This window comes from Grus americana, chromosome 10 (assembly GCF_028858705.1).
Source record: "Grus americana isolate bGruAme1 chromosome 10, bGruAme1.mat, whole genome shotgun sequence".
Classification (NCBI taxonomy): domain Eukaryota; kingdom Metazoa; phylum Chordata; class Aves; order Gruiformes; family Gruidae; genus Grus; species Grus americana.
In genome coordinates, this window is record NC_072861.1 from 8800133 (window position 1) to 8940990 (window position 140858).

General features: G+C 39.8%; 1 protein-coding gene across 3 annotated transcripts; it reads left to right on the top strand.

Annotated features, from left to right (window-relative positions):
* Positions 1-1144: 1144 nt before the first annotated feature.
* ALDH1A2 (aldehyde dehydrogenase 1 family member A2) lies at positions 1145-66941 on the top strand. 3 transcript variants are annotated; one of them, XM_054836460.1, is made up of 14 exons: positions 1996-2415; positions 26487-26591; positions 26789-26929; positions 28527-28656; positions 34362-34423; positions 37146-37274; positions 37407-37520; positions 45386-45488; positions 48402-48586; positions 49323-49487; positions 49922-50079; positions 50887-50961; positions 64647-64801; positions 66886-66941. In XM_054836460.1, the coding sequence occupies exons 1-13, from the start codon at positions 2299-2301 to the stop codon at positions 64798-64800; spliced, it is 1638 nt and encodes a 545-aa protein (XP_054692435.1). In that variant the 5' UTR covers positions 1996-2298; the 3' UTR covers position 64801; positions 66886-66941. The 3 variants fall into 3 exon arrangements, with proteins under 3 accessions (XP_054692437.1, XP_054692435.1, XP_054692436.1); XM_054836462.1 differs by lacking the exons at positions 1996-2415; positions 64647-64801; positions 66886-66941 and adding exons at positions 1145-1174; positions 55552-57797; XM_054836461.1 differs by lacking the exons at positions 64647-64801; positions 66886-66941 and adding an exon at positions 55552-57808 and having other exon boundaries at positions 1998-2415.
* The last annotated feature ends 73917 nt before the right edge of the window (positions 66942-140858 follow it).

Consider the following 140858-nt stretch of genomic DNA (forward strand, 5'->3'; position numbering starts at 1 on the left):
ACCATAAATTTCTGATGTCCATCAGCCCACTCAGGATGCAAGCTCAACCATCTGCTGTTTCATCCAACAAGCTAGGACAGATGTCCACCGCACACGCGCTGCTTGCTGCACATGTGATGAGTTTGAGACAGTGAGTAGTGGATCTGGCTCTGTCTGGCTGCTGACTTCCCAACAACCCACTGTATGGCATGTCCAACCTCTTGCATGATGTGGCCTCCTACTAAGAGGGCCCCCAAAAGAATAATAGCTGGGAAAAGGTGGCTGTTCCTTGAACAATTTTTTCTGCCCCTTAGGCTGCTTCCTTTTGCAAAGAACTTTCAAGAAAAGAGAAAGCCACATCTGGGCTGCAGGACCTGCACTATCAGTGAGCACCTGTTCCTCCTGGTCGCTTACTTTCCCAAGAGGAATTTGGAAACAGAGGTGCACCTGGGTACCCTTACTGCACGAGTCCCAAGCTGCTGGGCTTCCACACAGACTATCCGTGCCTGCTGCAGTGCCCGTGGCCATGCACTGTCAGCAGCGGGAGGGGCTGCAGGGGCAGTGCCCCCAACACTGGAAGATGGGAGACTGTTGTCCAGGAAGGAGGAAAGGCAGGACCACACAGCCCATAGCCACAGGGAGAAGGGAGTATGTCTGGGACCTTGCAGGGGGAAGTGAGGAAAGTTGTACAGCGCTTTTCCATGAAGGGTGGAGAAACCCTGGACAAGCAAGAACCCTGCTTTGTGGCGATGGCCCCCACAGACCAAGGGGAAGGGTGCGCACAGCCCTGCGGCAGTGCAGGCCTGAGGGAAGCGGGACAAGGAGCGCATCCAGCATGGCCGGCCCGCAGGAGAGCGGGGACCTCGGCGCCAGGCCGGGGCTGAGCTCAGGAACGCTGCCGTGGGAGGAAGGAACCGCGCTGCCCAGCCCTGCGCCCTGCGCGAGGACGCTGGGGGACGGAGCGGCCATGTCATGGGGAGACGCTGTGGCACGTCGGAGTGAGGTGAGGGGCGCGCGGCAGCCACCCTCGGCGGGGCGGGAGGCGCGAGACGAGGGGAGCACGGGGGCCCGGCACGGCGCGGGGCGCGAGGCGAGGGCGGCGCGCGGCGGGGGCCCCCTGCCGTAGAGACGGGCGGCGGGCGCGCGGCCGGCAGGGGGCAGCAGGCGGACGGGGATGGCGTCGCCGGTGCGGCAGGTAGGAACGGTGCGGGGCGGGGGGGGGGGGTGTTCCCCTCATCCATCGCCGTCACTGGGGACGCGCAGCCACTTGGATGTCAGTTGCCGCAAAAATAAAAGCGAGGCGGTCCGGGGAGCGCGCGTCCGGTGGCGGGCGCGAGGGAGGGCAGCCGGCAGCTGCTGCGCGGAGCCGCTGGCTAGGAGAGCGGGCAGCGCAGGGAAAGTGGCGGGCGGCGGTAGGTGGCCGTGGAGCAGGGAGAGACAGGCAGAAAGACGCGCTGCCCCGGAGGCGGAGGCTTCGCTCTGCCGGGCCCGCCACAGCGCGGCCCCGTGCCCTCACCGCGCCTTGGCCTGGGACCCGTGAGGGACCACCTACCCTGCCATACCTGGCCGCCCCCGCCCCGTCGGCTGCGCGGCGGCTCCGCGCCTGAGGGGGAGCCGGCCGGCCGGGTCCGCGCTGTGAGGCAACGACACTGGCGGGTCGCTGTCCTTCGCCCCCCCACTCCCTACTCCCCCGCCAGGGCTTCCCGAGTGCGGACGAGCTTCCTCCCGGCGCTGCCCCCCGCCGCGGCCGGGGCTACCCAGGCGGTGGCGGGCCGGGGCTGACAGGGCTCCCCACGGGATGCCCGGGGCGGTGTGGGGCCGGGGCTGGCCTCTCCCGGACGCGGCACCTCCCCGCCGGCCTCCGCCCGGCACGACACAGCAGTTTTAGTGACCCCCGCTCCCCCGCCGGCGCTGACCGGGTTCCCCAGTCCCGCTCCTCGGGCGGCAGGCAGCGAACTGCGCCCGGGAGCTCCGTCCTCCCGCGGGCTGACAGGGGAATCCCCGGCGCCCGGGACGGGCCGCGGGGGGGGGGAGGGGCGGGGGGCGCCGCCGCGGCTGCGCCGCGCCAGTGAGCGGGGCTGTGCCGCTATCGCCCTAGGTAGGATGGACCTGCCCCCCTGCCTCTGCCCCCATGTCCAATAAGAAGAGACCCGGCTTGACACCTGCCTATATACAGAGGACGAGAGCAACATCTTCAGCGCTGATCTTTGGAGGGGGAGGGGGGAACCAACCCAAAACACAACACAACATCAGGTCAGAGCGGGGGGATCGGTGGTACTATAAACACCCACCACCACCACCCCCTCCCCCCCCGAGACTATGACTTCCAGTAAAATTGAGATGCCAGGGGAGGTGAAGGCAGATCCTGCAGCTCTGATGGCATCTCTGCATCTGCTGCCTTCTCCCACTCTCAACCTTGAAATCAAATACACCAAGGTAAGTTGTGTTCATTTGTTCTGGCAGGGAAATTCATGGCTTTCCCTCCAAAGGAGGGATTTTACTTAAATCCGTTTCATTCTGCCCTAACTAACTTGAGTGTAGAGATAAAAAACTACTAAGACTGTCTTGAGTCTGTAATAAAGGAAACAGATTTTTACCCTGTAATTATCTGAAAAAAAACATAGGATAATAGAAAAACAAATTAGATCTGTTGGGACTGGCTTTGCCACTTCTCTTTAAACATAAGTATTTTCTACAGAGCTGCTGGGGTTTCGGTGCAAAATCAGTAGTTCTCAAACATGTTTCAGTTGCTTTTGATGTACTTCAGAGGAAGTTACTATACGTACCTGTATATCTCAATCAGAAAATAAAAATGTTTTCTTTCTTGAATTACCCTGTGTGCCCAAGGGACTCTTTTACAATTCCTGGAGGACTCTTAATAGTACCAGGTTGTTACAGCACTGGTACCAGGTTGTTACAGCACTGGAACAGGTCTCTCAGCTAACTTCCATGATATTTGAATATACCCTTGAACAATATTGCAAGAGGGCATATTTTTTCCTACTAACCTTTAAGATTAATTTTCTTAAAGAGGAGGTCAATGTAGAAAAATCTGCTGGTTTTCTATGGTGTATTATGGGACTAAATTGTTTTCGTCTATTAAAATGGGCTTTAAGAACAGTCATTTGTTTGTAAATGCAATTTGAATTTTTAAGTTCATTTATATATTTTCAATCTTTGCATCTTTAGTTAAAAAATGTTTTCATTTCTGTTGGAGATGTTTCAAATGTATTGTATAAACAGATTACAATGTGTCAGACTTTGTTTCTAATTACCAAGTAACTTAGTAGGAAAATAAGCACATCAGCACTGGGGAAAGGTGATAACATTTTTATCTACTGGAAATACAACTTCAGGAGCTTTAAAGCTGATAGGAAACTCATTTTGGCTGATGTAGTGTAATTTTTTCCTCCATATCATCACTTTAAAAGCTTTTCATCTTTTCTCTTTTTTAAGCGGGTGCCAAAAGTAATTTGTCCTCTAATTTGTTACAGCAATTCCATGTTCTAGGAGAATGTTTCAGAGGAAAGTCAACTATTTTAGATTTCATTACATTTTAATGCAAACTGCAATATGCAAATTAAGAGATGCATATGGTTTCTTGCATGTAATTTCTTTGAAAATAGTTAAATAAATATAGAATGTAGTTATTTGATTTGTGTGGTGTTACACTTTGGAGCAATCATACTGTGCAAATAGTGTTCAGCATGAATTTTGTTTATTGCTGGTTTCAGTGTAAAATACGGTTCTGGAGTGTTCGGTGGATAATACTTGAGAGTAGTATCACAGTCAGTCTGCGTAGTAAGTGTCCTTGCATTTCTCTGTTCTAAGACTGGAGAATTGGTTCTAAAAATCTTTGAAAAATGTAACAGTCATGAGCAATCATATCCTCCTATCTGTGAGAACGTAAGCTGGATAGTAACCTTTAATAATTCAGAATATATAGTGCCATCATCTCAGACATATGTAAGATGTTACACATTTTATACTGATGGAACAAGTTAAAATTATTTTATTTCAATATTAAGCCAAAACCAATGGCAACATGTTTCTTCTAAGCTTGGTTTTGAGATGCCAGGTAACTCCTGGTTGCTTTTAAGAGAAATTTATTTTAGGACAGGTATCAAATATTTCACTTTGGCCATATATCCTCTGTCTCTCTTTTTCTGTCTCGCTCTTCCCTCCTTTTTCTCTTTCTCTGCAGGAAACAGAAGTGATTTATAGATAATTGGAGTCTTCAGCTTGGAGTCTTGTCTTGGGCAGAACTTTTATCCAGGATCCACTTTCCCACCTATTACAAAGAAAAACAATAAAAAATTAAATAATGGATTGTAACTTGATTCTTTCTTTTGGGGGAGTAGTCACTTCGTGTCTTAAATGACAAACAACTTCCATAAACAATAAATAACATTAGACTAAAGCACTTTAGCAAAAAAAACCTCAACGACCCCAAACCTTGTAAAATCAGACATCTGTAAGCATTCCTAGCAGCCTCTCTCCTGCTTGTTAGCTGAGAATTTTAAATACACAACCAGGACACAGAACTCTTTATTACAGCTGTTTCCGAATGTAAAATCTTAACCATTTGGGACTTAATTCTTTATGAAAACTAGAGGTACCTGTGAACATTTAAACTAAGTGAAGTAATTTTAAAATATGTTTCACCAATTAAATCCCATTTCTGGAATTCTGAAGTTGGGAAATAGACAGTTTTGTTAGGCTAGAACACGTTAACATTCCAGGAATCCCTAAACGAGATTTGTTAAAGACTTGTAATATGTACCGGGAAGAAAAGTAAATTTATTATTCATTAATCTTTAAAGCACTAGATTATCCTTGGAAACTATGAAAGTTCCTTCCAAGAACATAGATAAAACAAATACTACCCATCTAATTTTCGTGTAGTCAATTATTTAACAGACTTATTGCAACTTGTGAAATATTCCTCTGGTAGGTTTACTGAAGTGAGCAGAAAACAGTGTGGTAAGTCCTTCCAATCTGTACGCCTTAGCACACAGAGGCAATGTAGTTTTTCACTGGTCAGAAAACATATAGTTAGTGATGAAAATTACCTGATACCATGTTTTTATGTAAGATGTGCAGCAGTATCTATTGTGACTTCAACACTGGGAGTCAGCCTATACTTCTTTAAAAAAACAGCCATTAGAAATATTTTTCCCAGCTTTTTAATACCTTGGCATGGTCTCTGTGAAAAATAAAGTGGTTTAGATGCGTGTAATAAGAATTGGTAAATAGGATGTGAACTAGACATGAAGATGTGTGTTCAAGCACACAGGGTTAAGTTTTTCTGTGTGCCTGTCAAGTACTAAAACCGCTACATTCAAGATTCTCTCTCTCCATCGTGATGACTCTTTAATTCCCTACTTCTTAACATTAACATTTGGGGAGGGATTGCATCTGCAGAACAGGGGATCTTCCAGTATTGCATGGAATTAGGTTATTCTACAGCCCTGTGGCACAGACTAGCCAGGAGTGTGTTGGCAGTGCTATGCTCCATATGTAAGGGAGCATGTAGGTAGGAAGGGGATCCAGCCCTCTCCTTGGCAACAAGTCATACTTCTACAAATGTCAACTTTATGCCAGGAACTCTGCTGGAATGGGCTGCTCCAGAAATATCAGATATGTGATACAAGCTGTAGCATGATGTCGAGTAATAACATGTTATTAGCATGTTTTGTACAGGAAGTGCACCCCTGAGTGGACGGTGCTGAGAACCTGGTAGTTTCTGAGGGTGATCAGAGGGTTCTCAGCTTAATATTATATTGATGCCTCCCTCTTTCATGGTCTTATGAAACTCCATTCTCCTTCCTGAGACCTGAGCATCTCCCAAGTATCTTGCAGTAGGCATGGAATCAGTCCAGTGGATTGAGCCCTTAGCAAGGTTTTCCTCCTGCTGTCTCCATTTGAGGGGCTAACGGTGTTTCTGCAGGATGTGGCTATCCTTCCTTTGTTATGGCATAATCAAATCTGCTTTACAAAATATTTTTATAGTGGTTTTAGTAAGTCATGTTGACTTTAAAAGACAGCTTGGTATAAAATGAGGACCCTAGGGTTCTGTCCTGTCCTGTCCTACCTCTGTCACTACATCATGTAACTGAGTGAACAAACGTTCTCAGTTTGCATCATGTTGGGGACACTAATCCAGATTTTTAAGTTTTGTTTCTTGCTTACCACCTGATTTAAGTCTGAGAAAGAGTTGGAGAACTTTAGCATAAGGAAAAGTTGAAGAATTGTGGTTTTGAGAGCTTTTTATAAAGAGATGCTCTAAAGAGCGGAAGTTACAGTGCTGTGGCAGTGAAGAGGTACAGAAATGTTTCTGTAGTAATAGCCTGTGAATTGACTGACAACTGTATTTTTTTGTCCTGTGTAAAAGGGTTTGCCTCTACTCTTACACCAGAGGCTAAGATCAGGTCAGTTTCTAAACACAGACCAGGTAAACTACCCGGCACTGCAACAGAAAATTGTATATAGCAGTTTGTGTTCAGTGTAGGCAAACTGCTTCTGGGTAGACAAGAACTAACAAATACCTTTCAAATTCTCGTATGATAAGCATTTGGGTTTGAAGTGCTTTGTTACTCAGTTTCTGTATTTTCTTTCCCATTGTGCTTTCTTGCCATTGCCCAGAAATGAATGCTGCAGAACACTTACAAATTCTTTTCATCAAAATTGCCAGCATGTGTTTTCCAGATAAAATTCTAGACTGACATTAAGATAGGAGGCAGGAAATCTATTTTATTTACAATAATATGCAGAATCTTTGTCATTTTTTGAACTGCAGACAAGCTGTGGCAAAACTCAGTTAAGTGATGGATACATGCTACTTCCCACCTGTCTTTCCCTGAATGAGCTCACTACTTTAGTGCCTTCTGAAGTCAGATTCAGTGACTGATACTTGAAGGAATCAGTTAGCCTTTTGGGTCAGGTCAGTGAGTGCTGTCCAGTTACAAAAGAGATGTTTGCATGCAGGTAGTTTTCACCTTTGTGGAACACTTCGGCATCTGATGCTGATACTAGATATGTCCCTCTGTAGCATCGTGTATGAAGTTTTATGGTATATACTGTATTTAGATTTACTGGTGTTTAAATCTAGTTTGAATTCTCTTCTAGTGTGTTCATACTTTGTGGTTAGTATTACAATCCATCAACCCATATAGCAATTGCAAACTATTTATGCGCTTATTTCCAATCAACAGCCTGAATATAGAATTCTTTCTTTCCTCTCAAACCTTTAAGGTCTTCTGCACAAACCCAATTTGCCTAGGTTTTGCATGAGGGATCAAGAAACAATTGTAGTCTTATGCATATCCAGTCCCCTGCCTTTGCTTACTCCAATACAGCTGCTATAACCATGTTAATTCGTGAGCATTAAAAATACAGAAACTACCAGGCTGAAACTGGCAACAACTAGATAACTACTGCAGATAGCTACTATATTACTGAGTAGGCAGCTATTGTAGCAGTGACCTCTTACTGTGTTGAAGTTTTAGGGAAAGACTGGATCTTTAGGGAAAATGCAAACTGGTTTAATGTATCAATTTGTACAATACTATATTGCTGGCTAGAGGGAAATTTTCTTCTCTTTGTCCAGTCTATAAAGTCAGATGATACTCTGAAAGATAAGAGCTAAGCAATTAGTGTTTTTCTCATCTTTGCAAAAATGTTTATGATTTCAAGTATTCCAATACAAAAGATGCATATATTTATTTGCACACCAAAACCAGAAGGTTAGTAATAATCAGAGCACTTGCTCAAGGTGAAGAGCAGCCAGATTCATACCCCTGCTCTGAAGCAAGCAGAGCAGAAACCTGAATATGGATGCCAACTTTTTGATGGTGGATAGGTCCCAATTTTAGATGCTATCCGCCTTTGGCTGTCCTTGGAAAGAGTCTCACATTCTCTCCTGTTGGATAATTCACTTGTAAGTACTTATAAGGCCTGAGAGATATCCACTTCATAGCACAGTGGGCAGGACACTCATGGAGGAAAAGTAGAACTCAGGTCTTTGCTCCAAGAATACTCATGGTGTCAGACAGAGCAAGGATTTAATCCAAGATCTATGGCTGTCTAGGCATTGACCCTAACTATTGGACTACTGAGTTGGGATAATGTGTCTTGAACACACAGTTTCACTCTGACGAAAAAAAAAAATCCCTCTTTAATTTTCCATGCCATTCTGTCCTTCAGAAACATTTCCCACAGAAGTTCACCTATGCTGGTATACTTCCGTATTAAAATTTATGTCCTGATGTATCCGCATTTTCTGATAAAAAAAATCCCAAGAGTCCAAAAATTCTTGATGATCTCTGCTCAGCTCAACCATCTCCCTGTCCATGCAGAATTGTTCCCCACAGACCTTAATGGGCTCTGCCAGTTTGATGTTACTCGCTGCCATAAACTGCTTTGTTCCTGGGAGCCCCACACAATGGAACCACTGCACCCGTTTGTCTTCCCTTCTTTACAGTGCATATGAACAGTTACCTTCAATAAGCTCTCCATATGCATTGCAAGTCGTTGGGAACATCAGCATCTAAAAGTAATTTTAACCCTTCCTTCCAACAGACTTTGGCAAATTTCATCTACCCTTGCATTGCTCAAATGCCTTTTAACTTCAGCCCTAGTGATATTTTCTTCAGTGCTCTGATTAGTCTGAATATTTTTATCTGCAAACTATATACCTTACTATTAATGATCTGCAAAAGCAGGTGAACCAAGATATTGATTGCTAGTCACAGTAATGAAGGGGCACCTTGCTATTAACCTCTTTCCAGGGAGAATTATCCATTTATTTCCAGTCTTTTTATCTTATCTCTTAACCACTTTTTAATCCATGGCAGGACTTTATCTTTCACCATATGGTTACTAACTTTCCTTAATAGCCTCTTGCTAAGGACTTTATCATCAAAAGCGTTTTTAAAGTCTAAATAAATTATATCCACTGATTCATCTCGGCTCCTCATTTGACTAACTATCTTCCAAGAAATCTCACAGGTTTACAGAGATAAATGACAAAAGATGAGTTCAGTGGTCCATATCATAAATTCTTAGTCAGATCCTGCATAAAGTCACATTTCTTCTTTTACAGTTTTGCAGCTCTCTTTCCTAAGACTGAACTGTAACATTTTGCTTTTTGGGGGGTAAATTGTTTAATTCTCTTTGCTTCTAGAAAACACAACTTTTTATGTTTGGTTTTTTTTAAAGAGTAGAACTCGCTCTCTGAAACAAGTAACATCAACTTTAGTTCAGCTGAAAGAAATGAGAGACAAAAAATGCATTTCTACAGAGACAACATTATAAGGAAGCTATGTAAATATAATATAAGCATGGCTGTGTAAAGGTTTAAAAAAATCTTCAGAAAGTCGCAGTTTTGTGCAGTCCTCTAGGGAGGAATCCTCAAGCAAGTGCTGGCATCCCTACTCAAGCACAAATAAGTGCATAAATAGCTATGTGAAGACTTACTACTAAGTATTATATAGAGAAAGATTAAGTCTAAAAAATGATTGCCATCTAAGGGCCCAGTCATTCATTACTTCTGTGTTTACTCAAATGACTAGAGGAATTCCTGTTCAGACTGCATACACCTAATTGGCTTTTCTCCAAAACACAATTTCCATATTTCAGAACTTGTCTAAAACCGTATTTCTACTGACCAGCATTTTCTGTTACTTTTAATAGCAATCTACCTTTGTGACATGAATGCAACACATCAATTTTAAGTTATGCAGTGTAACTAAGCTTTAAATATTGGAGCAGTTCATTACTAAAAGTATGATATGTGAAGCCACATCAAAGCGTTGCTGCAACAGCATTGCTGAAATAGTCTCCAATTGACAAAACAAAAAAAAGGACTTGTTCACTTGAAGTCAGTTCCTTTCCCAGAGAGCCTAGTGAACTAGATTTTTACCTTATGACTTGAAACATAATACATTCCAGCTTTGTTGGACTGAAGTGGGAAAATACTTCAGAGCAGAGAACCATCCCCATCAAATTCTGTGACCCAAATGAAAATGTTTAAGGTCAGCTCAATCTCAGTTGACCTCAGCTGGAGGTTAAAGCACAGGGACCGCGCTGACCACTAGAGTATAGAGACCTTAATCTGTCAGGGATTCATAGGTAATGAAGACTTTCAATTGAACTCAGAATCAAAAGGGATGCCAGTGGGCCAGCTGTGGAGAGGCAGGCCTACAGCAGGTGTCGTGGTTACAGAAAGGATATACTTTGCTAATTTCCACGTGAATTTCCAGTGTGCCCCAATTTAAAATAAGCAAGTTAGAAAAATCTGTTTGGAAAGTCACAAAGACGTAGGAAGTGTTGTACAGAAGAACAGGCTGCAACCTCTTTGCTGAACTCGGAAGAGGATGCCAGGGAGACACTGTCCTCTTACCACGTTCTGATCATCTCGCAATTATTACACAAAATCTCTCAGTTTGGACTCAGAAACTGTCAGAAAGTGCTCTTCTCTACAGAAATTCCAAACATGTATTTACATAGGTAAAGGCTTCACTCTAAAGTGAAACTGATTTATTTCCAAAGCTGAGCTATTCACTATTTCAGGAAAATAAAGGTGGTATTTGACTGTCATATAAAAGCTGATCTTACCCTCTTGTGAATAGGTCAGCGTGCCTTAAATTTGGCCTCAAGTGACTAGAGCTGGTCAGACCCTCAGGTCTGCATTTAATCTGAAATAGGATCTCTCCAATTGGAAGATCCTTCCAGGTCTGTGCTGTGGCACTGTGTTCTTATGCTTCAGTGGGAAAAATGCTACTTAATACATCATCATCATCATCATCATCATCATCATCATCATCACTTCTGCGCCAATCTGGTATATCCTTAGTGACTTTTGTGCAATTTCTGATGCCTCAGCTTTTGAAAACTGGAAGAATCGAGATGCACTGGCATTTGGCATTTCTTTCGGGAACTTTATTTCAAGTCTTTGCAGTGCAGTTGGGACTGAAACACCCTTGTCTTGGCATGGCCTTTAAAGGATCTTTGATGTATTGCTGGTGTTAAGAGTTTTAGTAAAGATGAGCTCCCGGAACAAGTATTTTGCCCGTCATCTTCTAGTGTTCAAACTAGTGGCCCTGCTTTTATTCCCTTGGCCCTACAACACATTAAATTTTGACCAGAAATATCATCTACTTTGGTATAGCCAAATAAAGATCCCCCCTAAATGAGCAGCCACTTCGGGAAATATCTTCAGTCTCCCTTTTATAGCTTTCATAGCCAGGTTGTTTTGGGTATCCACTGACTCTCCCACAGCCTATATTTGCTTATTTATTAAACTCTAGGCTTCTCTTGGCTGTTTTATACCTTTTTGGTATTTTTCTGCAGAATATTTAGTAGCAATTTTAATTTTCATTTTGTGTTTTGCAGCCTTTTAAAGTTAGCGCTTTTCTTTTTTTGGCCTACGTTTCCTCTTGTATCTTCCTGCTTAGCCACCCCATTTATTTTCTTGCTTGAGCTTCCCATTTTTAGCCTTGGGAATGCAAATCTTTGACTCTTTTACATTCCTAAGCCACCATGCTGATTCTATGGATTTTAATTTCCTAGCTTCAAGCCGGGAGTTTCTAAGTTACTTCCTCTTTTTAAAAAAAAATTGCTTCTTGAAGTTTAGTATCCCAGAGAGTAGGGCTTCTTCATGTGTTTCTCTCCTGCAATGAAGCTGAAATTATTTATGTGGTAACCATTTCTCAGGGGTTCAGACACAATTTTTAGTCCTTGACAGGACTGTGTCAAATGTTGTTTAGATTAGGATACAGAAAACTGTTCTCTAGACACAATCTCAACGCAGCTCTCACTGAACTAATATGCAGTTACTTTTGCAGCAGTCATATTGCCTTCATACTCTATTGCCACTTCAGTGCCACTTCAGTGTCACTTCAGTTGCTCTTAGAAGTCAGTACTTCACTCCTGCTATTATCCTTCATGATCTACACTGCCTGAACATCCATGGGTCTACGTTATGTGTTATGTTTCTCTTCCAAGAAATATCCACGCAATTCCTTGCACACAGAGCTACTCCCCCCTCTCTGCAGCCTGACTTGTCCTCCCTCTGTAGCTTATACCTAGAAATCATGGTATGCCCCTGATAATTCTCATCCCCTTACGCTCAAAAAATGCTAGTTTTTTTGCTCTCCATGATACAGTCCAGATCACCCAATTTCACGCTTTAGATTTTTTATGCTGGTTTATAGGCACTTGCACTTTTATTTCCTAAGTCTAAGATGACCTAGATGAAAATTGTGATCTAGTTAGCTGAAAACCCCTGTAAAGTCTTTTCAGCTCAGCCACTAAAGCGCTTCCCATGACATTGCACCTCACTCTCATTTACCACTCTGCTAGTGTAAAAAGTCCTTAAAATAGAAATTAAACTGGCTGTAATACTTCTTTACACTGTCAAATTGATTTGAGAAGCCATTTATGTAACTGCCAGGTGGATACATAGATTTATTTTTTTTTAAGGAACCATTTTGTTTTGTTGCTTGAAACATTTGGAGTTTATTTTAAATATTCTTCGCATCCAGGCATAAAAGCACTGTCCTGATTCCACTAGGTGTTTTCAAAACTTACTGATATACCATAACATATGCATTTTACATTTGCTTATGTGTTTTTTTCAGCTGTAACTCTTCTGCTGTAACAATAATAAACTATTTAGTTTAAGTTTATTCTTGAGCAGTTAGAAACTACCAAGAAATTACCACCTGCCTTTCCAAATCAAGGGGTTTATTTTATTTTCTCCAGTTTCTTCAGTTGTGATGTATGGTTGCAGCAGTCCTGTACCAGAACGGCCTGCACGGACCTTGAGAAACACCCACATGTGTTTTTCAGGGCATCTGGCTAAGCCTTCACCCCCTTTTCCATCAGTGCTTGATGTTTTGTTGGTCTTCCTCTTTTTGTCTTTATCACACTTTATTTACCACAGCTACTTAACAGCCTCTTCTGTCTTTTGTGATGTCTATGGGATGCTGTTTTCCCAAGAGGTGAGAATCAAGCTCTGCTTTATCACTTGCCCATCTGAAATTGTGATATGACACTAACACTAAATGGCTTAGCTGTGCTGATGATGACCTAGTCTTGGTGGTCCAGCCCTTTGACAGTGATTTTAAAATCCGTTTGTTACATTACTAAAGACGTTTTTAGTTAGCATCACTCAACTACAAGTGTTAATATTCTGCTCCTTCCATCAAAGCTTTTAGAAAGCATTAATTGATTCAGTCTCACTGTAAAACTGGTGACAAGGCTCCTTCACAGATGGGGGAGTTTGAATTTGTGGGAGTGCAACCATGACTAACTCAGTAGGTCAGTGTCAGAAGCAGGATCTCTTGCTAAACCAGCCATGCTACTAGAAGATAAAACCTCTTTTTTGTATGTACTATTCTGGGAAATGGAAATACAGATGAATTTCTGAGCCAGCGTTTACATGTGGATGCATGTCTACAATTCTGTATGGTACTAATCGTGCACTTTTCTTTGCACTCACCTATATGTGCACACACAGTATAGATGAAAAGACTCCGTTCTTTGTGCTCTTTGCTCTCTTTCTGTGTCACTTTATCAGGAGTTGTCTCTGTTGTTTTTCCTTTGAGCGCTGTCTGGGAGGCAGTGCCCTCCTTGCTGGAAGGCAACGCATAATGAGTTCAAATGAAGCTGGAGCTTACGGTGTTGCTCCCCTCTTTTCTGTTAGGAAGAGGAGTATTTCCATTGGCGCAATGCAGTGACCAGAAGTCCAGGTTGTTGTCGCTGGTATTGTTTCTATTTATTTTTCAACGGTTTTGTTGTAGTAAGGCACTCCAACACAGAGAAGGAAGGCCCTGCTATTTAGATGACAAGCAGGAGGCCAGTGCAGAACGTGCCAAGCAACTGGTGCAGCACAGCTCCTCCTCCTATCAGCCAAGACAATTGCTTTTAATGTTTGGATTCTAGTTGAAACACCAATGTGTTCATGCTCCTGCTTTCTGTCTCAGTTCATTTCTCTCCTTGAGGGAGCAAGAGGACAAATCCTTGATAACTTATTTCCGGGTTAGAAGCCTTTACCTGCTTTCCTAGAGTGGTTCCCTGTGACTGGGAGCCTTTGTAGTCAGCTCTTCCAGCTGTTTGCCTGAATGGTCTTCAGGGAGACTAAGAGCAGTGAACCTGGAATAACATTTGACTTCAGCTAGGTCCCATGAGAATTTAGCTATTACTTAATGGATTGAATTGGCGACATACCTTGTACCAAATAACTGCCAAAGGTTGCATGAAATTAACCTTCACAAATGGCTAGTTATTGGTATACTCCTTGCAGAAAGCTGGGCACTGGGTGACGCACGTTCACTGTAATTAATATGGTTTGTCATACCTTTACATGCCAGTAGTATTTGCAACATCTGGGTGAAAAATTTCTCAGATTAAAGTCATGATGGTGATTTTAGCCATTTAGTGATCATGTGTCATTGTGTTTGCTACACTGAAGCATAAATCCTGTCTTGTAAACAGCAGGGAGACTAATGAGGTTTGCCCGCATTCTGGTGTCATTACAAGGGGTTCCAGCAGAGAAAAAGGGAATTTGGTTAGAAAGGGGAAAAGAAACATGAATTTTAAAGGAATGGGGAAAAAAACCCCTCAGCACTGCATATATGAGCATTTGTTTTTAAGGAAGACTTTTTATTGACAAGACTTATAACCTACTTTGCTCATTTAAGGAAATGTCTGTATAGTTAAGTTTTGGGTTTGCCTTAGTCCATGTTTTTAATGCTGCATTTTTGGCAAAAGGTGAGGGTCATGTTTTTAATTTACACACTCCAAGTTATTAGTCTGCTTCTATTTAAAGGTAAATAGAAGAGCTCGTTTTTCATGCAGGCCTACATCTCTATACAGAATAGCTTGCCAGTTAGTTATATATATAAAAATGTTAAACTCTATTAAATATTGGCATTATTTTGCTATACCCTGAAGTGTTGTATTTGCTTGGGACTGCAATCAGCTCTTGCAAGAAGGTTTCACATCCAATTTTAGTCTTAGCACCACAGTGTACTTTGGGGTGTAAATTTGTCAGGTATCCAAGCACAGCAGGATACTTTGACAGCTTAAGCCCAGTTCTCCCCAATCAACCTTATGAATAATAAAAAGCAGAATGACCTGTTCCAGTTTTGTATATGTAAAGTCAGTGGCTTACCAACAGAAAGAACTGGAGGAGAAATCAGAACTGAACTCTGAGGAAAGGTAATCTAGCTAAAGGTTTCTTCTCTCCAGAAGAATATTCTAAAGTAAATAAATCAGCATTTCCCAAGACTTTTTATTGAAAAGAATTTCTAGCCTGAGAGATTTCATTGCAGCATTGACTGAGGACAGGTGTTGGGTTCCTTTGCATCTTCTTGAAGAGCAAAAAGAGTTTATAAATCAGACTTCTGGGAACTGTTATCTCACAGCTTCTTCTAACAAACACAACAATTTGTTTTAAAGGCTTTCACCAAAGATGTCATAAGTGGTAATCCCCATGTTGTAAGTGGGTACTTAATGTGATTTAACTTAATGCTGATGATGCAAAGCTATTCTCCCCCAAAGCCCATTAAGAGCATCCAGTTTTCTGGTAGACTAACACTCCCGCTTACTATTGTACAGATAAGTGACTGTTTAACCAGGACAATAAGGAATAGTTTCAAACCACAAAACTGAATGGCCACAAAACTGGTCTTTGTGAAAGTTCAGACTTTGAAGGAACATGTCACAAGCTGGATTTATTTTTTAGGAGTAGTTTGAATTTCTGTACGTACAGACATCTACATACAGGCACTTTCAACCACCTTAATGAGCGTACTGGTGAATACCATTATTTATGATACTAGTAAACATGGTCTAGGTAGAAAAGTGCCAGTGCAAGCCATTTATGTAAATGAAATAAAGAAACTGATAAACCCTGAGTTTTATTTGATGTCGCCCTACAGTGCAGATATTATCTTGGATAAACTATTAGAATTGCTTCTCATACTGCATACTTATTTTTTGACTTTTTGTGGATTCTGTACGTGCAAAATGGCATGAAAGGAAATGTCACTGGCATCATTTAGCAAAACATGCTAATGGTAATATTTGAAAATATTCAGGATGCAAAGTAGAAGTGAAGGCAAACTTTCCAGGAGCTTATGGCTGCTCACTTGGGTCTAATATAGCGTTAGCACTTTGCAGGTCAGTGCCTCTGCTATTTGTCTCTGACCTAACAGATCTGGAGTTCTTCACATCAAAACCAAGTCTTGCTGAGCTGAGATCAAACGTGTTAAGGTAAGGATCTTGCCAGTGATTTATCGTGCCAGGGAGGGTGATCAGGCCATAAGGGGCCACTGCAAATGAAGTTGACATTCCAGCAATTTCTCATGTGCAGTTATAAGGTAATTTTCTCAGAGCTTTTAAGTCAAAATAAATTTGCTCATTGTATTTTTCTGTGTTGCTTATAGTGTCTGAAATCCTAGTAGGAGTATTTATTTATGCAGCATAGCTAATTTCTATGGAAGAACTTGTTCTTTGGTGATCAACATTTAAAATGGCAGTTACCTACAAGTGATGATCTGCTAGATTCTTTTAAATGGCAGAACACGTTTCCCATGTACAGATAAATAGATCACACTGTTTCACATCACACATAATGAGCACACAGGACTTGCAATGCACAAATGATGCAAACCACAGGAAAACTATACAGACTAATATTAGTCTTGTTTGTACAAGCCCCTCCTCATTCCCACTATTTCAAATGAGTGCTTGTGGAAGGGTTTCCAGGATCAAGTTCTTAATAGCCACAACTTCATTAAAGCCCAGTGACAGCCCAGTAATGGATTCTGTAAACAAATACTCCCTCCTCTCCATTCCTGATTTAATAGATTTTTAGAATTCTTTTGTTATTTCAGTTTTTAAGTTGCAGTAAGTGACATCAAGGATCATACTCATAAAAACCACTGACATTCTTACCCAAATCATTCAGTGATGGCTTTTCTTTGTTATTAATTAATTATTTTTTTTAGTCATCCTGGCTTCAAAAACAATGTTTTCTGATGCAGTTAAGACAGACAGTAAATGTTCTCCAGCAATTAAAGAGAATCCCACAAGTGAAAGGATAAGTGAGGCTTAGGAGCTTAGTTTCTTAGGAATACATGAAATATTACCTGAGCTATGGGAAAGTGTTATTGCTCCTGTATTGTGCTACTAACAGCAGACAAATTCTTCATTATTAACTGAAAAAAAAATAGGAATTACTTTGTGGAGAGCTTTTATGTGCTCTAAGTAAAGTTTCTTCCCACAGATTTAATAAGGCAGGCAAAACCAGTAAAATGTTTGTGGTGGGTATAGTTGAACAGACAAAACAATCTGAAGTTTCTTCTCTTTACATTAATTTTCTTGAACAACCAGGTGCAAAATAATCCCTTTAATGAGGCTGAATTGAAATAACGGATGCTATATCAGCATGTGGCACAGTGAGAAACTAAAATAGAAAAGGGTATCATCACAGTTTGGCAGCCTGGGTTTTGTGCAGGAAATTGGGGGGGAGGAGGAAGGTAAGCATGCTACTGCATGTTGTTAAGACTTATTTAATCTTCTTAACTAATTACTCACACTTCCTAATTCAAAATCATACAAACAAAAACGTTTAGATAAGCTGGGAGTTTTTTCAAATGGGTGCCCCCTACAGCTTACAAAATAAACATGACAGGCTTCCCCCGTCTGATGTGCTGCCATTTGCAAAAGAACAGACCCAACTCTCAGAAACGCAGAAGACTAATTAAGACAGGAAAACAGGCAGGTCAAACATTTGGTGTGAGGGATTTGGGAGACAGGGGAGAAAAAATGACATTACTTTCCACTTTCACAGCAGTCTGACAGGAGACTTCAAGCCCTTTCTCCGATCCCATTTGCTGCTTAGAAGCCTGGATCCCCCCAGATTCTCCTTCCAGTCACACTCGTTTCCTAGCGTACCGCTCCCCAAACTGGACTGACTGTGAGCTGGCTCAGTGGGGCACTCGCTGAATCTGCCTTAAACCAGACATCCGGGTGAGTGGGCCATGCAACAGCCACTGGAGAGACAGGCCCTTCCACGGCGGGGTGACTGAGCACACCTGAGGTGGCAAGTCCTGCCCTCAGGGGCTGCTGCTCCCTCTCCTCCCACCCCACGGGGACGGGAGAGACTGAGCTTCTGCATTAGATGCCATCATTAGGTACTAGATCATGTGAAACCTCCTCCAGCTTATGTCTGACTTCATTTACACACACTAAAATGTCACTGAGACCTTGAGGTATTTACCTGTTTTAAATACTTGGCTTCTGATCCAAGGTCCTCTGACGTCAAGGACTGTTTTTTATTTCAGTAGGCTTAGCTCAGGCCTTGCTACTTGGGAGTTACACCAGAGAAGCTGAACACTCTAGTCTTCTCATCCAGACATGTACCCTTAGCACAGGACTTGGGTTGCATAAAAATAATTCTACCAGATTTTGATGTACAGCTGCACTGACAGCGAAACCAGAGCAGCCTCATTCACTTCTTGTGCATTCATTTGATTTCCGATTCTACTTTTTGGATTCTCCTGCTTGTAGTATGTTTGTAAATGTTTAAAATTCTCCAACCCTCTCTGTACACTGAAGTTTGGACTCTAGATTTCTTGGGTGAAATTTCAAGCTTGGGTTTATGAAGAAAACCCCCATGTATGATAGACCCTATCTAAAAGCCATATGACCGTATCCTTCTGGCTCTGAGGTCCACGTGAGTTTTAAAGAAACCCAAACACCCCAAAACACACATAGCTTTAGAAAAGAGCTGCTATTCCTTTTCAAGTTTCTTTTTGTTTGGAAGGGGGGGAGGGTGTTAGGTAAGAAGGAAGGAGCCAGGACAACCCAGCAGCCAAAGAAGAAAAATAATAATCAACATGTTCTGGTTTTGTTTGGCCCTCACAGACCTCACAGGCTCTAGAGCAGGTGTCAAGTTTCCAATGAAACGGCTTTGTCTCCCAGTACAAACATCCCTCTGGAGGCTGTGGCCATCGCTTCATTGACCAGAGCCTGATTCAGCTCCCACTGAAACCAGTTGGATTTTTCCTTTTATTTTACTGTGGGTGGGATTGGACCTCTAGTGGCTGAAAACCAGCTATGTCCAGAGCAGCTTGCTTGCCAGAATGAAATTTAGTGCAAAGTTCAGTGTTACTCATGTACAGTACACTGTTACTCTTCTTTTAAAAAGTACAGTTCCTCCACAATTGAAAGGCATCTCATTACAAGAACCCAAATCTGGGTAACTTCTGCAAGATTAATACTGCTCTAACCATTTCTGTTTGTATGCTCAAGCCAGGCAGCCTGCCCTGCCTTACGTAGGTGTATTGTTCACAAGTGATGCAGTCATTGGCACTGCCCAACAAAAGGCTCATTTGCAGATTGCATTGAGAAGCTGGATTCAGCACTGAGAATGTTCGGGGACGTTGGCCTCAAAGGCTGTGGCACGCTACTTGTGATTTGTGAACTTCCAGCAAGGAGCAGTGACTCTTGCAGCTCACCTGAACAATCCCCTTCTTAAAAGTAAACTATAATGCTACTGCTCATCAATTGCTGGGCAGCCCACAATCAGTTTGCTGAGCTTGGCTTTTGCTTTCCTAGCGCCGACTTAGGAGCCAGGTTTTTGGGTTTTTTTCCGTAGCCAGCTGTTGGCTTCCAGTCACTCCCAGGAGTGCCCCGCAACACACTCCGCTAGAACGTGAGAAATCTGTGGTATCAAGACAGCCATAAAAGTGAAGAAAAACAAAGCTTGAGAAAATAAACAAGCTGCACCTCTGATTGGCAATCCCTTCTACTTCATTCCCTTACAATTGTACTAATCATTAGGACTCTTGAAATGGTTCCAAAGGAGAGGAAATGAAGTTGTTGAGATGGGAAAGGATATGAAACTTCCTGACCAGACTGAGGCGCAGGTGCCCGGTATCTGTGATGTTATGCAGTATTTACCAAGGGAAATGCTGCTGCTGGATTTTTTGCATGCCTCTAAAATTGTTGTATGTCCCCTGCCCCCCCCCCCCAAAAAAAAAAAAAAAGTGCCATTGTGTATTTCTTAATGCCTCCAGCTATGAGAAGATGCTGAGGGCTGAACAGCTGTGATTCTTTTATAAAGTACTTTGGCATCTGATGCCCCCTCCCCCCATCTTTGCAGATTTAACGCCAAAAGCTCTCTAAGGAGAAAGTCACATATGAAAAAAAAAAAACTTTGATGGAATGAGACTATAACCAGCTACTAAATCAACTGAGTTAGGAAATTCCCATTCCTTCCTCCATTCATCCAGAACCATGTCTCCTGTGGGAAGCCATTATTATTTGGATGTTAAAATCTTCTTCCTGTACCAAAAAAAATTTCTGGAGCTGCAACAACACAAAAACATTGTTTATTAAATCCATGGGAAAATAATTCCACCTCCAAAGAGCTGAATGCTAGGCCACTGTCTGTCCACTGGCTGAAGTTCTTACTTATACAGCTGGGGAGCCTGAAGAAAATGTCTGATGACATCATCACTAAGCAATATCAAATGAAGAATGTAGATCATCATTTCACTCTCACATCATTTGAGAACATTTTCAAGAAAGGAAATGAAAAGTTACATTGTTGCCACCTGTGTTGATTACTCATGAATTAAAGGAGCCCAAATTCCCTTTTTTCCCTATGTTTTCAGAGAAGACAATATAAAAAACCAAGGCAGTGAGCATGCAGGAGTCCCCAGTGAATTTAAAAATCAATTCCATTTTCCAGATCCAGGGCTAGCCCCTGGGTGAACATCAGAGAGAATCTGTAGTGCTACAAACCCAAATCTCATTCAACTAAAAGCTGCAAAGGAGGTATTAGTTCTGTACTGCATTTTAATTAGTGATATGTATACAGACCCCCACAAAGATAGTTGTTTTGTACTTCCTCAGTGGTAAATAGTGATGAGAACACAAAATCCTATCCATTTGCTCCCTGCTCTAAATTTTGCTTCTACTGCATTGCAGATTAGATTGTTCAGCCTGGTTTTGTACACATCCCTTTCTCTTTGAGTACTTATCACACCAATTACCTGCATGGTTTGAAATGAACATTAAGTTACTAATTATTAGTAAGCCAACTGGGACAGATGGCTACTTAAACAAGATATTGTAGTTGTTTATTTGCAAAGCTTAATTTGCTTTGCTTTATGCTAAAAACATTACTCTTGGCTTGATTTCAACCCTGATGAGCATCCAAAAATGCTATTGAACTCAGTGCATAATGCTTTCGAAATGCAGGTCTTGTGCAAAATGCAGTATGTAATTTCCTTCCAACTACACGTCAGCAGAGTCTCAAAGCAACTTGAATTTTTACATGATAATTTTACTTTTCCTTTGTATACTTTTTTGTATTATACAGTATCTCAAAGGCTCTGAACAGTCATGTGCCATGTAGGATGGGTCTCATTGCTTCCTTGATTAGTCCTATGGAACTCTGTCAAGAGTGGCTGTATGTAATTAACCATGGGCAGAATCTGAACCTAGCAAATACGTGGTGGGACCGTTATCTTGCAGAGTTCTATCAAAACGTCTATGTGTGTGAGTGAGAAAGAGGTTATTGTCAGTACCAGGAGGGATGTGCCTGTTGTTTTAGGAAAATGCCATGCCCTCCCCATCTTTCATTTGGAAAGGAACAGAAATCATCAAGAGACCTTTATGATGAGATCTCATGAGAACGATGGCACTCCAAGGGCACATTCACAGGGGCAATGGGAGCTTCCAACTTCACCATCCCACACACATGCACACCTCACCCACTACCTCAGCTGCTGTCCTCTTCTGCGTGTTGCCTAGGCAGCATTGCTGGTGAACAGATAGTATTTAGTTTCCTCCTTAGATCACTGTACGCCAACTACAGCCAGATTCCTCACTTACAAGAGGCTTCATCTGTTTTGCCAGTTGGGTTTGTTCTTGGCCAAATCACTGTACTGACAGGGACACGTAAGTAAAACAGGAAGGTTTGCCTTTTCTCTTCCTGCTCTGACATTACTGCAGTTATTGGCTCTACTGAGAGTAGACGGCAAACTAAATGTTCATGTGTTCCAAATTTTTGCAAGTGTTCTCTTCTTCCCTTTCCATTTTGGCAGCATTTTGATAGCATCCAACAGGCCAGATTATTTAACTACTCACAATACTGCGTAGCAAATACATGACATACTATATCCTTTTTTCTTTTCCTTACTGCAGATCACAAAAGGTAACACTAGGACTCAAACAAAAACAAATTACCTCAGTAACTCCTGGAAAACTCAAGTGGTTAATCAGTTACCTTTTATTTACATATATATGCTTAATGCTGAATTAAGTTGTAAAAACCAAAGGCTGATTTATAGCCCCAGTCAGCCTTAATTAACATTGATTCCAGGGGAATAGTAAATGTGAATAGCCTTCACAATTGAGGTTGAACAATGAACTCACTGGGTGTTGTCCAATTTGTAGCATGATTTACATGGAAGCAAGGTCTTTTTTTTTTTTCCTAGGGTTACCCCTTTTTCGTCTGGTGTTTAGGATGGGTTATATATAATCCATAGATAGGAACATTTGCTGTCAAATATTCTCCCTGATTTAGAGTTAGCCTTTACCATGGTGACTATAAATTAGGCAGGAAAAAAAACCCAATTTGAGGCTTTGCAGGGATTTCTTGTTCTTGCAATGTGTCATCGCTTGTCCATTTCATGGCATTTTTACGAAGTGGCCATAATGAAAGTCAGATTAAATGTACGGGATATATACGTTTAATCAACAGCCATTAGAGTCAGTAGTGCTGGAAGAGTTATAAAACCCCCTGTGAATGCAAATTTATTGCAAAAGAATCTGCGTCTTGGTGGTAGGAATATCTGCTGAATGGTACTACCTGACACAGAACACCTAAAACTTTCAAAAGTGAATTATTTAAGTGTAAGGTTTTGCTTGTAAAGCCGCCAGCTGCTGCATTTCAAGACTTGAAACTGTTCCAAAACATGGGTCTAGGTACTTTATTTGTGCACTAGAGTAAATACTCTGATTTTACTGCCAATTTAAATGTGCTCAGTTTACAGTAATGAGCTTGTATAGGCAATACCTTGTTTATAGAAAGTGGAACAGGAAGAAACTAACATTAACCATTAACAGTAGCAATTTCTCTTGCCTTCAACTCCAACTTCTTGCCAAATAGATCCTTCCCATGTCCTATCTGAAATATTTGCTATTACTGTTCTTTTTCTAAATCTGTGGGATAAATAGAGCATTCAATAAAATAATACACCTTATAGTTCCAGTCAACTTGAATTGCAACACTCTTTTCTAGGCACTATTTCTTATTCCTATGGTGAAATGTATTTTAAGAACAAATATGTGTCCTATGTACTAGCAAACCTGATGATAGGTCTTCATCCCAGCAGAATGTAGTTAACATTTTTTAATCTTTTTCAAACAAGAACAGACCACTTCTATAAGGGAAGAGTACTGAATTGAGGTTGTCTCCACTTCTCAGGTTTTTGTACTCAACCTGTTTTATTCTTCCAAGACAGATCACACAAGGAACCTATGTGTTTATGTACACACTGTAAGCTTAAACAAACATCCTTACATCTCTTTTTACCATCTGTTCCTGAAGCTGCAAGCTTTTCTGCCTTCCCCTCCCTCCTCAGCGCACCCCCACACACTCTGGGCATGGAGTTAAGTCCACTGAACTCAATGGAAGGGACATCAGTAAAATCCATCTTCCACACAAGTCACAGATCTCAGAGTTTCTTTGTTTTACTTACAATCTAGAAAGTGACAATGACACACCAGAGGATTTTTGGCTTATGGTGTTAGTCTCTAGTGATCACACTGGTGATTCTTTCATTATCTTATTTTGGCTGGGTTAGCTCCAAAATAGCCTAACAGGGCCAATATTTCAGTTTGCAAAGCAGTATAATCACTGAGCAGGAAGATGCCACCCACAGTCTGAGGAGCTTACAGTCCAAGGACATGGACAGGTTCACGATAAATACAGTGTCCAAAGACAGTGATAGATGGGCAATGGTGTGGTAGGTCCTGGGTTCAGCTACCTCAGAAAACCAAAACAAAAAGGGGGGAAAGTAAAGAAAGGACAGATTCTGAAATGGATGGAAGGGCACACAGCTAAGTGGCTGTTAGAGGCACAGGGAAGATGAGGAAACACAACAGAAACACACCCATAAAAGCAAAAGTACATGCAATTGTTGGTTTCTATGCACGGTTGTATTGCCAGGGTCTTTTCCAGGCAGGCACAGGTTCCTTCTGCCCGTGTCCTCAGTCAGCTCGACACGAGTCAGCTCTGAACCAGAAGTTACGTCACTGCAGTTAGTGTGGCACCGAGCCTGAGCTAATAAGCCCTGCTGAGAAGAACACAGCTACGTGGCTTCCATCTGGCTTGGAGAATAGGTTGAGCATGCTCATGTCTGGTAACAGAAAGCTCTACAGTCGCATCTTTGCCTTCATGTGCAAATATGAGTTTGAAATTTATTTACTTTCTTTAAAATGTAGGAGCACACTGGTGTCCTCACCATGTTCTTTTCTTTTATGGATGCTTTATACCCTTTGGTGTTGCAACTGTTCATTTTGAGCCTTCTGACTCTATTTTCTCTTGGCTGCTTTTTTGCTAGAACAGTGCTGGGTTTTTTCCCAGCTCAGTTTCATCTCATCAGTTTATGACTAGCTCTCTACTTGTTTCCTTCCTTCCTTACAGGAATGTTAAAACTTTGGTGATCCCCTTTCCTTAAACATCCAGCATTTTGATCCTGATGCTTTTTTTGCTATCAGACAAGTGTAAATACTTAAGTTAGAGTGAGTTTTAAACTATTTAGTTGGCAGGCTGGTGTGGCTATCCCTATTGCAAGCCTAAAAAATTAGCAGCTGAGTGATAATCGTATCATACTATTTTTTGACTAGAAAGGACCAGTATTACATTGCATTCATTTCCACATGAAAAACATGTAATTTTTTCATCCTGGTTTTGCCACATCAAACCTAGCTATAAAGAAAACAACAACAAAAAAAAAAGGAACCAACAACCTGACGCCATTTAAGCAAAGTCCTTATATATGAACTGCCTTCCATCGTCTACCTGAGCTCATCTGGCTGATGTGTGCCATATACCAGTACAAAGGTGCGTGGTAGTGTGACAGCAGAAAGTGCAGGATTAAAGAGGTGGCACACTACTACTCTGGACAAGTTGTTTGTGATGTTTAGTCTGCCTTGTCAGTGGGACAGGTTTTTGTCCCAGTGTCTCTGGTGGTTCCGTGAGGAAACTGGACCAATACTTAATGTATCATTCATTCTTGTTCTGTAGCCATGACCTAAAAAGATAGGCCAGTTTCTACTACCTGAGTATCTCTGATTGGAACTGAGACTTTCAAAGGGTCCCTCAGCTTTCTACTCACCCAGCTGCAGGATATGTGTGGGTTATGGGGCTTTGCTTTGCTTTAACTAAAGGTCCCTGTCTCTATAAACACAACTTAACCACTCATGCAAAAAAGGGTAGTGAACATTCCTTCTATCTAGGGGTGAACTCCTGCCTCCAGTGAAGTCAGTGGTAAAATTCCCATTGACTTCAATGAGGCCAGAACCTCCCCTTACACATTTAAAGTTGTACTTCATGGAATACAATGAAAGAACATGGATACCTGAACTCCAAGGAACCCATATGGTGCCTGGACTTTTTGAACACTTTTGTTCTTAGAAAGATTTCAAGGACAGGAAGAGTCTGAATACCTGGTAAAATTTTCACTCAGTCATTTTCCTAGAGTGACTTATTTATTATATTTGCTAATAAATAATTGCATCCTGTTCTTGAAAGTCATTCAGTATGGCATGTATGCAGCTACCAGTAAAAACCTACTTTAAATATACTCACTTGTCATTACCTCTCAAGACAGCTCTTGTCAGCACCATTAAAATTCAAATTTGGTTTGTCCATAACAATTAAAATTATATCAACACTGAGAGAATTTAACAATTTCCATTGTTCTAAGTAGATAAGCAAGTTAGTTAATTCTGTGCTGCAAGCCATCACTGTAGCCATAATCAACTGACTGTGTATTGAAGAACTGTGATGTTTGAGATTATTCAGCCTTGACTGGCTTGTATCAGTGGCCAAATGTTTACTTACCAAATTGAATGATTACTCCAAATCCTTGTCTTGTCTCCAGCAGTTTCAAGGCTTTTTCTCAGTACAGGTATTTCTTTTTTTAGTTTATTTGTTACAGTTTTTGAACCAAATTTGAATGTCAACCAAGTTATTTAGAGTTCGATGCTGCTTCTATAGTAACACTGCCACAGAATACAGAAACACATCAGGGGCTGACCCTTGGCCTGAACTCTTGAAAACTGATTTTCACAGGCATAAATAAGTTTCAACTCTTTTGTATTAGAATCTGCAGCGTTTCCCAGGAGTTTGTTGTTATATACATTACTGTTTGTTCATGCGGGAGGACTGATGACTTTTCTTCCTTTTCTAGATTTTCATCAATAATGAGTGGCAAAATTCTGAAAGTGGGAGAATATTCCCAGTATATAATCCAGCAACAGGAGAGCAGATCTGCGAGATCCAGGAAGCTGACAAGGTAATGCATCCTGTGAATTGGTAGAAATGTATAACTAGATCAAAGCAACAGGTCCAGAACAGCACTCTTGGACAGTTCTTTTATTTATCACAGTTCCAAAACCCACCATGTGACTAAGGTTGTACGACAGCAAATTTCATAAGCCTGGTAATGTTATTTCCCTCAGTGCCTTTGGTTTCTTTCTTCCTTCTTGACAGGTTGATACGGACAAAGCAGTGAGGGCAGCTCGCCTTGCTTTTTCTCTAGGTTCAGTTTGGAGGAGAATGGATGCATCGGAAAGAGGCCATCTTTTGGACAAGCTAGCAGACTTGGTCGAAAGAGACAGGGCAATTCTTGCTGTAAGTGGCACATGACAATCAACAGTCAAATCACCTGTCGGTTTTACATTCTGAAAGCAGATTAGTTCATAAATGTGTTAATATGAATTACATTTGAAAACTACACTCAGCTTGATGGCTAAGATGGCTGACTCTCTACTTAAGACCTGATCCAAAGCTCATCAAAGTCAACAAGAGTCTTCCAGTTGACTCAAATGAGCTTTAAATTGGACATCAAACAAATGGGTGTGTGCACACGGTTATGCCTGTTATGTGCGCTTGTAACTTTTCTAAAACAAAAAATGGAAGACCGAGGGAAGTGATCTATGCAGATATTAATGAAATGGCAGGTGAAATGCTCACTGACACTCAACTGGTAACATGAATTCTGGGTACTGCACTATTTCGCTCACGTATGAAGCCATCTAAACAGTGGCATTGTTAATGTTTTCCGCATGTCAAGTGCTTTAAACTAAGCTGGTGAACATCTTAATTCCAGCTTTGTCAACACTTAAATCATCTTACCACCAGTGTATACTGTAAAATCGCCACAGGGAGAAGGAAGTGCACAGCAAATCAAGTTTACTCTGCCTGTCATTTGATTTGTATTTCTAGAGCCAACTTCTTTACTGAATTGCACTGCAGGCAATGCCATTAATTGCTCTTGGGGATATAAGTCAGTGCAGAATTAGGCCTCCATTCTTCTCTATAGAAACTCATTTGATGGTTGGTGTATTACACATGGGCGTACTTTGCCCATTCTTAATGATTTCTATTAGACAGCTATTGAGAATGAGTTAAGCTACTCAACATCTTAGGATATTTTATTGGATTCTTTTTGCTAAATGATCTTAGGAACCCCTAAGAGGACAGCTTATAAGATACTTTTAAAAATAGGAATATTAACTTAAAAATAAGGACATTAGCTTGTTAATTTATGAGCTTCCCTAGAGGAGAGTTTGTTTATCTGATGGCAATAAATAAACTGGCTGTACAGTATAGATATCTCAGACCTCAGCAGGAGTCTTGGCAGCCACATAGAGAAATTTTTATATTCACATCAATTATATAAAGAGGGATATGTCCATTCTTCTCTTTATGGATTCAGATCATTAATATGGGGTTACAAGAAGCCCCTTCTCAGCTGTTATCATTAACATAACAGAACCTAGTTTGACAGGCATTTTTATCTTGGCTCCTGATTAAAGCAATTTAGCATTTATATATCTGGACCAAACATAGTGGCTGTTAGGTCCAAAATACACACAGGCACATGTACATGCATGTGGATACACCCACAAACCCACAAGACAGACAGACACACATAAACACACAGGCACGCACATGTTCTTAAAATCACAGTCATTCTGAATACTCCAGAAGGAACCAGATTTTTTTTTAAGGAAAATGCTTTTTGTTCACATTTGCAAAAAGAAGTAACAAAGGGGATCATATAGCTGTTCTGAACCTTGTGGGGTAAGAATATGCCAAGGTGTAACTGGCTGGTCGTCACTGAAATCTGTCACGATTGAGGAGTTGTTAAGACAGTGAATACTTAAGTACAATACTCTCAAAATGCTACTGTGCTTATATCTCTTAACTTTTTCTTGTCCTCTAGACTATGGAATCATTGAACAGTGGCAAACCTTTCCTGCAAGCTTTCTATGTAGATCTTCAGGGAGTCATAAAAACCCTGAGGTATTATGCCGGTTGGGCAGACAAAATCCATGGAATGACCATTCCTGTAGGTAAGGAGGATTAAACCACAGGTATGCACCTAAACTGTCTCGAGGCCAAATGGCTTAATAGATTACAGGTTCATGAAAGGCAGAAGAGAACCTTGTTTTGGTCTTACAGTGTGTAGTATGTTGCTGAAGCAGATGTTTAAAAGTCAGCAAGGGCTGGACTAGGCGACCTGCTATTGTTCTGCCCTCCATGCACATCCCAAAGAGTGTTTTGTTTCTTTTGCATGTGTCCGTCTGAGAAGGAGATTGCTCAATACCTACATTTAAATATTGTTACACTTATAAAAATGGATGTGGTATAAGTCTGACAAATACCTTGGAACACATGAAAATAGTGTTAGCTGCCTGTTTAAGAAAGGGTATGCTTAAGTATATATCTTGTTTATATATGTTGTTTTACTGCCTATGCAAATCATTTTACTTGGGACTAACACTGGATCCAAACTCATTTATACTTTGAGAGAGCTTGTAATGTTACTATAGAGAACTGTACATACGTATCAGATATATTTTGTTACATATGCTTCTTGAAATTATTCAGTGGGATGAGTTTTATATTGTATGTTTGAGATAAATCTTTATGAGTGCTACGAAATTAGTTATTCTGCTCTTAGTTTTTGCTAAAGAGATAAGAAAAATGATTACCATTATTTTTATTTAACAAGTTTCTTCCTCCTGCCCCTCCCTCCCAGCTGTTTAACAAATACAGGCTGCATTTTCTGTTGTGAACATATTCATTTGCAGTCTGGACTCGATGTACCAACTGCTATAATTATGCAAAATGGCACATGATAGCAAAGAATGATTTTATGCAGGTGCAGTCATCAAGATAAATGTACTCATCTTTTACCGGCATAAAATAAATCTTTGGAAAACCAGTAAGAAAAACCAACATTTATTCTATGGATTCTTTTTTGGCTTCATGGTGCACACTGTTCATTGCACATGCATGTTTATTACACTTAACTGAAGGAGACCAGGAAGGCATACGCACAAGTAAATGAATTTTGCTGTTGCCTATCCATTTCCATAAAGTTACATTACATAACAGGATATCTGCAGTACACTAGCTTGCCTCAGCAAAGCACAAAACTATCAAAGTTAGGTAAGCAGGTAAATTGAAAATGTGGCCTCAACATTTTCAGGAGGAAAACAGATCATGTAACATTTATTGCAGCATTACTCATCATGGTGTTTCAGCTTATTAAAATTGCAGTGTGAGCTGACTGATGTTTATCATCACCAGCATATTTTCAGCAAAGAAATGACAATATTTCAGGTGTAGACTGTCCTGTAAGGACTCTTGAAAATTTGCAGTCATTTAGGCTGAGACTCATAAATCCTAGTTTTTGCTGCTTGCACTTCACATTTAAACATGCAAAAGTGCAGAGCACACCATAAATTCATATATTCAGCAAATTTCCTGTTCCCGAATCCCTTTCTCCCTGGTCAGCGAATGCCTCCTTCTCACTCATTAGCCCTGGAGGTACACAGAATTTAGGTCAGTCACCAAAAGGCATTGCCAGGTTAAAGAGAGTAAATATTCTCTGCTTATTCTTGTCCTCAAGTACTGTATCAGATGAGAACCCCGATTTTTTTCAGTGAGGTGGGCTACACTGGGGGAGAGGAAAGCACATTTTCAGCAGGCCTTCCTAAATGCAAACTTTAGTGCTAACACAGTTATCAGTGGTGTAGAATCCTAAATCCGCTCATAGATTTTCAGGGTATCAATTAGTTCTTCCTCTTGGTTTAACACTCCTCTGTATTCCTCTAGTTTCGCACCATAAATTTGTCACTCTCATAAGGCTATTTTAGAGCAAGGCCAGCGTTAAGCAATGGTGCTCTTTACATTCACTTACCATCAGCTCATCAAAGGAAACCAAACAAGACGACAAAACCAAAATAAAAACCCTATTAAATCTCCTCTTTCTGTTCAGTGTGCTAATAAATCTGAAACCTCCCAATCTTTCATCTGTTTCTGTTGAGGTTTTCATCTCCTCTAAAATAAAAATAGGCAAGTGGTAGACAAGTAGAAGAAGAACAGTGTGTTTTACAGTCACATTCCTTGTGGTCCCAGAGCTGCTAAAACCTTCAGACTGCCCTCTGCTTGCTCCCATGCATAAAGCCTTGATGATTTAAATTAAAACAGAATGAGGCTAGACCAGAAACTGTTAAACTAATAAACTGAATGCAAGCAAAAACATATCTTTAAATCAATATATATGATACAGCTTAAAGAACCAACTTGGCTCTCCTCACTCACTTGTTTGCTGTGTCCTGCTGTATGAGGCATGTGACTGTATTATGATTGTTATGCAAATAAAATATCCAGGACGGAGACTCCTGATGGAAATTTGAGCAAACACATCTGTGGAAGGTATTGCTGTCCCAAAGTGAGAACCCTGGATGAATGGGGCTTGCTTTCTGATTAAAAAATAAAAATTTTTGGGCCAGGTGCTAAGCAGCTGCAAATTGATCTGGCTCTATTAATATCAGTGAGGACTGAAGAAGGCCAGTTTGCATCAGCTGAGAATATTAAAAAAAACAACTTTTAAGACAAATTTTTAGATTGGATGTGGGAGCAGACTGTTAGATCCCTCTCAGGCGATGTTCTTCTAGCTGCCAGCTAGCAAAAGGATACGAGTAACAATCATCAGCAATAGCATCCTAGAATAAGTGTCATTAGCATGACTTGTATAAACCAGTCTTAAAACTCTGAAACGTTTTAAAAGTCTCCTCTTTAATTTCTGAGCACAGGGGAGCTTTATATGCTTACTGTTCAGAAAAAGTGATTCACTTCATCAATCTTCAGTTATTTTGCCATGGCAACAGCTTATTTTACATTATGGACAAGACGGCTCTTAGATACATCTTTGGCCTGTCCAGAGGCATCTGAAGCTTCTGAATAACTTCAAGTCACGTATGTTCACAAGATACTGTTAGAAAGCAACCTCAAAAAATCCCATCTTAACAGTAAGTCTGTGGATGATGAACTTTGGAAGTAGGTGCCGAAAAGGGCAGCTGTCTAGAGTCTAGTGGAAGAAAGCAGGGCAAGCAACTCTGCATGGGAGGTATTGCTCTGCGCAAGAACGTTCTGCCTACATTCGGTAGAATTAACCACCATTTGTCTGACTTGGCAAGCAGGTTCAGGTTATCTATAACTTTATGTTATGAAGCACGCAGACATGTGGCAATGATTATGCAGTGACAATCTAAAGTCAGACAGTGCTAACATAACTGTGTTACTGTTATGTTGTCACCATCCTTCTGGTTGAGAATCCACCTCTCACAGTGCTACCAAGTACAAGCTGGTATTTTTAGCTGACTCCTCTACGTGCCTCTTGAGCACTTAGACAGTTTTGCCTGTATCTACTTCTCTGTATTTTGACTTCTACTTTACTTCTTCTGTCTGGTCTGATGATTCTTCCTCTGGTCTGTGAACTACTGCTAGCATCTGTGAAAGATAACCTAGAAAATCAAACTATTCATCTCAATTTGTGAAACAAATATTGTAATCTCCACTGGGAAGTTGTTTAGATGCTGCATCTAGAGATCAAAACAATGCAATGACATTTTGTCAATGCAGAGCAAACTGACTGATCCAACTATTTTATTCCTCCTTCTCCTGATATGAATCTCTTTTCTCTCCCTCCCTCCTTTATTTTCTCTGTTCTGTCCCTTGTCTGGGTTGCAGACTATTATTACCTTTCTCCTAATTATTCTGTGTCTGGCCCCCAGCTGATATATTAATTACTCTAGCTCAGGTTTCTACTGAGCAAATCATGTAAAGTAGATGTACAGAAACAAGCAGACCTGAAAATAAGTTATTTCTAATCAAATTCAAGTTGAAGTCTTTACTTAAATCCAAGAAGCTTTATGAATTAACCCATTTATTGTTACCAGATGTACAGTACAGGACATTGCAGCAGGTTCCCAAAATGTACTCTCCGTTGCACAGTTAGGTGTCTCCCCGATATTGAACAAGGCTGGCTGCAGCTCCAGACTGAATGGGGTAGAGGCCACAGCTGCCCGCATGCTCTCACACCTGTGAAGGAAAGCACATACCCCTGTGTTGGACAGTGACGATGGGAGCAAAACCACTGTAATCTCTCCTCCTCTTACTCCCTTACTCCCGCCTTTAGCATAGCTCTTCCCTCAGCTGTAACCTCACTGAAAAACATTAGACCTAAATTCAGAGGTGGTTTGAGCCTGGGCTGGTTTATACAGCTACAAGGCTCAATTTAGGTACAAAAGTGGTGTAAATCTACTTTGCACAGATGCAGGCCAAGCATGCTAACAAAGCTGATGGTTAGACAATACCTTAACTAGGCCATTTTCCTGCTCTTTATCAATTGGGAAGAAACCTACATTGTACCACAGCACGTATAGCCTCCACATGTACTCCCAGACCATAGGCCAAGTGCTGAAGCAGCAACAACTGCTTCATGTGAAAGCATGAACTCCTTCAGCCCCCATGACAGTCACTTATACCAGCTGTGCAGAATAAGCCAGCACAGAGGCCTGCTGCTCTGAGCAGGCCAGGCCACGTGAAAGGTTCCCACAGACCACAGGCCTGACCCCAAATCACAGATCTGTTTATTTCATGACCTGACTCAGGCTGCCCTGAGCTCAACAGTGCTTTAGTTAAGGACTGCAGATGTAGCACAGCACTCACTCTCACCCCCACCTCTGGAGATTTTTTTTTTGCCATTTTTGTTCATCAGGACCTTAAAAATAATCACCAGATCAGAGTTAATTAAGTAATTCCCTTTAGCTTCATACTATCCACACCTGCTGTTTGTGAACACGCAGTCTGCTTTGCCTGCATCTTTGTTGTTAGAATCTTTCTTAGTCCATGTTGTTATTTCTGTCAAAAGTCCAGTGAGAAAAGCCCACCATTTCCAAATTTCCAGTGACTTGGTCCCTTCATTTAGTTATTTGCCTCTACCTTGCCCAAAAGGTTTGTGAAAACTTTTCTTATTCTCTGTTGTCTTGTTTTCTAGCTGCATCCAACTTTTCCCTGTCAACTTAAATTGACTGCCTATTTAGTTTGAGGCCCTTTCTGATGCAAGCCTTGTTCTACAAGTCAGCTATCAGAGCATGGCTATATGATGACCACTGTATGCTCTTTAGTGTTGTCTTCTGCAGTAAATTATGCTCAATTACACATCAGTCACACGCTCCCCCTCTTCATTCCACATTTACAGAGTGTGGTGTATCATTCCCTTACTTCAAACTGCCTGTATCTTCAACTGAAGATGAGTGAGATGTATGTTACTCTATTATCCCACATCTGCTTGTATATGTACCTCTATATTGTATATTGCTGCGTTCCAGTCATGCCTTTCAGGAAATTGTCATTGTGACTCTTCCTTCACTTCTCTCACCTTGAAATCAGCAGAGGCCAGTACGTGGCTTCCTTGCTATTGCCCTTTTTTGTGCAGTATAGCTTGTCCTCTTTCCCAAGTCACAAAGCAGGTTACTTTCTGATGGGATGCCTGCTTCCTTTGTTCTACAGAACAAAGCAACCTAGGTTGCTCCCGAACCTAGGTTTCCCATGCTGGCTCATGCAAAAACATTTCCATGACTTCTTTATTTCTTTTACTGCCATCAAAGGCAGATCCTTAGAGCTTTTTCTCCCTTCTATTTTTTTTTTTGTTCTGCCAAGTCAAACTACACTTGAGAGTAACCATGCTCATCTGTTTCAGATGGAGATTATTTTACGTTTACAAGACACGAACCCATCGGAGTGTGTGGACAGATCATCCCTGTGAGTATCTCTACTAGCGCTTTCTATTTATTTTCATTTGAACCAGCTCTCTTTAAAGACACATAAAACATGGTCCTCGGCTATGTGTGTTTTCCATTACGAAAAAAGCTGAGCTCATATTGTTGACATATCTTTAACAGCCTCCCTGCAAATGCTTATTTGAACATGCTAATAGGGTTTAGGCTCTGTTATTAGGAGTTAAGTTCTCAAGTCATAGAATTCTCATGATTAAAACAAGCAAAGCAAAACACAGTGTTAATATGCTGTCAGTGGTTATGGATGTTCACACAACTTATGGAAAATTGATGCTTTGCTGTGGTAGTCTTTTTATTTATTTAGTTTTTACTGTGATTTAACAGGCTCCTCAGTTCCTGGGAGAATGTGATGCATTTTAATTCCATTCTTTTCTGCTATTTCTTTTACAAGGCTGGAGGAGAAAAGGAAACTCCCGGAGACATATCATTACAGTTAACATTGTGCAGCTAATAAAAGACATGAAATGTTTGTTTTATTTGTTGTAAGAGAGAAACACAGCATTTCATCAAATCTAATACTCCCCCTACACCCCAATATACATCCTTAATATACTCTTGCTGAACAATGCATGGGAATTACACTGAGAAGCTAACTTTTTCAGAAGAACCAATTAACTAGCTTTGGCAGAAATTTCAATGGGAGGCTCACATATAGCTATTAAAATATTGTGTGGAAGCTTTTTTCCTTGACAAAGCGCTGGGGAACTAATCAGGACATTCTCTGAAGTTTTTGCTGATTTTTTTTATTTTGTTCATGTTAACCACAAAGCCACTAAACAGCAACATGCAGCAATTCCATTAAAAGGAGCAGCTAGAAAAGATTAACAATGTTAAGCCCTTTTTCCCTATTTATATTTGTTGTTATTTCATGTCTTTGTAAGGGGTGGCTATTGTGTTTGGCACTCTGTAGAAACTCAGAGAAACATGCAAACAACTCCGAGAGTCTGTGGCTACATCTGTCCTGCAAACACCTACACACTCTCCTAACTTGACTCGCGAGTGGTCCTTATGAATGAATGATTCCACAGCTCTGTCCCCACTCTTCAGCCAGGCACAAGGATAAGCATTTGCCAAATGACAACCCCAACATCTAACCCCAAAGTCGCTGAACATCTCTTAGGCTTGTCTCATTGAACTTAACTGACAGATCTGTTGAAGGAACTTGGCCAGGGGCTGAAGATGCCACCAAAAGCAGGATTTATTTAGCTTTGTAAGACTCTGTGTTCAGGTACCCAGCCATCTACCCTACTTGTTCGTTCTTCCCTCAAGTTTGTCCTCCAAAACTTCAACATGGCTGTCACACTATCTATTCTAACACTACTGCTGATCTGTTCCATATTTCCTCCACAGCTACCAGTCACAGAGTGCAGCCCCTGGGCCGCTGCATGCACTTAGCTATTACACTGGCAAATACGTTATTACAAAAATAAAATTAAACAGCAAGCCTAACGCTAAACTCCTCATCCTCTTTCACATCCTAGCTTCCACCAAAACATACACTCTTTGGCAGCTTTGTAGCATAAACAGGGCTATATACTACCCTATAAAACTCATCAGAGCTCTCCTTGCAATACCATTAGAAGTGCAGGCTGTCGGCACACTGTTGGCTCTATAGCTCCCCTCCCAGGTTTATATACTGGAGCTGGAATTAAAACATCACTTTGTCTCCAGAGTTTATAAACAACTGAGGGAGTAAAAAATTGGGTGTTCGGTGAAGGAAAGACAGTTGTGTATTTTTTCAAGCTAGCCAGGGGCTAGAGAGATGTCTGTGAGAGTGGCAGCTGATATGCATCAGGCAGTAACATGTTCTGGCCAGTGGCTGACTCTTTGTGACTGATACTTTCTATTTTCTTTCCAAAGGAGATGGTTATATGCATTTGTAAGAGTGACTGTGCAAATGCAGTTATTTTATTACTCTGGCATTTCCACTGAAATCAGCAGGACTATCCACTTAACCTGTTAGGATCAGGCTGTGGTGCAGAAAGGCTTGTTACTCTTAACTTTATCCACAACTTATTTGTGCATCAAAATAATTCACCACATCTGCTGCTGCAGTTAAATGAAGTTTAAATTAATGATGATACAAAATTTTATATCAGCAATGAGTGCTTCTCAACTTGTTTGTTACTGTTCTTTTAGTGTCTTCTATATAAACGCACAGTAAGAAGTTTTCAAGAAAATTAAATGCTTTGACCAAGCATTGACATTTATGGGATTTTTACTGTAATCCTGTCAAGTATTATATAATTTTAAGTATACATTTCATATCTTAAGATGTATTCAGGGATAGGAAATTCACATCCAAAAAAGCTTCAGCATGAACAAACAGTTCTTTCTAAATGTATCAGAAGCAAGAACTATTTGTCATAGGGGATTAAAAGTGCCAATTGCAAAACAGTAAATGAAATAAAAGTGGTGACTAAAAAAATTAACAGATAACAGAAGATTCTTTTATGAAGACTGCGGGTGGGGGCTATATTTCTTTGAACAGGAGAGAAAGAACTAAAAGGTCACTGTTGTTGCTTTCTTAATGGCAGTAATTAAAAAAAAAAAATCCTTGCTTTGTGCTGGGAAAGATTTATGTTGAGGATCAGCCTGAGAAATAAGTGAGGTAGCAGCTTGACATCTTGGAAACAAAACACCACTGCAATATTTTTCCATCTATCAACTTTTATTTTTTCCTGCAGTGGAACTTCCCCCTGCTGATGTTTGCATGGAAGATTGCTCCAGCTCTGTGCTGTGGCAATACAGTAGTTATTAAACCAGCAGAACAAACACCACTCAGTGCTCTCTATATGGGAGCCCTCATCAAGGAGGTAAGAATAATTGACAGGAATAATGTCTTTGTCTCTCCTTGCGGGGAAGGGACTACCAGCACATGTCTGGTTTAACGTGCTCTGTCAGTTTTCATAAATCATGCTTCCCTTCATTCTTTCCTATTTTGACAGGCTGGCTTTCCACCAGGAGTTGTCAATATTTTGCCAGGATTTGGTCCAATTGTTGGTGCAGCCATGGCATCTCATGTTGGCATTGATAAAATTGCTTTTACTGGATCCACTGAGGTAAGAGGTTTCACAAATATGTTACCGTAAAATGTGAGTAAATACTTGGGGAGATAGTACTAAGTCCTTGTGCTACATTTCTCACTGTCACTGAGCAGAAGAGCTACGTCTAAGTAACAGTGGGCTTTCCTTCCCAGCTAATCTTACGTACTGCAGTAATTCCAAGTCAGAAATGGCTCCTTTCCTCCAGCCCCTGCTGTGCTCGGCACCTCAGTACAGGAGATATGCCTGGAAAAATATTGCTGGGATTTCCTGTGGGCTTATGAGGATGTGAATCACATGCAAGTAAGCAGAACATCCCGTGTGTATCACAGCACACAAAAACGCTGCTTTAGCATCCATAAGTTGTGTATCTTGGTGTACTTGAGGAAAAGAGGAGAGGAAGGGGGCAAATTGGGGCAGATGTACTTCAACTTGGATGCTGCATTCAAGCATAGTGAGGATGAGGAGGAGGTCTAAACAGGAAAGAGTGCAGGGAGAAAAGGAGATTGTCCAAGGTGTTTGTTTCCAAAATGATGGAAAGAAGGTGGCCAAAAGATGAAGGGAGTCAGTTGTCTCTTGGATGCCAGAATGTTTTGCTATGAGTCTATGATGCAGATGGAAGTTCGGTCTGAAGACGAAGGCTGTAATCTATGGAAAGAGTAACAAATCCCTCAAAACTCAGATGGCGTCTTGCTCTCAAATATGTGCAAAGCTGGCTGTTATCAGGGTTGGGGTGGGGATGATAGGGGTACTCCAGACTGAAGTCACAAGAGAAGGCGCCTTATCTCATTGTCTGAAGGCAGACAGAAAGGAATCTCAGTGGGAGTTTCAGGGCTGGTTATATTTAGAGACTGCTAAACCCGTCCCTTTTCAATTCAAAATCTGACAAACTATTGTATGGAAGGAGCTAAACCCCAGGGATCCAGTTGCTCTTTGATATGTTTGACTCCCACTCGTGGCAGTGGGAGGCTTTATGCATCCCAGGGATACTGCTCTTCACAGTGAGTCAATTTGGTTTTGATTTGAGTCGATAAATTCACTGACCAAGCAGCTCTACTAGATATGTGTGGGTATCTCCCTGGTGGGCTCAGGGACAGCAGAGACCAGCTCAATTATTTCATATAAATTATTTTGGTGGGATTATCCTGTAATCGAGTTTGGAAGTCACCATACATGAGCCTAAATTATCAGTAAAATGTAGCTGCAGTCGTATACCTAATTTGCACACACACAGTTGTTCTGGAATTACTATATGCCTGTAGATGAATTTTTAATGGCAATTTTAGATAAAATATACACAGGTTACATTCTAAGTCAATGGCAACATCAGATTTCAGATTATTCTGTGGAATTACTCTAGTCATTACATCTCCTACAACCGATTTATATTAGCATCCTGGAGTACTGAAAACTTTAATATGAGCTGATTACCCCCCATAAATTAAGTTGAAACAATTGTTTTCATAAAGATATGTGGTCCCTGTTTAAGATAAATATTCTATTATACAGGATGTTGCACTGTTTGGAGGAGGGAAAATACAGATGGGTTAGGTTTCAAAGTTGTCTTTTGTAGCCAAAATAAATTTTTATTGTAGTTCCAGACAGCTTTAGTTTTAATAGGCGTTTAAACTCAAAAGCTGTGGGTTTTCTACTAACTCAGTGCCTACCTTTAAAAGCCTTACTAATAGGAAGTGAAAAGCATTACAGAGATGAAAAAGCCATTCTCTAAGAACCTAAAGCAAGAACAGATGGAATGTTTTAATGTAGAGTTAGTGTAAACTATTCCATATTGTTTCTGATTTCCTGTAACACTGAATTTTTGTAACAGCAAGTCAACATTGTAACATTTTAAACACAATGCTGTGATATGAGCTGTACTATAGAGTCTTTGACTTCTCCAAAACACAATTTCAATTTCTAATGAAATAATACTGGAAATATTTTGTCTCTGGTCTTGTCTGAGGCATGTCAACTGTACACTCCAATGATGCGGATTTCCGACAGCCATCAGATATATAAATGCCACCATATTAACTTCCATTCCCCCATTTCATCCAGGTGCTAGTTAAGGCCACTAGTACGTTCAACTTGAGCAAGTTAATGATAAAACCTGTCAGTACAAAAGCAAAACAAATTTTTACATGCATCAGAAATGCAGAGAGGTTCTTCATATTACCTTCTTATTTTCTGAAAGAACTTTTGCTAAGTAGCAAAGGTGAGAGGCCTTCAAATAGCAGAGAAAAGCAGCCATCAGAAGCTGCTTTACTTTTCATTTGCCTTTATTTCCACCCAAATCTGTGAATTTACAGGCTTTGCAAATACAGCCATTTTGACTGCTGTGAGCTGTCTGGCCATGTCTGTATATGTGTGCTCCATTTGAACAGGAACTGTGTACCCCTAAGTTGGAATAGCTGGGTGCAGTATGTTCTGGGCTTAAGATCAAAGATGATTATGGGGAGCAAGAAGTTACACATTTAAAAATATGTGCATTTAAAGCACTGGCTGGATTAAAAAATGTATTTTGCTTGTTGCAAAAGTTTAATGCGTTCTAATAACTTCTGTTCAAAACCAAATGTGTTACCTCCAAATCAGAGTGGCTTACAACTCTCTCCAGTTGTTAAACACTCTCAAGATGAGAATTACAGATAGCACATAAAACATTTGAAGCCCTGGCCAACAAGAAATCTATTCTGAGTGGCTGGTTTCCACTTTGTTCAAACTATGACCCATTAAAATGCAGACAGATTAAAGATAGGATTCAGGTCTGTGTTCGTGCAGTTCTGTAGCGTAACCCAAATAAATATCCAACAAATTGGTTTGGATGCCTGTTGTAAACAAAAGATCCATAAACAACTGCAATAAACCCCAGTAAAAGAATCTGCATTTTGCTTGGCAGAATGTTTTCTTTATGCACTTAGATTAACAAACCATGATCTCATCATTAGTCAACAAGATACTAGAGAGACCATCAAAGCAAACTACAGGAGAGTCGAGATTGATTCACGCCAAACAAATGTTTGTAGCTAACAGCTGTATTACCACTGATTCTAATTTACTCAGCAGGATTCTCCTTTCATTTCCCAAGTGAGATGAATGTCACAATGCATCATGTAGACAGAATGTCTACCTACTGCACAAGCAATGAGTTGTGTCAGCTCTCCTGGATCACACAATCTCTTGCTGGTTTTGGAAATCATGAAGAATTACATCCTGACGTGTTCTACTTTAGCAATAACAATCCTAAAGGTGATTTGACCTGTTCTGAGAAGTCTGTTAGCTTACACACGTGCCCTGTTCAATACAAGGAGGATTTAGGGAGGCTATGTTATCATTCATTCCTGCTTCTGCTGAGTCTTTTTGATCATATCTTGGACAGTTTGTGCCTCCTGAATGGAAAGTAGTTGTTTCCCTTTTCCTTCGTTGGTGATTTTGGTAGAATTTAGGGAGCTCTCCTTGGACAACTGTTGTGCCTCTTTGCCCATAGAAGATACACGTCAAAAGGATTCACCTTCTTAAAACTGAAACAAATAGGGTGGTGTATCAGCCCTGTCAACGTTAACAAGAGTTTAGCCACAGACTTCCGTGGGGCCAGGATTTGACCCAAAGAACAAATGAGCCATTTATAGCTTAGGATTCTCTCCAGGAATTTCTGTCTGAGATTGCCTTTTTACTTATGCTACTGTATACACTATGCTCTTTTTAGGGCTGTTCCTCACACACGGCATTGCACAGTCAAATAAAGCTGCTGCTCTTCATGTCAATATTGAAAAATTCACTTGTCTTTGCTGGAGACACATCCTGAACATGCCATGCTGTCCTAAAATGTTTCTCAGAAAGATTTTGCATACAATCTGGAATTTAAAAAAAAAAATCAAAGTAAGCAGCAGCATGGGTTTGAAGGTTTTGCCAAAACACTGACATCCAGTGCCTCAGCAGCTGGAGAGAGAAAACTGCAATTCCAGAAAACACAGAAAAATTCTGTTTGCTCATACCATCTCCCCAAAACTTAATCAATCTCTTGTAACTTAAAACACTTACTGTTCTTCAGATATTCTCTCAATATCCTAAGAAAGGTATAATAGTGAAGATGGGCAACCCAGTTACTTAAAATGCCTAAGTACCTGAAGATGTACATCTCCTCTGTCAATTTTTCCACTGCTCATGGAACTTTTTAATTTATATAGTTTCCCGTGCGGTCTTACCACATTGGGCACCAAAAAGGACTGTCGTGGTTTAACCCCAGACGGCAACTAAGCACCACACAGCCACTCACTCCCCCCCCCGCAGCGGGATGGGAGAGAGAATCAGAAGAGTAAAAGTGAAAAAACTGGTGGATTGAGATAAAGACAGTTTAATAGGTAAAGCAAAAGCCATGCATGCAAGCAAAGCAAGACAAGGAATTCGTTTACCACTTTCCATTGGCAGGCAGGTGTTCAACAGGGCTCCATTGCACATGACAGCTACTTGGGAAGACAAACATCATCACTCCAAACATTCCCCTCTTCCTTCTTCCCCCAGCTTTATATACTGAGCATGACATCATATGTTATGGGATATCCCTTTGGTCAGTTTGGGGTCAGCTGTGTCCCCTCCCAACTGCTTGTGCACCCCCCGCCTACTCACTGGTGGGGTGATGTGAGAAGCAGAAAAGGCCTTGAGTCTGTGCAAGCACTGCTCATCAGTAACTAAACCACCCCTGTATTATCACCACTGTTTTCAGCACAAATCCGTAACATAGTCCCATACTAGCTACTGTGAAGAAAATTAACTCTGTCCCAGCCAAAACCAGCACAGACTCATAAGACTTCCAATGCTTTAACGGGCAAACCTACCCATACCATTTAGAAACACTGATTTCTGTCTGAAAACAGAAAATTAAGAGAACACGAAAGGCAACAGGCTTTTTGAATTTCTGCACAAAGTATTTAAAATGAACTGCATAAGCCTCTTCTTGAAAGAGACATTAAACACAGAAGGCATAAATAAGCAGCAATGTTTTATATCAGGATACACTCTCAATGCCTAACATCATAGAGTCCACAGTCCAGAAACAGACCCTTCCAGGACTATTCTTCAAATAGCTTTTTTTGCACGCGGTTGCCGCAAAATGGTTCTTTAATCTCTTTTCTTGTTGTTGTTCTGAATAACAAATTGTTTTCTTTGAGATGGGCCAAATTACATCTGCCTCACCCTCCATACAGCTTACAAGGTTATGGTACTTCATGAGCTATCCAGGGATACTCCTGATATCAATCTTGAAGCCTATTCAAAACAAGGATGGGGAGTTAGGGCTTTCTCTGCCAACATTCCTGCTGAATAATCGCACAGCTCCATTATCTGTGGGGGAGTCCTCTCTTCCAGCGTTCTCTTGCAAGGCTGTACTGCCTATTGGGAGCTCACAGATAAAGCGGAGACACCCCACAGGAAGCATGTACTGAAAGACCATACAGATTGCAACACTATCACTTATCCCTTTCATGCTGTCTTGCTCCATAAAGAGAGGATCAGTCACAAAAGGCTGCCTTTGTCACTAAACAATCACAGCCCTGGTGCCTTCCCTAAGAGTTTTCTCAACCTGTAAGTGCATAGGGCACAACAGGAGCACAGTGAACAAAAATGCTGAGCAGCATGAGCCCTACACCCTGATCTCCACACTGATTTCTAATGGGAAGGACACAGTGAAGCTGTCTGTTAAGTTTATACTTGGAAACCTGACAACAACCTCCCTGTATTAACAATACTCTGGACCATACTTTTCCAAATTAACACCATTGTCTCCAAGCCCTTTGGACTTTTAATATTTGCCAAATACATAATATCTGGACTTGCATATTTGCCAATCACTTGTTTGCTTAGAATCCTTTCAAAATCTCTACTTACAGGGGCAAAAGGGTTTTGACATTCAAATGGTAAACTGGAAGGCAGAGAGATGGTGGGCTGGACACATTGCTCTGGCTTCCTTGGTCTGTTCTGCTCTTTGTGAATTTTAGAGGGAAAATAGGTGGTTGTTGTTCTTTGAGAGAGGGAGGTTCAAGGCAGTGAGGGTGTGAATGGCATTGGCTGGCACCGGCTATAAACACAGCACTCTCACTGGTTTCCAGTGTACATTTTCAGCACAGTTTGAGAGACTGGAATTTCCAGATGACGTGCTCGATGTATGTGGTGGGGGTGGAGGGCAGAAAGGGTCCTTCTTTTTCATGTTCACTTCTGGCTGTCAGTCAAACATAGCAATCAGCTCCAATTAAGGGGATATGCAAGGAATTTCATTATAATGTCAACACTCCATTCCATCAATACAGAGGTAACGAAAAGAAGCTAATTTACATTTAATTTTTTTTTAAAGAAATAACCTCAGTCACACTTGACTGTGGTATCACCAGATAAACAGTTAATCACAAAGGTACATGAAGTGGTTGACAATTCCTTCATTATCCAGTTGGGGTTTTACTTTGTTTTTTTCTGTGGGGGCCCTGGTTTCTGTTTCATTTGCTTTCTGATTACTGCAGTGCTGACTTAACTTTCTCCAGCAGACTGCCTTCAGTTCCTAAGAGGTTCAGCTTCTCATCCATTAACCCCTTACTGCAGGGAATCTTGCTCACCTGACCTTAGCAAAAGAAAACAGATAGAGAGACCAGAGTACTACATGGAGGAAAAAAGTCCAGCTCTGGACTCATTCCCATTTCACTTCACATCTAACCTTCTGTGTGACTTTAAAACATGTCCCACTTAAAAGCAAGCACTTATCAAGGTTATTGAGCTTCTCAATATTCAATAGATACTTTCAATCCTGTGATTTCTACCTGTGATTACTTCCTTAGCTGCAAAATAGGCATAGTTACACTGCAACAGTATAAAATCTGATCTATTTTGGATTCATTGATCCAGGGAGGGGAAAATTTCCAGGGAGCATAGCTGCCTCTCCAACTGTACCAATGTGAACACACGTCAAATATGTAGCTGTCAGGTTGCTACTCCATTTAATCTACGCTCATAGTCCTTGGTGAGATCTGCAATTAGCAGCTGCTCCAGCCACAGGGCCGCATTCTGCTCCAGCTGACCCCATAATATACTAAGACATTTTGAAGGTGCTTTTGACCTCCTCAACCCATATTAAGATTATCTGTGGTGCAGCTGAGGGTCAGGTCTGGGATGGTGGTTTTGTAACTTCTTGCCCTGCTTGGTGTTCTGCTATGTGCTGTTAATCCTGCAGAAAAAGCTGATGATTTCATCAGAATTTGACATATTCTAGATCATTATTTCATAGTCAAATTACTTAAACCTTTGGGCACTGAAAACTGTGTTTTGAGGAGAACAAGTGCCCTTCTAGAAGCAGGTTGGCTAGCAGTTTAGTAAGTATCAGTAGTAAGAGTGAAATAAATTCTAAAAGCAGTGATCATCTGGGGTAACCAACACCTGGACTATATAAAAAAGTATGATAGCCGTTATTACTAATGAATAGTAATAAGCTTAATACATACTCAGATATCAGATTAGGTTTTTTTAACACTATAAATTATGTAACTAAACCACATAATAATAGTATCTAAACCCTTGTGAGCATGCACTAGTTTGGATGGAAGTAATTCTAGTTACACCAATTTCAGATTTTTAATTCAGCCCTCCTAAAGCACTCTAAAAAGAAAGCCCCAAGGCGTTCCAGCATAGATACAAATGGGTGAAGGGTACAAACACTGTACTGTGCCTTATCCCCTCTCGATTTCTAGAAAAAACCTGGAAAGCTGTCCGCTGCTGATGAGAATCTGTTTGGATTGAAGAACCTGCTGGATTATTTAAACCTCTGTTCCAGTGATAGCCAACACTGGCTGTTAAAAGTGAACTGTATGACTACATTCCCTGTAAAATGTGTCTCCATTTCCTTTCAGGTTGGAAAGCTGATCCAAGAAGCAGCTGGAAGGAGTAATTTGAAGAGAGTTACACTGGAGCTGGGTGGGAAAAGCCCAAACATTATTTTTGCAGATGCTGATTGTAAGTCAGCACTTCCATATTTTTCTTAAAACCATGTTTGTCTGGTGCCCTTTTTTTTTTTTTTTTTTCATTTTAGGGCATATCTTTCATACAAAGTGAAATGGACCAATATCGCTGTATCTAATTGCACTTTTTAATCTTACAGAAGCAGCCTAAGGTGTGATATTTTGATATAAAAAGACAACATTTGAACCCACAGATTCATAGCCAACAAGAAAACAGAAAAATTTTATCATTGAGCATATAGCAACGGCATTATTCACAGTCATGGTCCCATACACATTTGTCATCCTAAACTGCAGAAAGGTGGTTTAGTGCTTTAAATCTGGAAATACTGTGATTATTTTGCTTCACAGCAATTATAAAAAGGGAGGGCTTTAATTTGTACTTGAGTTGCTAATCTAGTCAGTGCAGTATTCCTTTGTTAAGCTGTTTTGATACTAGCTATACATGGCGGTTATTCAATTTTTTTAAATTTTTCACAATTGAAGAATTGTGTATTGAAATATCCTCATTACCACTGTCAGCAGGGAGCTGAAGATTTTGGCAGCTGGATGATGTTGTGCAGCTGAGATTTTTGGCACCTGAGAAGGTACAAGACAGCGGTTTAGGATAGGATAAAAACACAAACTGGAAGTTTCTGCTTAAATGATCAGCAATGAAATAGTTAAAAATGTTGATATCTAAATTGTCAGCAGGAGGTTTTGAAGTTAACACCCCATTAAGATGAATGGGACAGTTCACACCTTGCTTTGAGCTATTGTTTCAGGCACACTGTACTCAATGCATTTTCTGAGACCTTTGTAACCCAAATAAATAGGCATAAGGATTTGGTCTTTTAATTTAAAAGGGGAAAGTGAATAGAAGAATGATTCTGAATAGCATGAATTACAAAAGTTGGTTACAACCCTATATTAGCTTTCAAAACTTACCAGTGTCTGAACGACTTTCAGCAGCTTTTTTTTTTTCCCCTCAACTTTAAGCAGCTTTTCTACACAGAAATGTTTTATCAAATTGGGGGTCTAAATTACAGCCACAGTCATCCTGGTAAGCCCCTGTCAACTGCAGCCAGATGCAGATGTTACAGCCTTCTACCCAGTTACTCATCTCTATCTCCCACCAGAAATCACTGCATCTCCAGTGTCCCTAACCTACGCAGACTGGATCACCTGAACACTTCTAGTAGAGTAATATATGCTGGGGGCAGGTCTGTGTTCCACAACAGGAAGAACAAATGCTCCTAGCAGCCACACAGAGCTGTAGTTTATCTGTGACTTGCTGTATCTGCCAAATAAGGTTGAGGACCTGGGGAGAAGTTGCAGGCAACAGGGGAATAACAGGGCTCCGAGGAGAGCACAGTCTCCTTCAGGACTGTCTTTTCCACAGTATATGATACTAAAGCTCTCTGGTCTTCCCATAATTACAACCACCAGCACTTGACCTGAGATTCAGACTTCAAAGCTCTGACTATATAAGAACAGCAGACAATTTGGTCACCATTCCAAAGGAGCAGTTTGTTCTGTTTGAGGAACATTATGTGCCAAAAGTTAGAAGAAAGCATGACAAAGCTGTTCAAAGTTTAGTGCACCAGAAAAACCCAGAGAAGAATGGTTAGAGCCCTCATGGTGAAAAACTGTGTTAACAATAGAGGAAGAAACATCAGTTAATTGGTTCTATCCACTAGTGTTTTCAATCTCCATGGAGGTGCCTATGAAAATTTGAATGTGGTCTGTGGAACATCCTATATAATTTTTTTTCAAGACCATACTGAGGGCAGAATAAGACATTTCTGTTAGATGGAGCTGTCTAGGATGTGCTGAAAGTAAAGCACTGTTGCTTTGTTTATTCCATAAAAGATTAAACTTTAAGCAATGTTCCAAAGTGCTACAGCTGATAACAGAGGTATTACAGTGCTGTAGGGCATCACTGTTTAAGGATGAATTCAATATTCTTGTCTAGTCAGCTATTACACCCAATGGGAGAATTTAGCTCTGAATGTCTAAATATGACCGGATCCTCTCTCCTGCTTGGATAGTGGATGTGTTAGTTGTACCCCCAATGAAGTTAAAGTAGAAATCAAGGGTTGATTGTTGTATAAACTACCTATATTTTTAAAGCCTTACACAGTCAACAGTATAGGCCAAGAAGATGTTTTTGTCTTGCAGAAAGGAGAGGTCTTCACATTATCAAAGTCAAATCCTCTCAAGTACTTTGGCTGTAATTCTCACATATGCAGTATTAAACCAAGTGCAAACTTGGGATCACAGACAAATTTTCCCCTCCTCTACTGACCCCAGTCAGACAGACTTTATAACGTGGGGCACATTCCAATTACTAGGGTCTCTTAAGAGTTTTAGTTGATAAATTACATGTTGCTGGCATATAAGACTGACGAAGTTGTTCTTGCATACCCTATTCCTATAGACTGCTATAGCAGTGACTTTATTTAATTTTTGCAGTGGGATATTAAGCAATATTTTGTGGCTTGGGTCACGAGATGGCATATGGAATGTCTTACCTATGGACCCTTCTTTACCTAGATGATGCCTGAAGTCCCAAGTGGTCCCTTGCAATCTAGTCTTTCTGAAACAGCTGTAACACTCCTAAATATCCCTCCGGTATAGCTGGAAAACCCTGTGTCCATGGTGGAATAAATGGGGAAAAAAATCAACTTCAGATATGTTTAAACCCTCTGTATTTTCACTAGAATTATGCCACAAAATGAAATTAATCATCTTAATTTATGACCTGACACAACAATAGTATGATTTGGTCACTGTTTTTGTTTTTTACCAAATCCTACTTCTGCTTTGAAGTTTTGGGAATGTGGCACTGTGATACGCATGACACCAGTACAATAGCAGATGTGTCAATGATGTTTCAGAGCAACATATGCTGTCTCAATTTTTTTAGTGGACTATGCTGTGGAACAAGCTCACCAAGGGGTCTTCTTCAATCAAGGTCAATGCTGTACTGCAGGCTCACGGATTTATGTGGAAGAATCTATCTATGAAGAGTTTGTTAGAAGAAGCGTAGAACGTGCAAAGAAGAGAGTTGTGGGGAGTCCTTTTGACCCAACTACAGAACAAGGCCCACAGGTAAAGGATTAGTGCTTTGGCTCTACAGCCTAGAAGTTGCCTGGAAGTGTTTAAACTCTACTAGGACAGAGGTCAGTCAGTGCATACTCACTCACAGTCCAGGGTAGCTGACATGGTAAGTGTTTCAAAGATTAAAATTCTAAAGGAGTAGATAACCCGTGCAGCTCAGAGGTGTTTCTTGTTAAGTAAAAACTCTCATCTTAAATATCAATAGGTTTGCCTCCCAGCTTTCACAGCAAGATTCTGATCTTCAGCCCTGAAGATACAGCTGTAAACTGTGAGAAGCTCTCAAATGTCTCTGTGGGCACTTAACTTTCAATAATTGTCTACTGTGCTTGTAGACCACTAGAGAGACAGGAATTCTAAGTAAAAGATGGGCAGAATTAAAAATAGGTCTTTAGAAAACATTCCTGCCAGTAATTACCAGCTGGGCTTATATAATTTTCAGGAAGTTAACCTGGGACAAAAAATAATGATCTGTTTTGTTTGTGCTTAGAAACCTGATTGTTTAGCAAAAATGTGGGTTGAGCCACATACATAAGGGGACAGATCCTTAAGAAGACTGAGCCTTAGGTTACAGTCAGCAGATATTTGTAGATCTGTGGCATCTCTAGCTCAGAGAGTAGTGAATATAAGCATGAGTCTACTTGCTGTGACATGACTTGCCCAAAAAACATTTTTTGCTTGATTGTCAAGTGCACGGTCTGCAAGTCAAATGAGTTCTTCTCTCTTTCAGATTGATAAAAAACAATATAACAAGATTTTGGAATTGATTCAAAGCGGCATTACTGAAGGAGCAAAACTTGAATGTGGTGGTAAAGGGCTAGGAAGAAAGGGCTTCTTCATTGAACCTACGGTGTTTTCCAATGTAACAGATGACATGCGGATTGCCAAGGAGGAGGTATTGACACAAACGGGCAAGATCATTTAGAATGTCCTAAGCATGATTTTATTGTCTTTTGTTTACTACCTGGGACAAAAGTTTTAAAGTGAAAATTACCACTATATTAAAAAAAAAGGAAAAAAAGTAAAATCTTTTCAGAACTCTTTATGCACACAGCAGCTGATGACATCAGTTGGGTAAAGAAGCTCAGTTTTGGTCATTGGCTGTAAAGTCTTAGACCTCAAAGAAGGGAAGAATGGATGAGTTCCACTGAGGCGACTGCTTTGGGAAATTCCCGCAGTTTTACAGCCAACTATTATCACTATTAAATGTTGCTATGGAATTCTGTAAAGAGTACAACAGGAGAGAGAAGACAATTTAAAAAGCAGAATAAAACAGGAATAAAATGCCTCTGAGTGGGCTGGTTTATTAATTATCAATCTTTGTTGCAGATTTTTGGGCCCGTTCAAGAAATACTGAGATTTAAAACCATGGATGAAGTTATAGAGCGAGCCAACAATTCTGATTTTGGGCTGGTAGCTGCTGTCTTTACAAATGACATAAACAAGGCCCTGACAGTCTCTTCAGCAATGCAGGCTGGGACAGTCTGGTAAGGCAGAAGTTATCACACTCCTGCTCTTGGTGATAAAGAGTTTGACTCACTATCATTACAGCACCTCAGTTTTGCAGCCTTTGTCTGAAAATTGTTTATCTAGACCATCCTTGTGGTGAATCACTAACCAAGATACGGAACAGCTGTAGGGAGGTGTTGTGACTCTGCTCACTGCGGGTGAATGCTATTGAAAACTGGAAAGTGTCTTGCTTCCCGTTAGCATGGCAGCCACACTGCTGAATGGCATTACTGAAAATAAACAAAGCAGAGTATAAACGGTCCTTTCTGTGGAGCAGAGGAATCCTGTGAGCTTTCTGCTAAAGGCACAAAGAATCCTGTACTTTCTACAACATTAAGGAACTGAGAGGACACCTCTCTAGTCCTTAGGAATAGGTAATGCCACTTCCAAGGTTTAATAGCTTGCAACTTGGTATGTCAAGCCTAGGTAAACTAAAGATCCACAAGAAATCAGGGAGAAAAAAAGACATATTCAAATATTAATACCTCTGTGTTATAAACTGGCACTGAGGTTTGTCAGCAGATTAACAGTTCATTACTGAAGCTGCGTCCAAGTCTTTGGTGCCGTCCTCCAGTCCTCACAGGCGAAATCCCATTCTCCTTATAAGTAAGGAGCAGAATGTTGGTTTTGTGGCATAAATCTTTCATTTCTTTTCAACATGAAGCAAGTTTGTTATTACTAAGAGGTATACAGTGTCCTTAGCTCCACAAGTTTCAGCTTCTCCCTGAGCTGTCCAAAGGTGTCTCTGACAGAGCAGTTGGACTTAATGTCTCTTCCCGTTACAGGATAAATTGCTACAATGCCTTAAATGCCCAAAGTCCTTTTGGAGGATTCAAAATGTCTGGCAATGGGAGAGAGATGTAAGTATTACACTGCTGTCTTCTAAACTGTTTTCAGCTCTACAACTTAATAAACATTAGTGAAACCTTTCATGCAAATTAAGATCAGGAAATATTCCCATCTGAGGATCAGGGCATAACATAACTGATAAACATTGCCACTTCTAAATGCAATTGATTAACACGGTAAGACTTTTTTTTTTTTTTCTTTTTGACATAGCAGGATAAGTTACTGGAACTCCCCTCTTATTCTGAAAGGAACTAAAAAAATTCTGAGTATTTTTCTGAACTTGTAACCTGTGTTTTCTGAGAGTTTTCCTTAGCCATATTAACCAGCACTTCTGCAGAAAGATTCTCTTTTTGGTACTGCTGTGCACTTGTTGACTGGTTTAGTGTACTTGTTTCAGAGTTGCTTTGCCATATATTTTGCCTCTCTTGCTATTTTTTTCCTTTCTTTACTTTTTTCCTACATTTATTAATATAGATGGATCTGAATTTTATTGAAATGTTATCTATCTCTTCCAGATTTATAAACAATATTAAATGAAATCAGGCCTAGAGAAGAACAGACAAATGTGTTTACATCCCTTTCAAAAGATCACCTTCCATAAAAAGCTTTCTGTCTTTCTTATTCCAGTTAGAACTAAGTGCCAAATATTTTGAAATGGAGCTCCATGCTCAAATATTGTCCCATGTACCTAATCTAAAGTCTTACCAGTTTTTAGTTCTCATTACAATCACAAGGAAGTTTAGCAACTGCACGAGCCCCAGATTGGTTACACAAATAAAGGATTCAATTAATTTCTGTGCAGGAGGCATGTATACCAGATTATGTCTCACCTAAGCTTTCAAAATAGCTTATGGCTAATGGCAAACTCAGCAGTAAAACTAAAGTAAGGTCAAACTCTTTAAAACTTTAAATATGTTGAAGTATACAGCTTGATCTATAAAATAAGCTCTACGTAGTCTGAAATATTTTCCCTCATTAGGGAGTACTTTGAATAACACATTCATGCTATTCTCCACATTCATGAGTTATGAGGTGATCTCACACTGGCATAAATATGTCAGCTCATCTAACTCTTATCATTGTGAAAATATTCTAAAACTACTAAGCTCGATAGAGCGCATGAGTAACTTGACACCCAAGAGTGACCCCATTGACTTCAGGGAGGTTAACTGTGCAAGCAAAATATTCACATATTGATATCGTAGAGTTTTTGAAAGGGGGGGGGAAACCAGGCAGCACCCCAGCTCCCATGGAAAAATCTATGGTAGTTGTAAACTTGATTCCCATCGACAGCTTTGAAAATATTCATCATAAACAATAAATATTTGGAATGGCAATAATCTCTATCTCACAAAAATGCCTAAAAACCTACTTATGAATAATTATTCTACTCCTTTCAGAACCCCTTTGATCAGATATCACCTTCTAACTCACCTCCTCCCCCCTGCATTAATATCTCCATACTTTTTATTAAAATGCCACAGTTTCTTAGATCCCTGTTTTTAAGGGACACATTTTACAGCATAAATAACGTTGAGTCAGGTAATTAAAGAAAAAAAAAAGAAAAAAGATAAAGTGCCCATATATATATGTGTCATTGCTAAGCTAACACTATGTTACAGCCAGATCATAATTGTGCCACTCTGCTGTCTGTGCTAGCACTATATTCTCTGGGACTTGTTTTGTTCCTGCATTTAAATTCACATATTTTTACACACATGGGGAAAAAAAATACACACAGAAAGTTGGGATCTGCTATACTCATTTTACACTCCCACAAAATGTAGCAGGGTATGCGTATACTAGTAGAGAACCAGAACTCATGTACACAATACTATTGATTTCTGTTTACGTTAAGGCTACATACAATATTTTTGTATTCCTAAAGGTGTCTAAAAGAGGGATTTTTTTTTACATTTACAGTTATCACTACTCAAGTGGTAAAGTTTAACTCCTGTAACTAAAAATCAGGTGACTCATCCCAGATATCCACATGTGGCCATTTTATATTAGATAGAGTCCCCCAAAATTCTGGCTCCTGTCCAAATGTCTTCAAGGGAAGGAGGTGTCATTCTACTTCAGAGCTATCCATTAATGTCAGAGGAATTATTATTGTCTGGACAGCTCTGAGATACAGCAGTGCATAGTTGCGTTCCCAAAAAGAACCGCAAGCAGGAGAACAGCTTGGAGTTATAATTCTTTTCCTTATCTTTTTTTCTCTTGGACTGAGGGAGGGAAGAGGGTATGTAATATTTCTTTTTGAAGAGCAATTTGTTCCCCTTCTCTCACACCTACACAACCAACAGATAACATCATGCCAACTTGACCCATGGGTTCCTTCCTTTTCAGAGACACAACCCTTGTTCTCACCCTGACACCAAACTGCAATCCAAGAAGACCCAAAGTGGCCATAGAACAGGATATTATTACTCCCTACTTCCCTGTATTAGGCTGTGGGCACAAGTGAGCCCTTTAATTGAACATACGCTGACTCTTCTGCTCTGAATGTCTGGAATAACCCATCTTCCTATTCAGCAAGACCAACTTTTTAACATTTGAAAAATACTTGCCTTAGAATTCAACACAGTTGTCCACTTCCAAACTTTCAGCCAGAAAACAAATGAATAAGGCCCTGAATCCTTGAGCTGAAGAAACAGACAATAAATATATCTAATTTTGCTTGCTAGACCAAGAAAAGAAACCAAATGGCAGTAGGAACATACATAAAAATGCTGGATACTCTGTTGGCTAGGTTATCTATTGACTTGCAGAAATGTGTCCAACAGGTGTCTGGAGCCAAGCCACAGCCCTACCAAATCAAGCAGAAACTTTCACACGGAGAGACTTACTAGCATTAGTTATTGGGCTCCACGCAGCTCCTGGTGACAGCTTCTGCTGAGCCATAAGGGAATGGTTCTGTGGCTCAGCTGAGTCTGACAAATAGCTAAAGTTTTTGGTCATTCTTTGGAGAGCTTTTCTACTGAAAGCTGGGGGGTGGTCCAAATCAATGGGAACCTTTCACATGTCAAAAAATCTTTACTAATATATTCCTTTGCATGTACTTAAGACTCTGGTAAATCTTAAAATGCCTACTGAATATTCGGTCTGAGTTAAATATCAACCACTATATCACATGTAACGCTTACCAAGCCGACATGCACATCAGAAAGTTTTCAAAACTGCAGGTGGAGTAAAATGGGCTGGTGAGTACTGATATTTCTGCCCAAATTAATTGACTTTCCAAGGAAGGTTACAGGAGTTCCTCCCCCAATGTTACATTTTGTGCAAAATTTACCGTGTAGAGGTAAATACGAAGTAGGCTATGGAACACTGGGGGCATACAGAGGGGTTGAATTGCTTTGAACAATGGCCCCTCACTCCATTCTGAAAGCAACACTTATTAGAAGGAGGTTCTGAGAAATATCCCTGAAATATCCTTTATGCTGCAGTTGACACTAAATTCTGCACAGGGGGATCCAGAGGGAAGGCAGTGTCAAATAGTAAACATGCTAACATGATATGCATGTCAGCACGTTTTAGATTTTAATATAAGTAAGGGAGCAGTATTGTCTATGTTTTAAGGGTGGGGAAGAACTTAACCAAGAAACAAATGCGAAAGTATCCTCATATGAGTTCATATAGAAGAGATACTCTACTTCCAGACTTGGACTTACACAGCATCCAGCAGACATATTAGAACTTGACTTGACTAGAACACACTTCTCCGTTACTCAAAATATGCACAGCAACATGCAAATACCTATACTTCAGAGGAGACAGGCGTAACTCCCAAGAAGCCATGTAATATCCACTCTAAAACTCAGCCGACTTGCCTAAGAGATGAGCCAGGCCAGAGCTGGCTACAACAAAATCTACACAGCAATCAGAAACACCAATTTCTTAAGCATAATTTATTCAAAGCAGAACATGTACCCCTCAGAGCCATGTGTCAGATGACTGGGACCTATTAAGTGGCTAGCTTCTAGCAGTATGTAAGATGCTGTGCCAGGACAAAAGAGGTCTTCTATGTAAATCTAGTGGAAATCTGAGCAAGCTGAACACCCTTTCACAGTATGTGCAAATGCTGATTTCTGCTGCTGGCTATTTTGTCATTGCCAAAAAGATTGGTGGGTTAGGAGTCAAGTTCATCTTTATACAGGGTTGTGAGTAGTTCATTTACCATAGTACTCAGTTTGGACCTTCTCTTTCTTGAGTGCAAATATAAGCAGTAATTTCACCAGCCAGTGGTGTAGGTCTTGGTGTTTGGACAGTTTCAAGGTCTGGAAAGGACAGAGGGCATTAATTCACTCCCAACAGTTCAAATCAATGGACAGTGAGTATTTCTGGGTTTAATGTCGTTCTGTATCTCCTTATCAAATGCTGGAGCCATCCATTGTTCTTTTGACCTAAACTGAAACTTCATGTTCAGGTTTTCTGAAAGATGACACGAAAGGAAAACCTGCACAAAATCATAGTATAACAGAAACCTATGCCGAGAATTTTAGGCTATATCTTAACTTTATCAAGGAATCACTTTGCAAGTTTTTGCTCAATAAAGAATTAATGGCTGGTGTAAGATCATGCCTTAATTTGTTTTCTAGGGGTGAATGTGGATTGAGAGAATATTCTGAAGTTAAAACTGTAACAATAAAGATCCCTCAGAAGAACTCCTAAAACGACAAAGGACCACATTGTGCAGAAGAGCACATGATGCCACCCTCTCTATTCCTTATGGAGACCAGCACTCAGGAATAAAAAGTGTTACACAATATATATTTAAGAAATTAAGTTGCAACATATATATTGGGCACATATCTGCATACATAATGCAAACCAACTCTGCATGTTTTCATAAAACTTTCTCTCCTGAGAATCGTTACATCTTTATAAAACAAATCATAACAAGAGATAAAATTGCTATTGGGCATCATTTAGTGACAGTTCTAGCTATAAAGCTGTTAAATGCAAATGCATGCACACACACATTTATCTCTTCTTTAAATAAGCAAAGTAAGCCTTTACTGCTTTCAGGTTGCCTTCTCAAAGAGACCTGCCTTGTACTGACCTTCTAGTTTCAATCAGGGCTTTACAAGCCAGATTTTACCCAAAATGCTAGCAGTGAGCAACATAAACAAGTATCATTGATGTTCGTAAAAAATAAAAGACTCTGAATGGTAACGAGCCAAAAACTGGTACATTGGCAACTTTCCAATTAGCATGCTTGCATAAAGAGGTCAATCTGGGGAGGGAATCAAACCATTATATGGACAATGACATCCAAATACTTACCAGTGAGATTTGGCTTTCATGACCCACAGCGATTTGGTTTTCAAAGCTTATTTTCATAATTACTTTATGCCTTGCTATAAACAAAAATCCTCCCTCACTTACAGGACCTTGAAAGGTTTTACCTGCCTGTTAAAAGAGCATGGCCAGACAGGGTGGGAGGGTGTTAAGGAGAACAGGAACAGATCCCAACGTTTCGCAGAATATTTCAGCTCTCACTGCTTGTCTAGTTTTGTTGTTACTGTTGTTGTTTTCACCTTTTTTCTTTTTTTAAACAAGTATATGCACACACAGACTCCATTCATTTATCTGTCATTAAACTGCCTGTGATTACACTGGGAATTATTAAGTAGGCGTTACAGCAGGAAGAACCCAGCAAAAGCCCACCTGACTTTATTTTCTCACTAAATGATGGCTTTGCCATCCTCACCATGCTTGTGAGCCTCAAGTGAGCTTACTGGCTGGTACTGACTTTTCAATTATGTCTGTTCTTTTTTTGGCCCAGGACAAAAATACAAGCAAGTTCTTTCAGAAGTAAGGTGTTTAAAACCTGTCACATTGCTACCTGCTGCCTACAGAATCTCTTCCAACTTGTAACTAACAAACTAAACACCATCTTTTTTCTTTCCAGCTGCAGAGCTGGATTCCCTGGACTTTTTTTAAAAGAGGTTTCATTTTGTGTTTTAACTTAGAATTAAGAAAATTTATTTTAAAAGTACAGTAAATCTACACTGTGTAGCTACATTATCTGCGGTGTAAGGACAGAATTATGGCCTCAGGTGTAACAGTTTTCCTAGCTGCAGAGTTTAGACTATTAACTGTTGAAAACTCCAGGCCTGATCAGCAAATCAGAAATTTCTGCATGTTCTTAACTTCCTTTACTCTCTGAGGAATTCCTCTTAGATTTTAAGTTGTATGTATCCTTAAACAAGCTGCTGGATCAGGACAAGAGTATCCAGCACTTTGTAGTGTGATGGCCCTCAATATTTTGTATTTCTAACTCATGTCAAACTGTGTGTGTGTTTCTAAAGCAATATGTATACATGTTATTCAGAAATGACAATACTTTCACAGACATGGAGATGAATCAAAATATTCCTGAGTTGTTAAATGCAAATGCCATATCCTTCTACTGTAGTGTATGTCAGAGTGAAGAAAAACAAAATACAGCAAATAAGAAGTTAGTTATCTTTTAAACTGCAACATAAAATGTGAAAAGGGAGATTTTACTTCTTTTCTCCTATTTACTTAAAAAAAAAGTTCCTGTGCTAACAGCATTTACACCGTGTACTCTTTTGTATTCTTTTTGTGTATTTTGTAAGTCTGTGCTTTATTCCCAGTACATTCCGGTATATAATACAGAGTTGCCATTTTTTTTCAACCTTGTCACTGCAGCCTCATTTGATATACATGGATTTGCGAAATCCTTTTTTAAATGTACCATCTGCATGGATCCAACAAAACATTTTTCCAGTCCCTGCAGCTTTTTGTTACAGTTTTTAATCATGTATATAGTTATATGTTATTAAAAAAGTAAAAGGATATTTTCTATGAAGTTTTTTCCATTAAAAAGGTTTAGAGAAAGACTTTAGACTGTGAGACTCCTTTATTGTTGACAGAGCTATAAAAATATTAAAAAAAAATATTTTCTTAGCAAAAGATCTGCTCTCACAGTAGCTTTATTTTCCTTTGCAAAAGTGAATGAAGTAAAAGGCCAGTTACATTTTCTGGAATATTATTGCAGCTGTATGGAAAACACTTGTGAATTGCAGATCTAGGTCATAGCCAAAGTTCATCCTCACCCTCATGGTCATAAAGTTTAGCTATTGGGGAAGGTCTGAAATCATCAGAACCAGTGGGGCACCCTCGCAAACTGCTGCATCACAGCTTGAGTTTTGGATAATGTTTAAAAAAATCATGATGCCTTGTCTTACTCTAGTAGATGAGTCAGAAATGATTAAATTAACACTCAGATCTTTTATGGAGTGATATTCTACTTGTCTTTCATTTCAAAATGCTAAAAGAGATTGAAAGGACAGACTGAATGTTATTTGACAGCCAATAAAATTCACATGGCCAGGTACTATACAACTCTCCCTCAAGCAATCCCTTTATTCCAGGGTTACTTTCATTGCCAAGAACAGCATTCCTCTTTTGAAATGGTGCCTATTTAGATAAAGTAACGAAGCAGTTAATAAGGCCAAGCTACTTCATTGTATGGCAAGCAATGGTTATACCTCAGTGTCACAGAATAATACTGTTGGTTTAATCAACACTCTACAGGCAATCACAATAGATAAAGTAACTTGACTAAAACAGATGGGATAAAAGAGAAGAAAACTTAATGACAGGAGTGAAATTGCATTTTCAAAAAGAGGTACTGTTCCTAAAAGTCTGGGATATCAGGAATATATTAAGCAGAGTTTCATTTCTATTTAACTAGTGGCACAGACAACACTCTGTCATGGGACTGTGAATGGACAATCACCACCTTCCATATTCCCCATCTCTCTGGCCTGTTTGCAACCTGTCTTACCAGTCCAAGCAGTCACATAGGTACAAGCAATGGAGTCCTTTTCTGAAAGCAAAATGAATGAAGGAAGGTTGTTCTGGAACCCACTGAAAACAAGGAGTGTTGTCATCTAATGAAATGAGCAAAGTCCAGTCCATAGTAAACAAGCACTCTGTGGAGCCCCAGCCAGTCAAAGTAAATGTATCAATAAATGTGTATATAGGTATAGTAAAGGGAGAGTTTGGAAATAATTGTGTATTTCTTCTGGGGAAAGGATGTGAAGAAAGGCAAAAAGAATTCCAGTTCTGTGGCCTTCAGACAAAGCAATGGATATTGCTACTACTTGAATAGCATTCATGCATTTATGAAAGAACACTCTTTCTCTTCCTCCCCACAGAGGCCACGATGAAAAAACTTGCCTTGCATATGCAGAGGCACTGTGTTCCAGTGCCCTCTTATTTCTCTGTTCTGTCCTGGAAAACAGGGAACTCTTAATAACACTGAATTCAGGGCACCATTTCAGCTAGAGAGAAAGTCAAAGACAAGCAATACACTGTACTGATTACTTATGGCTCGCTGCATGGTCACACCTAGAGCTCTGGAGAGCTACATTTACAACCACCTTAAATTTGCATCCATACATCTCCATTTACTGCATGCCAAGTCCATCAACACAGGAAGTTATTTTTCTCATAACAACCTCGTACCACAATGACTGATATTCACAGTGCTATATCTATCAGGATGCAGGAAAAGCCTCTGTGGCTATTAGATGCCATCATCATTCCCAACGCATTCAAACAGACTTCTCACAGCACATTAGACTACAGCTGCATAAAACGCATCTTTCTTCCTCGTCCTTATTAAACACACAGTCGATTAATTCTTTCTGTATCTTCACTGTACCTTCTGTGTTCACTGACAGTGCACAGGTATCAGGGAAATATTTGTGGCTCTGCCAGAAAGCTGAGGAACTTCTGAAGCAAAGTGGCAGACTTTAGCATACGTGAAGTTGGGCAACTTACAAGGATAGATTAGGCTGATGTGATAGTGGTGGTATAATATCATGTGACTAAAGCATGGCTAGAATATGCTACTACTAGGGCTTGGGGTTCCACTTTCCTCTTCCACACAGTACGATGCGGAGTGCTAGGATGTTGGTTCAATAAGCACTTGCCTAATTTTCTCAGAGGACCGGAACTGACACACTGGAATTCACGGTTACCACAAGCAACAGATTATTACAGCTGGCTGCAGTGCGAGTTCAGTTGTTTTAGTGGTGAAGAGCACTTTAAGCTGTCTGTGTAGCCACAGCTGCTACGCTGGGGTAGTGCTCAGTGACAAGTGCTTGGTTATCTAAGATTGAGGCCTAGAACCCTCACTAAAAGCCAAACTCATCCCCCTAGCACAGGTACTCTAGAGCCTAGTTGCACTGTAAAGACCACAACTAATTTTTCTGATACCAACAAATTTAAACCCACTCAAGCCACTACTGAAAACAGGGACTGCACCCATGGATCGATCCACTGCTTCTCTACTGTGAACATTCGCACTGTTATGTTTCATGGGTTTATAGGATGAGTTTCATCAAACAGCAGAGGCACATACATTTTTGGCTGTGCCTGCAAGTGCCAGGAAGCACTCCAGGGAACATTATTTCACCTGATTTCAAGTGACATCTATAAACGCATTATGGAAGGTCCCTGCCATCAGCTGTAATGCCCCAAAGTCTCCAATGCCCAGGGAGGCTGGACATCTGCCAGGACAATTTGCCTAAGGATTGATGAAGTCTGCATTGCTGATGTTCCCCAGTGCATTATTGTAACCATTCCTTGTATTATCATTTAATTCTAGAATCTAACATCAGTTTTTATCTGCCTGGAGTCTCTTGATGAGACCTGCTAAATAAACCTGGATTGTGCAACCACAACAGCAATAGACTTTAAGAAAAGCTCCAGCTGCAGAGGTTGCCACAGAGGCTGTGCACACAGCAGGCTGAAGTAACCCAAAAGGGTGCTTGTGAAATGTTTGTGCTGCTGGCAGGCAGCACATTGCCAGGACAGATCACACATCATGCATTTGCACATCAAATGAAGCTGCACTGGTCTGAGAGCATGGGAAAGGCCTGTCTTGAACGGCATGTGTCCTACTTCCTAAACATGTATATTTTACACTTTACACTTGGTTACCAGCCAGATTGAAAGTACCGCAAGTTCCCCAAAGCTTGTCGTTTTGCCTTTGAAGTAGAACTGTTTGGATAATGTTTCCTTTGGCAATTTATCTATGTAACAAAGCAGGAACTTAGCTGTACTGGCCTCTGAACAATACACCGCTAGCTTTTGTTGAAGTATTCATGCGTTTAGGTATATGCACTCACACACAATTTGATCATTTTTCATGACCTTGCTTAGCCCTCTCCTCCTCCCTTTTGGTTCCTCATGATGAGGTTGGTGTAACTTGTGCTAATATTAACTCGCTTCATTTTGGGGTTTTTCCCTGCTCTTTGTACGCCTGGCTGAGTTCCCATTTCCTACAGCAGCTTAATTAGCAAGACATTTCTGTGCAGCTCACTCCTGCTGCCCAATAAAAAGAAAATGTGTTCGTACTGCTTCTCCTGGCAACAGGGCTCCAGCTCGTGGTCCCCTGGTTTTCTCAGACTCTCCTGGGACCACAAGATGGGACAGAGCTGGATCCCTTGTGAAGCTTCTGTTCTTTCCTGCTTTCTATTGGTCCAAAACCTCTCTCACAGTCTTTGGCACTTAACATCCTATCACAAAGCACAGTCGGTGCCTGGCAAGAGAGGCCTCCTTTTAGTTTTTAATTTTGAACTTCACAAATGCTCAGGTTTCTGGGAAGGATGCTGAATGGAAAGTACTCCTCACTCCCATCACAAAACTGCAGATTAAGGATGACGGCTAAAGTGTTCCCCTTTTATCTGATGGTCCTGCCACTAGTCAGAACTCCCAGCTCATTCATTCACGATGACAGCGTGGCTCTCACTCAGAGCTGGCTAGTGAGATGTCCTATCCCCAGGCTGTACAACTATGGGGACTAAGCAGATAGCCTTTATTCAAATCAAGCATTTCAAAAAGTCCAGAAAAGTCACCAAATACTCTTCAGCCTTATTCTTCCAGCATCAAGTGTGTATTCTCTTTTAAATACAACTTGGCTGTGAAACTAAGGAGAAAAACACATTGCCTCCAAATAAATGGGCATTTGTAAAGCTACCAATCTGTGGTTCCTGAGTAGCCTGGAGCTCCTGAGCAGTACAAGGAAAGCTCCTGCATTACGATGTTGCGTTGCACCAGGATTGCCTTATCACAGGGGCTGCCACATCCGATGTAGGGGAGGAGGCAAGTCTAGTGAGGCTGCTGAGAGCACCATGCCCCTTCTGTCCTGGCATGAATCACTTCCCTCGATGTGCTGGTCACACTGCTTTTGGTGCAGCCCAGGATACGGTTGGCTTTCTGGGCTGCAAGCGCACATTGCCGGCTCATGTTGAGCTTCTCGCCCACCAACACCCCCAAGTCCTTCTCCTCAGGGCTGCTCTCAATCCATTCTCCACCCAGCCTGTATCTGTGCTTGGGATTGCCCCGATCCACATGCAGGACCTTACACTTGGCCTTGTTGAACTTCATGAGGTTCACACAGGCCCACCTCTCCAGCCTGTCAAGGTCCCTCTGGATGGCATCCCTTCCCTCCAGTGTGTCGACCCCACCACACAGCTTGGTGTCATCGGCAAACTTGCTGATGGTGCACTCGATCCCACTGTCCATGTCACCAACAAAGATGTTAAACAGCACCAGTCCCAATACCTACCCCTGACAAACACCACGTGTCACTGGTCTCCACTTGGACATCGAGCCATTGACCACAACTCTTTGAGTGTGACCATTCAGCCTATTCCTTATCCACTGAGTGGTCCATCCATCAGATCCAACTCTCTCCAATTAAGAGACAAGGATGTCATACAAGATGATGTCAAATACTTTGCACAAGTCCAGGTAGATGACATCAGCTGCTCTTCCCTTATCCACCTTTTCTCCTGCATCTCCAGCAACTTTATAGCCAAGGGTCTGGTACAAATGTTTTAAGTTAGTTTCATATTCCATTATAACAGACAAAAAATATGATGACAAAATCACCGCAGATTTCACTGTTTCTCAGTGTTTCAAATCACCTTACAGCTCTTTCCTATGAAAATGCCAAACCTGCTTTCTTCCCTATAGTGAACTGTGCATGTATTCTAGAAGGGCTGGTGCAAAGCTCTGCTAAAATACAAGGTTGCTGGTTGATTTCTATTTTAAAAACGCATAGAACATCCTGAGCTCTTTCTCAGGGTTTTGGCAAAGAGGCTCTTTTAACTAACTGTGTTCTTAGGTAGAACAGCAACAAATGGCTCAATGATTTGTTTTTACAATGTCCTCTCTGGGAAGACTAATTACCAGCTCGCCTTTTAGTGTGCAGTTTCAAACATTTGGGGCCCCACTCTTTCTCAGGCAAAATTCATACTATAGACTGCAGAATCTGTCTGGGTGGGGACATTTTGCTGAAAGTTCCTAAAAGCTTTAGGATTATGGGCCAAGAGATTTTATGATGCTTCTAGAATTTTGAAAAATCAAATAGGAAAAAAACACGCTTTTCTCTGTATTATTTGTCTCTCTGGGGTAGTAATATAGTTACTAAACCAAAGTCACTGCAAATGCTGTTCTCAGCTGCTTTGTCCACAAAGCTCAGAAGAACGAAGGTAGATTTCATACTTCAGTTGTGAAAGCTGTGTTCAAGCAGCGAGAACCACACTGTACAGAGCAGTGCAGTGCATTGAGCCACCAGCAAATTCTGCTTGACAAAGTAAAACAAGCTGATGGGCTTCTTCCTATTTCTCTTCCTTTTATACAAAGTTTTAGTACAATCAACCTTTCTTCCTCACTGTTCTCCCTAATGGACTTCTTTCTCCCTTCTTAATTCCTGCTCCTCTTGGAGTAAATGGTGCCTCTCTAAAGGTTCTGGCTGAGGCAATGTTTAACTTTACTGTGCATATAGTCTCCTAGTATTTTCCAGCTTTGCCATTAACCACTGGGCTGGTTGGGCGGTAGCTCCTCATTAGACTATGTTCCTAGGTGATTTAGACTGCAGAACCAAGGCAACAAACATAACTGACTTTCCAGACCCATCACAGTAGCCAGCGTTCAGTAAGTCATTATTAGTCTCATCTGCACCAGCCTATCTTAACCAGTCTAATGTGTTTTTTCCAATTACAGATATCAACCTTTACAGCAAATAATTTTGTAATCTATTTTTATCAGGAAATTAAGCAGCAGCAACAATACTATATGTTCAGAACTCATTATTCAAACATGTTTTATATCCTTTAAAATAAAAATAAACAATCAAAAAGACTTGCTAGGTTTCTATCTGCAATTGAGTCTTTCCCTGCTTTTAATGTTATTAAAGGTCTGGAAGACATGCTTGTTTACTTTATCTTAAGTCACGAACCATCTCACATTGCAATCACAGAAAAATTAGTATTTGAGCAACTGCAGATGCTGCTAGGCAGAGAGAAAAACTGATAAACCAGGATGAAATTTATGGAAGGGAAGGGGTAGTGGAAGTGGGTGGCTTAAATGGGCTTTCACTTCCATTTTCCCCCACAGTCTTTAGCACACCCCATAAAGCCTCATGCCTCACTCCCAGTCATACACTTGATCACATCTGCACAGCTCCTCTTCTACAACCCTCTGCAATTGTCCTAAGTGGCATTATTTTAGAAATCTAAATAGAAAGCTTCCTCTGTGTATAAGAAATCAAGCTCCATAAACCTCACACAACATTCAGAATTTCCAGAATCCATACATAATCCAAAACCATTAATTTGCTTCAGCTGCTTATTTATGACAGGGATGTTCAAGAAGTTCAGACCTGGAAAGAAACTTGTCCTCTCTTCATGAGACCGCAGATGTGGGCACTTCATATGGAATATATTTACAACACAAATAGACTTTGGATGGTCTACAAACCAAAGTTACAAGAACGGAAGGAGTTACAGTTATAAGGTAAGCATCCATTTTGAAACTGTTCTAATAAAATCAAGTTATTTCAGCTGCAATGGCCTGCAGGGACAACAATATTTGCTTTCTTTTGCATCATCTTTGTCAATCCTCCTTCATGGCACAAATAAAGAAAAAGGTGTTAATTGATCACCTGATTATTTGTATGCAGTTGATCAAAACCATGGCCCCACTGCCCTCTACAAACACCATAGACTTGCTCTAGGCCTTGAAGATTTTAAAAGTAAAATGAAAAGCCAGGAAAAAAAGAAAATAATTATTACAATTTTACAGACAAGGAGCTGATTGAGAAAAACAAATGCAGCACTCATCCCAAGATTACAGCAGAAAATCTGCTGCAAAGGCTAGAACCAAGCACAGATCTCCTGACTCCCAGCACAGTGTCCTACTTGGTACAGGTTTTTTCCTGAGCTGTGTTATTTGCCTATAAACATTGTAATTATACCCTTGTAAAGGAAAAATTAATACATGCAAACATATACACAGAGAACTGATGAGACTCTTATAGAGGAATTCTGTTTGTCTAAAGATCTGTAGGAATAGAATTTAAATTTTCACTTCTGACAAACTGAGATGAGGAAAACTCTTGAAATTCTTTGATGATATTTTAAGACCTTAGGTAGGGGGGTCTGATTTTTCTTGTTACAAATAGCCACATCAGCCATTCATTTCTACATATTTAGACTCCATGCAGGATCTCTCAGCTAATAAATAATACCATCAATTTTCACTGGGGCATGACAGTAGACAAATGAGCTTTTCAGCACTTGTATCAGTTTACTGTGGTTTTGGTGTGTTGTTTCCTGTTTCTCCACAGTCAAGTGGCAAGCTCCATACTTAGACATGCCTGTAAGTTATTTACTTATTTATTTATTTTTACACACATATTCAGGCTGCAGGTTTTTTCTTTGGATGCATACAGTTCAATCCCTTGCATTCCCTTTCTCTCCCCATTCCTGCATTTTCTGCCCACAAAAGGAGGTGAGCTTGCAGAGAACCTAAGCACTGTTCATACCTGCTGAGTTCACTGGGAACTGACAGTGTTCAGCACCTCTGAAAACCTAGGATAACATAGGTATGTAGGTATATGTGAGGCTTTAACTAAAGAAAGCAATTAGGCATCAGTTTGTGGCTGGTTGTGCTTAACACCAATTTTAGTTGCCTGACTAAAAACCTTTGAAAAGTTGAGTCTAGAGATGGATCACTACAAGAGATTTCTAACAGAGGTCCAACCAGCATAAGCAGTGGCACACAGGTTAGAGCTCTAGGTTGAGATGAACTGTTCTCTAGACTGTTTACTAGAACCCTTCAGACAGAAATGGGAGATCAGACCCACAGAGCAGATGTTAGCACCTCCAGCATAGATATAGCAACTTAGGGTGAGATTCATCCTGCCCAGGTTCCTAATTTAGGAATCTTATTTGAAAATTACATCCTTATCTAGATTAATTCAAATTATATTAAATGCTTTATTTTTTAAACTCAAAACTATTGATGATTTGATGGCAAAGTTACATAACTATGTATGCAACATGCTGGGTTACCCTCAGGGAACCCTGATTAGAGCCTTTTACTAATGCTGTTGTTAAATCCTGAGGATTCAAAACATCAAGGCGCCAATATACAACTACACTGTAACACAGTCACAACCATGCCTTGACAACGTGAAAACTAAAAAAAAACCCTCAAAACCCCCAACACCTAAAACTCCATGCTTTTAAGTAAAAGAAAGCTATAATTTTAGAAAAAATCATACATAGAAAACGTGTAAGCAGAAGTAGTTCATTTCAAGTTCTTGATAATCATCATCCTAAATGCCAATGATTTTGTAAACTGATCAGATAATTAATGATGATACATTTTTCCCTAAATTCTTACTGCTTATTCTTTTGGTTCCTTATTCACCTAAGCACTTACATAGTGTGATTTATAACATACAGTCTGTATGTTATTTTTCTCTGCTCTTTTATTACTAGTCTCAGTACTCTTTTTTGCTGTCTAATACTGAACAAACTGCATATAATGACACTAGCTGCTTGCTCTTAGCTCCTGGTATTTTCTTTTTACAGTGCAATGCCCTCCTAGAAGGTACCAGGTACTGCAGACAGTTCAGCTGCCTTCACAACTACAATAATATGCTCGAGCCAGTGCAAACAAGTGATGAAAAGCAAGCTGTGTTCTTCCCAAGGGTGGAGAACGTCCCCCCAGCCAGACTCTCAGCTTGTTTCTTCCCAAGGAGAACAACTTGCAAGGTCACTTTTCAACCCTTACTTCCCATGGGGTGGCCACAGTCCACCCAGCAGAACTAAGGGAAAAGAAAATTAACCACTGAATTATCTTTGCTCATATACAGAGTACACGAACTAGCAAACAGCAATACATAACACTAATTAATTGCAACTTCACTTGCAAGGATTGAAAGATTCTCCTAAATAATCTGAAAAGGTACATGGCTAGTACTGAATTCTTGTGACTTTATTTGGAAGCTTAAATAAGATGGTAGCATATCAGTGTATAAGTCGTATAATTTCCAAATGCACGAGCCTCAATTATATTCTTAATGTCTCTACAGGAGTTGCTGGTGATTCACATCCAAATCTATGATTCAGAAATGGGTTTAACTAGAAGAAAAACACCACCATCTAACTAGATAACATCTATACTTCTTGCTTTTTAAAGCAATGTGGAAATAGAGAACACTAGAATTCATTAATTAGTGTAACAAAGGATTTGATGGGATTAGTAGTATGACAATTCTTTAGTTATTAATCAAGATTCTTTATGTGACCATCATTGTTTGACCACCTAATATCTACATTTGCTATTCTGATGTATATAAATAGCATTTTTTAATTATGATTCTCTTCTTTAAGCAGTCAAAATATGTATCTCTGAGTTGGCCACTAACAGGATTTGGACTTTTAGCAGTTTTTCAAAATAGTGAGGATTTTAATAATAGATTACACAAATAAAAGTCAATCTGTATTTCAAGTATATAACTAGACATGAGCAGAAAAGCATTTCAAAGAAGGCATACAAGTCAGATGCATTAAGAAATAGTTTTAACTTCTGCAAAATGTTTAACATCTATGAACTCTCATCAAGGCTTAATATCCAAGTACACCTCATTCCCTGTTCATTGCCTTGCTTCATTCCCATTCTGAATCTGTTTCATAGTTCAGTGCACCACATAGTTTTTTCTTGTCATGACCGTCTCAGTCCAGCTGACTCTGGTTAGAAATCTGTTCTTGTGGCAGCCCAACCCATTCTCCACACCAAAGAATGGTGACAAGCAACCAGACTTCTTAAAGGCCAAACCAATGTTCTTTCTGATCTTTTCAGGCATTACTTGCTTGTAACATAGAACAAAACACTTTAATACCACCCTTTGGCAATTAAATCAAGATTCTTACACAACAGACTAAAGAACCTCAAAAACCTTATCATCTTTTCCCTTAAACGTGTACACACAAATGTAAAAAAAAAAATCGAAACCAGAATACATCACTGCACATAGAAAAAGACATGAGGATACACATAAAACAGATGCTAGTTATTCTGTACTACCGGAAGGTTCTCAGACTGTACATGGTCTGGAATAGTCTGCAGGGACACTTTTATACCACCTACAAAACATCACTGCTGTGAGATTTTCTAGCATCTTTCAAGCAGATAAACAGCTTCTGCAGTGTTATAATGGGCCATGCTTGGGGTAACTTGGACTGGATTAGACTGAATTTGTGCAGCTACTATACACAATAAAAATAACAAAAAGTTTTCTTGCACCTACTTAAAATTTAGTCTTAATGCCCAAGGCCTTCCACAGCATCTATAGCAATTATGAAGCAAAGGTTGAGCCTTCCAGTAGATGACATCTGTTGTCCCAGTGATGTGTACCACAACAAATAAGGGCACAACACTAAAGAAGACATGTGACAGTGGTAAAGAAAAACAAACAAACAAAACACGGGAGGGAGAAAAGACAAGAAAAGACATCAATTTTTTCTGAGCAGGGCAGAACAAATGTTTGACTGAAAAGCTTCAGGTCCAGCTGGGAGAAGGCCAAGACTAATTTAACCTTTGGTCAAATGGTTGGGAGTTAGCTAGTTTCCTTTTTCCTCTTACATCACTCCCAGAGATTTCGACAAAAATAATATGGCCCTGATTACATGACATTACAGACTCTCATAATGCACTGGGGAGGATAGTGTTGAAACCCCTTGGAGACAAATTAATCCCAGCAAAGCAACAGCTGTAAGTTCGCTATAAACAGGGAAAACAACTACAGTGTTTGCATCGTATATTTATATGATTTTAATCTAACTTATTAAGGGGATTGGATTATTGGATTTTTTTAACAGGTCTGACAGCCTCGTATCATCATGAAAATATCAGTTGCCGGGTTGCATATAGTTGCTATTAAGACACTTAACCACTCAGTACATTCTTTTAAAAAGCTAAAGCAGACCCAGGTATAAGATAATTTATCTTGCTTTCAGAAAATGTATGCAGTCAGAGAATACACGACCTACAGGGTTTTTTTAAATATGCTGGAATGGATCACCACTTCTGTCACCGTTTGCCTCATACAACCCCTGTGACTGATCAGGTGTCAAGCACCTGCTCAGCCTGCCTGTCCTGCTGGCTCCGAGCCCCCTGTGCCCTGGCACACTGTTCCACGAACCACCGTGAGGAGCCCCCTGGGGGACTATCACAGAAAGCTTCTTCAGCCTTTGCAGTTTAACAAAAAAAGAATTCCCTAGTTGAAGCAACACAGCCCTCCAGTCTCCTTTCCAGTTACTCTATATACATACCCCTGTTCTAGTACTCTTACCAATGCTGACATGGTATCAAACACGTGCTGTTCTCCTCTGCTACAAAACCACTCTGTTTGTAGCCCACATGCTTATTTGGGAAAAAGATGAACTGACCTGAAGGCAGATTCCAGTTTAAGCCCCTCTCTGTAAGCAACCTATGCACCCCTCCCAGGTTTTCGGGGGCCCACGCCTATGTGCTGCCAGTAAGTCAAGGGCAAAGCTCTGTGACCTGTGCCCTCCTCTGCCATGGTGGAGCCACCCCAGGAGGCCACATGTGCTCCAAGCCCACTAACAGGCTCCAGAGAGCAACAAAGTGGCACTTCAGTTGGGCTAGATTGCAAAGGATGGGTTTAACCCTCACCAATGTTCCCCACCCATTCACACCTCATGCTTCCAGAGCACTGCCTTAAACCCCAGCTGTGAGCCCCATGCACCAAGGCAATGGCACAGGGCAGGGATGATGCTTCCAGCACAGGAAGGGCGCAGGACAGGCGAAAGGCAGGTTTACCTGGGCCAGTTCTGGACGCAGCCAGCAGATGAAAAGAGGCGCTGCGAGGCCACCCTAGCTGGGAGCTGTCCCCAGCCACGACGCCGGCGAGCCAGGGCAGCACTGCCACAGCGCTCCCCAGCGCTCACCTGGAGCCAGGCCGACCCCTTCTCCGCAGCGGCGCCCAGGGAGCAGGCTGTGGAGAAGAGCGGGGTAGCCCCGGGCCTCGCGGCGCTGCCGGGTCGGCGGCCGGGCCTTTGCAGCCCCTCAGTGCGGGAGAGTGGGCACCTTCTGGAACCTTCGGGAAGGCGCGTCCTGCGAGCTCGAGCTGCCCGACCACGGCCTCCTCGCCAGCAGCCCCACGAGCCGTTACCCCGGCGGCGGAAACCCGGGCGTAGCCCTGCCTTCTTCGTGCCGCTTCGCCCGGCGGCCCGGCCCGAGGCACCGGCTGCGCAGCAGCTCTCCCCCACCAGCTGAACGGTGCCCTTGCAGGAAAGACTTGGACGAAATACAGTGCCTTCCTGTGATAAAGCAGCAAAAACTACCTCTCTAAGTTTATAGCCGCCGGTGGAAAGCTGTGCAGTAAGCGAGAAGTGCAGAGACCTCTTGCGATGAGGAGAGAGGGAGAGGATTTTTTTCCAAACTGAGAAAATACACTCATATGGAGAAGTATTTTTAGGTGCTTTGTGTTCCTACTTTGAGAACAGGGGCTGTTCGGGTTTTATTTTCCCTTACTTGGTTCAGATTGCATTTCTGCTTTCCAGTTTGGAGGAGTAAAGATAGATGTTCATGGTAACTGTGAAATATGACAATACATCCATTTTTAAGAACTATTTTTATATATGGTAAGGTTAATTTTATCAGATTCAATTTAACTTGTGATTGCAATTTGTAATGCTTTGTTTAATAGACTAGATAATAATGTAATGACTGTAACAAATATCACAAATACTGCTGTGAAATTTAATGCATACTGCAACTTAGGAGTTTCATGAAAGGCATAAAGAAGTTTCATGAAAACTTTCATCACTTTTGAATAAACACCATTTTTCACTTAAAATTATTCAGGTGAGACAACATATGACTGGATATACTGTTATGTTCCTGTATGTTTTTACCCACTTTATATGTATACATCACAAAAATATATGGATTTCTTGACATTTTAGGACTACATTACAGGAACTATACCTTGACAAATGCTGTATTATTACATAGTATGTAACCTATAGGGGTTTAAAAATGTCAAAATCCACAGGGGTTTAAAAAACATACTTTCTTCTTACAGAAGTTTTAACATAATACAATAAAATGTGCAAACTTGAGAACAAGTAATTAGTAAAACCAGTGAAAGCTTGCACACTCTCTTGAAAGCTGAACACTACCCATGAACTTTAAAACTGCAAATGCACAGGCATGCCTCTGGCTGGGCAGTCTTCACTTCAGGTTTGGGCTGGGCTCCTGCCTATCTCAGGGCTGCTGCATTGTACCAGATACCAGAGTTTTTCCCTGGCAACTCAGGCAGGTTCCTAAACCCCGCAGCTTCCAATAGCCTCCACAGTGTTGGAGGGGGCAGAGGAGGTTGCGGGGTGGCACTGGAGCATGCTGCCCCCACAATACCTGAGACATATCCGACTGTCTTTGTGGAGAGGACAAAGAGAACTGAAAGAGTATCTGTTGCTGTGTAATTCCCATTCACACTGTTCACAAAGTCACAGCACTGGTCTAACGTGAATCAGAAAGATGGACGGTGCTTCCAGGCTATGTACACTGCTGTGTGTGTAGTGAACATGTAGGTGCCTGCTGTGCCTTGTTGGGAATGGGGCTCTGGCAGTCAGGTGCTGCGCAGGGGCTGCCACCATGGTCGGCAGGCAGGGCCTTCCTATATTTAGTGAGGACAAGAAAGTGAGGCTGTTGGGGGATGTGTTGTTTACAGGAGGTCAGATAAGCAATTACATGTGTTCTTGTGGAGAGCATAGCTGTCAGTTTTTACGAGATGCAAAGTACGTCTCAAAGACAAGAGTCTCCGCTGCTATGCAAGGTGTACATTGTTATTCTTCCGAATGATCTTTCAAGATCTGAATTGGAAAGGCATCTCTACATATGGTGGAAGAAACAATGAGAAGATCTGTCAAGTAACAAGGCCATAATAGAGCGCTTTCCTTGAAATATAATTGTTCTGCATGTATGCAAAAGATATACGAGTCTCCTGGGAAATAAACAAGGTTTTGCAAGGATCATTCCAAACCTAGAAAGGAAGAATGCTCTTGCTTCATAGATGCCTTATTAACTCTATATATTTTCATGTGTTTTCTAAAGAAAGTTTACAGTCTATTTAAAGTGTATGGCCTGTGCCAGGGAAAAAAAAAAAAAGACAAAAAATCTAAATAGCATAGTATTACATTCTCCTTATTTGCTATGAGCAATATTATAGCATATGCATCTAGGAACTACATGTATGCCTTGCAGAGTTATGCCATCTTTTCAGTCCTACATTATAAGAGCTGTAATCTCAAGCAGGCACTAAGTAAATGAGATGAGCTCATTTAAATGTGGCCCACAGTGCAATAATTACAGCTTTTTTGGCCTGAAACTGACCCTAGTACCATGCTACTGTGAAGGGCATACTCTTGGCTATCCATCAGCATCTAAACAATTAAGTACCATTTGATCAGCTTTGCTCTAGAATGGAAAATAAAGAGACTGGCCTATTTTGGTACAGGAATAAGGTAAAGGAATACAGGATGGTAGCAAGGAGACTGCTAAAGTATCCTGCAGCATAACAGGCAGTCTACATGAATGTCAACCCACAGTAACACTGCTCCAAAAATTCACTGTTTTCAAACAGGGCACTAGAATATGCATGCTGTCCCACCCATTAGCATGCAAAACTAATTACTTGAAGAAAACCAGGGATCAATCACCCATGGCACTCATGGCCAAAAAACGTCAGCACATGGATCAATTGTGAATACCATGTAGGAAGGCTAGTGTGTGGCTGAGAGCTGAAAATCACAAAAGCTGAAGAGAGGTATCCATGGAAAGTAGCAGCTTCCAGCTTCTGCTGAGTTCAGCTCCGCATGGAGTCACCATACCACCCATCAGCTCGGCAGCCCGGAAATCAGCAGGAGCTGGAAGTGCTGCCTTGCCAGAAGAAAGGTGTTGCAGTTAGCTCTGATCTGCTTGCATACTTCACCTCTTCACTTTAGAAGGAAATATCCAGTTTGGCACTGGACCCCAAAATAGGGTACTGGCCACTTGTAAAATGTTGCTGACCCCAGCAGTGTAACATGTTGTTAAGCCAGTTCCTCAGCCTAATGGAGTAATTTTGGTAAAGTTGCTTGTTAAAAATATTGGGACCATACTTTTCTAGTAATTGCATGAAGAAACTCTTAGTGTTGTTTAGAGGACAGCCTGGTAAGGGGAAACTAACCAACACAGTCAATTTAGAGGAGCAATGAGATTAGAGTTTGTGGCACTGTTATATTTCTGCCTTACTAATGATTACAATATGGAAAAAAAATCCCTTCCTAGGACTGACTGGTCAAGATCTGTTGGGTGAAGGAAGGGGGAGATAGCTGAGGTTGCTCTCCTGAGTTTCTGCAGTAAAAGCCCTTTGTGTGATCCTGCTTTTAATAGAACATTCTAAAACCCTAAAAATAACCGTTTATAAAAGTCAATATGCAGCCTCACTGCATATAAATACACACACATGTATACATGTGTATTACTGAAAGATATATTTTTACTTAACTTCTGAATGAGAGCCATGCTGGTAGGCAGACTTCTCAAATGTCTTCCAGTTCATGGTGCACTTTTATGGTGGGAAGTTATTGACATCAGAAAGGAAGAATAATGGAACTGAGGTCACAGAGTTATTTACACTGGCGGGTGGATCCCACAGCATTCCTGTATTATTCGATTGTTTTGATGACTCTCTTTTTGGGATTCTGTCACACATTACATCTGATATTTGGATCTTGGGAAGTTGAAAGGGACACTCAGAGGTTTGTTTGGTTACTGTTACCAGTGAGTTAACACAAGGTTAAAAAGTCTGTCCCTGTTCAAGCCAATGGCACAATTCCCAATGATTTCAGGAAGTTTCCAAACTCCCTGCCCCTAAGTGCTAACAAGCCGAACAAAAGAAGGAGCCCTGTAGATACCAAGCTGAGCAGGGGACCAAGGAACACCCAGAGAAATCTGATGAAATTATTGAGAGCGGGAAAGAGAAGGAATAGTCAGCAGTATGCGAGTTCCTTTAAAAGTCAAGCTTTATTTTTAATTTTGCTGTTGAAATGGAAATTTGGGAATTATTGCCTTAAAGGCTTTTGTTTAGAGTTGGGAACTGACAGTCTACTGCTACACAAACCAATAAAAGAAACAGAGCACAAAAAGTCCTGTTTAGATCTCATAAATGCCCCCGTCCTGAGATGAGCCTTTCCTCTGTTTTCAGACAGCTACTGTTAAGCCGTTAACCTTCACAGATAGTGTACCCCAGTCTGGCCAGCAGGAATTAAGAACACAGGCCACAGTGATTGGAAAAAGCAGACTAGTGACACATTAGCAACAAGGACGTGTAAGTATGACTGTGAATAACATGGCTCTGATCCTAATGCAGAAGCTAAGGGCTTCATTACATTTAATTACTTCCGGCTTTAAATCAAGGCCTGCTTCAAAATGAGGGTGGCTTCTATTAAACTAAATTACTTTCCCCTCAAGCTCGTATGGAAAAGTACAGTACCAAAGGAAGACAGCCTCTATTAAAAGCAGTATGGAAAAGGTGCTGCTGCCAATGTAGAGATGGTTTGTAACTGGGAGCAGCTCATAAATGAAGTTTTATATGGTATCTGTCTTTAATACTTTATGAGGGAGAAACCTTTGTATTTGGCTCAGTTTCTGCCTGCCTGTTTCTTTTTGCTGCTCATTGTGCTGCTCTGAACTGCTACATAATGACCTTTCTTAATGAAGAAGTTACACATCAGCATACTGATTCTTTTTCCTGTGGGTTTCCCCCCTCATAGGGTGGGTATAGGGAGTGATGGTACAATACTCAGCAACACAAGACTTCCCAGAAACAGAGTGTACTCGGAGATGCGGGCAGGTTTGGCTAACCATCTGTTTGAGCGTAGATTTCAAACATAAACACATTAAGTGACAGAAGAAACCCTCTCCCACAAAGGTCACAACACTTATATCCTGGACCTACCCAGATGACAGGCCCAATTAGTACTGATTCAAAAAAGCAGTAAGAAGCAAAACACCAGCAACAGCCCTCAATAAAATAATCTGCTGTGGGATACCCCAGATTCCTAGTGGACAAGCTGAAATGAAAACAAGGGATGGGTTACCAAACCCATATGTACTGAACCCAAATCTTCTGACAGGTTTTTTTAATCCCTGTTGTGTTTCTGGCTTTCAGTCATATTCAGCATCTGCTCTCTATCCTTGATCACTATCCGAGTATTTGTTCCATGCACTTAATTTCATTCTCTTTCATTTTACAGCCTGCATGGTTCATTCATTCATTCTTTGATTTGCCCTCACATTTTCTCAGGTTTTCATCTCTTTCTGCTTCTTTTTTCCTGTCTCTTGGTTTTATTGTCTCTTTCTCTTCTCTTTTTTTTGCCTTAGCCTATACAGCTCTAAATTTCCCTTCCCTATTTCCCTGTTGCCTTCCTGTCACCATTTGTTTTCTATCACCCTGCTTTTCTGCTGGCTGATGTTGGAAATATTTCAGGAATTTCTAATTCACAGTGCCATGAGAACTGTTATCTTTGCGTTTTCACTAGTGAAAGTGCTCTCGCACGGTGAGGACAATGACGGAGCAAGCCTGGGACAGAGAGGCTTCAGATGGACTCTTCCCTGGCCCACTTTGCCTCTGGAGTGGTATGCTCCAGTGTGGAATGTGTGAGAGGAAGCTAGGTCCATGGGGAGTGTGCTGGCTGGGGGCAGGGAATGCATATTGAGAAACCTCAAATTGCGCACAACAGAAGTGAGTACAGGAGAAACTGAAATACAAGAGAGAAACAGGATGAGGGACCAGCTGGAGAAGGGGGGGGGGGGGGGGGGAGGGGGAGAGCAGGAAAAAAAATACACCCACCACCACCACACCCTAGCCTTCAAGTTTTTCTTCTGTGCAGGTGCAGATGAGCAGCAGTACCAGCCCTTGCTAATATTCACTTGCTCTGAGTAGTAATACTAAGAAAGCCTCCGACCTCAATCTATCCATTATTTCTTTCCCTGAGCAGGGTTAGGGGTCACCTTTAAAATAACAACTGCAAAGGAAAGGCAATTACATGGAATAAAAAATGATCAGTGACCAAAAGAGCCAGCCAATACATGGACTGCTGGTGACTTGTCATTGTAGTATGACAATATGCCAACTCAAAGTCACCACAGAGAGAAAAATAAATAAATGGGTGACTGTATTCCTGTATCTAGAGAAGTCTCAGGAAAAGACCATCAAAGGTTAAACCACCTACTTTGTTATTGCTTCTGCTGCTCCTGCTATTGTTACTTGTATTCTGGTATCACCAAGAGGCCTCAACCAAGATCAAGGCCGCTGTGTTAGGCACAAGATAAATATGCACAGGAAGACAAAGTTCCTGTTTTAAAAGCTTAAAGCTTAATGGATAAGATGAGCAAGAAGTTGAGGAAAAACAGAGGTAAAGGTAAGTGAAATGACTCAAACTGAGTCATAGCAGGTCAGAGAGCTCCTATCCTATGTTTTATAGTTGCAAGGAGTTGAATAGGAAGAAACTGAGGATATTGTGTATACTATTATGTCTATTGTTTAGAAATAGTAGAATTCCACAAGCTCTTCCATCCACAGAAGTTTCTTCTGTATATGCGTATAAAAGTTAGTTCAAGTTTGCTGTTTGCTAGGTTGGTCCTTCACATCCCCACCATACTGTCTTGCCGTGATAAACATACATGATATTCATTACCATTTACAGATCATGTGTAGATGGTGATAAGATCAGGATATGTTCAGCTAATACAGAACGTCTTTGTCTTGTCTAGTTCTCCTCCTTCTCCCATTCAGTTTCTGCACTGGCTTTAATTAAGCTCTCACAGTCTCAAGAGCTGCCAGAACTGTCACGCTGATACAGAAAAGGTGACCTCAATCACCAGTTAGGACCCAAGAGCTCCTTGGACTCTGACATCATCTCTGCTTTAACTTCACATTCTACAAATATTACTGCAACCAGTTTGCTAAAATGCTACCCCCAAATGTGTGCAACCTCATGAACTCATCATAAGTCTTCCAGCCAAACCTGTACATGAAAATCTGGTTTATGCATGCTTTATTAACCACTTTCCAGTACAGATGCAAAAAAGTTACTGTGCAGCTAAAATTCAAACAGTAAAGTAAGCTAGTAGCTAGTAAAGGAAAGCAAAACGTCTATACAACGCAACAGCAGTCATTGTGCCAAACAGCAGCAGTACAACATAATGCTCAAACCCAGTGTCTTAAAATCTTCAGAAAGATTTTACTGAAGTGCTACAACCTGCTAATGTAAGATAGTGCAAAGATGTCCCTAACTGCAGACTACAGACATACCAGGATGGGGTTCATGGACGAAGTACTGCCTATCACCACCATATACGTTTTTCAGAACTTCAGACCTTAAAAAAATTGCAGAATCACCCCAGTGGTAGTCCAGTAACAGCAGTTACTCCCAAGACTTCCGGATGGATGCACTGTGGCTGGTAACATTGCAAGACACTCATAATTAACTATAAGGTTTTTTCATACTGGGTCAACAGGACACAGTGGTACCATATTGGAGAGATGGCTATCCATTAAACTGACAAGTATTGAAAAGACTTTCAGCACAGTTCCCTACTATCAAACATTTTTCCCCTAAATAATAGAGAATAGTAAGCAAAAGAATGTCTGTAATCATTACCTTTCCCTGCTTTTCCTTGCCAAGATCAGAGAGTCAAGGGTACTTGTCAAGTACCCCTGAGCTGACCAGCTGCCAGTCACGCAGTCTTCCAAGCACCATGCAAGCTCCAGGCAGAAGACCTGTGACTATGGCAGACAACCCATTAGTCTTTGTCCTCACTATTTCCCCTATTAACTGGTTAGCAATGACTGACTGTTACTGCAGCATTGACTCCTGTCTTCAAAGTATAAACCAAAGTAGCATGTTTATCCAAAGTTGTTGAGTGGTTTAAGATGGCCAATTGGAAATGAAACAAGGAGTTACAAAACCCTGACGTGGGGAATGAGGAGTTTTCTGAAACCATGACAGAAACAAGCAAGGGGAGGTACATCCATTGCATGTACCTCTCTCAGAATGACGCATTCCTGAGTGCCTATTTTAAAACTATTTGGTTCCAACCTATAAAGATCGAAAGCCAATAATACACAGCAACAATCAGCTGAGAAACCAATTAGGGCAAGACAGAGTAGGTTAATCATTGTGGCCTATTTAAAGCATTTAGAAAACAGAGGTGATCCTTTATTCTCAGTAGTCCTCAGGCATGTCACTATAAAATCCCTTAAGGAGAATGATCAAATTTAAAGTACTTAATAAGCCTTTTCTCAGATTCTGTTCCAAATATTTTAACTTCATTTGTAACCATTAAGCGCTGATGGCCTCAGGATGCAAAAAATAGAGAGGGAAAGTCAGGAAAGGCGTCAGATATGAATCAAAATATGCCTGACCACAAAAATACTTCATCATTACTTTCTAAGGTTTAGAAAAAATAAACCAACTCTGTTGTAAATATCAGAATGGAACTTCCACATCAGATGGTGTTCAAAATACTGCTTAGCTAAAGCAGATGTGGATACCCCAGACAAATGGAAACTTACAGAAAAGTATCTGTGGTTTATTGTGGATCACAAACTGAATACAAGTCTTGTAAATACAAGAGCGCAGAAACAGAAGCACAAGCAAGAAGACATGTTTACAGAGTACAGTTACAGGTTGGAGATAGCAAAGAGAAAATAATGAGGCTGACCAGTGATTCTGAAAGCATGATCACAGGAAGACTCAATGAACTAGAGGTACACAGCCCAGTGAAAACACTTTAGAAAGTGATGGGGAGTGGAAAGGTTAAGAATGCTAACAACCTCCGAACATATAAAAGGCTATACAAAACAGACTGGAAGAGTCTGACTTTCATAAATCTAAACTGTGGCACTGGAAATTCAGATTAGGCATTAGGAAAAGTCCTTCTAATGTTAAAATATTATACTGCACTAGATCACCTGAAAACCTGTGGTGTTGTCATCACTGGACATCTTTAAGAATGGTTAAACATCTGTTGGGAATGACTGAGGTAGACTGCATCACTCCTTTGGGCAAGGAGAAAGTCTGGATGCTTGGTCAGCATGATTTTTCACATTTGTCACTGTAATGGGTCAGTCACCTGGTTTGCCTTATATAGAACTCCCTTGTCTGGATAGAGAAACAACACTGGACTTCTGGTAATGCTCATATTCAAATCACCCAGTTGCCAGACATTCAAATTAGAGAATGGGTTTGGAAGAGCAAAAAATAGAAGTTATTGACATGTCTTGAATGGTAATCTGGAGTCTAAAAAAACCAGAAAATCAATTCAACAGCAAAGGACAGATTGCATTTGGGGGTGTCCTCAAATCACTTCCCATATTGAGAAATCACAGCCATAATTTTCTGTGCAACGTACACAGTTTTGAAATAGTGAGGCCACCTTCATGTTAGCTCAGGTATTATCTCTTTTTGTGTTGTCTGATGCAAAATTACTCTTGACTTTTTCCGTGGAGAAGAGAGGGAAAGGGCTCTCCCCACAAGGCTTACGGGCAAAAACAAGAAAAAGAGGTTGACAGGATTTTTAAACTAATGCTCTTGATTACCTTTCATGTTAGGTTCAAAACATTATCTTCCTTGTTCAACATGTCAATCTGTTTGACTTTTGTAACAAAAATATAGTCAGACCTGTGCATATTGCATTTCAGAAAAGTCATTTTTTTGAAACATCTGTTTGGAAGTGTTAAGGTTCTGCTGAAAAACCTCACACAGATGTGGGCAGTATGCCATATTCCAAACAACAATAGAATCTCCAAACATCCTCCCAGGACATCCTTAAATAAAATTCCCAAAGAAGAATGAAATCAAAAGTTTTTAAGCAAAAATTTGTTTTGCTAAGCTGCCTGTGGTCCCATATCTGTACATGTATCTTATCTGCACTAAGCTGCACAGGGTACCCTATCTGTCCAGCAGCATGGAAGACCAAGTCAGCTGCCACTTTCTGGCAGTGCCATGCCTTGCACTATTGCCTTTAGTTCCATTAACATGGTCCCACATTATGTTTTCCACTACCCCATGTCTACTGATCCCTAGCACATTAGGTAAAGGAGAAGAAAAAGGGGAAAAAACACCACAGAACTCAGAGCAGTATGTTTTTCTTATTTCTTCCCTTTTCACCATTACAGTACCCTGCATGTGCTGAATATTTGCCAGGATTCTCCACCCAAACTTATTGCTCTCAATTCTCCCATATTTTTCAACACTTCTCTCAGGATTCTCATCCCATTGTTTCTTTCAAATTTCATTTTCTTTTCTCTTTTTCTCTCTGGCATTCTTTACTTTCTTTACTTTCCCCCCTATTTTCCACAGTCCCTCTCACCCCTGCAAGAAAGAAAAAAAAAAGGAATGAAATGAACTGCTTTTTAACAATCAGAATAACAGTGAAACAATGCTCTTGAGATCCCATCTGTTGCCAACACATCTCCCAAGACAGCAAATGATGGGCATTCCTGGCTAAATAAAGAGAATTTCCCACACCCATTAAAGATCTACACAGCAAACACTGTTGCTTAAGCATTTCCTTTTTATGGCATACAAGAAAACTACCTGGAATTGTAAATACCAATGACATATTGTTCACATCTCTACCAAACATGTGGTCAGTGGCCATATGGATAACTTCTGGGTGTGAAATGTCCTTTCTCTTTTTTACAGTGCTGCAATATCCTTGTGCCAGAAGCTTTTTTAAAAGTTTAATTGCATAATTCTACCTCCAGTGGGTGAAATTAAATTCTATTTACAAACAAAACCCACATCCCTTCCTACCCCAAAAATCTACCAAAGCAAACTGTGACTCAGGTCTTACATCTAACCCAATAAAGAGCTTTTTTTTTTCAATTCATTCAAACTTGCACTGATTAGGTTTTTCACAATTCTTGATCTGAAACAGCAACATTTCTGCACACCATTTATATCCTCCATCTAATTCACAAGAATAGCAATGATTTAGAATATGATTGCCTTGGATTTCTAGGGTGGACTTATCAAAAACATCACACTGGCATAACACTTCTCAAAGTTATATAGTTTAGTATGGACTTAAATGGGAACATAGTGAAGTTGCAGCAGAGCATCTTCAAAGTGCCATTTCTCATTAACTTGCTAATGAATTCTCCATTAAAAAAGGAAAAGAGACAGACTTTTTAAGAGATATTGTGCGAGTTCTTAAGAATTTTCTGGGGAGTTGCCTTGACATCCCTACTGTTTCAGCTTTAGGTCTGCGCTCTAGAGAAATGCAATTTCCATATGGTTAAGCAACTGTTTCTCACCAGCACATCTCCAAACCCAAGTTATTTTGTATCTCCTTTTTCATTAGAGTCATATCCCAGATGGTGCTTCATAACAATAGGTGTTACTGTGAAAATACTGAGGCTTCGGAAATGTAAAACCACATGAGAAAATCTGAGGCGAAGATGGAAAATGGTGTAAATTAGTATCATTTTATTTGCATCAGTGCTGAAAGACCTTTTGCAAATGGGTGGAAATCCACGATCCAGAGAAATGAAATGAGGAAAAGACAAATATGGAAGAGCATAATAGCGGATAACAGGCTTCTATTAGCAGAACAGAGGAAAGAAGGGAGAAAAAGACGTCCATGCCAAAGGCTGGAGTGATCCTAAAGCAATTTTAAACTCAAGCAATGCTTTTTTTGAAGCAGGTTGTGAGTTGAGTGGGGAGCCATTTGAGTTGTTTGAGGACGTGGGCGACATGGTTATGGTCTCTTGCATATGAGAGAATCTAGAGTGCTGCTCTACACAAGCTAGAATTTGAAGGAGGGGAAGCATGGAAAGCCGCATAGAAAGAAACTGATTTTAGAAAATCTAGTGAGCAAAATAAACAGGGCTTTTTTAAACTGCAACACAAGCTAGAATTTGAAGGAGGGGAAGCATGGAAAGCCGCATAGAAAGAAACTGCATTAGGGAAGGTGGGAAGACAAAACCAACCACAGATAGGACTATGGCTAAAGCAAATCTGAATTCTGGCATAAATGTCTGGTGTGGTAGAAGTATGATAGATACTGAGAGGAGGAATTAATTCAGAGTTCAAATAGAAGGCCAAGCTTGTAGGTAGTGAAAGTAATCAGAACACCTGAGCAGTCAAGGGAGGCAGATGATACGGAGTTATGTTGGGGAAGTTGCTCTGCTTTTGAGAGATATTTAGCTGAAGAAATTAGCCAAAAGATTTTTATCAAAGGATCTGAACACATTTACAGTTGAACCTCATTAGGATGAAAACAATGTCACTAAAGCCATGACAATCTAAGGCACAGTTCATAGGCAAGGCTAGTGTCTTTTATTATATATAACTGATGTAGACCTCATTGATGTAATTGAAAAATGAAGTATTTCAGACAGAGAATTTCCTCTTCACATCCCATACAAATACAACACAGTCCATGTTTTGGAATAAGAGTAAAGATAAGATGTCTGAGAGACGGAAATTAGTGGAAAAGACATAGGCCTAGACAGCATAAAGGTACATAACTTAGCACAGAGCATTATCGTTACATGCAGAAAAGGGAGATAGCTGTCTGGGTGATGTACACAAAACGTTGCAAGGAGGAGGACAGCTGAAACAGCTCAGAAGTGTGAATGTATCTGAAAGCAGGATATATGCACTATCATTATCTTCCATATAATAAAACCCTTAACTGAAAATGATGGAGGATAAAAAGAAGATTGATGCCAAACTATAATGTATCTCTCCAGCTTGAGTACAGACATCTCTGGAAGCTCAGGATTTGATCTTTACATCCAGAAAATGTTATTCCCAAATAACATTCTCTCTCTTCAGTGATGAAATATCACAATAGGTTATTGCTGATTTGATCATCTGGTACTGTGATAAACTACTTTCAAGAAGTAATACAAAACCTAGCATCTGCCTACATATAGTATGCTGGTTTTACTAATCCATTACTCAGCAGATGCATAGTTGTATTGCACAAACTGCTTGTGTCTCTTCTATGTATTTAAATAACCATAGCCAGAAGTAAAAAGTCTGAGTTTCCTCATATGAGAAGGAAACAGGGAAAGCATGACAGGAGGAAATGGTCACACCTGTTTAGCAATGCCTGACTGATAAAATGGTGTGAACACATTTGTAAATGAGCTAAAATGCCTGAAGGATTTCACATTGTGGTTACAGTTATGCTTCCTTGTCCATTCTGGCAAAGTAAGTCTCTCACATTTCTAAAATACTGCCATAAAGAGGCAGGAAGCACATGTAGCAGGTACAGCTTCATACTCCTTCCCAGCTGGAATTTGTTAAATCACTTTTGCCTTTTCCATTTTCCATTCCATGTCCCCTTTCACATATTCATCTTGCGGTCTGTTCCCTTATGTGGCCACAGTTGTGGAACGGATTTGTACCTTGCTGCACATGCAAATACTCAGTCTCATATGCAAATCAAGGACAGTGGACATTTTCCTACTGTTTGCTGGGTGGGGAGAGTAGGAATAGATTCTATAAACAATTCTGAAGGATTATAAATAGTGTCTGCTTCTGTTCTGTGTGACAGAACTGAAGTCAGCAAGACCCAGTTAGCCTTATGCCTTCCATCTCTCCTCTCTCTATCAGATAAAGAAATCCACAACCAATTTGCTACTTGAAAAAAGGACATAAAGAGTACAATTCTGTCCCAGATGATGAGACCTGAATTCATAGCCTTTACTCTTTAGCAACAGTGATCATTAATACTACCTCAATTATGCTTGATGATGATGAAGATATAATTAACATAAAGATCCATTATGTTTTATTGATGTTAAGTGTATGTTGATTATAAATGGGACAGGATGTATTTACTTGAGCTTCACTCTTCCAGGAAGGTTGTGAAATCAGAGTCCAATCCTGCATTGAGAATAAAACCTGCACCTTTTATAATTGTAATAGTATCCAGATGTTCCTCTGTAACATGGATGCAGGTGGTGAAAGCAGTAAACCAGTATGGAGCAGATGTGCTCTTAGCACAGGTGGGACTTGCTCCCACGGCTACAGTGAATTTTGCACTCACTGACATAACAAAAGAAGAGTCCAGAAGATATAAGAGTGTTGCAAAAAAGTGATGTAAAAAATGTAAAAAACTGTTTCCATTTTGGTGGCACACCTTGATTGTTGAGATTTTAGAAAATCTAGTGAGCAAAATAAACAGGGCTTTTTTAAACTGCAACTACAAAAATCCAGAGGCCACATAGCTGACAAAAAGCTATGAGCAACTGAGCATGCTCAGGTACAGAAATCCTGGAGGGTGTAGTACTTCATACTTTGTGGGATGTGTGTAATGTGCATCAGCTGCTGAGATTGTTTCTGCCTCATACCACCAAATAAATGATCACTACTACCTTGTTTTGACTGTATATTAATTACCTAACTGACACCTGAAATTACACTCTTCTTTACTGTTCTATTGTGGTAGATTAGGGAAGACTGATTTGACTTTGTCAGCAAGCTAAGCCAACCAGCCTGATTCCTATTAACTTTTCAGACTGCATCTAAATAAATCTAACAAGTCTTCACTGTCATGTAGAACAGACTCTTTCTGAAATTTTACATAAAGGCTGAACACTAATTGTATTTCTCTGTCATTATGTAACACATACTCCCAGAATACATACACCAATTAGGCCTTATGTCTGCTAGGTGTCAAACTAGTCTATACCAGTCTAAACAAGGATAATCTGTGCCCCAAAAGTACATACATTGAAAGGCAGACAATTGGATATGGGAACAAAAGATGCACTTGGAAACTGAGAATATAATCATCACCTCAAGAGCACCCCTATGGGCTACTCACTGGCATGTTTTCTGTAGACAAGCAAGGGAAAGTATTAGAGATGGTGTAGAAGGAAAGGAATGAGACAACGTTGTGGATGTCTTGGACTGCCTGCCAAGTGTAAGAGGCAGCATCAGAGGATATTTGACAGATGATGCTATTAGGGATCTAGATATTAGAGACAGAATTTGTCCTCTGGATACAGAAAGGCTAGGCTGCAAGAGACTGTGAAAGTGAAATCTGAGACAGTTAAAAAGTAGGAACCACTTGAGGGATGTCCTGTCTTACCTGGAGGATAAGAAAGGAGCCCACAAGCCACACTCTGAGTAGATCTGAATGGTGCAAGACTAGGTGTCAGAAACAGGGGGAAGAAAACATCACGTAGTAAATGAGCGTGGTATGCCTATACAGTGACCTTGGCTTGCAAAACCTTCTCAATGGTTTGGTTACCAATGCACAGATTTCTATTGGGTTAGCTTTCATTATCTCCAAGTCATTATTTATACTAGATGCTCAGAGACACCACCCAAAATAGGTGCTTTACAGACAAATAATAAAGACCCTGCTTCCTATCCCAGAGATCTTGCAGTCTAGACAAAAACATCTCTGCTATTCCTAATCATACCAAGCTGAATCTGGCTGTTCACATTTGGAGCCCAGATGAGAATAAGATTTCTGAGGCACGTCCCATGACTACTTCCCCTCTGAGTTGAGTAATCAAGTTATAAACCATACCATGATGGGCTTGGCAATTAAACATTCTCTAGCTCATCTGAAGAGATTGCTATGGTAACTATTTCCACACCAGTTCTATTGTTGGTCCCTTTTCTTCTACCCTTCTTTATTTAGCAACAGCCATTCTTTATCTTCTCTTTAACCATACAAGGTGGTTATCCTGATAGCAGCAGATGTATGTAGTCTAAGAATACTGCTATATAAGGAAAATATTATGGCTATGATACGTCTGGATCAAAGAGATAAAGATACCACATACCTAAATTGTTATATTAATTCCCTGTATGAAAGAGAAGCTTCATGATGGTATGCTGAAAAAATTAACAGTGAGACAACACAATACATTATTAAGCAACTTCCAAACAAGTACTTTGGGGGACAATCACAAGACAGCAGTGTCCTTCCAGACTCCAGTTGCGTAATTGTTTTGACATTGATAGGACCTAATAGCTTGATGGCTGCAAGATATCTATAATGGCTACAGTGCACTGTGGCCATATCTGAGTTAGCTTTAAATTAGCTAACAGGAATACCAACTACTGGTCTAAAGTTAGCTGCTTTAAAACTTCCAGACTTGGGCCATACATTAAGATTCATCCCACTCACAGATGAAGAAAACCATATGGGGCAGAAGCACAGTTATCATTGACTGCTGCACAGCAACTTTGCACAATAAGATCAGAAGGTAACAATGAATATTGTGTGCATTTGAAACAGCCTGTTGCATGAACTAGGCTGATTATAAACTTGAACAGAAATAACTCCACTAACAGTTTGGACAAAGTACTTCTGCAAAGAGGGCAAAATCCTGACATTACATCTCATCCAAAGGACAGGTGGAAAAAAATCTTTTTATATCTTGAAGTCTGAAAGACCATCATTTTTACATTTTCCACTGTACTCACCTTTACCATGAACACAAAGCACATTTCATGGAATCAAAGTTCTTATGCATTTCCATAAGTCGTCAACTTATCACATTGAGAGACAGGAGTAAACATCATAGTCTAAAGGTACTAGTCATAAATTATTCCTATAGTTTCAAACTTTTCCTACTACCAGCAGAAGTCAGCCTCACAAGAGGAAGGTCTATGCCGATGTGAACAGTTTGGGTTGGTTTTTTTTAAAGCCCATTATGGGGCAAACCTGACAGCTGTAGTGACTTAGCCGTTTCTTCTCTTTCATGCTTTTGGGTTAAGAAGAAGGAGACATAAGAAAACAGTTTGGAGTCCCAGAGACAATTGAAGAAGGAACAAACAACTGGGAAAAGGCAAAAATTGCTCTGCTTTGAGATCTGTGGATGGGCAGAACTGTACAGAGATAAGTATTACGAAGGAATGGAAAAGAGGAAATGACTGTTTGATAAAAGACTCCCACCTGTTCTAAGCATCAACAAATTCACCCTTCCAAAAGAATCAGTCCATGAGGAAGGTAAGGAGATTTTCTGCATATGTCTTTGTAGGTAGTCTGGATATGATAAGTCATACACCACTGAAGAAAATGGATATTCAAGGTTCAATTTACTCATATTAATAGCATGCAAATTTGTGATAGGAGTGAGCCAGCAACAGCAATGCACTGAGTTGCAAGAGCACAAGCACCACTGCTGCATCACAAAGGATGGCCAAATCTCAAATGATTCTGTTAACTAGAGCTGACTACAATACCTGAAAAGTCACTGAAATTCTGGCCCAGAAAACCAGGTTCCAGTAGCATAAGTACTAAGGTCCTAACCATGTAAAAGACTACAGCTAATAACTCTAGTCATATTTCGGTATTTTCACCTATAAGGCAGCCACAGAAGGCAGAAGTACATGAAAATCTTATGATAAAAGTTGTCTGTGGCTTAATAAAGATAAAAAGAGTTGCAATACAGGTTTAGTTTAACTTGAAACAATTAATTGTTACAGTGCAAAACATGAGACAGTTTGGTTCAAGAATGCTGGAAGTCAAAGTTGGCATTAGTGAAGACCCACAGACTTATTTTTCATGTTATAACCATACATATGAAACAGCATATTTACTGTATTATTGTTTCCATCATGGCTAGATACGATCTCGGCTGCAATGCAAGATATTTACTTTAAAACTTTATCACACGTACACTCCAAATCCTTTTTTTTTTTTCTAAACTAAAGCAACAACCGAGCAGTGTAGATCTATTTTTCTACTCTCAATAGGATCTTAGCAGTAAGAAAAATTCACCTATTCCACTAATTTTTTGAGACTGAGTTTCAGCTCAGTGTGAATGTGAACGTATACAATATGAGGGAAACTGATAGAACAATGATAATGCAACTTGACCTGTGTGCTGTTGCCAAAAGAAAATTACAGTATTTCTTACCCTTGTTACTGCATTGACATTGCCTGCCTGCCTAAAATAAGCACTAAAAGCAGAGCACATACATACTGAATCTGTTCTTTCTATCCAGATAGATAAAAGCTATCTAAAGGATATGAATCTTGCAGGAATTTTATGAGCTTCAGTATTGCCTCATTTCACATCTGTTTTGTTTATACTTTATAGCCAAAGCTTCAGGTACTGTCTACTGCCTTCTATGGAGGATGATGCCTTTGTGTCATTGCACCTGTTGTGAATTTTGCTTTTATTGTTTGGGGGTAAGGGATTGTTTGTAATGCTTAGTTGGCTCCATGTCAACAACACGCAATGAAATCTTAGGGAAATGTAGGGAAGACACTAAGAAAAAGACTGTGGTGAAAGTGGAGAATACCTAAAGGGATGCCGTTCGGATGTACGTGCTTCCTCCAATTGTTCCACGTCTGGCTCTTTAGTGTTGCCACCTATCCCTCTCCTTATCATTTATCTTTCACATGGGCTTTTTTCAGTTACAGCTGCTCTTCCTCCCCATAAAAGGTACATTAATAAAATAGAAATGCCAAATCCCTGCTCTCTTCTGACTGATGTGCATTTTGCAGAACATAAACAGCTGGAGTTTTAAGCTCTTGTGTTCTGGAGTATGTGGCTGGGAGATGAGGGAGTGAGGAGGAAACCACCCTAAATTTACTGTTTAGTTTTTATACACAGAAGAATCTAGGGAAACAATTACAATGGTCTTAGTCGTGGTGTGTAAGAGCTAATACCCATTGTGCCATATGCAGTTAGTAGTGAGTGAAGGTCACAGTGTCAAATAACACCACATTACCACATTCTTCGTATTATAAGAATGGCTGACATAAGGGGCAATATTTGTCAGTACATCTTTATTTAAGCGATTTACACAAGGGATATGTTTGGTCAGAAGTGAATTAGCATCAGTTCTGAGGACTCCTTAGAGCAACTTTTGAAATAATAAACTTTTCTCACAGGTAATTACTTTATATCAAACTGAAATGTAATTGAGACTTAAGTTTCTCTCAGGAGAACCCAGATACTAAAGTAGTCAAATCATTAATAATCAAATTCTTTCCTTACTGCAACATACAGGGGGTTTCAATTTAAGGAAAAAGTGAATGTTTTCGTATGGACCCTGTTATGCCATTTGATACTTGTACGTATTTGATGCATCTATGATTTTCATAAAAGGAAGATTCATGATGTTAACTAAGAATTTCAGTCCTATTAAACCGTATAGAGAAATGTCAGTGGGCATCAAACACAGAGCAGGGTTTCTATTCTGTCAGCAATGCCTCTTCTCCAAGCCAATCTCACCTTACTAAAAGACTGGACCTTCCCCAGTGGCCTTTTCCCGGTAGTGCCCCCAAAGAGGTTGGCCTGCTCATCTTCCCTCATGCTCTTTTGTGGGGCATAAACTGCAGATTATCACTCTCCCTTCCTGCCCATCAGCTGCCCTCTTGTGAGCGGCACCTTATCCCACCCTGAGCCTTTGGTAGGAAGAGGGATGCACACTATCAGTAGAAGTGAGCAAAAAGGGGACAGAGACCACTTCCCACTTCTACATCCTTCCCATTGCCAAAGCATGGCAGCCAGGAAGGGTTGGGCAGAGAGATAGCAGAGACACAACGGGGCTTCACTTTGCTCAGCAGGACCAATCTGGATGCCACACACAGTGTGGCACCTGGCCGGGCACAAAACAAGTGTCACAGAATCCACACCTAGTAACTGATATTTCTTTAGTTCTGCTTCTGTTAGGAATCACTGCATTATCCTATTGGTCCATTTCAGCCATTATTTCTGTGCTAATAGCCAAAAGACAATGCTAATAATCTGCTCAGAGAAAGTATTTACAGAAAGGTAGGACTGGCATAGAGCACAAAGCTATCTAAGTGGGAGAGATGTCAAGCTGAAATGTTGCATTTCTAGTGTATTTACATTGCCATTGTCTGTGTTTTCAAGCAGTATAATGAAGTTTGTACATTTTATGAGAGTGAGAAGAATTTGCCACATCATCTCACCCAAATTAATAAATGTTTTTATTTGCTTTGAAAATAAAAACATTGGTGTACTCCAATAGTTTACTCTAAAGCACTTCATATTTTATATCACAATGTTAAGGAAAATAAGAGGTTTCTTGAAGAGTCCTGCTTGGAAGGGGACTCTCTCCTATGCCTTCCAGTTCTCAGAGCACAATAAACTCTTCAGCAATGCCTTCCAAGCTCTTTCCATTTTTCACTCTCAGTACTTCCTATACCAAAATTTCCTGTAACCAGACCTTCTTCAGGAACTCTCCTTTTACTATGACAGAATTGATTGTACACTACTTGGTTTCTTCCTAATAAATGTCACCTCTCCTGTTAGACAGTCTCAGCTTCTCATTTCTTCCTGGTTTTTACCACATGCAACACCAACTAACTCTCCTACTGTCCGCTGTCAAAACTGACAAGCCATTGCTTCAGGCTAGAGATCTTCAAATCCACTTTCCTCAGAGCAAAAGATATCCTCCCTAGCAAAAAGGTAAAAGTACAACGAAATCTCTTGTAAAACAATTCACAAATAATCTCTCATTCACAGCCGTCTTTTGTTGAAACACAAAACCTAGCATAGTCAAACTGACTTCTACTTCCACAGCCCTACTTCTGGACAAGTCTCAAGTTGTTCTTTTCCTTTCCCAGCTAATACTTGTGAAGGAAAAGTACTGATTTCTTTGTAGCTTTAATTTGAAGTTTCTTGACTTCATCCCTTTCCTATAAATTTGAAGTAAATAAAAGCAAGAGTTGGTATACCTTTCTAATGCTCCTATAATTCAAAATACCCTCCACTTATCACCCATCTCATGTCTTACAACACTAAGCACTAAATGTGGTGGTGTTTTATTCCATTTCTTGTTTTGTAGCTAAACACAGAATTTCATAAAAGATCCATTTTACTGATCTTTTCATCTAAATAGGGCATCGAAAAATCTGTTTTAAAGGTAAGCCCCAATTCCAGAGAGCACCTTAAGCTCATATAAAATACAGTTTACATGCATGCTAAGCTCCTTTCTGGGATGGGGGCTAAAATTTGTTAGGCATAACTGAACCGTACCTCTAATACACTTTTGTTATCCACAGGTCTATTTCATCACTATTATGTACAAAACCAGCATTACAGCATTTATATGAAGACTTTGAGAATACTTATTAGAACCAGAAACAGTGCATCCTAGAAATTTCTGTAGAGAGTACATTTGCTGTAGCACAAGTGATAAAGGTATTACCAACAGCCAAGTTTCTTTCCAGCTTTTCATTTCTGAGTAATTTCTGCAATGAAGACAGAAGTGTAATAGACATGAAGGAATGTGGCAATCCATTTGTTTTATTTCTACGAAATTATTGCTGATTGCAGGTTTGGAGGATGTGTGGGTGAAGTTTGCTGATTTATTTCCGTTTGGTCAGGAATGCTTTTTTAAAACACCTTTAACCTTTTTCTTCCAAACAGTTAATTTGGGTCACTACTTGTGCACTGAAGCTTTGATTGTTAGAGGAAATACTTCTGCATACTTTTGCTCTGCTGTAAGAGAGGCAATATGTTGTGGGCCGTATGCCAACAGATTTTAACCAGAAACTTAGGGAAAGGAGACAGATTAGATTGTGGTGGTCTTATAATCAGGGTTTCTCAGTATTCTTTTCTTGCTAAGAACAAGTATTCACCACTAAAGTGGTTCTATGTCATACAGATGATGTATCCATAGTAATAGGGCAAACTAAACCCCGTCAGCTGCATTCCTCTATTCTCTGATAAGCGTTCTATAATAATTTTATCCCAGAACAACTTCTTTAAAGTGTCCAAACAAATAATATACTTAAGATCTTCAGTGAGTTCTGAACTATTTTTCAGCTGTCTGCATGCAAGAATCTTATTCAACAGAGAGAGGTATTAAACAAAGACCTGGAGGTTTATGATGAGGAGGAAAAGCCTAACTTCTATTCAAACATTTACAAAGACTGTTCATTTTAAAAGCTGGTGGTCAAGGAACAAAGAGAAACAAGATCTATTTGATCATAGCATCTGTCTTCCTGCCATTGCACATTTGCCTCCAGTAGCAAATTTTCTAGTTGTTTGGGCAATCTAGCTTTAACCACCTAAGACACAGATCAAATAGATCCTCCACCAACTCTCTAGGGAAACTACTCAACCAGTTAATAAATCTCCGTGATACTTTCCTGATACTACTGGTATCAGGAAAAGTCTTCCCTTTCTTAATGTCTTCCCTTTCTGTGAAACAGTCAGCAATTGTGTGCTCTTATGCTGTGCATTCTTTTATCCCATCCCTTTCTCCTTAGCAGCTGCTGGTGCCAGAGCAGGATCAGTTGATGTGGTGACTCACCTAGTTAGCATCTGGGCCTGTCCAGATCTGAGAGTGTGCGAATGCCCTGGTCAAGAAAATGTATTAACACAGTGGGTGTTCCAGGGAGCTGTAAAGGAAGGGTGAGCCATGCACCCTATAGGCGGGAACTCAAGAGTTTTTAAAATATGTAGCAGGCTAGCCAGATGCAGTTTTTGTGATACTACAGCTGGGAAGGACATTCCTCTCCTGTGTTGACACTGTGACAAACGTACTGCAAACCCTGACTGCTTCCATATTCCATCTTTACTTGAAACATGAACATGCAAGTGAAAACATAGCCTGCTGTCAGATTGCTGCAGTCAAGAGTGCAAAGCAATTTATGTCCTAGGCAATGCAATAAACAGGTAGAGCATGAACCCACAAAATCATTGATGCATCTTTAGATAGTTAGTAACCACTGAGTTTCATTTTATATCCTAATAGCTGAAATTTCTAATAAGATGCTGCTTGTTTCAGTGTTGGTTTTGTTTGGGTTTTTAAAAACTTTTTTCAAATTTAGAGAGACTCGATTTTGTAATTTTTAATTGCTTAGAAGATCTTAAATGAATGCACAGAAGCAGCAGCAGCGCACTAAAGGCTTTAATATTTAAATAACTTCCTATATAAATGCAACTTTTAGGGTTTATACCCATGTTTCCCAAAGCCATGTTAGTGCAGTGCTGAGCCCATGGAAAAATCTCCCAATTAAGCTTGAAACTGATTTGCAGAACAGGAATCCATGCAGAGTGTTTTTTTCTCAGATCTCATCATCTCTTCAGTGCCTCTGCTGTGTAGAAAACTAGAATTTGTTACTAAAGACTCTCAGGAACTTGCAGAAGGAACCTCTTTCTCCTGAGGGAGAATGAGTAAATGATGGGCACCCACATGAGACAGTAACTTCAGCTTTTGGTTAACATGTCCATAACAAATGCATGCAGGACTAACTGAGGAGGCAGCTTGCTGGGGGGGCGGGGGGGAGGCAGGGCGGGAAATGCAGAGCTAGCAAGACAAATAATTTAAATCAGTTTCCCACCTTAAAAAAACCATCAGGTCACAATTTAAGTTTCTATGTGAAAAGTAGCCCTGTAATGCTGGCACGTGAAAAACGATGGTTGAAGAGCTTTGTCCTGCAAATTAAGTCATTTTCTACTCAATTCATAATCTCAAGGGTTACCTCAGGAACAGTAGCAAAAAGCAATGGCAGTTTCATGCCTCACCTGGGGGGACCTGAAGTATGAACTTCTGACAGTCGCCTCACTTCTCTTTCTCTAATTACTCCCATTCAGACACCCTCACTTGAGAATACAAATATACATAATACAGATGGCGCACAGATTATATACAAATATAGATATATAATACAGATGGGTATAGATGTAACGCTAAGTATGAATAAGTGTCTCAAACTAAGAAAGGTAGTAGCTAATTAGGTTACAGTCTCCTCAAGAGGTACTACCATCACTGATGCATTTAGGTTGGATTTAAGTACTGAATACATTGGATTGCACACTCAAAGGGATCCCCAGAGATCAGCTTTCCATAGGATCAGATGCACTGCTTCACATTTAACTATCTCCATCCTGTCCTTGTTTACCTCTCTTAAACGTCACCCTTGCATGGATTCTCTTCAGGAGAGGAGGCATGATGGAGAGACATCTCATCAAAGATTGAAGTGGTATTGCTGGTTGGCTTTTAAAAAAGGTAGAGGATAAATCTGAATAGCTACAGATTAGCAAGCATTTCTTCCATACTGAGCAAGTGATTTGAGACTGTAAGATAGAACAGAATGGTATGCACAGATAAAAATGATAGAAGGAAGAATAAGCTGACTCTTAGAAATAGAAATCAAACTAAGAACTTTTCACAAGACACTAGACAAGACTCTTCAGGACTCTCAGCTCTGATGTAAAAAGAGAAAAGATCCTTTCCTTTAAAAGAGAGAAAACAAAAAGTAGAGATTAAATGGTCATTTTGCACAAGTTGCAGCAGAAGTTGGTCCCAAACAGCTAGGATCAGTACCATTTAACCTATTCCAAATTATGCAGAAAACAGAGAGAATCGTAAAAAGGCGCAGACTACTGACAGCACAGAATTCAGGATAAACAAAATTAAAAATAACTATGAAGAGCTGAAAAAAGTGTTTGCAACTTGACACTGAATGATTGAGGAAATAAAATAACAGGAGAAATTCAGTGCTGGTAAGTGAAAGGAAATGCAGAAAAGTTAAAACCAACCTTAATTATACATGTTAATCAATACAATCTAAATTGGCGATTATCTCTCAGTAAAGAGATCTCTCAGTCACTGTTTTTCAAAACCTGTTCATATCAACTCAATGCTCAATAAAAATTAAAGAAAATGGATTGGTAATAGTCATCAGGAACAAAAGTGAGAACAAAGAAAGGATCATCATACCTCAGAAAGTATTACATGTGCAGCCTAAATGGACAATGTTGAGAACAGGCCGGCTATCTGTTAATTATTATATACATTATGGTAGAAATGTGCATTAATTTATTCTTATGAAGATAACAGATTATGATGGAAAAAGAAATAATTGGTCTGTAATGATGAAAATTATCCATGCTGGCAAAATAACACTTTTGACTGTTCCACCACTTTGTCGTTTTTGGCACAACACTAACTTGTGGGAAACAGAGTCATAACAAAGTATTGTATATCTCTTTTACGCCAAATGAGAGCTACTGCATAAATATGTAGGTTTATTAATCCATTCAGAGCAAGAAGTGATTATGAAAAAAATAATTTGGTAGGAGTAGTAGATTCATTTCATTTTATTGTGTTCCAAAGCAGGATAATTTCAATCACCATTTCAGTGCAAAACTGAAGAAAAATTTCTCTAGCCATTCCTGCCTGCGTGCTTTACTGAACTGTGGTAAAGACATTTGAAAGTATCAATGGGGATGTGCTTTTCTGCAGTCATCACTATTTTGTATCTCCTACCCCTAAAGCAAAGGTATAAATATATTTTCAGCTTCTTACTCCTTCCACCCCTTCCACAGATATTTTTCCCCTTGCCAAAGCTTTTCTGTGGACAAATGGTGCCTTCCAGACCTTCTCAGAACATCAGTCTAAGTGAGTGTATTTTGCTATCAGTGTTTAGCATATTGATTAAATTGGTTTTAGATAAAAGCTGTGAAGGAGAAGATGCTTCTTTCTTCTGTTCCTCAGCAGGGATCTCAGCAGTTTCTCATCACCTCCAGACTACACGCTGAATAGAGGTGTGGGGCCAAGTTGTCTGCAAACACCAACAGCTGTGCTTGGTGCAGCTAGCAACCCAAGCCATGTCACCTCAGCGCTGCCCTCCAGGTATGTTATTTACTTTTAGTGAGATAAACATCAGAAAGAAAAAGCTTATGGAAGTAGTTCTCAACAATACACTAGGAAATACTATCCTATTAGTTCATTGTTCTTCAGCTATCCTGTAGAGTTGATACTAATAATATTCCACCTAGACTATTTATCAAAACACATTCAAAACCTACAAGGAGAAATGAAGTTCATCTTGTCATTCTCTAGTACATGTAGGTTTTCAAGAGTCTTTTTTATTTTTAGAGAAATGTATAAATTTTACTCCTACCCTATTCTAAAGGCTCTACAGAAAGGAACAGGAAATCCAGGATTCAGAATGATTAAAAATATCATTCAGGAATAACAATTTCTAGTTTCATTTCTCATTTTGGTGATAGACATGGCCCTACTTTCCAGTCTTTACCACAGTTACAGTTCTGGTAACCCACTCCCCAAGAGTTTTTGAAGGATTAGGCAAACTTAACAGCCTTGTGAATAGGGACTTGCAGCATTTCATGTTCTTCAGCATCAAACTCTTCCAGCATTTTTCAAGCATTATTAGCATAAAACCTGAAAAATTATTTTTCTCTGTGGAAAAAGTCTCTACCCTGTTACTCACATGAATCTGCGAAACAGTTTTGTAGTGTCATTTATCAGCCATGTACTGGTTTAGGTCAAAGAGCACATAGGTATTCATACAGCCACTGTTGGATTTCAAGATTGCTCTGGAGCACTTACCACACTGACTCAACCGTGATGTGTCTGCCCTGCAACAGCAAGGCCTGACTTGCTGGTAACTTGCCAAGACCAGCTCTCATCAAACTAGTCTGGCACAACAGCAGTGAAACCATGAGAAGGCAGACCATCAGCTTGATGCTGGGGGGGGACCAGAGCATTATGCAGGCTTTCTCAGGCTTAGCTGAAATTTTCGTGGAGCTTCAGTTCATGCTATTGGCTCTGACAGATTGTATCTTGTTTGGGGAAGATTGCAATGACGGGGAGGACATACCAGAAAACAAATTGCAGAAGCTGCTGTAGATCACTACATTGGGAAAGCTCTCCTGCTGGCAGGAGTATTCCTCACAGTTAGTAATGAAGCGGAGTCATTCAGAACCCAACTCTCCAGTCCTTCCCTGACATGCTGATATACGGCAGTGCACATTCTAATGGGATTAATGGAAGTAAAGTAGCAAAGCAAACCCAAGCTGCCTCTCCCAATTCAAAGCTTGCTGTTTGTTTCATAAGAGGATGCAAAACCAGAAGCACAAAGTGTTCTCTTTAAAAGCTAGGATGCAGCTGAGCAGCACTTTCTGACAGATTCAGGTACCATGGGAACAAGGCCATGAAGTATGTGATGCAGATCCATATGGTCTAACACTTTCATTTCTTCTCATGAAAGAAATGATTTTTTTAATGTCATTGGAATAATGAAGAATAGTTGCAATCTCAGGGTTGACAACTACTCTTCAGTGTCATGCTGCTTTTAAGTTAACATCTTTAGAAGAAATGCAGGCATAGTCATGTCCTCAGCAAGCACATGAAAGAATATCACCAGAGAACCAGAAGTTCACTAACTAAACACATGGTTCAGAAGCTGACCATTTGCTTGCAAGCATATGTAACATTTGTTTAAATTCCCATGCTATTGAGATGATTAACAAATAGCTTATTTGCCCTGTTTTTTCCCATGTCCTAATAGCTCAAGTAATAAATAATCCTTTACAAAGTTTAAAGAAAAATTCCCCAAACTTTTATAGAAATATGTTGAATCCCAAAAATTGGAAACTACTAATTTGAGAGGCATCATATCAAAATGGGACATGTTGCATTGAGTATAGTTCTAAAAAGGTATACGCCCAGGAATAGCCACTTTGCAAACTAGACCACACTTTTCTTCAGCTTTTTACAGCTGGTGTCATAATGCAAATTCCACAAAAGTGACTCCATTCCTACAGTCCAGAATGTAGTCAAGCAACATATGAACCCACACACAAAATGTCATCCAACATTATCACATCACACATTAAAAAAAGTTAAAATCAATTGTAGCAGGTCTTTTTCTGGTAGCCTAATATTCATTTAATCCCAGTTAACCACTTAAACATACTGATGTAAATTGTTTCCCTTTACTATTTCATATTCATACAAAATTAAGTATTTTTGGAGTGTAAAGATGTAATTCACTTGAGATTCTTCCTCATTTGCCCATCAAAATACTAGCTCACCAACATAGCAGAAGTTATCTATTACTATTGCACTTTTCAAAGAAAAAAGAAACCCATGTGAACTGCAGCTGGCATATGCAATCCAACCTGCTACAGGCAAAACAGCAGTGTTTACCTACCCTATATTTGAATTTTGCTTTTGTATCTGCACCTGCATGAATTCAATCCATATATATATACACTAAGTGCTTTTTTATGAAACTTTTGTTTTTCTTTTGAATTCTCTGTATGATCCAACTCAGATCTATCTGTCCACAAAAATATCTCATGCTGTTAATCAGAGGCTGTATTAGGATCTTTGTACTATGAGCAGGTTTTACAGGCACCAGGACTCGCGGAAAGCACGTTGCCTTTGGATCTGCCAGTGTTCTGCTAAACCACAATAACCTTTAATCAAAATATCATGAAAGGAAAAAGGCCTGCAAATCAAATTATTGTTTTGCTTTGCAATATACATGGCATGTAAGTAGAATGTATGGATTATTTTCAGGCATTTCAAATATACTGAGAAGCAACATCAGTGAAACTCCTCCAGTAGGAGGAGTTGATGTTCTGATCAAAATTTTTTATATTTTCACGTCAAGTTTTCAACCAAGACCACTAAAACAAATTGGATTCTTAGGAAATGTGCATTATGCGTTTTCTGAAAAGTCAGGACTCCGCAAGATATTTTGAAATAGTCACTCAAGAACTGAAGCACAGAAAGCCATAATCATTTCTAAGTTATCCCTCCTGATGTGAAATGGTAAGAGAACACAAAATAACTTGACACTCATTCTAGTCACTTGGAGCTTGGAAAAGTTTTAAAGGACATATATAAGGATCAGTTTAAGAATGGATTGAAAAACAAAAAATACTTCAAATGGATTTTGAAATTTTCAAAACTATTTTGATGTCAAAGCAAATAGTTTTTCATTTACTTTTAATCATTCATTTAAAATTTGTATTAAAAATTATTCTGACATTTGGGTTTTATACTCCTATTTCTCTCTTTTCTTTCTCTTTTTGCTTTTGAAAAAAGGAAGAGAAAAGCAGGGAGGACAAAATGTGGAAAATACTCGTCTGTTGGTATTGTTCTACAGAAGGGAAGATACCTACATGTAATTCACTGAAAGAGGGAGAGAAAGAAATGTGTATGTATGCATCTGTCCCAACAGTTACACTTTATATGTACAGTTGTCTGAGGATGGAAAATGTCTAATCAAAACACTTGTATTCTTTACACCTTTGAGATTTACATTGGCTATGCAGATAATTATCCCATGTGATGAATTTATCTGTCTGTAGACTGAATGATAACCTTGTACCTAACTAGCTAAAAATCCAAGTTCTGCCTGGGTTTATTTCATTTCATTAGCAGTGCAATTAAGGTATGGCGCTTTGTGAAGGCAACAGCTTACAGTATGGCTAGCATCATATCCAGCTGCTTTGACTTGCCCAGTCTATGTGAGGAGGTACTCATTTTCATCCGGTTTGGGAGGGTCAGCTTTCAGAACAGACTAATCCTAGACCCAAACAACTCAATCCTTTCTGCAACTTTATGCAATTTACCTTCTGAAACATGAAACCACATGGTACCCACATATAACTTTAATATTGCTCGAGAAATTTTTATTCCCAAAGTAACTCATACTGATGTCTCACTTCTTGTTAGGATTAGAAAGTTAATAAAGCCAATTGTGGCTCTATACAACTCACAGTTGTGAGCATTGCTATGTCATTGCCAAGAGAAATTATATGTTGAGTAATACTTAGACATTATAAACTCTTCATAGAAATGTCTTTCATTAGACTTCAATCATTTGAATTGTCCCAGCAGCACTGCTTTGTCTGTCCTAAGTTTTTTGTTTAGGAGCAACTCAGCAATATATTTTCTCATGTGCCACAAGAAAATAATTTTCTTAAGCTCATTTTTCCCACCAGTAATTTGGACCTAATCTTCCAAAATCTTCCTCAGATATATACAGATATAGATTCCCTCTAGAGAGTCACTTGTCAACAGGAATACTTGTAAGTAAAGGATCTCAACTCCTTTATTAAACTCATCCAGTTCAACACTAGATACCGCAAGTACCGTGTATTTCAATTTCCTCCATATTTCACCTTTAAAAAAAAAATCTGAAGGATAGAGGCTTCTCTTTCACAATACTAACAGATTCTATCATTGGAAAGGTGTGATTGTTGAGAAGAAACTGCAGAACCCAGCTCATTCATTACTAAGCCATTTGTTTTGTTAACTACCTGTCAACGTTGCAAAGTGATAATCTAGCTGAGGTACATAGATTCACAGCCTTCTTGAATAAACACTGTACTTCCCCACCCTGAACTTCTAAAGATAGAGTTCAAAAGAAAAAGCCAAGTTCATTTTCATATGCTGAAACAGGCAGTAATTAACATCCTTTAGTTAAACAGAAAGGGGTTTATTCCTGACTTGTCGGTTTACTTGTCAATATATTTTAGCAACTAAATAATTGAACTGATGTGTCTGTCCATAATGCTAAATCTGAAACTCCACATTAAAATAGAAGTTATGCCTTTAAATGAGACGGGGTGTGAAACACATTTCACCATCCCTATTAGTATTTTCCAAAATGTTATTCAAAAAGGGAGAGGTATATCTACATACCAAAGCAGCTAAGTTATTACAATGGAGAACACAATTGATAAATTCAGTGTTCTGCTGAGCCTTTAATAAATTTTATCATTTTATGCAGTACTGTAGCACATTCACTAAGTCAAACAGTAAAGTTTTTCACTCCTTACTAGGTGTTGCAAAAGCAACAGCATAACATTCTTGTATCTTCAAATTTGAGCCCAAAGATAACAATGCACATATCAAGCCTTCCATCATCCTAATGGCAGAACACTGGAAATTAGGATAATTTATAAACACTTTGCTATGTAAGCAATCACCGTTTCTCTGGTGTGTTTGCCCAAGAATTAACACAAATTATTGTCGAAGTACTTTGAGGTGTAGTATCTACTGGAATACTCCAGCTAGCATTGGAGAAGACGTTACAACCATGTCAAAGTAGATATATTTCAATCTGTGGCAGTAATGTTGCTGTTAGCTGTGGTGAGTAAGGCAGCACTCCCAGAATGAAGCAATACCCTTATACCCTTTATCAGATGAAATGATAGGGCTGGGAAGGATAGCCAAGATTTCAAGCATGTAGGTCAATCTATTAATGTGATATCTGACTGCCTTACTGGTATTTTTCAGCAGAGTGCCAGTGGAACTAAATGTCTCTTTTAGTTACAAAAAAGCTGACTCAAGAAATTTGCTATTTTACCAAATAGGTGTGTCTAAGGCAAATCTTTAAAGTAAGAAAGTTTTGGCAGAGGGTGTGTGTCATTTAGGCTCCTTATCTACAGTTCTGGTATTTCACCACACTTCCATTTGTTTAACCCTTCTTTGTCTTATTTCTCCATTCAGTTTTTCCACATCTTAAGTGAGTTTTGTGTTCTAAAGAGGCTATTTTTGCCACCTCTTAGCATGAATGGCATTCCTCATGGAGCCCTTTAAGAAGCAGAACTCCAGGCAACAACATTGCTTGCTGCTTTCAAAGAGGCAATAGAACTGTAGAAATGCAGTTTCAGGATTGAGAATGCTAGTTCTTTACTCAAATGGCCTTGAAAGACATTTTATATCTGATCTTACAGACACGATGAACAGGATGAGAGTTCAAGGGCGCAAAAAGTCAACATGAGTGCTGTTACTCCAGTGCCAAGAGACACAGAAGTCAGCAGTCCTGTTCTGGCTGCAGCTGATTCAAGTGAAGAGGTTACAGGCACCAGCTGCTTCCCAGCATATCCAATATCACTGCCCCATTACTTGCTTCCTAATCTAGTTCCATTAAAATGACTAGGTGAGCTTAAACACTTTAAAAATATAACTTTTTCCTCAGATAGTCTAGAGAGCATTTACACACAAAGTTATCGTGGCAGATGTCTAGGGAGTGGGAAAAAACCCAGAAGAGAGAGCCCCTGGGCAGTAACCTGTTCACCCTGCAAAGCTGCAATCAGAACAGAATGTGTGACTTTATTGTATCTTCATATTATGGTTCCCTAGATAGTACTGAGCATTGTTTCCTTTGTCCATAGAAACAATGGCATGTATAACTCCACATGAAAAAGTTATTTGCAGGAGTTATTTGACAGTATTGTATTAATCGGACAGAGCTGGGGGTAGCAATTAAATTGTGGAATCAACAGAAAAGCACAATGAATGCATGCGATGTACATAATGAAGGAAGTGGATATGACAAACAAGCTAAGGGAAGGTCAAGTTGTAATAGGTACCAAAGGACACCAGAGGGATTGTAACGGAAATTCTCCAGAGAGAATTGAGCTGACATGAGACTGACAACAGCTGATAATTCCCTAAGGGAAGAACCTTGTGCAAGTCTGCAAAGCTGGTAGGTCCTCAGGAGAGATGGACTTCTTGTAATCTGAGCATTCACCACAAGAAATATTTGGTCAATGCCACCAACACCTGAATGCCTGGACTAAAGGGAAGATGTTGAGAGAGAAGGAAGAACACTTGTAGAAAGCACAGTCTCTTGTTTAAAGAAATGTGGGAATAAAGAAACTGCAAAGCCTGAACAGGTAAATAAAGGTGAAGAAGAATTCAGGGAGCAGTTTTAATTTCTTTTCAGTGCAACAGTTCAACAAGCACTGAAGAGCCTGTATCATTAGTACTGTATAAGTGATGTCATCCATCCACACACCAAGAGATGACAACATCTGATCTAGAAAGGGGCAGTGCTGTCATTCTGCCAAAATATTTGTTTCTCCAGTTCTAACTAGAAGTTTGAAGCGACCCTAGATTAAGTCCCTCTGTGTAGTCAACGCTTTGAAATAAAACTTTAAAGCCCAAAAGACCACCTGTTGGGCAGTGCAGGCTAGGCTGGAGGAGTGAAAGAGGGAGGTCATACAGCACAAGAGCCTTTATGGATTTATCCTGGCCAGCATAACCTGTAGCAGCCCAGAATACAAGATGCTCTAGAGGAAAGCTCTCTGTCCCCAGTCTGCCTCCAGCTGATTATAGAATCCATGAAGATGACTGCTTTGAGGCCTTTTGCGCTGTCCCCACTAGTTATTTGCCTTGAAAAGTAAGAAATACTTTCCCCCACCCCCCTTTTAAATTAAGAACAAAATAAAACAGCATAATCAAGTTAGAAATAAATTCTGACTTATTCTGTGACTCTAGCCATACAAACCCTCTGTAGGATATTGACTTACACAATAGCCTCAATCCACAAAAAAAAAATTTGCAGGCATTACATCATCCAATCAGACCCAGAGGCAAGAACATTGTTACCTAACAACTTCAGACAGCTGATTAACCACTTTTTGCAGGGTGTCAATTACACCACACCCTGCTTGTTCATAACTATGCTGTTGACAGCACAACACAGCAAGAGAAAAGCATGCTACCCCCCACATACACACCCCATGTACACACACTAATGCTACTGCCAGAATGATGTGTTTAATTTGTCTTGAACTCAGCTAGAAGTACTTAGAAACCTTCAGAAAGTAAATAAAATAAACAAGCACAGCAACATAATGGCACATCTGGGGTTGCTATGTGATGGTATAGTGAAATTTTAAATTTCATGTTATGTCACTTGTTTGGGGAAACAGAAAGGTTTAGGAGGAGCAAAGATGACCTTTTTGAAAGGAGCCATTCACCCTTGACAATGCCACTTTGAGATTCAAGAATCGCACTATGGAAAAGGGTATATTCTTAAAATCTTGTTTTATTCAATTTCCTTCACATTCTTTCTGCTCATCTTTAAGCTACATTACTGGTGCTAAGGAATTCAAAGCGATCTTTTCCGTTTGACACAGAACTGATAATGCATACTTTTCTTATAACCTTTTCTTTCCATGTGCCTGCTGGAAATTGTTTTGCGTTGTTCATAAATCCAAGGCGTGTTTACACTGGAATACAGGAAAAGCTAAAGGAGAATGCTAGTGTGTAAGCCATAGTGGCTTTTTTTGGCTTTTGCTCTGAAGTGATAAATGATTCTTGGTCCCCCATGGGTTAGAGGGCACCAAACTTCAAATAACTACAACATCCGATAACAAAGTTTTTCTCCATCATTTGCAATCAAAACACCAAGAACACAGCCCTCTGGACCTCTCATCCTTCATGTTCAATTGTAAATCCTGATTAAATAGCTTGCAGGTGTCAGGATTAGAGTATATTCATTGGGAGCCTAAACATAGCACCAGCTGGGTTCCTCATTTGCCAGTTGTAGTTGCTTCTTTGTTTTGAAACTGTTGACAGTACAACTGAAAATATTCCTTTGGGTAGAGACAGAGTTAAATAACAAGCAGGATGAGTAAGAGAACAGCTGTAGATATTTTTCTGTGTTTAACATACCTGCCTTGTTGATTTATAGTAAGCCCTCCATATAATGTACGTTCTGTGTAATCCAAAACATTTAACCTTTCAGGCCAGGGCTGTGATATAGCTATCAAACACAGGAAAGGGTCTTGACAAGTCCTGTATTACCAGCCTTTTTCTCAAAGGAAAAGTGAAATACAGTTTCACCTCACTTTTAGTACACAACAACAAGCAGTATTATGCCTTATCAGTTGCTACCAACTGAACTGTATGCCAGACACCTACATAAACAGCAGTGTGGAGATGGAGAAGATGTAACTTTGGCGAGTTCTCAAAATCCTGCTCTAGTGACCATCCAGTTGGTTTGAGCATGGCTTCCTTGAAGGGAAAAGAAGTTCAGCTCTTCTTTTAACAATAGAACCCAAGTGAGTAAGTGCTTAAAGAACAGAGAGGCCATTTTCACAATTAGTCCTTTGCACAAAAGCAAGCAGCATGTGCCAGCATGCAAGATCATTAGTTCAAATCAAATCCCTTTTATTATGACTTCATAGTGTAAGGGTACTCCACTGCCAGTACTGTTGTCTTAAGACGTGATACCAGAGTTGCAATGCATTTCTATCATTGAAGAATTTCTGTCGGTTTTGCTATTTTGTCCAAAGCCATGTTCTCTTTGGAATTAAGTTCTGGCTACTTAAAAATCCCTAAAGTTTTCAAATAGTTATTCATTCCGATTTCCTGTCCCAAACTCTTGAGTAAAACACTACTATGTTGTAATCCCAAAGGCCACTTCATTTCAGTGGGCAGTGAACCAAGTCATATGGAATAGAGGTAAAGAGAGAGACGTGTGTACAAAAGACATTACTACTTTCTCTATAAAAGAGCAGAGGGAAAAATCTGAAAAATTTAATAGTCTTTTTATTACATGGCACTGAAGCAAAAAACATTTTTGAGGGTTTCAGATAATCAGTCCAAGATAAGCTTAAACAAAATATTGACTACTTTACACATCTGTATTTATGAGGGGGGCGGATCATGAGTAGACATGGGCCAAATGGTCCCAAAGCAATTTGCACAGTAGTGAGGCACTCACCTCACTCATGACTAATTGAACTCACTTTTCCCAACATCAGGTCCCAGGAGAAATTCAAAGCACACTATAGTGTCTATCTTTAATACTTAGATTTTAACAAGTTAGCTTGCAATGCTGCTAGAGTTTTAAAGGCAAGTTCTTCCCAGTAAAGAATAAAATGAGAAAATATTGACACTTAAGAGGATGCCACAGGGTTAATGCCAGGTTTTAAAAGACTTCAAAATGGATTTTACCCAGTTCACATGTCAGGAGGCACAGCACGGAATCAATTTACAACAGGAGCCAAAGATCACAAATTTTAGGGGAGCCTGGGGACTGGTTCCCCCAATCGGTGCCGTGGGGTGCACAGATGAAAGAGCAAACTTGTTTTTTTTCTTTAATGGTGACAGCATATTCTGAAATTACGCACAGCAGGCAGGAGAAACCTGCATAGATTTCAAAAGATACTGCAGGTTTGTGTGCTGAAGCACACATTTAAGGTCCTAGTTAATGTGCTAGCCTTTCACCTCTGGAGGCCTGGGCTCAGATTTATCTAAGGTAAAATGAAGGAGAAATTGGGACTTCTGTCTTCTTAACCCTTATTGGCCTTTAGTCCACATCACAGAAGTAAAAACCAGTTATCAAACTTTGGATCAAACTCTACTTACTTTTACTATTCTGAAGTCAACCTGAAGTAATTAATCTAAACGCACAGTTCTGGGATTCCACTGATTTAAACTGGACTTGCAGCATGAAAAGCCAAATTCGGTTCTTGTTTGTATTATTGGAAACCTAGATCTGTACCAGTATTCAGGGAAACCACGCAGAGAAATTAAGTATAAGACATGAGAGAACAAGACACCTACCCAGACTGGAAAGCAGACTTTGCTCAGGTCCAGAATATTTGCTCACAGCCTGCTTGGAAGATGCCATGTTCTCTATTTCTCATCATGCACAAATGCTGTGTTAAGTATACCTTCTAAAAACAAGTGTATACGTTTGGCTTTTACTAATGCTGTTCTAGACAGAATTAGAGTTCCAGATGTGCCAAGTAATTTCAAATGCACCAAGATAATCCTTTTTCCTGAAAGTATAGATCATTACAAAGAAAACAAACAACTCAAAAACCCCTAAAAAGTAGCTATTTGCATGGAGACTATCCTGGACAGAGTGGTTATCTAGCATCCATCCGCTGAAGAAATGAGTTCTTAAAACAGGGAAAGAGAGCTCAGAAGACCTATTGGATTATCCAGATCTGTAGTTTTTAGGGCTTCTGTAGGATTGTTCCTACACAGTCGTATTTCCAAGTGTTTTTCTTAATCTCATTTCAGAATTTCCAAGCAACAAAGTACTCACCACTTCTGCAGCTCAGTTCCTCTCACTTTTAAGAATGTTCTTCCCCAGGCATTCATTCTCTCTCCTAATTTTCACTCTACCCATGTGAATCAAACAATTCATGTGAAAACATTCCCTTCTAGAGCTATCAACTACAAATCCAAAGTTATATCTAACTCTGTGTACTTTTATGCCAATTCTTATGTGCAAGAACTATGTTTCAAAGATTTGCACTGCATAGCATGTATCACATGAGTTGGTGTATTACACAGTACTTTTCATCTGAAAGAGCCATTTCTCTTGCAGCATGCTCTGAGGATAATGATGATATCTTTACCCTTATGTGCAGTAGAAAGCTAGTCTGCATTTGTAGGTCTTGTATACAGAGTTTTCTCTCTCACATCCTCTGTGCCGTGAGATCTGCCAGCTGAAGCAACCACACCTAGCCTTTAGGCGGACCAATCTGTACCCTACATCAAGGTCAAATGAACCTTGTCTCCAGAGTGGCAGAAAGAGCTATGAATTATTTTTTTTTTAATATCTGAATAGCTTTGCTTAAGCTGATTTGGAGGGGAAAAAAATCTGAATTTCCTCTGCAACCATTACTTTTTAAGTACCTCTGAAATTTACCTTTAAACAATGCATGTAGCGTTAAGCCTAAAATACCTCAATAATACTCTTTCTGGCTTGGTTGCAGAAATATTTTGTAGGAAAACATGACAATCACCATTTCTCTTTACTCACCAGGAATATTCCTCTTTTCCATGAAGGTTCTTTCAGTAAATTCTGTTGATAATGAACTTATTAAGCTCTCAGCAGATTAAGAGATTGTTATTAGAATCCTTTTTATAACCACCAAACCAAAAAACTTGCTGTGTATATTCACTGGAGTTTTCCTTCCCCCTACTCACTCTTTCCAAGTTCATTCAGTAATCATGGGTATAAAAAAGCCTAGCATACACAGCTGTTTCAATATCGCTGGCTAAGAAGTCTGACACGAACATACAAGTTTGACAGTTGTTTGTGTTGCACGTGTCTAACAATGTTTTGTCTGTACTTGGAGTCACAAACTGGTTTCAGAAACAGGTTTAACACGACAACATAAATAGCAGTGAAGAAGGCCACCTCAGTAAGGTAAATGTCACACACACATTATCAGAGCTCACACACAGGGAAAAATACGTCAAAACAGAATAATTAGACAATAGAAAGGAGTCAGTTATGCCCAATCACTAATGCTAACAGGAAAGATGCATTATACAATCTCATGCAAAGCGGAAAAAACCCCACCTGTGCAAAATATGACATATTACAATCTGACACAGTAGACAAGCCTCTAATACACAGAAATATGTAGAAAGAAATACACTAGACAAAGGACTGAACACAAAATGACAAACTACACCTTTGCAGTGGGAGAGGCAGTCATGAAAAAGTTATATTTTGCTAAAATTCTTTCTTGCTCTGGCTTATTTTCTTTGTTTTAAAAAAATGTTTTTTAAAAAAATATATCCGTATTAGCTCATTTGAGTTGTTCGAGTTTTTTCTAAACAGGACAGGGCAGGTGAATGAAGCAAGGAAAACAGTGTAACCTTCCTGAGCTACAACTCACAAGATGACAACCTGAGCCACACTGCACGGCAAACAGTACGGTCAGAACATACAGAAAATAGAAGCTTTCTCTTTATGGGTTTCCTGCAGGTATCACCAACCAAATAACTTGAATGTCATCTCCTATGATCAGATACAGTATTTCTTCATTCATTCACACAAAGTGATGTATGGGAGATATTACTTTGTAACCAGAGTAAAATAACCGGAAGCTTTTCTTCAATACAGTTCTATGCCTATATATAAAGAAGTGTACCCAAATGCCAATGTCTTCATTTTGTTCTAATTCAATAAGTGAGGACAGAAACTATGTGAAAAATGTGAGTAAATTTTATTTTAATTGGTCTTTTAACTTTGTTTTCTTATTGACATAAATTGAGTGTATTACATATTCTTTCCTGGAAAGACAAGTAACCTGATCTGTTCTTACTGAACTGCATGCATATAATATATGCATGTTGTGTGCGTATACGTGTAGGTGTAAACGGAGAAATAAAACCACCTTGCATGTCTTATATAAGCAGTTGGCTAAACAAATAATTTGCAATTTGAAGCTTAGATTTCATCGTTAAAATACTGTCAAAGTCATGAAAGTAATTTCAGGCAGCTTAAGTATGATAGACAGTCTTGTGTCCAGAGATGTCTGGACTTTGTTTGTCAAAAATTACTTGAAATATATCTTGATCTATCCATAAAGACTAGAACAATGGTGCTCCAAGACAAATTATGGAACAACCTTCAACTCAACTTATTTTAAAGGGGACTTGCTTGGTTTCTAGCAAAGAGAAAGATTAGCCTGAAGCATGGCCCACACAAGCAAAGCATAGAGGCATTAATTTAAGTACTTGAATGGGGCTTTTGAGATTCCTAATCAATTTGTTGCTCCTGTTCATTCATTCATTTTGAAGATACATACATTTTTTTCATGGTTGATACTGAACACCACCTATGACAATATTTTAGCTCTACCACATGCAGATGTAAAATCTGCGTAAGGCACCTAGCAATGTGCGCCCTGCGTTCCATGCCTCACAATTTGCACCTCACTTCTGTACCCAAATGACAACAGAGTTGTTTGTTGAAAGTAAAGTATGCTAGCAGGAAACAGCATCAATTAAAAGATGCATCGTCAAAAAACAAAAAAACCCAAACAACGAAGTCAAACGGTGGCCTACAAGTGATACTGCCTGTAACTGTTAGGTTACCGCTGATTTCTTATGCCAGCTAAAGGAAGAAAACTGGAAAACTGGGAATCAGTTCCTCATGGCAAATAGCATTCAACAGAGATTAAAATCACTATTCAACAGGAATCTAAAAAAGCTACCAGAAATGCCAATTTATACATTTTAGAAAATATTTGGCATGGTACAAACTGTAGTTTAATACTACCAAAACCACCACTTTGCATAAAAAAAGGATTATTTTTCAGCATACATTTTCATAGAGCACATGAATTCCATAAACTTTTATTAAGTAAAATAATTTGTGATCAAGACATGCAGACTGAAATTAATACAGCTATCTTGGTGACATATGTCAGTTTAGGGTTTTGTCTTAAATGGGCAAATTATTCCCAACCAATACAGGTAATTATTTTCTGAATGAGTTGCTGCCATATGTTCTACAAATTCTGCTTCAGTACTCCTAAATGTTTCCTAAAAGATGATGGGACTCCTGCAAATTCTTCCTAGTCATAAAAACCAACCCTACTATACCATCTCAAACATTTAAATCAGCAAGAACTAATTATGAAATGATGTTTCACAGAACTTTATGCCTGATCTACCATTAAGTATTTTCATCAAATATGATGGCTAATTTTATTCTAAGTAATAAAAAGTTCTTTTGTATAGTGTAATTTGAAATGACCACATTTTTCAGCAAATGAAACAACATCTTGTCAATGAAATTTAAGCAACCTCAGGAGTACCATAGATGTTTGACTAAATAATGATCAGATGAAAAATTAGTTGGTTAAGTCTTACCAAGGATGTCCACACATTAGAGTTAAGTGTGCACTGAAATGCTGCATAAACATACATATACTTCTTTAGGGTTTCTTCTATTTTTTTTTTTTTTTTTTTAAAGTGAGTGTTTTTCATTTGGAGATTATATCATGAACAGATGTAGGACAATGTTAATAGTCCCTTCTGGAAACATTAATCACAAGGTTTTACTTATTATTTGGTGTCAGCATTTAAAAGTTAAAGCACTTCCAGAACTGTCACCATTGAAATATTCCTTTTGCTTAAAGCTAAATTATGAAACAGTAATTTATTTTACAGTCCCAGCATCTTTCTTAAGGCATATATAAGAAGGAAAACGGCAAGCAATGCCCTGTTCTCATGGCAACAGTGTAGACTGACAGTAGTAAGCCTGTTTCCACTTTAGGAAGAGGACTGAAAATCCAACTCTACCAAACTTTTTAAATGTTTGAGCAAAATCAAGCCTCCACAAAAGAGATTTTCATTGTCAGCATGATACTAGCATGATGCTTTCAAAGGTGGATTTCCCATTCCCAGCTCACTGAGCAAACATTAACCAGAATCAAAATAAAAGCCAGCTAGGGCCTTGTTACCAAAAAGACCTCAACCTCTCTTCCATATATATTCCCACATGTAGAACATTGTGCAGGTGAAGCAGACTGCTACTACTTCAGAATACTTGTTAACGTATGTGCAGAAATGTCCCACTAACTATATTCAAAACACCTAAAAAACTAATCAAAACAAGTCCACATCCTTCTATTCCCAGATAATGACCTTGTTGGTTACTTCAGTGTCCTGGAACTCAGGAACCTGGCATTATTCTTCCAGTTCAAGATTTGTTATGTATCACCCCGGACAGGTTCAGCAAAGAGCTTACATTCACTTTTGTATTTGAGGTATTGGGGGGAAAAACAAAACAAAACAAACAAACAGCCTGTCCTCAAAGCATCAATGAAATTTAACCAAACCCAGCAGCACAGTCTCAACATCCCCAGAAAACATTCTCCATTCACATTTGACCAAGGTGAAAGTTATTAACTGCTTCACATGAGATTCACCTAAGGTTTTAAAGCAAACAGATAAGAGAAAGACTATTCACTTGTTTAAATAGTGCTGTATTTGTCAGCATTTAGAGGCCAAGAACTTTTTCTATAACATCCTCCATCACCTCTTCCTTTTTAGAATATACAGGATGAACATCAAATAAATTTCTGCTGGAGATGCCCGTCTCTCTCCACTGGCTCTAGACTTGAACCAGCTTCAAGTAAGCACCAAGTTTTTAGAGTGCTAAAAGGATGTGCAATGAATCCTGAAGACCATTTAGGTATTCTCACATCTTTAGTTCTGAAATTTCAGCCTTTATCCTCCTCTGCTTAACTTCACTAACTAGTCCTTTAGATCTTGTTTGGCATCTCTGGAGAGCAATAGCAAAGGGCTGAAGTAAAGATGGAACTGCTTTTGCTTCCATGTCTAGTAAAACAGAACACATCTTGCAGTCTGTATGGAAAAGTGGCTTAAGCCTGCTCCCTAGCAAACCGATTTTCTATTTAGTTTCCACAGTATAATTTTCAAAAACGTCTGTGTGAAAATGCAAGCACGTGCACCAAGGATTATTTTGACACATGGTATCCATCACTTGGATTTACTAATTTTGCAAAATAAACTGTTTTGTCAGTTTCCCTGTGCATGTGAAATTTTGAGTAAAGGCAATCTGTAATGTTACAAGACACATTCATGTGCTGACCTTTCACAAAATCAAAATTGTTAGTAAAGCTAGGTTGGTGGGAAGCACTCCATTTTCATTTTGGCCACAAGACTAAAACACCCAGATTTGAAAAGAGAAGCTGACTGGCACTAGCTTGTGTCCAAATTCTGCCACCTCACATGAGCGATCTGACTATGGACGCAGCGTTAACGGAAGTTACTTGCATGACAAAATGTTTATATACATAGATCCTTTCAGAAAATTTATCTGCATATGACATGCACAAACCAGGCCTATGCAAATAACAGTAACTAACTACAGCTTATTTCCAGATCCAATTCCAGAGGATCTATGTTACTTTAGTTTGGCACAGGTATTTCCGCAGCACACACATAGAGCCAAGTTTTGTGTATTCCTTCCTATTCCTATAATCACAGCTTAACCCCTATTTTTACACAATATCCTCTATTACTTCCAATTCACAGGGTATTTACACATGTTCAGTTTACTGACACACTGAGTTCTTTCTTACTTGACAAGACTTTTTAATTTTTTTAATATTTTGTATTCCCAGTTAAATACTACATCAGATTTGAATGTATTTAGAAACCAAAAATCCAACCTTTATATATAACCACCCAGTGGCTATAGGACTCCATAAAACTTAACTGTGGAAAGAGTAGTTACCAATACAAGTCACTTAAAGCTGCAGTATGCTCCCCTGCCTGGCCACAGAACAACGTAGCTACAATTCCTCACTTCGCTTGAGTCTCTCTTCTGGAAAGGGCTTATACCAATGCACACTTTTTCAAGAGAATTTGCATGTGACCAGTTTATATGCATTCTACTTTGGCCAAACCTCACATTTTTACACAAAAGCTTTTTCAGCACTCACACATGCTGTCTCTATTTGAAAGAGCTCGCAATAACACAGGTTTTTAAGCAGCACAATCTACATTTTAAATACACTGAGTTAAAACTAACTTTTCTTCAGTTCAGGCTGGTCTCCTGCGGGGGGGAAGCTTACACAATCACATGCTCTACCCGTCTTTCCATCTGCCATTAAATTTTGAACCCATTCACTCATTTCAACTAAATGTAATGAAGGCAAAACAGCTATAACTCTGAGGCCTGTTTTGTTATGGCAAACTCCTAAGAAGTCAGCCTTGTTCCTTGTCCTTTCATTTCCACCAAAAGCAGGAAGAAGCTTCAAAGAAGCAACAGCAGTCACCATCTTAAAAGCACCAGAGAACAGCAAATCTGTTTTATCAGGTCTCTGTTCCCCAGATCAACCTTCAGTTCCCATTCCTCAGATATGGCCCAGATCCTGTCCTCCAGCTCCTCAAGGAAATGAAATCTAGTTTTGCCTGCAATGCTGAAAAGCCACGGGCAGTTGGTAATCCTGGTACCTCTCCATGAATTACATTAGCAGAGTAAAAATTCCTGCTTTGTGGACTCTTAACTTCCACTTTCCTACAGCTGCGGTGTTCAGAACATCCAAAACACTCTGAGAGTGTGAAAACACATCTCCTCTGTCTCAGCTTCTGGTACCCAACTCCAGACAACAATACTAGAATTGTCAAGGATCATCATCAATTTAAGTCCCTATTTAGAGAGTACTTCTAAAAACAGTTACAGACAAAATAGTAACACTGAGCAGCTTTTAACTAAGAATCTTCCACAGAGCTAAATGAAATCCTTACAATGTCTTTGTGGCATGGTCTGGAGCTGCACTCGCCCTGTGGCTGCATGACCTGATCTGTGCACAGCCATTACTACTGGAGATCTTCACTAATCCTATACCTTATTGCACCTTCCAATTCCAATTCTTTTGAAAGATGTAAAGGAATACTTCTCCTCTCTGTTTCCCTCCCTCCCCACCCATGCCTCATATAAAAATCCACATATTCCAAAAATCCAGATGTAAAAAAAAAACCAAAACAAAACTTTTCTTCCCCTTGAAGCACTGTTCCTGCCTTAAACAATATCAAGTAAAAGCACTTCTGTAGGGGGAATAACAATTTATCTTCTTACAAGTATCTGTATATAGAAATAATGAAATGATCCTTAAACTGTATAATAGTCTTTGTAGCAGAAGGAAGTTCATTCTGGAAGGACGCAGAACTTCCCACCCACACAGCCCCACTGTGTGCTCGTCAAGGACTTCTGACTTTGTACCTATTGTATTACATGACTCAGTAATGGGGGTTAGTGTTTTCACTTGGCAGTTTCTGGCAGGATCCCCCAAGGAATTTTCAATTAAAAGTTAAATGCTGGTACTTGTCAAATGTGAAGACATAAAGTGCCGTAACAATATGAAATAGCTTCCTTATAATTAAATTAATTTCATCAGGTATTTAAATAGGGGTTGCAAATATTATGCCTTTGGGTAACTTGAAGAAATACCTAAATGAAGTGCAATCATGTTCTGTCACTACTGTGTCTCAAGTGGAATACAAGCCTGGCCTTCAAATCCTTTCAATTGAACGATTCAAATACATGTAGGACCAACAAACATTTCAGTATTTTTGTTTCCATTCATAGCCTGTTTTTGTTAAATTAGCCAAATTGTTAAAAAAAAATGGTATTTTTGTTTCCAGTACTAGTCTGTTCCCCCCCCAATATGTAAACTATCCATAAATGAAGAAATAGTGATGCTTCCAGATAATCACACAAAGAATCAACAACTTTGACTAAAAAGAGGCAGTACTGAATAAATTAAAAAAAAAAAAACCCAAACAGGTTAACTTTCCTCTAGTCAAACTGTTAAATAGCAGAATTATTTCTCTTTTATAGGTCCATAGAAAAAGGCTTGGGAAATAGAACACACAAAACAAGGAAAACACAAGAAATGATACATAACTTCTGGGAACTGAAGGCTCACTTACCCCCAGTGAACTTGAGAACGAGACTTTCATAATCTTTAAGACATATATGACTGGGCCTCTAATTCTTATATCTAATTCAACTGAGGAGTGTGAATTATGAAAATATATGAAAGTATATTTAGGCAGTGTTTCGAATCCGTCTGGGCCTGTGGCTAAGGCTCTGGCCTGGATTCAGAGGATCAACTAACAAGACTTTCATAAGTTTCCCTGGTTCTAACACTCTTGCAAGCACTTAACTTCTACATGTTTCAGTTTCCTCAAGTGTGAAGAGACAATAACGATGTTTATCCTAATTTGAAGCACACTTAGACATCTGTCAATGAAAACATTTCATAGTTATTTTTAATTTAATTAATTTTCAAATCTCTTCAGTAAAATAATATTCTCAAATGCTGCTCCTGTTACATTAGGAAGTCAATGCGAAGATCCTATGCCTGAATCATTGTTTGAAGTGTTGCAGGATTTTAAAAAATGTGTGTGATTAAAGCTTTGACTAAGCAAAGTCTTACAAATGAACTCAATGTAAGTGATGGGATTATCCTTCTATTTAAAGTTAAGCATATACACAACTTACGTGTTTAAATGCAGAAGTTCAGCTTAGCTGCAAGAAACATACTGCATGAAACATACTACATACAGAAACAAACCAAGAATAAATCTGAATTTTCCTGTGCAGATGTAGGTGACAACCCACCCCAACCCCCAGCCTTGTAACTTGTCCTCCATTCATCAGCTGGTGTGTTTATTTTTGCTTTATGTGATGTGACCAGCAGAACTTAGGCAATGAAAACTTTTTAATCAAGTGAAGATCTTTTTTGGGGGAAAAAAAAAAAAAAAGGACCTGCTCCACTTCTCAGAATGCAAGGTCAAGAGTTATATACACACATTTAGAGCCTAGTTTCATTTAGTAAAGTTTACAACTAAGAAAAGGAAACATTTCTTCATACAACCTGTAAAACTCACTGCTACATAGAGTTACTGAAATAGATAATGTTTTGGCAGTAACAGAAACAGAACTAGGTAAGTATATTTCCATTAATAATCTATGTACTTATGCAGATTATAACTCTATCAGATCACACAGCCCACATGAGTAAATCAGAGAGAAGTTACTTCCATCTGATGCACAGCATTACTCTTAGTCCCAGACAATGCATTGCAGAAACGTGTTTTTACACACTCACCTACCAAAGTTTTCAACCAGTAGATAGATGAGCAGTCCTGTATTTCAGTGCCTAGAACACAGAATCAGAAATTAGTCTCTTACTATCAGGAGGTGTCCCTCTGGCCTCACATTGTAAGATAGAACTGCAGTAAAGAGTAACAATAACTTGGAGTGAAACACATACATCACTATGGAGTAAGACTGGTGGAAAGGTAGCAGAGATTTTTGAAGGATTAACTCAGCTCACCTCAATGTTATCAGCTTCAGTGAAGGGCATTATCTTACACTTATCACAGAACACAAATGCAAGACTGAAAACAGTCCTACCTCTGCCAAAAAATTCCCTAGAGACGTGGCCTTCACAAAACCTCTGAGCTCTTTCTTTGTACTCCTGGGAAATGCCCTGGGGAACCATGGGATATGTGGTCTTGACTTTAAAGATCTAGCAGCATTTATTAGTGGTGGAAATTAGTTATTCCTACACTCCAAGAACTGAATAAGAAAATAGGGAGAAAAAGAGAAACTACTTGTTTGTTCCTGATTTGTTATTAATTTTCCTTTTTTTATTTCCCTTCATTCTTTCTCTATAGAAACAGAATATGCTTGTTTCTTTTCTGCTTTCCAGGCTTGGTTAGAGAAATACAGTCAGTTTACATGAGGCTTAGAAGACAAACAAGTCACGGGAGAAGAAAGGAACAAAGCATACATCAGTAGAGGAGATGATACCTGAAACTTAAAGGATACAGGGCCTGCATGGCTTCATGAGTGCAAGGCGCAGCTGTAGCCCAAACATTGCACTATCTTTAAAATGATGAAAGGAAACAAGTCAAAACTATAGGTAGCCTTTTCTATTTCGCCTCTATTACTTCCTATGCATGCCGAAGACCACTTTTTTTTTTTTTTTTTTAAGCAAAATAAGAAATCACAGCTAGGTTTTATTTCTCCCTTCCAGTGGAACAGTAAGCTTGCTCTGTCCATTTGTGCCTCGTAGTAACTTATTTTGGTATCTGCCTGTCCTTAAGCACATGAACTACACCAGCAGCTGCCAAACTGAAGATAAAGCTATTTTTCCTTTTATTGTTTTGTCAGACCATTCCAAAATAAGAGAGAACACCACTTGCATCAGGAGAAAAAGCTGGGGAAAGAAGGAAGCAAGTAAACATGAGAAACTGAGGGAAAGTGGAAAAATATGAACTGTTATAATCTTTAGTTTGGGTCTGATGAAAGAGAGAGTGGGAGAGAAAGAGAAGCTGAAGCTTAGGAAAGGAAGAGTAGTTTAGCCAATATTTGCCAAGACCAGAAATGAGTTTGTTTTGGTTTGTTTGTTTGTAGGAAAAAAAAAAAAAAAGGAAAGATTCAAGTAAGGATATCTTTTTTGCTTAGTAAGGTAACTCTTTCAGAATTCTATGGGTTAGATTTAGAGCTTTTGGATTAAAATAGTTTTATTGGAGTTAAGAGCAGAGTCAGCTGCTTAGCCCAGAAGGAAATTTCCATTCAGGAAATTCATAATCGCAGTCTTCAGTACCAATCAAGAGGAGAGAATGGGATTGTTTTGATTTTTTTTTTAAATTGCACAGGAAGTCAGTAGAAGGAAGGGCTGATTACTCCACATAGGTATAAACCGCGGGGTGCATCAGCCCTAACAGCACTATGTCCACGCTTTGATCTGAACCATCAATAAAGAAGCCACAGCTAATGATAAGGTCACATTCAAAACTGCTAAATTCTTTATGACCTTTTCATGTCGTAGGACTACAGCACTAGAAAAAGATTTTTAAGCGCTAGTCTGCAACTGCTTTATCAAGCCATTCAAAATAATCCAGTTATTTCCACGTTTCATACAGATGGCTACAGCTTTCGCATTAAGATACAATCAACTTACATTAATTTAAAAATAAGTTTTCAAGTTATAGCCAGCTTTATCAAACTCTCATTGTATTTTCACATGTATAGATTCCACTCACGTATTTTGTCAGGTTCAGATAGTTTAGTTCCATATCCAGTCAAACTTGATTCCTTCTGGGAAGCCTAAACAACTGTGCATTTAGCACACTCGGTTTATTTTGCCAACAGATATGCTATTTACTTTTAATCCTTCTACTACAATGTCCATTTTCTAGAGAAATGAAATTCAGTGAATCTACCATTATCTTTAAGCACCAAAGGTGAGATAATATTAAGCCCAAGAGAGGATAAAATACAGCCTTAGGGAAATCGGTGATGTCAGATATTAACTCAGCGTCAGAAATTATATGGGTTCTGGTCTTTGCATCTTGAAAAAGCAATAGCAGAATTAGAGAATACAGAGACAGAACAGCTAAAGTGATCAATGGTTTGCAACAGCTGACTTACAAGAAGAGACCAAAAAGTCCAGGTATTATCAATCTGGAAAGATCAGGGGAGAATACAATCAAGATTCCCAAAATGATGAAAGAAGTGTGAAAAATGAATGTAGAAATTTTATTCACAAAAATCCTGCAATTTTCAGGCTATTAGGAGGCGCTGAATGAATATGTAACACAAAACAGTTAAAGTACTTCTTTACACAATGGGCAGTATACTTCCTGACCTTGCTGTCACAGATGGCAAGGACAGAGTATACCAGCAGGTTCAGAAAGGGTTTATACAAATTCATGGACAATAGGACCATAAGTGGATAATATACAATGATTATTGCTAGGCTGTACACACTGATATCCCTAAATAACAACTGCAGATGCTGGGGAGTCTAAGGAGAATGGACCACAGCAAGTGGCTAGGCTCATGTGCACTCCCTATAGAGTGTCTCCTGTTGCAATGGTTGGAACCACAGAGCTCCTCTGATCCAGTAAGGCATTTCTTATCTTCTTATTTAGACCACCTTAAGAAAACAGTCACTTTATTTAACTATTCACTAAGGAAATGTTACCTGACCTATATAGCAAAAACTTCAAGATAGCTGCACACAGGTCAGATTATTTGTGAAACATGCAGCCAAATTAGGATACTAGAGGAGAGCTATGTGCGTTAACCTGCATTGCATAGATTAGGAATACATAAATAAAAGAACGATATTTCTGTATTTAATTTGGAAGATCCAATCAACAGTGTTACTCACGTTTATCTGGAGTAAAGTGCACTTTATATATATATATAAAAATATATATATATATAAAGAGTTTTTCTTTTCAAAATTCAGTAATTGTCCCAACTGTAGAAGTCATATAAAATAAAAGCTTCACATGGAAAACTGTTATGGTGTCAAACCAGTATGCAAACTTTGAGGGTTCTACAATTATTTTTTTTAAGACATAACATTGAAAAAAACACCACCATCCTTCCTGTGAGTAATGAGCATAGCAAGTTGCCTGAACAAAAGCCCTTCTTTCAAGAGTAGTTTTCCTAAAACCACAAGGAACATAGAAATATATCTTAAGTAATGCATCTTAAATTTTTCAGGATATATTACAAACACAGCTGCACAAATGTTAGCATATGAAAAAAAGAATTTTAGCCAATTAGAATCATAGAATCATCATTTAAAAGCCCCTTTGGTGTCATTTTTTGTTTCAGTCAGAACAACTTAAATTTCAATTGCAACTATTCTGGATTATTTATTTTATGGTAATCCACTTTCCAAAAGTTTGAATCTACTTTATTTTCATTAAAAAAGATGTTTCTAAAATGAAACATCTGGCTAAAAGAAGAGGAAGAGTTTTGGCATTGCTGAGCTTTAAAAATCCTACATATATGAACCTATAGTGACATGCACATCAAAAGGAGAAAAATTAAGGAGAAAAGCTGTCACAGGCTTAATCCTGCCAGCAGGACAATTGTTTTTATTCTGAAATAGAAGTATTACAGCAGCTTTTAGAGAATTTCAAAAGTACAACTTATCTTGACCAGAGAACATAAAACACTGATTGACATCTATATAAATTTCCACACAGCATATTTATTTTCATACTCTGCTGCATTCTATTGTTATGAATGGCAAATACTTATGAAAGATTCTTCTTTGAATACCATGTCACTCTGATTAGACCACGAATATGTTGACAATTTTATCAATAAAATTTTGGCCATGTATAAGTTAAAAGAGTCCTTTTAACAAGAAGAAAATTATTCTGGTTTCAAGATACCTTCCTTTGTTGGGCACTTGGAGATGGAAGCAGATAAGAATGGACTTTAGCAAAGGTATTTTTGAGCAAGTTATAAACACAAGTTAAACTGGTAATGCAAAATATTTTCTTTATTAGGAAGCAAAAATGTCTGGTCCATCTAAATGCATTAGGTGGAATAAGTACACCATTTGTACTGCTGATTGGAGAAAAAAGAATGTTATGAAAAATAAATAACAGAGCATATGAAAATCTGGAAATCCATGAAATTTGGAATAAATGCTGGCACTGTGGAGCAGCTTCCAGCTCTGTACACTGATTCACTAGTCTTTCAGAGGGGTAATGACAGATGACCTTTAGGTGCAGCTTTAATGCCTTCCCTTCCAAAGCCATAAGGATTTATTAAATTTTGTGGCCTTCTAGAAAGGGTAGTTTTCCCTACAGCATCAAGGTTTGATCTACTGCAGTGAAAATATCTTAAGGCATTACCAATTCTCAAGTTTGACGACTGAACCAAAAATAAAATCGCATGCAATTTCCACACACTCCTTAAAACATTGCCATCCAAGTGCTAACCAAAGAGGAGTAACTTAGGATCAAGCAAGAAATTATGAGCTCCTCCATAAGACTTTTGGGTCATGCCATCAGCTTCATCCACAGAAAAGCATACTGTAGTATTCCTTTAATAAACTGATTCAGCTCTGTAATAAAACTAGTTAGTTATTCTGTCCCACTATGCTTGTTCCAGAACCTAGCTCTTCTGTTAGAAATCTAAACCGCAGCTCAAATTTCCTCAAGGCCAGTTTATATCCATTTGCTTGTGTTTAATTGTTGTCTTTTAAATAGTACTGCTTTTCTGGTATTTTCTCCCCTGGATATATTTGCAAGTCACATCTCAGATTTCATTTTACTAGGCTAAATAAACCATTGCCAATTTAGTTTCTTCTTACAGATAAGCTTATCATTCCCATGATCCCAGTAACTCTTCTGTGGATTTGCTGTGGCTGTTTTCAACAAGGAAAACTGGAGTTGTACATGGTATTCAGATACAGCTTTACAATGCCTTGTTGGGCACAAATATTTCCTTATTTCAACTGGGAAGACTTGGTCAATTTCAAATTCTGTTTTGCTCTTTTCTGCCTGGAAGGTATGGCTGGCTACTAGCTATCCAGTGATCACCTAATGTAGTCAGGTCTGTCTTTTCCTCCATTGTTTCCAAACAATGAGCTTCCAGGTTATATCAGAAATTGTCAGTGATCCTGACCTTGCACTTTTTTCCATTAACTTTCAGCCTGCTCCTATTACTCCAAACCTAGAGATCATCCATTTCTTCCTGTAAGATACTCCTGTCCTTTCTGCATTAGCAATGGGACCCAACTATATACCATCATCAAATTTCCTCAACATTCTCTGTCTTTTTATGCCAAAGTCATTAATAAAAGTATAAAATATATCCAGCCCCCGACTGATCACCAAGGAACTTCAGTTGTAACCCTCCTTCCTGCCCAGTACTCCCCCTCTCAACAGAACCCACTCTCCTCTCTCCAGGCAGTTCCTTACCTGCAGTGCCTGTACAATCCCCACCTCCTACAGTCTAACACTAGGAGTTCCCCGTTGCTCTCTAGCAAATGTTTTGCTGCAAAACATCTAGAACAGATATACTTTTTCTAACAAGCTATTGTTTTAAATATCCATTTAATGGGCTATGATGAACTTTGGCAAGCACATTTCATATCATGTCACTTCCTTTTTTTTTTTTTAATCTCCATCTTTAATTATGTTTCATCTTTAACACTTGTTCTCAAGCCTTGAAAGCACGTTATATCCACTACAGGAGGGAGTAGGGAGTGGCACACAGATTTAGATCCTGAATTGTATCTAGTCTTGAAGAAAATTTTTAAATAATTTTTCCTCCTCATTGCTTTGCTGCTAGTGGATTGGAGGACAGAATGCATTACACAGAGATTCGGTACTTTCTAATTCTAGATCATTTGTTTGATTGAAATCTTTACTAGAAAGGGATGACAGATATGAAAAAGCTTCTACACAGTGGGAAACAAAATAAAATAACATTTTAGTTGAAAAGATAACTTGAAGGAAATATGGTTGAACAGGGAATGACTAGTCATTATTTTTCACAATAAAAGAATAAAGTAGGAGTACCACGTAAAATGACATAAAACAAACAAAAGAAAGAATTTGTTGTCATAGGACTGGTGCTGTTTAACATCTTTGTTGGTGACACGGACAGTGGGATTGAGAGTGCCCTCAGCAGGTTTGCTGATGACACCAAACTGTGTGGTGTGGTTGACATGCTGGAGGGAAGGGATGCCATCCAGAGGGACCTTGGCAGGCTTGAGAGGTGGGCCTGTGCGAACCTCATGAAGTTCAGCAAGGCCAAGTGCAAGGTCCTGCATGTGGGTCGGGGCAATCCCAAGCACAGCTATAGGCTGGGAGAAGGACGGATTGAGAGCAGCCCTGAGGAGGAGGACTTGGGGGTGTTGGTGGATGAAAGAGCTTAACATGAGCCGGTAGTGTGCACTTGCAGCCCAGAAAGCAAACCATATCCTGGGCTGCATCAAAAGAAACATGACCAGCAGGTTGAGGGAGGTGATCCTGCCCCTCTACTCTGCTCGCATGAGACCCCACCCAAGTACTGTGTCCAGCTCTGGGGTCCCCAGTACCTAAAGGGGCCTACAGGAAAGCTGGAGAGGGACAAGGGCATGTAGTGATAAGACAAGGGGTAATGGCTTTAAGTTGAAGGAGGGTACACTTACATTAGAGATTAGGAAGAAATTCTTCCCTGTGAGGGTGGTGAGACACTGGAACTGGTTTCCCAGAGAGGCTGTGGATGCCCCATCCCTGAAAGTGTTCCAGGCCAGGTTGGATGGGGCTTTGGGCAACGTGGTCTAGTAGCGGGTGTCCCTGCCCATGGCAGGGGCATGGAACCAGATGATCTTTAAGGTTCCTTCCAACCCAAACCATTCTATGATATGTGGAAGTCAAAAGTAAGAATGTCTTATGAAAGGGATTTGATCAGTTCAAGAAAGATAGATATGTCCATTTCTATTAAACGCAGTAACCCAGCACAAGATATTCTTAGGCTGCCAATTTCCAAAATTTGAGAGGGTCTACACCTGACCTTATAAGAAAAGTCCGCTCTTTGTACTTCATTAAATTAATATCTGGCCTCACACTGTGATTTTTGCTGTAAAACATGATTGGGTGTAACATCTAATATGGCTAATTTATTTAATGATCTCCAATTATATCATTCATGGTGTTGAACAGAACTCAGGCACCTTCATCAATCCATAGGAAATATCCCTTAGAAATTAATGGAACATATTTCCATGTTCTATTCACCCACCCACACAAAATTCCCAAAGACTGTAAAATCCTATTTTATCATGCTTCTCAACAATATACTCAGCTCTCTGCTGAGTAAATAAATAACCAGTCGTGTATTGAAAACCACGAAGGTCAATTTTACATGAAACCTTAGCACTTTGATGTACTCAAGTGAAGCATCTTGTGCCCAATACAAGTTCTATTTGACAGTATACCTGTAAGATGCAGCACACTCTAGAGAGTTCAAACTCAGCCAAAAATGTATTTCCTGCTGAAGCATAATACAAAGTCACAGCCCCCAGAAGGAGGCTGTGGGTGGAAGAGAGATGGGGGCTGAATCATTTTTCTCCCAAAATCAAGGAACTGTTTGGCATCTTCTTTGCTGAGGTCATTTTGTGTCTACATAGATAATAATAAATAAATACATTGTAATCACTGTGGATTTATGAGGCAACTGAAGCCACTTGGGCTCTTGCAGAAAGCAAGTCTGGGAAAATAAGCTGGCAATTTTTTTGCCCAACTAAAACAAGCCTAAATATAATTTCCCTTATTCATCTATACTTTAAAAAACAATAACAACAACAAAAAACCAAAACCACCAACCACAGCTGGAATTAAACCCATAGTGTGTGGGCAGCTATATCATGTGCCCACTTTGCAGACTTCAGAAGGAGCACTCACAGGCTGGTTACAACACTGACAAAGCAAATCCTACCCCAACTGATTCTCACACACCCTTGGCAACCAGTTGTCTTCCTGCTTATTCTTCTTAAATTAATGTTCCAAATCCTGCACCACTAGCTACACCCTGCTGACTTTGTGTGATACTTATGAACACAATACAATCATTACGGGGTTTCTCCAGATGAGCCACCACAGAAATAAACCTCACATTTTATTTTATTTAGTTTTTCCTGAAAGGAAAAATTCTTGATGTGGCATCTTAACTTGGATATCTATTGACTGGTGTGGCAAGCTGTCTCTGCCTCCAAGATCCCAGCTGCTTCCTCTACAGATACTAAATCTTTTGGATTTTCTATAGGAAAAGGCCAAGGTTCAAAATATTAGGAAATAATACCATGATACTTCCTGAAGTAGACCTTATAAGGTCAATTCACCCTGCCACGTCACTTTATGAGTACTGTGATTTGCTGAAGTGATTTTCAAACTCTCATTAAAGTAAGTGTCGTTTTTTCCTTAGTAATGCCTTTCCCACCACAAGAACAGATTACTGGAAGCTACTAATGGTGCTATTTCAGTCCTAAGTTCCCACTCATCTACAGCTTTGGCATATAAAATGACACAGAGACCTGCTTTGGGACCTCTATCAGTGTGCTATACAAGAAATACGTACCTCAGGCTTTGCACCATTTTATTGCCAGCTTTTTGCCATTTCATCTGTACATTTATTTAGGTAGACTTACTTAAATGAAAAAAGACACAGTATGTTGCTTTTCCATTTTTAAGTTCTCCAAAGCACTTAGATCTTCTCCTTGTACCTAAGCCTTGCAGAAATGAGACAAGGAATTAGACACAAGGAATCCCAGCCATTTCGGTTATGAATGCACAGCTTTTAAGTGGTCGATGAATTGAATTTGCCCTGCCCCCAAACATAAACTACTGAAAACAGCCAGATCTTTCACATACAATGAAAATAAAGTTTTGGCTGATTCAGCAGGGAGAACTCAACAAATGGAGTAAACAGGATAAAAACTTTTGTAACGATAATGGCAGCCTTACAGAACTCCACATTCAAAGCTAACAAAAAGATATTCTTAAGAAAAAAAAAAAAAATCTTGCATCTTCCCTAGGGATGGTGGCACATCTCTAAGGATATCCACGAACAAGACCCAAAAACTAATCCCTATTTGCTTGCTGAACATGGCATTTCTCTGTTGCTAATGTTACAATCAGAGCATCCAGTTTACTTAACAGAAAGTGCTTTAAATTACCTTAGTAACACGTCTGAATATTAACTATCACAACTACTACTTGAGGCCCACATCACGAATGGGAGTAAGGATGTGGACCTGAGTGCCTAAAGACCAAACAAGACCAGGACCCCTTCCTCTAGGTATTGCCAAAGCCTGCGTGCACTAAAGCAGTTTAAGACGATAGTACAGACAAAGGGAGGGGACAGCACATACAAGCAAGCAGAATGAGCAACATGAGACCACTTACAGTCATGTTAGTTCTACATTTATGTATTTGATTTTCATGGGTAAGATAGTATGTCACTACCAGGAGCCTAGCTAGCTGTAGTGAAAATGGGTTGCCTTTAATTTCCCATTCTTGCTAAACAGAAGACCCAGTGCACTACAAATGCCTGTTTGCCCACCTATGAGATTTCGCAAGGTTTTAAGAGCCAGGAAAAATATATTGCACAACATGGGTTATGCTATGAAGTTCCAGCTTCCCTGAAGTCCACAGCAAAATTCCCATTGACTCAAGCAGAGCCAGGACTTCCTATCAGTTCCCAAGAGGTCAGCTGTGCTGAGAATTGTGAGCTCTGTGCTTTGCAAAGAGCGAGTATCACCAACCCTTCAGCTTGCACTCACTCTTCTTGTGATCGTTTTTGCATGTGGTGGTTTTAGTTTTGCATGCTTTACAGATCAAGAAGCCACCACAGCATTCTGGTTTTATTTATTTCATGCAATAATGAGGCACACGTAGTTTCTGTTTTCCAACCAAAAGTGCTGCAGGGATGGAAATTAGATAAAGCCTCATAATTCATCTGGTTTCCCACCCCCACCACCTAGTTCTCTTTGTAATTACCCATTTGTTGCAGCTCAGTTACTAAAACTTTTCCCTGCTGCAAATAAGCTTCAAACCTTGTTTCTTCAGCTTCAGTTACACATTATCAACAGAGCTTAAACTGTTCTTGCCTTACTGATGCATATTTGGAATCTGAAGACAAATTTAGATTTGGATGAATTGCTGCCTCCATAAATATAGTAGCTGGCCGTGGAAAGACATCACGGTTCTTTGGCAGTACTGCTCCTGACAGCTACCACCATCAGACCCTCTGGCCTCCACAACCACACAGCAAAGGGGAGGAGACTAAGATGATCTGCATAAACTGATAGAACCTGAGCTGTAGGAAATTTTGCAAGTTTGGTTTGCACAGGTTCTTGTGAATTTTTCCTTTGATTTTTCCATAGACGTGTTTTTGCACCCCCTGAATTTCGCTTTGAGTTTCAGGTTTGAACAAGAATGTTAAAAGCTCAAATTGAAACCATCATGTTTCATCTGCAAAACCATAAGTGGGCTTCAAGTCATTTGAAAGGTGCAAATTAAGGAATTTAAGTGAAACTTACAACAGACAGTTTTATATCTAAACAGAGCAAAACTTGAAAGTAGGCAAGTTTTGTGTGGTTCTGTAAGAAACATTTAATGAAGCAGTTCTCCTGGGCTTACTCTTGGTGTATGTGGAGAAATGTGCTCTCTGTACTTGCCTAAGATGTTGCAATACTCTAATATGCCAGATTAATTTTTCTTTAAACCTCTGCTGAATATCTCTCCTCCTTACTCTCTCCAGAGCAGAACCAGAACCAAGATCTTTGGGCAATGAACTTTTATAATAATTCCCTAGAAACGTGTTCTTCTGTTTCAGGACCTAAGGGGTTCCTTGCTCATGGTTATGCACCATCTGTCCTTATCTACAAAGACTAAAATGCCAAGGATGGCCTTCAGCTGTCAGCTCTGCTCCTCTGAACAGGGTGTTACAGGATGTCTCATTCAGCATTTGCAGCCACAGGAGAGGGGAGATTCTTTCGTTCAGAGCAGGGAATAGCCTCCACAGCTGCAGAACACAAGAGGCCCAGGGAACTTCCTAAGGCCAGCAGCTGTGGAAGCAAATTTTGGCTGGATTGGTCCATTATTGTTGAGGTACATAAGGCCTGGAAATCAGTTTCAGGAAATAGTGCACATGCAGAAAGACTCATGGTCTTATTTTTCATATTTAGCTATGCGACTGTATAATAGTTAAACCTTGCTTCGATGTTATGCTCTATATTGTTAGTATTAATAAAAACGTATGCCAGCTTTGCCAGTGAAGTCATATTTAAAGGAAAACTCAGACCTGCCACCACCCTCCTTTTCAACTAAACTGATCCATCAGTGCAGTAATCATGACTTGAAAAAGTTGTCACAAGCACAAAGTTAAACTAAATTAGACATCTCTTCTTTCATACTGTAGCATGTATGAAGTCGGGAACACTGAATTTTTATTCTTACTGTGACTTAAGCACCAACTACTTTCCATCCTAAATTACCCAGCAGTATAGCTGTATGCCCAATCTCATTGCAAAAGTTCATCTTTCAGAAGCTTCCTAGGAGACCTACACGAAGACAATTAAACCAAATGCAGTGTTCAGCACTACACTTGTTTAGTACTTCAGGCTCTGTCATTATGCATAGCCCTGAAGGACATTTCCTGTCACTCTGCTGCGAATTGCTTGAGTCTTCCTGTAAACTCTGGGCTAACTCATATTATTTTTGAACCTTGATTTCAACTCCTGTAACAGAGACAACTCTTGCCTAACTTCACACAGATGTGTGTTTAGCTCATGGCCCTCTGATATTCTCAGATGTAAATTCAGAACATTATTAGCAATACAGGCAACCCCAGAAAGGGCTAGGAAGACTTTTTCCCCAACGCATTCAGACAGACACTAGACATGATCTTTCCATTTCCTTCCAGTGAGGTGACTGAGGTGAAGTGGCAAAGCCTGCCCCTCCAAATCAAATGTTCTGCAAAACAGCAGCAAATTCAGCATTCCCTACTTCATACCCTGTGGAGCAAGCCAAAACCGAAGAAACAAACTTGCTCAACAGCTGAACAACAGAGGCAGAAACAGATCCATTCAGCATGGAGAGCCAAAGGAGTCAGAGAGAGTGCAAGCCACCAGCTTCCTCCTGCTGGCTACGCAAGTAAGAAAGGAGCCCAGAACAATGGAGGCAGCAGAACAGGATTACACTGGCATTTGGTTTAGTTCCCAAATGGCTGCTAACAGATGCCTATAAGTAAAATTTGCTCTGTGTTGCTGCTCCCTCATCACCCTGGAGCCACATTCCCCATCGTCAGTTTCGCAAACTGCTTTTCCTTGTCTGCTTCATCTACCCAGGCTGAGACCCAGATATCGATGGGCCCATGTAGGGGGCCCAAACTCCACTGTGTTTTGGACCCATCCCTAGAACTTGTAACTATTCCTTTGGCACTGCTTGCCTGCCAGAGAGCAGCCTGTCCCTGGGGGGTTATGAGAAAAGTACAGCTGAGAAAAGGATTGATGGGTAGACTGACAAGCAAAAAAGGATTAAAGACCACTTGATAAGCATAGGAACAGAGGATAGTGACGCAGGAGAGGACACTGAAGGAAAGGACACCAAAAGGCACAGATCATGGTAAGGGACAGAGAATTTAGGGAAGAACATAAAGGGAATACCATGACATGGTGGCTTCTAACCTATAACACATTGTAATGTTGCTTGTGACACAGGAAATTACAGTGTTCTGAAGAGGACATGGAAAACAAAATACAATGTTGCCAGCAGCGTGATACTTGCTCAGTGGTGTTGCGGATAAGCCAACACAGGGAGCATCGCTCTTTGTCTCCCTTAGCTAGAAGTTAAACTTACTCCACCTGATTCCCCTCCATTTTTTTTAATTTTTATTTATTTATTTATTGGTGTGGCTGCATCTCTGGTTAGAGGAATTTGGCTCTGGAGCTGGCCAGCTCGAGCTGGCTACAGCATGTGTAAGCACATTCTGCAGCCAAGATAAAACGGTCACAGCCCATTTCCCTACAGACAAATGAAGACCACACAAAATGTCCCCAGCACTGCCTGTGGCTGACCAGGCCTCCAAAATTCTTAGTGCTGCTGATTCTGGTGCTCTTGACAATGAGATGGTGACAGGCGCACGGAGAGATACTCACTGCTGCTTTCTGGGCTGATCCTGTTTCTGAGGGTATGATCTTAACTTCCAAAAGTGCAAATCTGTCATGCTTCATAAGTACCCAATATATCACAAAAATTTAAAGATTCCTGCTGGAAATCAGATGAAGGAAAAGACCCTCCTGTGAAAACCAGAAGATAATGAAATTTCTTCATTTCTAACCAAATAAACACTGGAATGTTTATTCTCTGGTCCCCATTTCATGTACATGATGATTTTTAAATATTTCTATTTATTTTATAATATGCAGCAAAATGAATGCTCCTTACACACAGAAATAAACAACCCTTTTTCTCCCTGCCATACATACACACAAAAAAAAAAAAATTCCAGTAAGAAACTTCCTTCCACATCCTTCCTTTGTGGTTGTGAACTCCTCTGGGGCTGACACAACTCCCAGCAAAGCCAACAGAACACTTGCCATTGCTTTCAGTCAGAATATGATTGTGCCTCTTTCTTGTAGCAGGCAGAGAGTTAATCGAAGAGAGTTCAAGATGTATTGTAGGAGACAGGAGTAAATCAAATTATATGAAAACATTCCCACGGTTTTGATTTACTTCACAGAAAGAAGCAAAATATTAGACATCTTATATTACTTCACATTCGCCTGGAGGGCAAATGTGAGGTAAATGTTCAGAAAATTCTAAAAATGTAGCAATAAGCCCCTTCTACTAAATTCTATATGAGTTCTGCATCACTGAGAATACAGTATTACTCTAAAACGTTGAATAGTAGTCTCTAATCCTGTCTCAGAGGCCAACAGATTCCACCGGTTTAAGATAGCCTTTTCATTTGCAAAAATGAAATTGGAAAACTAATTAAAATTGTAAACAGAAAGACTCTCAAAGCAGTAAAGTGGACAAGTTTGTAGTGTTGCTGACATCTACTGAGAGAAAGCAAAATTGCACACCTTAGCAAAAGGACGAGGGGAGACTTGGCCCTTATTTGTTGTTTGCCATTTTAGTTTTCAGCCACATTTTATGCACCGTTGCATATTTATTTCTTACCTTGTATCAATATTCACTTGCCTCATTTAAGGTCGTTGAGTCAACAGAGATGTTATAAGGAACGTTTAAGAGGAAATCTAAGGGACATTCAGGAGACAGCTGTATCCCTTATATAAATACTGCAGACTTGCAGTCCAAAAGTCTGAATGCCCAGATTGACACATGCAGCATCAGGTATATCAGGATGCACACCTGATATATCATGCTGACTGCACATAAAGCCCTCAAACTGTGGCAGCTGAAGCCAAAAACCACATAGTACAAAATACTGGATTTAGGAAACCATGCTGCAGAAGAGATATTGAAAATTTATGTATCATTTGTTTCCTATAGAAAATAGGTAATTTAGCTAAACTATGGCAGAAATAAAAATATCACCACTGAGAGAATGATACTCAAAATAACAATTCAGAGACACTTTCTGATCTGTGTGTCTGTTGTCATGATGACATATGGCAGTTACACTATTCAGACAGTTCAAGAAAAGTTTTTGCCAGTATCTCATGCATTATAAAGTGTATTCTTTCCCCACGCTGAACAGAGAAGAATCCATAGCCATCCTTACAGCCACAGAACAATAACCATTACTACAAATCTCATGTCTAGGAACTTCATTCTACAAAGTTAAGAGGAAAGGTCTGTGTATCTCAGTTTGGGCAATAACAAAACTAATTTATGGGGAAGAAAAAAAAAATGAAACAACATACAAAATTCTTTGGAATTTTGGAATTTTTTGAATGAGTCAGGGTGATAATGATTGTGAGTGGATTTGTGTTTCTCCACTTCTGGGGAGGTTTCTCATCACTGAAGTTACACTGAATTTACAGGACTATAAATAAAAATTAATTTGGTCAATAAATATTTGTAACATAGGGCAACATTATCAATAAAGCAGCTTAATTAATTTGCTTTTTGTAATAAGAGAAACATCCACAGTCAAAATTAAATATCACATTACAAGATTTGATCTGTGATGAAGTTGTTATGAAATGCCCCTCTTACCTTGACAGGACAGGATTTCAGTGTCTGTACGGGCTTTTCACATTTGTTTCTTCAGATTCTGAAATGTATATAAATATAAGATAAGGTCTTTGGCTTACATATCTGATATATAAAATATCCCCAGTAGTCATTCTGGTCACACAGGGCTAAACCCCAACTTTTTTACATGAGTAGGTCCAGTGGATAAAGCCAACACACAGAGCTCCCACTTAAGCTGATAGAATCATAGAATGGTTTGGGTTGGAAGGGACCGTAAAGATCATCTAGTTCCAACCCCCCTGCTATGGGCAGGGACACCCTCCACTAGACCACGTTGCCCAAAGCCTCATCCAACCTGGCCTTAAACACTTCCAGGGATGGAAGTTCTGCTTTGAGTATTACACACAGATTAAAACCTGCAGCACAGGGCTGAAAACATTCTCCCAATTGCTCTCTAACTGAAGGTACCTCATTTCTGTCTATGCTCCAGTTATCATCTTGAAGTTTTCTTGGTACCTACAGCTTGGCTTCTACAGGCATTGTGACATGCCACAATCTTGTGAGGGCTATACAACTCAGCACTTACTTCTCACACCGGGGTCCATCAGGATTCATGCAGTCATCAACTTGTGTTTGGTCCAGTACACATTCTCACTGCTCACACTAGCCTCCTCAGCAAAAGTAGTTGCAGCCTCATCTGTCTTTCTGGAGTAAGAAAAGGTGGGTTATGTAGCTTGTCCACCACAATAATCCTTCAAAGACTGACTGGAACCTAATCTTTCCCTTCCACATGTCAGATCGGTTAGAAACTCAGGTCATGTTCTCCCTTTCCCGGAGGCTTGCTAATCTGGGTAACAGCTTCCCCAGAGGAGATAAGCTTACACCAGTATAAAATAGTTTGCAGGCCTGTGGCTAATGAATTCTTCAGAGACATCCAAGATATAGACTGGAAAGGAATAGGCTTTCTGCAATAAAGGGATTTAATTCCATCTGAATACTACAGTCGCCTAATCACTGGATGGTATGATTTCAGAGAAATGACAGTCACTTAACTTCTGGAAAGAAATACCTAGGAACCTTTTCTCCTGTCAGGAACCAGACTGCAAATCCAGAGTACCTGGAAGTACTTCCTTATTGGCTCTCTTTTTACTTTCTGGTGTGACCTGGACTTTGCATGGCTTTTTCAGAGTGGGGTTTGTCACATGTTGTATAAGAAGCCCTGGCACCTAACTTATGGCTGTGCCTTTCACTCTGTGCTCAGACTTCTAAAAACTGCACAGCACAGTGCTCAACACTGTAACATCTAAGTCTCAGAAAACCTCTTAAGGAAATGTCATTTATACATTCATATCAATGCACTTTAAATTGGCATTTAGGAAGGTTAAGTGTCTAGCAAAGCAAAATCTCATGGCCTGGTACTTGGATGGAGTTCTAACACAGTGTTATATTTAAAAATACACAGATCAAAAATAAAGATGAGGGAGTAGATATATTTGAACCACTGTTCCTGAACAGAAATCGTTTCCTTATTCTATTATAAATCTATTTCTGATTTCCTAAAAAGAATGTTGAAACATTTGGCTTTCTAGAAATAACTTGGTTTCACAGATGAGTCTCTGAAAAGCTCATTCTGGCTTGCACTCACTGAAACCAAGGCACTCAAATTAATATCAACATTTTGGCAATTCTAATAACAAAGACTGCCAAAAGTATGTTGTCTATCAAACGTACATGGAAGAAAGATGTTAGAATATTAAGAACAGATGTCACAGATATCTTCGAAAATACTCATGCTCCCTAAGTACTCTGCAAGGCAAGATGTACAAAAGCTCATGAAAGATGAAATAAATGCATTTTGTCCAAATGTTTCCAAATGTCGTATATGTATATAAAGTTACTTATAAAATATGTACGTCTAAAGATGTCAGAAAGCAGAATTATGTCATAATTTGATAATGGCCTTGTATCTTAAAATTTAGAGCTTTAACAGTTCAATAACATATTCAAGACTACTTTTTATAGTCTGTTTTTTAAACCATTTTGTTCTGTTTCGGAGAAAATGTGCAAGGTTTTCCAGTTATTGAATATTCATTTATTTACTATTCTGACAAAGGAAGTTTACAAAAAACCTATTAGAAAATTGTCTACACAGCCTGATGAAACTAATCTTTACATAAAAGCAACTTATTGTCTAAAATTAAAAGACCACTTGGAAAACCTAAATATCTTGAGAGTTTATTTGAGCAGGCACAGAACATGCTTTCATTCTCTGCTCTAGTTATTTTCAGTATTGCCAATTCCAAACAGTAAAAATTAAGCCAGCTTCCAAACAGAAAATCATGGGGATTGGCTGATTTAGTTAGTTATTTGTAAACATAGGAAGTATTGGATTTTTTTAATTGACAGAATTAAGAGAAGATTTTTACCTCTAGAGCTGATGTTTCCAGATTTCAGGCATAGAAAACCACCTTACAAAAATGAAGCAAATTTTCATATGCAACAGATTCATGTGATGGAGTGTTAAGAAACAAACAACCAACCCCCAAAACAAGCCCCCAAACCCCCAATGAATATTTTAAAGCTCACGGTAAAATAATGGGCAATGACAACACTGTGTTTTTTATGGGAGGATATTTTTAAATCAACAACCAAGAAACCCAAACACAGCAGTTTGAGCTAATGATTTTGATTTTTTATTTTTCTTATTGAAATCAGCATTTCAGTAAGAAGTGGATCATGGCTCTACAAAATATGCCATGAACTTGCATTCACTTAAGCAAGCAGAGCCGAACATGACTTATCTTTATTGTAAGTTTAAACCTGTGTGCATGCTAGACTAAAATTAAGATTTTCTGAGGTAAAATAATAACTATTTGATCTTAAAATTATAGTGCTGAACTCAGAAACGTGATGTTGTGGATGATATAAGAGTAATGTAATAACATAATTGTAAAACAATACAATCATAATGTAATAATAGCAACGACAGTGACATTTCCTGTTCTTTAAAGTTTTTAAAACACTGCTCATTTCTTCTTACCGTATAAAGCTGATCGGATAATAGCGACACAATACTGACAACTACAACAATAATAATTTCTTGGCTAAGGGCAGGCTGGGGTGCCCTCACAGCTTCGCAGGATGCAGTCTGCCGAGCTCCAGCGCCGCCATGGAGGCTGGCTCTCCTCCCGCAGCACAGCCCTGAAAAACATGTTTTATTTCCGTGAGCACCAGCATGTGTGAGGGCTACATTGAAAAGGGATAGATTTAAGCCTGTTTTTGTGAAGTACACATTTACAGGCTTTGCTGAACCAGGCCTTAAACCATGACTTCTCTTGTTTTAAAATCATCCCCTTACAATTAACAGATGTGAAGGCAAACTTGGCATATACGGATGGCTTAATTTTTTCCCTTTGAATAACCTGGTTATATCCAGTTTCCGCAGCAATTGTAAGAGTGTTTACATTGTTTTTTTTCATTTCCCCCTTTTAATAATATGAAGCAGACGTGGTGGGTCTGATTTACCTCAAGAGGCAGCGGGAGAGGAAGGGTGCTGCCGGCTCCTCCGCGGAATGTGCTGAGGGGAGTGGAAGGGGGCGCTGCGGTCGGAGTTATTTATTTTGTTAATATCTTTGGACCCCAAGGGCCCCATTCTTGTCCTCCCTGGCTGGTCTCCAGACCCAGGCTGTCAGCCAGGGAGAGTATAATATCTTCAGGCTATGGCCCATTTAAAGTTTTTCCTCAGCTCTCACTGAGCTCTTCCTGCAGCTCAGGGGAGGCCACACCATCCCGTCTTACTATGCAACTGCCATGGCTGCCAGGCCCCCGGGTGCCTCGCAGGGCTGGGGCCCCTCAGGGCCTGTCCCCCATGCCCCTACAGAGCCCGGGAGTCACTCACTCTGGCCTCTTGGCACACAGCGCCATGAGGCCAGCTCCTCCCTGAGCAACCCAAGACCCGAGCTGCAGCTCAGCGACTATCCTGATTTCTATCACCCCAGGTTTTTCCACCCCCTCACACACAAAATCCCTGGCCAGCACTTGAGGCGGGATTTTCCCCACAGCTCCGGCCTCTGGCTTGGGGGGGGGGGGGATTTGCAGGCAGTTACTCCTGCTTTCTGCTTTTCCGTTCTTCTTAAGCTCCCTAAGGAGGACTGATATTTAATTAAAATATCATGAAAGAACTAGATATTTAATTACACGAATACATCAGATAGCCTAGCTTGACAGAACTTCATAAACCCACAGAAAAATGTTTTAATGTTGGTGTTAAACTGTTACCCAGAAATTGCAAACAGGCCAGCTATATTCTTCAAGCAATGGAAACAGAAGTAGTATCAGACAGGGTCGCATACACCTGTGTTCAGTAAAAATATCAAAAGACATTTGAAAACCCTCTTAAACAATATTCAAAATTTATCTTGGTCGGTTACTCTACTGACACAAGGGTACGCTACCTAGCACAATGGCGTTCATTAGCAGGGCTTCATTAACACAGGCAGATCTCGTTGCTAATGAGGCTATTTTGCCCCCAGTGCCCTGACAAGCTGGCCAGCTTTCTGGGGTGCTGCCTGGTGCCATGTTGACGTCTCTAGTGGTGTTACACCAGGAATGCACTAGCTACTTATATAGAAAACTAGTTACAATTTCCAAACTCTAAAGCAAGTTCCAAACAAGGCCATTTTTCTGAAAATTGCTATGGCAGCCTTGAACCATTGGCACAATGACAAAAACCACAAAATGACTTGTATGGCACAGCTCAGCTCTGCAACGGGGAACAGGGCAATCGCGGGGGAACGTCGACTCTCCAGCCAGAAGCACAAATTGGGATTTTACTGAGGTCATGGCTCAGTCAGATGGCAAGCCTGGTTTTAAGTACCTAGTCCCGATCACAAACAAAACACTACTCGGCAGATGAAACAAAAAGCTACACTGGTTCAGACTGACCACATGAGTTTCACGTTTGTCCCAGCTGTTCTGAAAAGCACCTTCCTCCTGTCAGGCTGAGTGCTGGAGCAGGTATTGCCTGTCCTTGCACAGCTGGCATAAAATCATAAAGGCAGCATAACCAGCACACAGCTGGCATAAAATCATAAAGGCAGCATAACCAGCACACTGACTGCTTCAAATAAATATACAGGAATAAGTTGTGTATCCAGGTGGTATCCTGGTTGAAGTAGTACTGTTGGGTGATCCTGTATTATATAGCACCAGTATTATTAATAGTAAGACCATAACCTGGAAAGACATTTCCTGCTGCAGCGGCAGGCTGTAAAGGGGAGAGTTTGTCCTTCAGTAAGTCCCCTGGTTCTCCACTGGCTAGACACGGCCAGGTGGTCCTTGATCAAAGCCCATGTGCAATGCATTTAAATGTGTTCTGATCCAGGGCCATCCTGTGACATATACCAGTCCTACAAACATCCTCTTAGATTACTATCATAAACAGCCATCTCACCACAGTGTCCAGGCAACAAAGTATGGATTTCATATCAAGTTCCATGATAAAGTGTAATCTGACTCTCATGTCTCCTCTACTCCCACCAGTAAAGCCATTTACTTAGACATCAATTTAGCAGGGAACATAAAATTAAGTATAATCTAGGCTCAAGGATGAGTGTCATGGTCCCCTTCCTGGCACATGGCTGGAAAAGGTGTTCTAGGCTTTCATCCTGATGTCTACATCATTGAATCTTAGAGCATCCAAGTATTTTGGAGCTATCCTTTCTTATGCACCAGCACTCGAAAGAGAGCACACCAAGTTCTCTGGAGCACTTGCCTCCTAAGCTGTAGCAGTGAATTACGGATCGCATCCACAAGTCAGACAGATGTCACACAGGCTGAAACACAAGCTGCTGCTCCCTCCAGACCTATGAACCTTTCTCTCTCATCTCCCTGTTTTTAAAAGGTAGGAAACGTGCAGTTCGGGTAACAGTCTCCCACAGATTCTCAATCCACCAGTCTGATCTCTGTAGCACAAAAGAAGAGGCAGAGCCCCTTCTCCATGGAAGAAGAGTGTGATACCTCATAAGACAGGCGTAACAGGTGAAATCTGCAGTGGTGCTTTGCCAATTCCCTTTATGCTAAAAGCCTAACAGAATTGATAACCCTGACCAACTATTTGTAAGATAGAAAACCAAGCTCCTCTGAACATCTGGCTAATATACCTGACCTGTTTCACAGGAGGATTCTGATATCCTAGTAACAATATATGCTGTTTGTTAGGTTGCTTTTTGGTGGAATATTTCAAAACAAAATGCTATTTATAAAGTGGCAAATTGTAAATTTACCATCTAATGACATATTTACTTGATTAGCATTTTCCTACATCTTGCTTTTTTTCTTTTTTAAACTTTCTCTCCATATAATGTAGGTACATGGCATATGAGTACAGAAGTCAGCTTGTAATGCATGTACTTAAAGGTTTGTTATCTTCAGATTTCTACAAAACTTCATAATAATTTAGGAAATGAAAATACTCAAATAGAGGAATGACGTAATATTTTAAATGTACATATATCAAGTGTCTCAACAGCTGCCAAGTACAAACCTACAAAGTTCACTTCCTCTGTACTGCATGGCAGTTTGAGTCAAAGAAGGGGTCAAGCCATATAGCTCGAGCTCTTTTGCCTTTACACAAAGCACAAAAAGAAGCCATAAAGAGAATTTACATCTGCTACAAATAGTTTGAAGTTAATGTTATTACTGTTTTCTATCAGCATTTTTCATTCTTGGGGAAAAGTAATCAATGTTGGAACAGGGCACAGCTGATACGTAAGGCAATCACCCAGACTGCCCCATCCTTTCAGCAAGATGAGAAAACAAAACTGGAAGAGGTAACCAGAACTGTCAATGTATTTTGGACTCAAGATCTGATGAGCAATTTCTGTTAAATTCCATGGGAGTTAAGGTAGCCAAACCAGACCCTCAGATTTTAATCACAAATAGAACTGAAAATAGCGGCTGCCCTGTAAGACTGGGGTATGCTGCAGTTACGGCATGGGGCAGCACACAGAACAGCAGCAGCACATCCTGATTTCCCATTTACCTGCTCAGTGCAGAGCTGTTCTCTGCGTTCACTACTTTGTCCGGTGGAGTTTTAAGCACCTGCAGATGAGAACCTAACACCTTCCCATAGGGGAATCACTCAACAGGTAAGTCCTCTGTTACATTGCTTTTGCTTAATAGTCACAATCTACATTTTCCTCTTAGCTTCATCCATTCGGCTTTATTTCCTGTCTTTCCTCAAATGCATCTCTCTGAGTAATAAACCTCTAAATAATTTGTCTTCCTCCTCTGTGTTCCTATAACAATGAATAGATTACACTATCTGAACTATAACACTACAAATTTCTGGTGCATAGTTTTAGCAATAAGGAATTAGGTATTCTAATAAATACAAGGTTAAAACTAGGGGAAATTAATTACCAAGCTATAGATCAATGAGCAAGAGGTGAAACTGCCAAAGAGATGCTCTTATTAGATTATCAGACTCAAGGCTGATTTATAGCTTTCACTCTGCTTCCTTATCCATCATTTTTATAGCATGTAGAAAGGGTTACGAAGCACAAATTGCCTTTTTTTAATTAACATTGAAGTTTTAGATAGGCTAAGATCAGGATAACCAGGCTAGGTTACCTCTTTTTTTTCCCCCAAAAACCACAAAAGCAGAAAACATATTTTATTGATCTGGGAGAACTGTGACAGAACTAAATAATACAATACACTTGTCAGCCTCCAGCTTCCCAATACGCTTGCCTATGATTTGCCCAGAAATGACAATGAGCTGAGGAACAGCCCTGCTGAAAAGGCCCTGGGGGGTCTCGGTGAAGAGGAAGCTGCACAAGTCAGCGGTGTACCTGTTCAGCCTGGAGAAGGGGATACTTAAAAGGGACTGAACAGCAGCCCACCAGTACCTACAAGGAGGTCATCAAAAGACAGCTAGCACAGAACGGACTTTCTGAATTGTACTCAAACACAATTCTGCCTCTTCCACCTCTGAAAGGGATGAGGACGTGGAGGTCAGGCTAACACTGCAGTTCCCTAAAACGTTCTTAACCTGCTGGTATAGCATAACTCAGCTAGTGGCTCAATAACATTGGCAGCCAGCTTACAGTAGTGCTCCTGCTAGTGACAGCCATGGTAGGAAACTGTAGGAACATGTACTGATGTTGTCAGCCTGGGCTGTGGGGAAGCATGAATTAAACTGAAAGTGGCAATGAATCCTGAATACTCTTCAGAAGAATCCCTCAGTTTGTTCGGGGCCCCTGGCAACAAAGATACAGATTGTCTCAAAATAATAATAATTTTTAAAAAATTAAAAATGCATGAATGTAGTCATTTTAATATGTGGAAATAACTCTGCAAACTCAGAGACACGATTCATTCCTGAAATAAGTGATTTTGCAATTACAGTCCACACTAGAGGCTTTTCTAAGGAATATAAAAGTTGCACAAAAACTGAGCATGCTTTTACTAGCCTCATCACAGTTGTAATATCAGGATCAGATCTGGACTGCAATCAGTGTTTTATTCAGTCTTTTAGCTTCATTGCTACCTCTTTTAAATACTTCAGTAGATATAAACATCTCTTCACAATCTGTAAGGGACACCATGTTCTTAGCACTGCCACATTACGAAAAGTAAAAAAGGAAAGAATCTTTAAAATTATTGAGAATAACTTTTAAAAATTATTATTTATAATTTTCTTTTCAGCACAATACCATAGCTGGAATGAATCACAGTGCACTGCCAGGATTTTCAGAAAAGGCCCTTCCACCCCAGGAAAAGTTCAGTTGCATTCTGCTTTAATGGCTCTTGGCAAGCTTGCACTATTGTTTTTGTACAAACAGAAGTAAATTTGATATAAATAAAAAATGGAACTTTATGTGAATGAAGCAAACATCAAATTCCTTAATCTTCAAAAGAAATTCTATCCCTGAATAATTAACTATGATATATTTATAAAACTAGAATAATTGAAAACAGAATTCTAAGTTGATTCATGTGGACTGCGCTGAAATATTTATTATTGCAAGTCCAGAAGATCTGTCTGGGTTTTGTCACTGGAAATGTCTAAACTCAGTGTCCAGATGTTTATTTAAGTTGCTCCCACATAGTTCTAATGTCAATTACCAGGGGTTATCAGAGAG

Coding starts and splice junctions, on each gene's coding strand:
- ALDH1A2 (XM_054836460.1), top strand. CDS start 2,299: ATGACTTCCAGTAAAATTGAGATGCCAGGGGAGGTGAAGGCAGATCCT. Junction 34,424..37,145: donor TGTGTGGACAGATCATCCCT/GTGAGTATCTCT, acceptor TTTTTCCTGCAG/TGGAACTTCCCCCTGCTGAT. Junction 45,489..48,401: donor TATTTTTGCAGATGCTGATT/GTAAGTCAGCAC, acceptor CAATTTTTTTAG/TGGACTATGCTGTGGAACAA.